Below are 144,179 nucleotides of genomic sequence, written 5' to 3' on the forward strand. Positions count from 1 at the left end.
TAGAGGTGGAGATTAGTGACCCCCATGCCCTCGTCATAGGGAGGAATATGACAATGTGCTAGGGACATTCGCGGCCTCCCTCCTCCCCATAGAAACCGAGTGTAGACGCCGTCTATTTCCCGGAGCCAACTACCTGGGAGATGGGTGGTGGTATTTTATAAGATGTACAGGAAATGGGGGAGGACCATCATTTTGAAGAGGGCACTCCGGCCTATGGGGTTGAGAGGGAGGGATTGCCATTTCCTAAGGTCCGCCTTGGCTCTGGCGACCAAGGGCATGATGTTCAGGGCCTACTCGAGCTCCGGGAGGAGGGCAACCCACACACCCAAGTACTTGTTACGATTTCCTGCGTTGAGGAATATTTGTTTGCCAGTCGAAGCTCGCCCGGGAAGGGTGCAGAGGAACCAGCGTGGACTTTTGCCGGGTTGAGCCTGAGACCGGAGACCCGTTCAAATGCTGAAAGGGCATTCAAGCATCGCGGGCTAGAGTCCTCTGGGTCTGCCAAGAACAGAAGAACGTCATCGGCGTACAGGGCTACTTGTCGGTGTGACTCGGATCCCAGGCCCAGCCCCAGATGAGGGAGTCCTGACGGATGAGGGAGGCCAGGGGCTCCATCGCCAAAGCGAATAGAAGCGGCGAGAGTGGGCAGCCCTGGCGAGTGCCCCTCTGGATGGGAACGTCTCGGACAACACACCATTAATGAGTACCCGTGCCCGGGGATTAGAGTAGAGGACCCGGATAAGGCGCCGGAACGAGGGACCAAAACCCATCCTCTCCAACACATCCTCGAGATAACGCCAGTCCACCATGTCAAATGCTTTTTCAAAGTCTAGAAAAAGCAATGCCAGGTACGGGGTAAGGTGATGGCGGTGTGCAAGGACGAGGTGGAGGCGGTGTATGCAATGCCGGGTACCCCAGGCAGGCATAAAACCGCACTGGTCCGGGTGAACCAGGTCGTGCAGGTGGGGGCGGAGCCGTTGGGCCACCACAGTGGCGAAGAGTTTGACTTCCGTATTGATGAGGGAAATAGGGCGGTAATCCGCACAATCAAGGGAGGGCGGCTGTGTCTTTGGGATGACTACAATAGTGACCACGTCCGTCTCTCGCGGGAAGGATCCCTTTTCCACTACGTGTTTAAACATGGCCGTTAAGTGGGGAACCAGTGTGTCGCGATAGGTCGTATAATATTCTTGGGGGTAGCCATCAGGCCTGGGCGTCTTGCCGGAGTGCAACAGCGAGATAGCCCCGTGTATCTCTTCCGGGGTGAAGGGGAGGTCAAGAGCATTTGAGGCCGTCTGGGAGAGGCATGGCAGGTGCATTCCGGTCTTAGCCAGCAAGTCCGCCAAGGAGGTCCGAGGAGGTTGGGCCGCGTACAGGTAGCGAAGGTTTGAGCAATGGCATGAGCTGTGACATGGTGAGCCCCGGTCTCGGCCCGGATCTCTGGAATTATACGGTTGGCTCTGGGATAGGACACTAAATTATGAAGCAGTTTGCCATTTTTATTGCCCCAGCCATACACGCATGCCACAGAGGAGCACCATAGCATTTTAGCAGAGTCCAGCGAGATCTGGCAAATCTCTTTGCGGAGTAGCGTGAGCTGCCGAGCGGAGTCATCACTGTCGTTGGTAGCTTGGGCTCCTTCCAGCTGCACTGCTTGGGCCTCCAGCTGCACGAGCCGGGCAGATTGCTCCACACGCTTCGCGTTGGTAGAGAAGTAGAGCTCCATTTCCTGCCCGAGGGATGCAAGCTTTCATCCGCCATGCCGTGCGGGTGCCGTGAGAGGAGGTCCCTAGGCAGAGGGAGACAGGGGAGTGATCGGAGATACCCCTGGGTAATACATTGACCCCGGACAATAGTTGACAATCCGTGGCAGGCAGTAGGGACAGGTCAATACGGTGGGTGTGGTGGGCTGCCGAAGTATGGGTGTATTGTTCCTTATGGGGGTTCCACACCCCCCAAGCATCGCAGAGACCCAGGGCAGAGGACCAATCAGATAGGCGTTTTGCAGAGGCTAGGCGGGATGCCGATGGAGTGCCTGTTGTGTTACGTGAAAGCTTCAGGACGGCGTTAAAGTCGCCCCCAACTACCGTCAGACCCGGTGGGAAGGAAGAGATTATCAGTGTGAGGTGGCGAAGGGCAGAGGCAATGGTGGCGGGGGGAATGTATGTACACGAGAGATTAAGGAGTTGCCCCTCAATTGTACCCGTCAGGGCCACATAACGGCCTTGTGTATCCGTCTCGGCGTGGGCCAGGGTAAAGGGAAGTCCTCCCCAAAGTAGTATGGCAACCCCCCGAGAACCCCTTGTGAAACCAGAGTGCCAGACACTGTCAAACCCGTATCGAGGGAGAAAGGTGCAGTGTGAGCCCAGGGGATGTGTTTCTTGCAGAAACAGGATGTCAGGTGCATGGCGGTGGGCGCTACGAAGGACAGCAGTACACTTTATACGGTCAAGTAGGCCGTTGACATTCCAGGAGAGGATGTGTACGGCCCTATTGAAGGTGGGCATCGTCGAGGTGAGCGGTGTGTGGATATGCAGATGCAAGCGCGGAGAGGCCCGGGTCCCATGGGAAACGACGTGACAGGGTCCGAGTCGTGCAGTAAGAAGTGTGCGATCCGGTGAGTCTCTTGTCAGCACCAAAGGCGAACAGGTGTGTGTAGCTACCGAATAAAACTGGGAACAGCGGCCCGTAGGTGGCTAAAAACGACAAACTGGTGGGAAACAGCGGTCTTCCCCCCGCTCCCCGACCCCCTAAATCCCCCCACCCTATACTTCTGAAGAGGAAGCATCTGTCGCCCTGAAAAGAGAAACAAATCAAACCAACAACCCCACTGTGAGGCTAAATGCTAAGCTAAAATGGTTAGCAAAACAGGAGCATGGCAGAGATGGACCCCCCTCCATGTAACCGGATAAAGATTTGTCAACAGCTGCCAATACAGTCAGGTCGACTATGCATTCAATACGGTAAGCAAGTCCTGAGTTGAGGTGGAACGTAAGGCACAAGGGTCAGGGCAACACTAAGGCGGAACCCCCCTGATGCGGATTCTTCGAGACCAGGATCCCTGTAGATGCTGCCGGGAGGCGAGAAACAAAGTTACCAGGGCGTGGCCCCGCTCAAGCATTTCCATCATCACCGGATCTATGAATCTTGGGGCCCTGGGACAGGCCAGAGTCCGACATGGCGTGTCGCAGGGTTTCGGAGGGCCCCGGAATATCACTCAGGTCGATCAATGAGGTAGTCGGGCTGGGAGAAGTGGACTTTAGAGTTGGAGTGTGGGTGGGAGGGTGCAGAGAGGACGCACCCGGTGATCGAATATTCTGCGCTCCGACGGTTGTTTTCCTTGCGGGACCTGGTCCGGTGTCGCTGGGGCTTAGGCAAGGCTGGGTGCGGCTGCGTGGGGCCCCGCCGGGCGGGAGAGGGAGCCAGCCCCGTCAGGAGGGGTCGCTCCTCTGTGAGCCAGGTCCAGGCCGCCTGGGGACTGTCGTAGAAAAATGTCTTGTCCTGGAAGATAACCTTGAGCCGGACCAGGAAGAGGAGTCCATAGCGGAGATCCATGGAGCGAAGCTTCTGTTTGATTTCATCATAGGAGCGGCGCTGGGTCTGCACCTCTTTGGAGTAATCTGGGAAGACCATGATTTTATTGTTTTGAAATTGCAGGGGGCCATGTGCCCTGGCCTCCCTAAGGATAGTGTTCCTGTCTTGGAAGTTAAAGACCCTCAGGATTACGGGACAGGCGGGAGCTCCAAGTGGTGGTTTGGGAGCCAAGGAGCGGTAGGCCCATTCAACTGCAAACCAGGGTGAAAGGCTCTCCTTAGGCATCCAGGAGCGCACCCAGGTTTCCACAAATGTGCTGGCGTGTCCTTGCTCCACTCCCTTGGGAAAGCCAAGAAGGTGCAGGTTGTTCCTCCCTGATCTTTTTTCGGCATCTTCTGCCCTTCAGTGGAGCTCCGAGGTCTGGGTCTGGAGGCGGGCCACCTGGATCTTAAGTTGGCCAATGTCATCTTCTGTGGTGGAAATACGGGATTCCGCCTCCGCGATGCGTGCCGTAGCGTTGCGCAGGTCTTGGCGGATGAGAGAAACATCTACCCTCACCTCGCCAATCTTGCCTTCCACAGAAGCCTTCGACGTGCTGATCGCCTGAAGGATGGTGGAGAGATCGTCCCCAGTGACCCCCGGCACGGCAGGCTCTCCCCCGCCTGGATCCCGATCCGCCGTGGTGAGCTGGTCCATTTTTGTTTGAGTGGGGGGAACTGGGGTCAACTGGGGTCTGAGGGGCACGGGTTCGGCCCATCGCCGCCAAGGGTAGGACAGACCTTGGTGTCATACTCGACAAAAAACTCAATCTACTCTCCCACATCAATTCCATTGCAAAGTCTGCTTGATACCAACTGCGCCTTCTTTGGGGGATTCGTCGCTTCTTCCCGGAGCAAGAACTTAAAACCCTGGTCCAATCGCTAGTTCTCTCCAGACTGGACTTCTGCAATTCTCTTCTTACTGGCCTCCCCAAATCCCACCTGTCCCCCCTTAAATCTGTCATTCAGCACCTCGTTTCATATATGGGGCCAAAAGAAGCAACCACATGACACCCATTTTATCCACCCTCCGTTGACTTCCCATCGAGGCAAGATCTATCTACAAGACTGCCTGTATCACCCACAAAGCCTTGCACTCTTCCTCTCCTCGCTACCTGGCGAATAAACTGAAAATCTCTGGAGGCTCTAGACCATCACGTAATGCGGAAAATGTATTGCTTGAACCTCCCACTTTCAAGAAGGAAAGATCGATGGCCCAATGCTTTTCAGGCAACGCGTTGAGACTCTGGAACTCACTTCCACCTCAGCTCCGGACCACCACCTCTTCCCAGGCCTTCAAAACTGACCTCAGAGTTCTCCTCCTTCAAAGACACTTCCAAATTTAATTCACGCCCTCTCTATTATCTGAAGGAAGTCCTTCCATTATAGGAAATTCTGTTCTCCATGACTATAGAAGTGCCTTCCCAGTGTGTTCTTATGGTTTGAGTGTCTGCCATTTATTGCAGTATTATACCTCTACTTGTATTTTGTACTCATTTGTAACATGCACACGTCACTTTTCCTCTTGTAACGTATCGTTTGTGTTGGACTTGGCCCTTCTGGCAGGTTCACCCCTGAAACGTTTTGCTTTTGCTGGTGACCGGGTGGTAGTGATTTTTGGTTTCTGCGCACTTTACCGCTGTGTCCCAGGGTAAAGTGCGTGGGGAGTGCAGGTACGAGTTTGGTATGTGCGGACTCGTGTGATGAAATGTTGCGCGATGATGTGTGCGGTGTCCAGGTAGCTAGTATGGAAGTGCCACTTCTAGACGCTGGCATAAATGTGAAGTGACTGCCTGTCTCGTGATTGGCTGGCTGAGGTCATGTGATGGGCTTGGGAATCCCCAGAGTCAGGATCAGTCACCCAGTGGTGAATGGGGAGATCAGCAGGAGTGGGTGGGAGGAGTATACCTAGAACCTGAATAGGGCTGGGCTTTCCCCACACAATGCTGGCTCCGCCCCCTGCGGTGCGACTGATGACCCTGGCCTGTTCTCTGAATAGGGAGAGGGGCTGAGCAAAACAAAGTGCTCAGGAACCAGTTGTAACTGGTTCGCCCCTCCCCTGCACCTTGAAACAAAGGTAAACCTGTGTATAAGAAGGGGCTGTGACCCCATGTAAAATGTTCTCTTCCAGGATCCTATCTGAGGGGGGCTGCTGCTGCTGCTGGAGGCCAGGAGGAACCGCCACTTGGGACTGCCTTCCTGCCTGGAGGGCCCAGTGAGCTGGCCCCTGGCCCAGCCTTGCCCCCCTGCCTACCTGCCTGAACTTGACCAGGACTTTGTTCCTGGACCTTGCCTGCCAGCGCCTGGGAAGCGCTGCACTTTTATTTGAGAAGCGCCTGCATCTGTGGCCAGCAGCGCAGCGCTACGATAATCTAGGAGGGAACCCCGACGTAGGGATTCCCCCGCTTTGCCCTGGATTGATAGCGGGTGCCCACCCCGCATTGTTGTGCTCGTTGGCGGGTGCCCCCCGCTTATTCGTTTGTATCTCACGGCGGAGCCCACCCCGCCGTATATTTCTTATAACGAGGGAGCCTACCCCTCTTATTGCCGTAATCTAGAATCACCGCCGCGGCCGGGCTCTCCGGAAGTCAGGCAGCTGTGGACGGGACGGAGGCGTGGCCCAAACAGGAAGCAGCCGGGAGCCCACCCTGCGCTCCTGTGCGGAAAGAGTAAGCCGCGCTGTGATTGAGGGAAGCGGATGGGAGCCTACCCCGCGCTTCCCCGAAGGGAGGAGATCGAGCGAGTCTGCGAGCAGCAGCATCGCTGCTGCCCCGCCGGAGGGCTACCGGCCACTGCAGAGAAGCGGAGACGACGCGGGAGTCCCCCGAGAACAGCCCGGTAAGTGAGACGGGCTGGGGGACTCCGTGCGTGTGCTGTGGGTGCCGGTCCCAGACCGGCCTACTTCTTGAGCGGCCCCCGCCTGATAGGCGGGGTCGCTCCAACGCGGACAGCATTGTTCAGAGCCCCGAGTTAGGCTCCCACGACGGGGGCATTTCTTTGGCGATTTCGAGCCCACGAGGCTCCACGACGGGTCAAATTATTTGTTTAGAGTCCCCCGAGCGGGACTCCAACGAGGCGGGCATTCTTTGTGTAGAGTCCAGTGAGACTCCAACGGGACCGCAATATTTGTCTGGAGCCCGAGCGAGGCTCCAGCACCTTGGGGACATAATTCCTTTAGAGCCCTGTGAGGCTCCAACGTTGGCCCCATCATTTGTATAGAGCCCACGAGGCTCCCCCATTGTCGTGGGGCATCCCAGAGCCCAGAGAGGGCTCAGGAGGCACGCTGGTGCCAGGTTCCTTTCCCCAGCTGCCCAGCACTTAGTGGGCAGCTGCGACGTTTAGGTTGTGCTCAGTTGCTCCTGGATTGCGCAGCCTGCGCAGTCTTGCCCTGACTCTGCTGGACGAAGGGCGTTTTAGCCCCTGAAAGGCCAGGTGTGCCTGGGGACAGTTTTGCTGTGTTGTGCCCTCACCTAGGGTACCTGGTGATTTTTACATATGTACTTTTGCGCCTGCGCAATGCCTTTATGCTCTGTTTCTTTCTAGCTGTGCCTATGCGTGGGAGAGGGTTTTTCATAGTATAGGTTAGGCTGATGTGTACATGATTCCCTGCGTAATATTTTCCTAAGGTGGTTAGGGTTGCATAGGTGGTACTTACCTGTTACCAGTGGTTACTGGTTGTGCGCTACATTTTCTAATTGGTGCTACAGTGATTGTATGTGCTATGTTCTAAAAGTGTTATTCCTACCAAGTGCTAGTTCTAAAATTGCTTATTTCTGACAGTGGTCCATGAGGCCCTGTCCCATGTAGATCATTCCCTTGTAAATTCTGCCTGTGCCAGTGGCACATTGTAAAGTGTGTGTTTTTATCTAATGTGTTTTGGTATAATACAAAGGCTATTTTTTATATAATACCTTGTGTGGAGTTTCCTTTGTGGTGGGCCTTGGGTTGTTGCTGGGTGCGCGCGCAAACGCTTTACACATTGCCTCCGGGATAAGCCTGACTGCTCGTGCCAAGCTACCAAAGGGCGTGAGCAGGGGTTATCTTTGGCGTGTAACTTCCTTGCCCTGACTAGAGTGGTGGTTTCTGCCTGGCTTTGGCGCAAGACTTAGCCAACCAGAAATCCCATTTCTAACATTGGTGATCAGCGGTGGGATTTGGACTTGCGTTTGCGCTGTACCGCAGCAGCAACTGGCTGCACTACAAAACTCTGCATTTAGATAATCACATTTAGGGGATTATTGTTTTTGAAGTCCATTATTTCTTCTCCTGAAGGTATCATTGTGTAATTGTGTCCAGTACATTTGTCCCCCGCCCTGCGCCCAGAGTTTGTTACCTGTGTCACGTGTGGTCAGGTTGAGGAATCAGGGGTGGTAGAAACTGCCTTACCAGTCCGAGGGGGGGGTTGTGTGTGGATGAATGGTGTGTGGCACTAGACGGTGACTGTGAGTTCTCTGGGATAGAGAGCTTGCTGAATCCTTTGTGAATTGTGTACTCCTGTGTTAAGCTCAGACCCCTATGTTCCCTGTGTAATCTTTTCTCAAGAACGTCCGCCAAAATGGAGCCAGCTTTTAATTTCTGTGGTCTGTTTAGATACAGTATGTTAGAGTTGGTCAGGTTCTGTGAAGAGAGAGACATAGAGGTGGGTGAGTCAGACACCCAGTCCAAACTGAGGGACAACCTGATCCTATGGCAAAAGGATGAATGGGAACGTGAGCGCAGTGAGGAAGGTAGGGCCCGGGCCACACGCCAAGAGGGTGGTGGGTCTGAGGGGAGCCCTGAGGAATCTGAAGGGGAGGAAGAAAGTGACCTGACAGGGACGCCAGTAGATAGTGAAGACCCCATAGATAGGGAGTCCCTTGCTGGGTCCAGTGTCAGGAGCGGAACCCCATCCCTTTCCCTGTCCCAGAGGAGTGGGTAGATAGGAGGGAAGAAAGGGAGCATCAGCTGGCCATGGAGAAGCTCAGGTTAGAGCATGCCCAGGCTATGGCGCAGCTGGAGGTCAAGAAGCAACAGCTAGAGACTGAGAGGGTCTTGGCGCAGGAGAGGATAGAGGAGGCTTAGAGGGCCTCCACCAGAGGCAAAGTAGCTCTGGAGGGTAGACTATCCCCTGCGTGCAGTTTTAATTTTCTGGGCTCCCCAGGGAGTCCAGTGGTGGAAACTATATAGATTTCAGTGTAGGAAATCACAGTCCCAGTTCCCCCAGTCTGGTACCTGTTTCCCAGGAGGAGGAGTTAAGGTTGAAATTCAGGGGCAGTAGGAAACTGTCTCACCAGTCTTGGGAGGAGTTTGTGGATGAATGTGATCATGCACTGTCCGATTGGGTGAATCAGAATACGGAATGTAGTTATTCCGGCATGTATAGGCTGGTTATCAGAGAGCAGATGCTCAGTCATTGTGGGCCGGAGTTGCGCCAACACCTGTTGGGGTTGGAGGACGGTGACCATTGGGACCTTGCAGAGGAAGCAGACCGTTGGGAAAGGGCCCAAGGTTCTGATGAGGAATGGGAGAGTACTTCTAACAGTAGTGGTTCAGGTATCTTCCAGCCCAGCGTGGTGGAAGAGGCTCAGTGTAGCCCAGCTAGGTCCCAGGATAGCGAGGAGGGTGTAGGGGCTCACTGCCTGGCTCAGTGGAGCAGGAGTGAGAGGGTGACCGAGGGTCCCCAGACGCACGAAGCCCTGCCTCAGGACTTGGATGGTTTCTTGAGGGAACACCAGGTTGGGGACCTAGGCTGTCCTGTTAGTCCATTTGAAGATCTCCTAGTGAGTAGAGGACCTGGAGCGCCTGTAAACAGAACTCCTGTGGTTCTAGAGTCTGGCAGTACAGCTCCGGTAGGGAGGGTACAGGAGTCCAGCGTGAGGAGTGATGGGGGGATGAGTTTCCCAGTGGATGCACCAGTGGACCAGGGACTAGCCAGTTGGGCTAGATCTTCTTGGGGGGACCCGGGTGGCGCCACTTCTGTTCTGGGGGATCTTCACGCACTGTCAGGTGGACAGGGGACGGGAGATCTGTGCCAGACAGACAGTCACACGACACATGGGTCATGTGTCAGCCTCAGGGGGATGGCGTGTGAATCCCCAGAAGGCCTGGAGTGCCAGGCAATTATTCCACCAAAGGTTCTAGACCAGAGGTTGGGAGGCCAGGTTCAGGATCAGCCTGACCTGAAGGGTCGGACAACTGTAACCAAGAAAACCTACAGTGTGGCTGACAGTGCTTAAAGAAAAGAAGACAGCGTTGTCAAGATTCAGGCTGCCACAAGATATTGCAGGCTCTAACTGGTATCAGGACACCACTTGAAAAGGTGCAGGGAAGGACAGCCTGAACTTAAACATTAGGCGAAAAACCTATTGGCACAGCTAAACAATTGAATACAGGCGGTGCATATCGAAAGACGTACCTGCTTTAAGACACCATTGAACATGTGTCAACGTGACTTTTTAAAAAATTCTATGACTCCACTGACTATGATGCAAGTGGTCTAAAATCACAAAAGTTGAGAGGTGATAAAGTCGTCCTGAACACCCACAGAAGGACTTCAACCCCTACACTTAAAAAAGAAGAACAAAACTTTGGTTTTAAATTCTCGTCCGTCCTGAGGAAGGTGCTACTATTGTAACCTATGCACCGAAACGCGTCGACAGTGGGACTTTTTAAAGCATATGAAATGTATTTGTGTAGTATTTGTTAGCATGGTAAGAGTGCTGTCCTGAGGCGGAAAGCCGGGACTGTTTTATGCCCACAAATTGCTGCTATCTTTTTAAAATTGCTGCTATTTGATTTTACACTGAGTGCTTGTTAAAACTGCTCCATTGTGTTTTTATACGGACTTGCAGAAGCAGGGCGCGAACCCCCGTTCCCTCCTCATCGCTCCCGCCATCTTGGGTGAGGGGGACGAGCTGGGCGAGCACTCTAGTGCTCAGACCCGCCCGCCCTTGACTCTACAAAAGCTCCTTGCACCCCTGCCCCCGCTGATTGTTAGCATGGTAAGAGTGCTGTCCTGAGGCGGAAAGCCGGGACTGTTTTATGCCCACAAATTGCTGCTATCTTTTTAAAATTGCTGCTATTTGATTTTACACTGAGTGCTTGTTAAAACTGCTCCATTGTGTTTTTATACGGACTTGCAGAAGCAGGGCGCGAACCCCCGTTCCCTCCTCATCGCTCCCGCCATCTTGGGTGAGGGGGACGAGCTGGGCGAGCACTCTAGTGCTCAGACCCGCCCGCCCTTGATTCTACAAAATGGTACCCTGGCCAAGGAAGCGCAGCGGACGAGCGCAGCGGGCACGCTGGGCGCGCGCCGAAGCCGCGCCAAAGCCAAGCCCGTCTGCGCCCGTCCGCGACCGGACACGGCCCAGGGCCATAGCCCCTGGTCCTGTTAACCGGACTCGGTGGAGTAGGGACGAGCTGTTGAATCTGTCCGCCGTCACATGTAGTGACGGGCTCCACAGCATGCACACAGGGGTGGACACAGGTTGCAGATCCTGCCAATTCCGATTCTGCACCGCAATGGTTGATACCCGGGACAGCCCCACCCTTTCGTGCGGCTTGCTTAATGTGAGGTCGCTGCGCTGCAATAAGTTTGACATCCACGACCTGCTCGTGGACAGACAATTGGACCTGTTATTTCTTACAGAAACTTGGCTGGATACACACTCCGACCCTGATATCATTCAGGCACTGCCGGATGACTATCTGATGGTAAGACTGGACAGACCTGAGGGCAGAGGAGGAGGTATTGCACTTGTATTTAAACACTACCTTGCCTGTCAAATTGAATCCGTCCACCTGGCGGCAAGTGAGGTGGGGATGTTCACAATAAAAATCAATGGGGGTACAACTGTTAAGGGCTATTTAGTCTACCGACCACCTGGCCCTTTGGCTAGGTTTAAGGGCACTCTCATAGAATGTGCCACAGAGATGGTGCTGCGGAGAGATAAGTTTCTTCTTCTCGGAGACTTTAACATGCACCTCGAAGATCCACTAGACAAGGGAGCGATGGAGTTCCGGCAGGATCTTCAAGCACTACAGTTAGAGCTAAAGGGCCACCTTCCTACTCACCTACATGGTCATCTGCTCGACCCAGTTTTTGCAAACTGGGAGGAAGTTAGGGTGGCCCCCCCAGTGCCTCTCCCGTGGACTGACCATTTTTTGGTGCCTTTTGAAATCTCTCTCCCTAAGAACAAGGACACTGCTCCCACTCCCTATAACCATCCCAGGCGCAAATGGGCGAAGTTTTCTCTGCCCAAATTCAATGAGGCTCTGATAGCCAATGGCCCCATTGGAGGCGATGATGCGGATTCGGTAAACAAACTACTTAACGACCGCATCACGGCTGCGCTGGACCAAACGGCCCCGTTAGACCATCCAAAGAAGGATGGTCGTAAACAGAGATCGGCACCATGGTTTAATGAGGAATTGCGGGGTGCCAAGAGGGAGTGTAAGCGTGCTGAAAGGCAGTGGAGGGAAGCATATGACAATCAGGAGAGAGAGAGATACCTCATCCACAGACGAGCATATCATAATCTTATCAGGATAACGAAAACTGCCCACTATGCCGAAAGAATTCTGGATGCAGAGAACTCAGCGAAAGAATTGTTCTGTGTATACAAATCTCTTGCTGTCCCTAAATCCTCAGCGGGATCAGAGGACTGCTCTGTGGCTGCCTGCAACCGCATTGCTGATTACTTCAGTGACAAAGTGTCCAAAATCTATACCACCTTCCCTGCCCAACCAGCGGCAGATGGAAAGTTCGAGGCGTCAGTTAGAGAGGAAGATGGTCACAAGTTGCTGCTCAATTTCTCTACCCCGCAAGCTGAAGACCTGATCAACATATGTAGATCAGTGAAATCAGGTTCCCCACGGGACCCAGCATCTCCTAAACGGCTGGCCGACAGCCTGACAACACTAGAGCCATACATTAGGCACCTGTTGGATATCTCCTTCAGGTCCAGCACTGTGCCTTGGGAATGGAAACAAGCAGTGGTGCTCCCCCTCCGCAAGAAGCCTAATATCAGCTTCGAAAAACTGGAGAATCTGCGTCCCATCTCCCTCCTTCCCTACTTCTCGAAAGTGGCGGAGAAGTTGGTGAACCAGCAGTTAATGCAGTTTGTGGAAGAGTCTAATCTCCTTCACGCCACCCAGTTTGGATTCAGACCTCGACACTCGACTGAGTCAGCACTCCTTATGGCTTCCGAATCCATCAGACAGGGGGCCGACGAGGGCCACACTATGGCCCTGATCCTGCTGGACCTCAGCGCTGCGTTCGACACTGTAGCACATTCCACCTTGCTACAGTGTCTGAACAAAGCAGGGATGGGTGACGCAGCGCTAAAATGGATTCAGTCGTTCCTCTCGGGCCGTGGTTTCCAAGTCAGGCAGGGTGACTGCTACTCCAGGCGAATGGCACTGGATCAGGGGGTTCCACAGGGCTCGTCCCTAAGCCCAACGCTTTTTAATCTATATGTGGCCCCGGTCGCCTCCATAGTGGAGAGCTACGGTCTGCGCATGGTGTCATACGCCGACGACACGCAGCTGGTCATCTCCCTATCGCGTACTCCCGGCCTTGCGGCGGACATCTTCAGAGCATGCATGCAAGATCTTGCTGCCTGGATGTCTGCCAACTGCCTTAAACTTAACGGCAACAAGACTGAGGTGCTGGTGGTAGGGGGAGACCGGGCGGCGTGGACGTCGGCGTGGTGGCCTCCTTGCTTGGGACCAACACCTACCCCCTGCCTGGAGGCGAGGAATTTAGGTGTCTGGTTCGACTCCGATCTTACCTTTGGCCCCCAGGTCAACCGGGTGGTCGGCACCTGTTTCGGGATCCTTAAGACTCTCAGGAAGGTTTTGGAGCTCCTTCCCGTTAGAGCCCGCCGAACATTAGTGCATGCTTTAGTCACGTCCAAGATGGACTATGGCAACCTTCTCTATCTAGGTATCCCCGAGAAGAATCTGAGCCGCTTACAGGTCCTGCAAAATGCCGCTGCTCGGCTAGTTCTCAAACTTCCTAGAAGATCAGCCTCCAAAGCCGCGCTCCAAGCCTTGCACTGGCTTCCGGTCAGGAGCAGGGTAGAATTCAAGGCCCTCTGCACCTGTCACCGGATCATTAATGGCAGGGCACCCCCTCCTCTTCAGGGTCTCCTGACACAATACGAGCCATCCCGCGCGCTGAGATCCTCTGGTTCAGGGCGCCTAACTATCCCAAAGGTGTCCAGAGCAAGGATGGGTGGCAGGTCCTTCAGGTACCTCGCCGCATCATGCTGGAATAAACTTCCAGTAGCACTGCGTCGGGAACCATCAGAGCTTATCTTCAGAGCCAAGCTGAAAACATATCTGTACACCAGATAGTGGCCCTCCCCGCAGGACTCCCTCTGAACACGCTCACACTCTCAGCGCGGGGACACGCCGTTGTGCGTCACCATTGCGCTCTACAAGACCCATTATTATTATTATTATTATTATTAACCAGTGTCCTGACCGGTTCTTCTTCCAGAGGTACCGCCCCAGTTGGTAGGGAGCAGGACTCGAAGGGGGTGCAGAGGGAGGGAGTCCTCGCCTCTGACCCCGGTGCAACCTGAGGGGTTAAACCCTAGGTTGGGAGACCAGTTCTCAGGGAGAGGTCCTGAGCTGGTGGGTGAATTGCGTTATGAGGTCGCCTCTCAGAGGAAGAGAGGGCAGAACCCCAGAAGAAGAGGTAGGGGAGGAGAGCCTCGCCCGTGACTTTTGGTCAGCTTGAGGGTACAGACCCTAGGCTGGAGGATCAGTGGCAATTTAGAACTGCCCTGATGAGGGGTAGAGTGGAGAATGGTTGCTATGTGCCAGGGGTTACTACCCCCCACTCTGTGGTTAGGCAAGGACCAGTGGCACCTGGATGGCCTAGGGCCTGGTCCTGGCCGCGGACAGCTGAGGAGTACCAGTGGGGTAGCCCAGTTAGTCCGCCGAGTTTTTTCAGAGGGAACCACGTGGGTTCAGAGTGGCGTAAAACCGGAGAGTGTCCCTGCTGTTGCGGGCCTGCGTCCGTGTTTTATCGCCCCAAGCAGAGAAGACCATCACGGTGGTGATTGGTCTACCCTGCGTTTTATGCTGGATGGGGGTTGTGTTGGACTTGGCCCTTCTGGCAGGTTCACCCCTGAAACTTTTTGCTTTTACTGGGGACCTGGTGGTAGTGATTTTTGGTTTCTGCACACTTTATCGCTGTGTCCCAGGGTAAAGTGCGTGCGTGTAGTGAGGTTGGCCTGCCCTCCCATAGGAATGCATGGGGGAATGTATGTGTCCCTGGTGGTTCCTGATGCGTGGGGGTGCAGGTACGAGTTTGGTATGTGCGGACTCGTGTGATGAAATGCTGCGCGATGATGTGTGCGGTGTCCATGTAGCTAGTATGGAAGTGTCACTTCTAGACGCTGGCATAAATGTGCAGTGACTGCCTGTCGCGTGATTGGCTGGCTGAGGTCATGTGATGGGCTAGGGAATCCCCAGAGTCAGGATGAGTCACCCAGTGGTGAATGGGGAGATCAGCAGCCAGATGGGTGGGAGGAGTATACCTAGTACCTGAATAGGGCTGGGCTTTCCCCACACAATGCTGGCTCCGCCCCCTGCGGTGCGACTGATGACCCTGGCCTGTTCTCTGAATAGGGAGAGGGGCTGAGCAAAACAAAGTGCTCATGAACCAGTTGTAACTGGTTCGCCCCTACCCTGCACCTTGAAACAAAGGTAAACCTGTGTATAAGAAGGGGCTGTGACCCCATGTAAAATGTTCTCTTCCAGGATCCTATCTGAGGGGGGCTGCTGCTGCTGCTGGAGGCCAGGAGGAACCGCCACTTGGGACTGCCTTCCTGCCTGGAGGGCCCAGTGAGCTGGCCCCTGGCCCAGCCTTGCCCCCCTGCCTACCTGCCTGAACTTGACCAGGACTTTGTTCCTGGACCTTGCCTGCCAGCGCCTGGGAAGCACTGCACTTTTATTTGAGAAGCGCCTGCATCTGTGGCCAGCAACGCGGCGCTACGATAATCTAGGAGGGAACCCCGACGTAGGGATTCCCCCGCTTTGCCCTGGATTGATAGCGGGTGCCCACCCCGCATTGTTGTGCTCATTGGCGGGTGCCCCCCCCCCCGCTTATTCGTTTGTATCTCACAGCGGGAGCCCACCCCGCCATATATTTCTTATAACGAGGGAGCCTACCCCTCTTATTGCCGTAATCTAGAATCACCGCCGCGGCCGGGCTCTCCGGAAGTCAGGTAGCTACGGACGGGACAGAGGCGTGGCCCAAACAGGAAGCAGCTGGGAGCCCACCCCGTGCTCCTGTGTGGAAAGAGGAAGCCGTGCTATGATTGAGGGAAGCGGATGGGAGCCTACCCCGCGCTTCCCCGAAGGGAGGAGATCGAGCGAGTCTGCGAGCAGCAGCGTCGCTGCTGCCCCGTCGGAGGGCTACCGGCCACTGCAGAGAAGCGGAGACGACGCGGGAGTCCCCCGAGAACAGCCCGGTAAGTGGGAAGGGCTGGGGGACTCCGTGCGTGTGCTGTGGGTGCCGGTCCCAGACCGGCCTACTCCTCGAGCGGCCCCCGCCTGATAGGCGGGGTCGCTCCAATGCGGACAGCATTGTTCAGAGCCCCGAGTTAGGCTCCCACGACGGGGGCATTTCTTTGGCGATTTCGAGCCCATGAGGCTCCCACGCGGGGCAAATTATTTGTTTAGAGTCCCCCGAGCGGGACTCCAACGAGGGGGGCATTCTTTGTGTAGAGTCCAGAGGGACTCCAACTGGACCGCAATATTTGTCTAGAGCCCGAGTGAGGCTCCAGCACCTTGGGGACATAATTCCTTTAGAGCCCTGTGAGGCTCCAACGTTGGCCCCATCATTTGTATAGAGCCCACGAGGCTCCCCCATTGTCGTGGGGCATCCCAGAGCCCAGAGAGGGCTCAGGAGGCACGCCGGTGCCAGGTTCCTTTCCCCAGCTGCCCAGCACTTAGTGGGCAGCTGCGACGTTTAGGTTGTGCTTAGTTGCTCCTGGCTTGCGCAGCCTGCGCAGTCTTGCCCTGACTCTGCTGGACAAAGGGTGTTTGAGCCCCTGAAAGGCCAGGTGGGCCTGGGGACAGTTTTGCTGTGTTGTTCCCTCACCTAGGGTACCTGGTGATTTTTACATATGTACTTTTGCGCCTGCACAATGCCTTTATTCTCTGTTTCTTTCTAGCTGTGCCTATGCGTGGGAGAGGGTTTTTCCTAGTATAGGTTAGGCTGATGTGTACATGATTCCCTGCGTAATATTTTCCTAAGGTGGTTAGGGTTGCATAGGTGGTACTTACCTGTTACCAGTGGTTACTGGTTGTGCGCTACATTTTCTAATTGGTGCTACAGTGATTGTATGTGCTATGTTCTAAAAGTGTTATTCCTTCCAAGTGCTAGTTCTTAAAGTGCTTATTCCTGACAGTGGTCCATGAGGCCCTGTCCCATGTAGATAATTCCCTTGTAAATTCTGCCTGTGCCAGTGGCACATTGTAAAGTGTGTGTTTTTATCTAATGTGTTTTGGTATAATACAAAGGCTATTTTTTATATAATACCTTGTGTGGAGTTTCCTTTGTGGTGGGCCTTGGGTGTTGTTGCTGGGTGCACGCGCAAACGCTTTACACAGTGCCTCCGGGATAAGCCTGACTGCTCGTGCCAAGCTACCAAAGGGGGTGACCAGGGGTTATCTTTGGCGTGTAACTTCCTTGCCCTGACTAGAGTGGTGGTTTCTGCCTGGCTTTGGCGCAAGCCTTAGCCAACCAGAAATCCCATTTCTAACAGTTTGCTACCTCTTGTATTTTGTTTGCTTTGGATAAATGCACAATTGTCACCATTGCCTCATGTAACGTAACGTTTGTTCTTGTGTTTTGGGTGTCTGCCATTTATTGCAGTATTATACCTCTACTTGTATTTTGTACTCATTTGTAACATGCACACGTCACTTTTCCTCTTGTAATGTATCGTTTGCTACCTCTTGTATTTTATTTGCCCTTGATACATGCACAATTGTCACTATTGCCTCATGTAACGTAACGTTTGCTTTTGTAACATGCTCACTTGTAATTTTCTCCTCATGTATCATTACTGTTCCTATTGTGAAGCGCTCTGACACCTTCGGGTAAAGTCTGCGCTATATAAAAACGCATCAAATAAATGAAATAAATAAACAAAAAGACCATTGTAGGCAGATATGAGCACATGGCCCGCTGGGGGAGGGGAAGAGGGGATCCTCCGACACCCAGGCCGTCGCTGCTCAGACCCGGGCGCCTACTGCAACAGAGAGGGCGATCAGGGTGGTCCGGCCGTCCGTTGCACTAGCCGTCTCCCAGCGCGGGCCCCAGCCAGGGATGAAGAGGAGGGGGGCGGGGGAGGCACAAACGTTTCACCACTGCACTGCCACCCGACGCGGTAGCCGAACCTCATCCCCAGGCCCACTCGCCGGAAGAAACACTGCTGAGGGGAGAAGGGATTCACGCGGGGCCCCAGGTCCAAGCGACACGGCGGAGGTAGGGCCGCAGCAACCCGCAGAAGTAGGCCCAGGAAAGTCCAGTCAACTGTGGCAGGAAGCCCAGGAAGCAGGCCCAGGCGCACAAGGGGAAGGTTAGGAGGTTGGTGGAGAGGGGGTGCCGGGGGCACCAGGTCACCTCCTCGCCCACCCACCCGATATGATGGCCGTACCCTCACCTCAACACCACCGCCAGGGGAATAAGGGCACCTCTACCAGTGTGACAACGACAGGAGGCCGGTCCCACCTTCACTTCAGGCCCTCCCGGCCGCGGGCATGGCGCAGGGTGCCGGCTGGAGCGAAGTCGGACAAGAGAGGGGTAGGCCACCCCAGAGCCTCAGCCCCAGCCGGATCGGAGGCCTCTCTCCGCTCGTGTGCCACAGGTAGGGGACCGGCCCACAGGGCAGTGGTAGTAGGCCCAAGCAGACCCGACACAGGAACAGAAGGCCGCACCCCCAGCAGGCCCGCACACCCGCAGGAAGGTCCCGGTTGCAGGCAGGTCCAGCGCCCAGCAGTAGCCCAAGGCCTCCGGGTTCTTTCACCTCAGCTCGCCGCTGCCCGGTCCCACCAGCCCGCCCCGCTGGGCAGGATCACCACGCCAGTGCCCAGGGCCCACAGGGCAGAGCAGGCCACAAGCGCAGAGGCAGGCTCGGTCACTGTCCACCACTCCCTGCTGCTGCCGACAGTGGCAGTCGGGCGCTCCGGGTGCCGTGACTCACCACGGGATGATGCGGATGAGCCGGTCCGTCTCCGGAAGCAGCGCCCTGAGCCAGCAGCCGATCAAGGACTCACCTCTCCGATGTGCACCGCAGACGGCTGGGCCCGCCCCACAGCCCGGATCCGCGGTCAGTGCTTTTTCGCCCCGTTCCGAACTTGGACGCACCACTGGGCCGTTCCCGGCGCCACAGAGGGGGTCTTGGGTGAAGGTTTCAGTGGCGCCCAGGGTCTCAGCTCCGGCTCAGTCCTTCGACGGGGCCGCCATTTTAGGCGCGCGGCCATGGAACCAGGTCGGCAGGAGCCCAAATCTGCGCAGAAACGGCCCAGGATGCAGCTAGGGAGGGCAGCGGATCTCCTGCAGCGGAAAGGTACGGTGGGTGACAGCTATCGGCGGCGGATGCAAGGCGGATGACGGAGGGGGCCGGAGCACTCTTAGAGTGTGACCGCCATCTTGACGTCTCAGGCCACTCCCCCAAGGTATTTTCTTTTACATGCTGTTTCTCCTCTTTAAACACATTTTCATAGAATCATAGTTGCAACTGGCATACATGACCATTGCTCAATGTGCTCTGCAGAAAGATTAAGAATTGGATGAAGATGTATTCTGTACACCATTTAGTGACATCCACTGTAAAAAACTATGCCTGTCTTCAGCCTCAACTCCAGAACTCTCAATCTTAGCCCATGCTATCGGTATTTTTATAGGGCGCTCATTGCCCGTGAGGATAGCCAGGTGCAATGTAGCAGGTGTGCGTGGCCAGCCCTGGGGCTTGTTCAAAAAGCCAGGTCTTCATCTTCTTGCAAAATTCAAGAAGAGAGGAAGGGGCTCTGATGTGGTGTTGAAGGTCATTCCAGAGTTTACAGGTCAGGTCCGGGAAGGCGCAGCCCCCTGCTCTGTTTTTGTGCATGCATGGTGTGTGTGTTTGTGAGAGACCGGCAGAGTGGAGGGGTCTGGAAGGTTCGTGGAAGTGAATGCGGTTGTTTAGGTAGGCAGGGTCAGTTTTGTGGACAGCTTTGTAGGTGTGGGTGAAGAGTTTAAAGTGTATGCACTTGTGTATTGGGAGCCAATGGAGTTCCCCAAGGTGTGGTTTGATGTGGGCTCAGTGTGGAAGGTTGAGGACTAGTCTGGCTGCTGTGTTTTAGGCAGTCTGGCGTCGTCTTGTGAGCTGGTTGGTAATCCCTGCGTACTGGGTGTTTCTATAGTTTAGTTGCTGCTTGGGTGATTGTTTTTCTGGTGTTGTCTGGTAGCCACTTGAAGCTTTTCTTCAGCATTCTTAGTGTTTTGTAGCAGGCCGACACCACAGCATTGAATTTGATAGTCATGTCCTGTTTGTTGTCTATGAACATTGCGAGGTTTCTTGCTTGCGAGAATGGTGTGGGATGATACCAAGGTCTGTGTGCCACTAGGTGGAATGCCATGGAGGGGCGTTTTTCCTGAAGACTACCACTTCAATCTTGTCTGAGTTGAATTTGAGGCAATTGGATTTCACCTAGATAGCTGCTTCTGTTGTGAATGTGGTGATCTTGTACTTGCTGTTAGGTGTGTTGTCCAAGCGGCACAGTATCAGTTGTGTGTCATCAGTGAAAAGGAGTAGGTTTATGTTGTGAGCTTGTATGACATCGACCAGCAGGGTCATGTTGAAGGGCGTTGGGCAAGCGAGAAGCCCTGCGGGACTCCACAGATAAGTTCTGCTGCTTCAGAGGCGTAGGGGGTGGCGTGTTGACGTTTTGGGTTCTTTTGGCGAGGACGGAGCAGATCCATTTGACGGCTAGGCCCTGGACGCTGCTTCATGCAGTCATTGGATTAAGATGGAGTGAGAGAAGGTGTGGAATGCTGCTGATAAATCAAGAAGGATTAGGACTGTGGCTCCCCATTGTCGAGGATCATCTGGATGTCAGCTGCTATAAAGCCTGTTTCTGTGTCTGAATCCTGATTGTGCATTGCCCATTATAAACCGATAGAGGCAACCTCAGTTCAAATTACGGACTATACAAGAGTAATATGCTTCACACAAAAAACACAACAAATCCAAACCAGATCGAAGAAAAAACAAACACTCTAGGTAATGGAAGATTAAGTAAATATGAAATATAAACAGGAACTGTTTTGCCGACTTGGATTACCTTAACATGTTACACATTCATTGTTAAGGAAATTGATCTGTGTTTTTGTCTGTAGTGTTAAAGCGCCAGCTAAGAATCCCTTTGAGTGTTCTCTTTAAATTAATTCCGGGTCTGAAATCCGGAGGAACCCAGCCCACTTAAACCCCTGGATGGACCTCAACCAATCCCGGTGATATTTACACATTTTTTTAGACTTTCATCGGGACATTTTGACTGCTTTCAGCAACCTAGATATCTGCGTGAAACAACCCGGTTCCGTGTGTTTTTCCGGCCAGTCTCCTACTCCCGGTGAGTCCGTTAACCACAGCTACCTGCGCATTCGAAATTAGTGCGCAACTCGTCATGAGGCCCGTTGATGATCGGTACCAGGTTCGTCTTCATAAATCTGTCTTCGCCTAGGTGCAGAGCGTTCTTATTTAAAGCATAATTGTATTTCATTACCTCACAGCTCGGCATCTTAGAAATGATAACGGGGTTTCGGGGGAGGGAAAGGATTAATTTTATATGCTATTTAGTTATAATAAACAATAAAATCAGTGTACCAGAAACCAAACTAAACTCAAAAAATTCCATTATAAAATAACAACTGAAAAGAGTTTATGAGCAGCGCAGCTAAAAAGCTGGGCTTCTTGATAGTTCTTTGCAATCCAAACAAAAGAGGGCCAAGATGTACTTTGAACATTCCACAGAGGAGGGGATGGCTTGCACCCAGGATGTCCAAAAAATGTGCTTTTACAGGCCTAAGTAAGATCCCACGATTGTCGCTGCAGAGACAGGGAACCTGGGCTATGCAAACCACTATTTGGGATAGGCATCCTGATCCAGGCTCTGCTAGGCTTGGCACACTTGCTGCAACATGTCACTACATTTTAATGCTTGAACGCTCACTGGATATGCAACTTTTTTTTTTTTCTCAAACGTCTTTTTATTGATTTTTAGTGTGGTTACCAGCAATATCAGTTACAAATACATACAATCTCTTCCCAGTAATTCCCACATTTTACATAGGGTACAGTTTCTTGGTTTGAACGAGAGATTATTGACTGTTTATCAGAGCGATTAGCGATTAGCTGGCATCCCCTTCATTTATGAACGTACAACTTTTCCCCGTCTCCCGTCCTCCACCCCCCGAACCATCGCTTAAACTTAATGGGGCAGATTTATGTTAACTGGCGCATCCCTGCAAATCAGCAGGGATGCGCCAATTATTATGCGCCACAGCTGCGCCACCATGGATGCGCCGCATTTATAATGCGGCGCACCATGGGGCAAAAACGGCACAGATGCGTGACGCATCTGTGCCGTAAAAGTGGCGCATTGCTGGAGTTCCGTCGCAAGCGCGACGCAGCTCCAGCAATGTTCTGGGGGGCCCTATCAGTACAATGCTGCGTCAATCCTTACGCCTGCTTCAAGCAGGCGCAGGGTTTTGACGCAGCATGGGCCTAAAAGTGACTGAGTGAAATCTTGTAGATTTCACTCAGCCACTTTTAGGAGGCGTTCCTGCGACGGAACGCCCCCACCTGCCCTGGAACGCCTACATGTGGCGCAGGGCTTTACAACGTGACGCATCTCCCAGATGCGTCACGTTGTAAATACCCCGCACCATGACGCAGGATTTGCGCCGCTGCTGCGTCACAAAAGTGACGCAACGGCGGCGCAAAAGTGGCGCAAGTGCAACATAAATCTGCCCCAATGTAACTATAGGATGGAGTAGGATTGGATGCTTCTTCAGTATGTTGTTTTACCGGCAATAGGAGGAGAGTATTCGATGTTCGGCACTTCTTGACTAGGCCCTCTTTGTTCATGTTATCACGTTCTTTTCTTAAATTGGAATAAGTGTAGTGATCTAATGGTTGGTGGACATGTTGTTGATAGAAGACCCGCGATAAATAATCTTCTAGAGGACCTTATAAGTATTCAAAGTTTTTAAAATTGTCCCTAAAGATGTCTGCCATTCTTTCCATTACAAGAGCCCTCCATAGGCGAACATGCCATTGTGTAATAGCGGGAGCTTCTTTTGTCTTCCATGCTGTTGTTATCGCACCTTTGGCTGCCCCCAAGCAAAGCCACATAATAGCTTTGACTACCTTCGTCTGATATTGCAGTGAATCTGATCTGAGCCCTAGGAGCGTAAATTCAGGCGTATCTGGAATTGGATGCCCCAAGATTCCTTTGATTTGAGCTAGGATTTCTGCCCAGAAGGGACGAATCGTTGGATAGTCCCACAAAAAGTTGAGAAAATTGCCCAGTAGCCCACAGCCCCTCCAGCACCTATCAGAGGACCCCGGGAATATTCCTTTCAGCTTTCTGGGGTAGAGATACCAGTCATAGAGTGTCTTATAATGGGCCTCTCTCATACCCATGGAATGATTATTTTTGGGAATGTCTTTCCAAACAGTTTTCCATTGTCTTTCATAAATCTGATGCCCCCAGACCCGCTCCCTAAACTCCATGAAGCAGGGTATAGGTGAGTGCAAAGTTGACAGCAATAATGCATATATTAATGAGATGCCTCCCCACCATGATCCCACCCTCCTCACAAACTTTTCTATGGGTGTCAAATCCCTGGTTGTTGCTTCTCTGATTTCTGGGCTCAATACCCACTGCTTACGTTGGAGATAATGATAATGTTCCGAAGGTTTTAGGTTTAAATTGTGATGGCAGTGTTCAAAGGTTAATATATAGTAATTATGAAAGAGGCTCGATACCATGAGGCATCCCCCACCTTCTAAGCATCAAAAGGACCTGTTTGCACTGCCGTCAGGAATGCAGGATTGTGATGAATCAGGGTGTGTGGTGAGTAGAGGTGGGCGTAGTGGGCGTAGTGGGGCTACGTGAAGCAGCACGTAGTGTGCCCAATTCTACGCACACTATGCGCTTCGCGTAGCCCCACTACGTGCCACCCACCTCCCGCCCGCCCTTCTTTTAAATAATATCAGCAATATAAAATAAATTAAAGTAAAGCGACTTACCGTAAGCGCGGCGTCTCCGGGGCTCCCTCTTCTTCGTTTCTAATTTCTTCTGACAAATGCGCATGCGCGGACGCCCGCGCATGCGCATTTCTCGCGAGAAATGCGCATGCGCGGGTGTCCGCGCATGCGCATTTGCCAGAAGAAATTAGAAACAGAAAGAGGGAGCCCCGGAGACGCCGCGCTTACGGTAAGTCGACTTACTTTAATTTATTTTTCATTGCTTATATTATTAAAAGGAGGGCAGGCGGGAGGTGGGTGGCGGGTGGCAAGCAGCTACGCTTCGCCCTCGGCGTGTGCGTAGCGCTGCCCTGCTTCGCCTACTTCGGAAAGTGCGAAGCAGGCAGCGCTACGTACACTACGTGGGCGAAGCGTAGTGCTACGCCCGGGGTTAGTGGTGAGGGGAAAGTTGTCCAGTCAGCTATCTTCCTGACCTCATCCCACACTTTAAGAGTGGTCTGGGTAGGCATACTTAGATATGCGTTCCTTGGTCGGTCCTGCTTTGGTTTCTAGAGCACATCCCAGATGGTTCTCCCCAATATCGCCCTATCCATGTGTGACCAGTGTTTATCTGATTCTCTCTGTGACCATTCCGTTACTACCCTGAGGTGCGCCGCTTTATAATAAAGGGTAAAGTCTGGAAGGGCCACTCCTCCCTCACCTGTGGACCTTCTAAGAAGTTTGCATGGAAGCCGCGCCCGTCCGTTTTGCCATACATAACGTGTAGTCATCGTACATAATGTCGGGAACAAATCGCTGTCTAGAGCGAATGGGAGGGCCTGGAATAGGTAAAGTAATTTAGGAAGAATTGGCATCTTAATGGCGTTTATACGGCCCAGCCAAGAAACATAAAGTGGTCCCCACCATTTCAGATCATTTTGTAATTGTTTCAGGAGAGGTGAGGGGATTTGCCCTATAAAGCCCCCATACTGTAGCAGTAATCCTCACCCCCAAGTATGTAAGGTTGTGTTTGGCCCATTGAAAAGGGAAATCACTGACCAGGGAGGTCATCTCTCCCTCGGAGGGTGTACATTTATTTAAAAAAAAAAAGGATTTAAATAGGTTAACTCGAAACCCCGCTATTTGTTCTATCATTTGAAGTTCGTCCTACAGTGCCGTTAACAGGGCTAGTGTATCTGTAGGAGGACATCGTCTGCGAATAGTGAGATTTTATGCTCATCTGTACCAAATTGTATACCCTTGATCCCCTGTTTTGCTCTTATCCTGGCTGCAAAGGGCCCTATACTCAGGACATACAGTAAGAGCGAGAGGGGACATCCTGTCTTGCCCCTCTACCTAAGCTAAAAGCATCCGAGCTGGCGCCATTAACTACTACCTTGGACCGTGGTTGCTTATAATTAGCTTTAATCATGTTAACAAACTTCTCGCAAAACCCAAAGTGCTTTAACATTTGGAAAAGAAAAGGCCTTGCCACTCTTTCAAATGCCTTTTCGGTGTCGAGCCCTTGCAAAATTGCCGGGATGCTACGCTTCGAGGCCTTTTCCACTAAGTGAAGAACTCATATAATATTGTCATGGGTTTGATGGCCTTTAATAAATCCCGATTGGTCGGGGTGTATCAGACCGGGCATCAAGTCCTCCAATCTAGTCACTAGTATTTTGGAGTATAATTTGGCATCTAGATTTAACAGTGTGATCGGCCTGTATGAGGAGCACTGCTGAGGGTCTTTCCCTGCTTTGGGGAGGACAGTTATTAGAGCCTCGTTCATTGAGTGTGTTACCACTGAATTTGCTGCTATATGATTAAATAACGCGGTCAGATGTGGCACCAGCTCCATTGGATATGTTTTAAAGAAGTGAGACGTTAGACCATCAGGTCCTAGGGACTCGTTTGAAACTTTATTTTTTAACTGCAACCTTAGTGAAATTCTTTGGAAATCTACACACTTTACCAAAGCATGCAGGACTTTTCACTTAGCCACTTCGGTGTGAAAATCGTGCATTTTGCAATATTTTATATCACAAGTATCATTATGTAATACCAACAAAATGATTCTGCATACTATATACTTGACAGAAAACTGCTATGGGCTCATTTCCCCAGTAATTCCCATTCAGACACAAATGTAAGTTTAGACCTGAATCGAAATTTGCCTAGCATAGTAACGGTACGTTTCAATTCTATTAAGGACATTGAGGCGAGCATTATGCTTTTCTTTCCACGCTTTATTTTATATAACCAAAACACAGCAGCCAGAAAAGCACTAAAACGTTTTTTGTCCCAACAGCATAGGAAAAACGTAAGAAGAAAACCAACAAAGTCCTTCAATAGACTACAAATCCCATCAGTCCATAGGGGGATGAGGTAACATAGTCCTTCCATAGTGTCAGTGCTCGATAGAAAGGTTGTCCATCTTGTGTAATCCCCCTCTTTCTTCGCGCGAGAACCCCATCCGATCACTTGTCCTGTTTTGAACCGTCATTCCCTAAAAGAGAGACACCACGTAAGAATCCACAAGACCAATGCTACTCTTACCACATTGTCTATAACAACCTTGAACCAAAACCAGTCCACAGTCAGCAGCAAAGGATTTTCAAAACTGATTACTTACTCAGATACGGGTGGGTTCACACCAGTCAAGTGCTCCGGTGGGATAATCCTCGCCTCCGTGTCCTTAATAGAATTGAAACTTACCGTTACTATGCTAGGCAAATTTTGATTCTATGTCAGGACCGGAGGCTCAGATTATGCTAGTTCAAAGCTTACTTACCACCAACTGAGCTACATCCACCACTGGCTTGAAGTGAAACCGTTTAAAGGTGGAATCAGAGGACCAGTCCGCTGCTTGCATAGGGTCCTTTAACCTGGCTCCTAGGGAAAAAGCCTTAGAGGCCATTGCGCCCATGGCCGAATGAGCTCCAAACAGCTTTGTGTCAATTCCTGCCTACTGCATGACCCATCGCACCCACCTGGCTATAGTGGGGGAGGAGACTGCTCTGTGCGGTTTCCTCAGTGCGATAAGAATTTGCTGTTCGCCCAGAGGGCGAAATTCAAGAGTCATATCCTCATATGTTTTAAGGCAATTCACCACACAAAGCTTGGGGACATCTGTAAAGGCTGGGTATGAAATCGTCCTGGACGCCGATTTGGTACGGCGGCCCAACGAACAAGTAACCCCGTCCGGGGAGAAGACTCGTGCTGTAATGTCCAAAGCCCTGACGTCAGAAACCCTGCGACAGGAAACCAGGTATAAAAGCATGGCCAATTTAGCTGAAAGCTCCTTCAAGGAAAGATACTTGTTGGGTTGTCAAGACAGAAATAAATTTAAAACCAAATTGACGTCCCACAGAGCAGAATATCATGGTTCTGGGGGAAAAGATAGGCGAATGCCCCGCAAAAGCAGACAGACGAACAGGTGCTCCCCCATAGGGGCCCTATCCACTGGACAATGAGCTGCTGAAATTGCAGAACGTACTGTATTAATAGACCGATACGCCAGACCATCCGTTGCCAATTCTGCAAGGAAATTTAAAATGGGAACGACGCCTGTGACCCCGGAATCCAAGTCCTGTCAAAGACACCAACGCACCCACTTAGTCCACGCTGACCGATAGTGATTTGAGGTACTGTCCGCCCAGGCCTTAGACAAGAGTGTCTGAGCCGGTCCCAAAAGACCTGGGAGCGGCCAACGTCTCCTGAAAGCCTCCATGCCATGAGGTGGAGAGAGCCTTGGAGGATGAGGTGATGCTGCTCCCCATCCGGATTGAGAAGAAGATGAGGGAGCTGGGGGAATAGGATTGGAGAATCCCAAGAAAGTTCCAGAAGAACTGGAAACCAAACTTGAGACCGCCAACACGGCATCACCATCACCAGCTCTGCCCCCAGATGCCGGACCCAGGCTGCCGTCCTCACCACCATCGAGAAAGGCTGTAAGGCATACCCCTGTTCCTGGCTCCAGTCCTGGAGGAATGCGTCCGTGGCCTCCGCTAGGGGATCTGGCCTCCAACTGAAGAAACGCGGAAGTTGGTGATCGAGGAGGGACGCAAAAAGATGTACCGAGAACGGTCCCCAGAGGTCGTTCAACCACCAGCTTCCACAGGCTGGACATCCAGCTTCCACAGGCTGGAATCCGTCAGATACCTGGAGTGCCAATCCGCCACCTGATTGGCTTGGCCTGGGAGATACTCCGCTGTCACGGAGACGTGCTGAGTCAGGCAATATTCTCAAAACTCCTTTGCCAAGTCCGCCAGGGCTCGGGAACGAGGACCCCCCAGGCGATTCACGTAACGGACTGCCGAGACATTGTCCATCTTTAGCAAGACACATGAGCTCGCCTGGTCCTTGGTCCAGCAACGAACTGCAAACGATCCCGCCAGGAGCTCTAAGCAGTTGATATGTAACTTCTGCTCCTCTGACGACCAAACGCCGCCAGTGGAGAATTCTCTGCAACGGGCACCCCAGCCTGACCTGCTGGCGTCCGACTCTATAACCAAATACGGCGTCGACCCGAAGATTGCTCAGTCATTCCAGGCCTGCATGTGGGTCAGCCACCATGACGTCTCCTCTTTTTCCTCTGCCGAAAGAAGAACCATTTGATTGTATGACAGAGCTCTCCTAAGATGATGCGCTTTCAGGCACTGCAAGGCACGATAGTGAAGCGGCCCCGGAGAGATTGCCTGAATTGACGAGGAAAGGAGACCTACCACTCGGTCAATCTGCCGGAGAGAAGTATGAGTCTTGGCGATGGTCTGCCTCAACACGTGCCGAATTTTGGCCATCTTTCGAGACGGCAAACTCAAGGAGGAGTGGAGAGAGTCCACGACGAAGCTGAGGATCACCAGACTCTGAGTCAGTGAAAGGACCAACTTTTCCCCATTGATGACAAACCCCAGACTCTCCAAGAGGGCAAACGTCTGTTGCAGCTGAGCTGTCAACTTCTGGGGACACTGAGCCATGAGCAGGACGCCATCTAAGTACACTATCAATCGCACACCCAAGCTCCTTAAAAACTCTACCACTGGGTGAAGCACCTTCGTGAAACACCATGGTGCTGAAGAAAGACCAAATGAAAGGGCGGTGAATTCGTAAATTTGACTCCTCCAGCGAAACTGGAGGAACCGTCGATGCGGAGGATGGATGGGAACCACTAGATAGGCGTCTTTTTAGATCCAACCTGACCATCCAATCGTTCGGAAGGAGAACTTCCCGGAGGAGATGAATTCCCTCCTTTTTGAAATGCCGGTAGATCAACCACCCATTGTACTCTTTGAGGTTGATTATAGGCCTGGGCAAAATTTCCGTTCCGTTCGCGGAATTTGCGATAATTTGGCATTTCCGCGTTCCGCGGAGAGCGTGGAAATGTCAAAATTTCCGCATTCCGCAGCTTTGCGATAATTTGGTTCTTGCTCGCGCTGTAAAATAATACATTCTTGCGCGCGCGCGATCGCCTTACCTGAATCCCCGCGTTCGCCGACAAGTTTTCCCGATCCGGTCGCGTTCTCCATGAGATGTTGTATTGTTTTAGCCATTTGCGCTGTCTCGCGACAGTTTGCGTCCGCAGTGACATCATGCGTCGCGCGATCACGTCTTTCTTCTCGCGATCATGCACCGCGAGACAACTGAAAACAAGATGGCCGTGCCCGCGAGCAACCGCAGGGGTAAGTTAGCGACCCGCAACCATGCAGAAAATATCGTGAACGGGCGGGAAAAAAACTTCCGCATCTTCGCGATATTTCCGCTTGTTTGCGGAGATTTTTTACATTTTCGCGATAATTTGCGAAAGTCGCTTTCGCAAATTCCGCCCACCCCTAGTTGATTACCAGGCATCTCCCCCCATCGGTTTTGTCCACTAGAAAACGTTGCTTAGGAAGCCGTTGGGGTGCAGAGCTGATCGACAAATGGCTCCTTTCCTGAACAGCGCGGATACCTCTTCGTCGATTAGCTGGGCATCGGCAACGGAGAAGGAAATGGGGTGCGGAAGCCCTTCCTGCCGCGGCAGATTGTAAAACTCTATGTGAAAACCTTTGATGGTCTGTAAGACCCAAGTATCTGGCGTGAGCTCCGCCCATGCATCCTGGAAGGCCACCAGGCGACCCCCAATGCGCACTTGCTCTGCAGGCATAACACTTACCATTTGTCTGGCCACCACCAGAGTTGTTTTTGAAGCCGCCCCGGCCGTGGAAGCGATGTCCCCTGGTGGGATAAAAGTTGGTGTAATTGGCTGAGGAGTTGTACTGCCCTCGCCTGGAGCCTTGTCCCTTGTTACCGTTCTGTTGTCCGCCACGGCCGGTCTCGCGGCCCCTACCGCGACCGGCCCCATGGGAGAACCGTGTCTGGAAGACCCTTTTTATGTTGGACTGGGCCTTGTCCAATGAAGTAAAAGTGGCTACAAATTTGTAGGCCTGGGATAAATTTCCGTTCCGCTCGCGGAAATTGCGATAATTTGACATTTTCGCGTTCCGCGGAGAGCACGAAAATGTCAAAATTTCCGCATTCCGCAGCTTAGCGATAATTTGTTTCTTGCTCGCGCTGTAAAATAATACATTCTCGCGCGCGCGTGATCGCCTTACCTGAATCCCCGCGTTCGCTGACAAGTTTTCCCGATCCGGTCGCGTTCTCCACGAGATGTTGGATTGTTGGTAGCCATTTGCACTGTCTCGCGACAGTTCGCGCCCGCAGTAATGTCATTGGTCGCGCGATCACGTCTTTCTTCTCGCGATCATGCACCGCGAGAAGAGTGAAAACAAGATGGCCGCGCCCGCGAGCAACCGCATGGGTAAGTTGGCGAGCCGCGACCACGCAGAAAATACCGCGAACGGGCGGGAAAAAAACTTCTGCATCTTCGCGATATTTCCGCGTGTTTGCTGAGATTTTTAACATTTTTGCGATAATTTGCGAAAGTCACTTTCGCAAATTCCGCCCACCCCTACAAATTTGCCCAACTCTTTCACGGAGGGGTCCCCGAACAGGCCCCCCTGAGCCACCGCGCCCACCTCCGAAGAGGCCAAGTCGGCCAGTTTCGGGTCCAGCTTTAATAGAAGGGAACGCCGGCATTCCGTCGATAGGGCGCAGTTGGCGTTACCCATAAAGACTATCGCCCTCTGCGCCCAGTTTGACAGGACGGCGGGAGATATGGTGGAGCCCGTCACTTTAGCTTCCTCCACCATATCTAGAATTTTTGTCATCGGATCTATGGCGTCCAGGAGTTTATCCTGACAGGAGTGCAGGAACGATCGATTCCCTTGCGGGGGTCCTTCATATATTTGGCCAGAAAGGTAGCCATCTTCAAATCTTGTTCCGGGGTAAGGGCTACCTTCCCCTCCAATGTGGGGCACGGGCACTCAGCCCTGAGGCACCCCTGTGCCTCCTTCTCGAGTGGCTTGCAGAGGCGGCCCGCCACAAACGTGGCCACCTTATCCCCAGGTGCCCAGGCTGTGGAACGCGGATGCATGATCTCATCCGGATCCAGCATACCTGTGGCATCCTGCGGCAACATGATCAACGAACTGGCCGGGCGCCAAGAACGAGAAGACCCCGCATCGTCCGAATCTGTCGGGGAACCTCCGTCGTTAGATGGGGAACCAGGTGCTGTAGAACCTTGCAGCTTTGGCGTCGGAAGCAGCGCAGGGGAAGGGGGGACAGTTTTAGCCCAGAAAGCGCTCCTGAGGCGCTCAAAGGCGTCTTTGTCCACCCCCTGTGCCACTTCTGAGACACCCTCGTCACATACCTTCTTAGGAGGTGGGGGACCTCCTACTGCCAGCGGGGTCAGCGCGGGGTTAGGTGCTCCTAGATGGGCCTGCGCCAACTTGGCGCACTCTGCCACAATGTGGTTGGAAAGGCGCTCCTCCATGGGGCCTACCACCTCATTGACACATCTATAGATGGAACTATCCACGGCCTCAAAGAAGTCATCATCCAAAGGGAGGTATTGGGCAGACTCCTCCTCTTCATAGTAAGTGCCCTGCTCCATCTTGCCACTGCTAAAGTGAACCTAATCTAAAAGAGGGAGGGGAATCCTGACAGGTACCTAGGCAGGCTGAGCCTGGACCGAATTTGGGCAGACCTGTGGACTGCAAAGCTCTTGAGCGCGGGGCAAAACCGCTAGGGACTGCACTTGTCCCAAGCACGCTGGCCTTCAGAGACTGACGAGGCCGATCAGCCACCCGGCACGCTCAAAAACGGAAGCTGAACGTGTGCAAGTCTGCCATCAGGCGATTCTGCGGTCGAACCGCCACTACTGACCCCAGCGGGCGTTCAAAAGTCTATCAGGGTGGAGATACAGACCCCAGAGGGCGTAAGTGGTGTGGCGGCAGGGGGACAGGCTCCGGCAATGCAGCTCACGCAGTGCGGCTCCTCATCTAAGGAACCGCGCTGCGGGGGCAGCAAGACGCGAGAGCTCTCCCTGGCGGGCATCAAGCACCGCCGCAAGCCGGCCGGCCGCGTAAGAAGCGAGGAACGCTCCCGCGGCCGTGAGGGGAATCTGCAAAAGAAAAAGCAGGTGAAACACTCTAAGATACAAGCGATCCCCTCAGTGCCGATTAACAAACATGGGCTACGCAGAACCATAAAAATACACGCTAAACCATTCAGATCAAGAGAAAGGAAACAAATTGACTTAACTGGCTGTGAAGCAGCGAAGAAAGAGGGGGATTACACAAAATGGACGACCTTTCTATCCAGCACTGACACTATGGAAGGACTATGTTACCTCATCCCCCTATGGACTGATGGGATTTGTAGTCTATTGATGGACTTTGTTGGTTTTCTTCTTACGTTTTTCTTATGCTGTTTGGACAAAAAACGTTTTAGTGCTTTTCTGGCTGCTGTGTTTTGGTTCTATAAAATAAAGCATAGAAAGAAAAGCATAATCTGAGCCTCCGGTCCTGACATAGAATTGGGATTACAAGTAGTGTGACAAGACTGCACTATTTCCCCATTCAATTTTCTGCAGGTAAAATTTGGAGAAACAAATTCAGGGAAACACTTCACCATTATAGTTTTGTTGCTCAGCACAATAATGAAGTACTGGTGCGTTTTCCCACTTTCTTAAAGTTTAGATCCTCGCTTTTTACATTTCCTCTCTTCCATTACCACAAAACCTCTCTGTTGGAGGAAGACTGCCTATTTATTTCGATGCTTTTGTGAAGACAGATAAAGACCCGCAAAGAGAGCGAGCGCTTGGAAAAAAGGTAAAAATATTTTTAATATATTTGCCAGCTCTGCTGCTGCAATTAGGAGATTCAGATATATGTTTAGAAACCGCTGCCTGTGTCCTAGCGGGCTAGAAACTTTAATAGCAATGCTCGATTTGCTCAAGTGGGGCAGTCACTTTGAATTTAAGTGGCTTCGCTCAAGCAGGTTGAGTGTGAATTAAGCAGCTCTCGCCTGGTCCTGTTTGATCACCGTAGTGTTGTGTGGAAATTTAGCTTGTAACTGAACATTATCTGCGCCATCTTGCCTCTCCCCAGCGCCACGCACAGCGAACACACGGCCGCCATTTTAGGCACCCCACTCTCTCTCCCCGCTCATTGCCGATCACCAGCGCGCCCCTCAGGCGCTGCGAACATCCCCCGCGCGCTGGCCACCCCCGCTCTCTCATACATGGGCCGTAAAACCTCTCCTTCTGCGCGACCCTGCCATGGAATCGCACCCCGTGCCTGACCAACACCTCCTTTCATCCCATACATGGTCATACATCCTTTCTGATAACCCCCTTCCTCCGCGCCCGATTGTCCGAACCGATCCCAGGCCATCACCTAGCCCTGCGGATGCAGTTTATTGCCCCTACTGTAAGGGAAACACCCCACATCAAAGGGATTACAGCAGATCAAGGCCCCCACCCCCTGAGACCCGACCGGTTGCACACACCCCCGGGAACTGGCGGAATATCCTGCTGTGTGATAGCCATCTCCTACTGCGGGTGGGGTGAGAACTTCTACTGTAGCTATGCGTGGGATCGGATCTGAGCCGGGGATTCTGAGGATGTTCTTTCATGCATCAAAGTGATCTCAAGAATGTGCCATGTATGATAACCCTGCAATAAAGTCATAAACGTGTGAATAAGAGGCCAGGTCTCAGAGATGCAGTTAGAGCACCTCGTGACGATACTTCGCTGTCTGATCTGATGTGTTCCACTCCGACGGAATAAAACTCTGTTTCCTGCCTTCCAGTCTCCGACGCCTGCCTCTTTATTGGTTTAGCATCGAATGGTATAAGAGGCGATTACCGCCGGGCAATACTTGAAAGGTTATCGACTACGACTGCCGCTACCATTTAACAATTGGCGTCCCAAGCGTGGGGCCCATCAGCGACACGTGGATCCAGTGGGAGAAGTCCCGACGACAGAGTGAACGACTGCAACGATCGGGAGAGCTCCTGCCCGATAGACCCTCGTCTGGCAGCCGATCATCCGAACTTCACTGGTTCCGAGCAGACCTCTCTCGAGTGATCTACGGTCCTGACTGGGAACCATCAGGAGTGCCGCGGCAATAACGGAGGGTAGAGGACGATCGGGTGCTGGAGGCGGAAGACGAGAAACTGTCCACGCGGTCCGGGTAAGGTCGTGAAACACGACAAATTGCGAAACGATTGATTGATTGATTGAAAAATACTAGTATTGCTTATTGATTGTTCTCTTTGAGATATTCGCTGTCTACAAACGGGGAGAAGTAGAAATACTCTCTCTCTCTCCCTTTGCAGATAGTGAAGGGTAGGTAACGCAGACTTTTGTCCCCGTTGTAACCCGTCGTGCCTATCTTTATCTCCCCACTGATTGATTGTCCGAACATTGATTGTTTTGAAGGATAGTGCTCTTTGAGATATTCTCTGTTTGCAAATAACGTAGAATAGAAATATTCTGTCTAGTCTTTGCAAATAGTGAAGGGTAGGTAACGCAGACTTTTGTCCCCATTGTAACCCGTCGTGCCTATCTTTATCTCCCCATTGATTGATTGATTGTCCGAACACTAGTTGTTCGATATTGGTTCTTTGGAGGTATTCTCTGCTTACAAATAACGAGGAATAGAGATATTCTGTCTAGTCTTTGCAAGCAGTGAAAAGATAGGTAGTGCTTGTGAGAAGTTGGCCTGATGTATGATGTCACTAGTTATAGTGTACACCTTATATCAGTCCAAATACCCTTATGGTGATTGGTTGTAAAGTCAACCTTATAGACCAGCTATCCTAGTGGTAGCATGGACAAGAGCAGTCTTAGGCTAAACTCTGAATGGCATGTGAAGCCAGCTGTGATACCATATATAATCCCTTGAATACCAAATGAAAGGACACCACAACAGATATATATAAAAAATAAAGTGTATTTATTCTAAGCAAACCCTCAGCACTCTTTATGAGTTTAGAGGTAAGTACAACACAGTCTTATTAATGCATACAGTAAGTCACACAGGTAAGTAATACAGTTAGGCCCTAGGGGCCACGCAAACCATATACTAAATAAGTGGTATAAGAACCACTGTCACGGAAATAGAATAGGCCTAGGCCTAGGGAATCGCTGGGGCTACACTACACTAGCGTTAGTTAGGAAGTGGGAGGCCCACGGGATTCGTGTGCAGAGTGGAAACACTCACGCGTAATGCGTAAAAGTCAATAGCAATGTTACAGTTTAGAAATAGATAGATTTAGGACACTTCCGGAGTAGCTAGGAAGTTGAGACTTGAAAACTAGACACTAGGATAGTCACTATCCTGATGAGCACCGGAGTACCCAAGTTACCTAGCCCACAGGCTGCGGGTGCATAGGGGTGAAGATGCGTCGTTTTCGTCGTCGACTCCTATGGATGCCTGAAGAAAGATGCTGACAGGCAGTCAGTGAAGAGTGTCCGGTGGATCCCAAGGCTGGGATCTAGAAGAGAAGAAACCTGCAAGCAGAAGGGACAGAGTCAAGGTCACTAGCCAGTGACCACGTGGAACCAGGAAGGAACCAGGCGATGTCGTGAAGAGTTGCAGGTGAAGGTGAAGCTTGTCGCTGCAGCCAGGAGGACCAGGAAGCGTCGAGGACGACCAGGGCCAGGAGGCGAGCTGTCCCACGAAGGCTCTTGCTGTCGGCGGCGTCGAAGTTGGACTAGGACTCACCAAGCCTTGGCAAGCGGAACCCACGAAGAACAAAGGACTTGCTTCTGGTGCAGACCAGGAAGGTCTGGGGTGCTTCTTCTTTGCAGAGAAGCGGGAGCCAGTCTGGAGGAGCCAAACCAGCGCAGAAGATTTCAGGGAGCGTCGTCACGAAGGCCACTAGCCAGCGGGCAAGCAACCGGACAGACGCGGCAAGCAGGAAAATGCTGAAGGGCCCCACGCAGGACTCGTGGAGTGTGGGGGGCTGGTCTTCGGTGCAGATGGTGCTTGGGGCTTCTCAATCCCCGGTGCACAACTTCGAGGGTACCTCAGAAGCTGCGCTGTAAGTTACTAGCCACTTTTCCCAGGTAGCCGGTCCCACGTCGCTCGTCGCCTCCACGGATCTCAGCTCTGCTGCAGATGTGGATGAGGGTCGGAGAAGTCTGGAAGTCAAGGCTCTGGTCGGGCTCTGCAGTCGGTTCCTCGTAGAACGGTCGCAAAGCAAAGGGTAGTCTCTTGATGGTGCCTGTTTGCACAGGGTAGCCACTCCTTGGCTACAAGGGAGATTCTTCAGTCTTCTTCTTTCGTCGAATGTCGAAGGTCCAGAGTTTCTGTTCAGTTTTGCAGGTTCAGGATAATCTAGAGTCTTGAGGCCCAACTCCCACTCTTATACTAATCTGGGGGGCTGGGATACCTGCTAGGTCACGCCTTATGGGTGGGACCTGGGAGGGGGTGGTTACACCCACTTCCCTTTGTCCAGTTTCGCGCCAGAGCTGGGGCTGGAGTGCCCCAGCGCCGGTTTGAACTGGACTATGCAAGGAACACCTTGTGTGCCCCAGGCATGTCTCATTCCTTTCAGCCCACCCTGCCCCAATACACTAAAGGCTGTCTGGGGAGGTGCTAGCACCTCCCCAAGCAGGAAACCTATTGTCCAGGCCTCCCTGGCTGGGATCACTCCCAGCAGCAGGAGGTCAGACTTGTGTCTGTGGCAGCAGCATCCATTTTGTGATGCTGAGGCTTTGGTTAGAGATAAACAGCAAAGTAGGATTTTAACATGTCTCTCCCTCTAGAAGGGAGGGATAATATCCTCATCACCAGAAATGGTATGGGGGTATTATTCCAAAGTGTTAGACACCTTACACGACATGTTTTGATAAAGCCAAACCATAGTTACCATAACCGTTTAAGATTATAAGGCACTTTAAGAGTATATGGTAGGCTATATCATAGAACAGCTATAAGGACATGGTTCCGAAACCTGCAGACAGGCTCAGCTCATGCTAGAGCACCATCTCACATGTTACCAAGCACTCTGCCTCCAGGATTGTTAAGGCCTGCCATAGGAGTGACTGATAGGTACACATGTGTCTATATATAAGGTAGGTATAGGAATACTACACCTAAGCAAGGGGTGATTACACGACCTTGCCCCAGCTGAGTGATCAGCCAGTTGTGTCTGATTGGAAGGCCAGACCAGGGGTGGCATAATACATGCTGCAGCCCCTGGGAGGCCTAGGGTACACCTATGCCCTGGGTACCTAGGGTACACTGTACAGGGTCCAATAAGGTGATCCTTACCAATTGGTTATGTACCTAGGGTACATGGAGTCCATTTTACAGAGAGAGCAGACAGCCTGAGACCCTGAATGGCAGGATCTCAGGCCAACTAAGTCGAAAAACCAGCTAGACACTAGGCAAAAAGTTGGGGGTAACCATAGTCAGATATCCACCTTCCTACAGTGCTGACTTTTGTCCCCGTTGAAACCCGTCATGCCTATCTTCTCCCCACTGATTGGTAGTTGGTTCTGCCCGGACCGCTTATTAGAGGTGAACCATCCGGCTCCACTGGAATGCACCCCTAATAAGGACATGTTCACTAAATATGGACTAGTCGCCGTAGCTTATAGCAAGCTATGGCATAAATATACAAAGAAGGACCCCGAGAGTCAGTGGCCACTGATGGGATCCTTCGACGACCATAAGATAGAAATGCTAGAAATAGCTCTGCGTAGCAATAAGACGACGCCTACTATGCTTGACAGTATCGGCATGTGGCGCAAAGAAGCAACACAACGGAAAAAGAGGGAAGAAGTAAAAGCAGAAAAGGAATTACGAAAGGCAGCTCACCTTGCCGCTAGAAAGTTAGAAGAAGAAATAAAGGAGAGAAGGGAAACTAAACTAAGACAGGAGCCCGAAACATCAGGCCAGTACCCTGTTAGGACCCCCTCTATGCTCTACCCTGAGTTGTCCTCTAAGCAACGAATGAATGACGAATTACTATTAGGTCCCCCGATTATTTACATGCCCCCTCCATACGCACCCTCCCAATCGGTAGTGCAACACCCACAACCCCCAAACACAAGCAAAAGCAGTACAGGGGCCTCGGTCCTCACGGCCTCTGCGCCGGCCGAGCCTCTTGTACTGAACACAACGTCGGCAATAATGTTGGATGACCCTGAGATGAGAAAGAAAGATTCCACCAGAATGAATCAACTAACAAAGGATGAACGAGCAGGAATCGACAAGATAGTAGGGACACTGTTGGAGCGAAAGGAAAGTGAGGAGTATATAACAGACGTGTATAACTCGTATGCCGACAACCGCAGACGACACTTTGTAGTACGACTTTGTTCTCACGCCCTGAATACATATGAGGATAGGTACCACGATAAAGGTCCCGAAGGCTTAGCGGCCCTATATAAGAAGGTAGACATTGGGGAAGAAGGAGAGGGCGATGTGACGAACCTCTTCACTCGTACACTCGAGGTCTATCGACACCTTAAAGAGCACAGACAGACAACCAAAGCAGAAACTCCCATAGCGACTAAGCCCCAGGCAGGAAGGACTGATACCATGATGCCCATCAAAGAGGCCGCCACCTACTGGGTCCCCCCACGAGGTCAGGGAGCACATGACGACATCAACCACCAAGATGCGAAGGGAAGGGTTGTATATAATTGGGTCTACCAGCCATGGGACCGACAAGACATTTTGACCTTCAGAAAAACTCTACCCGACTTAAGAAAGAACCCGACTGCCTTCTACACCGAACTAGGTACAGCCTTAGGTTCAACAATAATGACTTTAGCAGATATCGACTTGTTCTTCGGGTTATATCTGCCGGCTGATGTGTGGAAGCAAATCCGGAAAGTTGACCACGCTGAGCCGTTCGGATATACCTGGGTACAACTCGATACCATAGATAAACAGCGAGAACCGGGACAGAAACCCCCGAAAGCCATATTGGAGCTCCCAGACAAGATTGTACAGAAGTTGAAGACTCTAATCCCAGAAAGAAAGGTAGACTGGTCGATAGTGACGGCTTGTCGCCAAGAACCCCAGGAGGATGTGTCTGAATACTTCTCTCGATTCGAGACTGTGTTTTCCGATTATAGTGGCCAGGACATGACCACTGCAACCGGACATCACCTCTTTGTCCAGAATTATGTGAAGGGTCTGTCACAAGAAGTCTCCCAGAAGCTACAGACCAGCGAGAGTAGTTGGGCAGCCTCCAAACCCGCAGCAATCCTCCAGATGGCCCAATACTACGAAAACCAAAAGAATGAGAACGATAGGGCGTCAGAGAGGAAGAAAAAGGAACTGAAGGAGAGGGTAATGATAGCACAGTTGCAAGGGGTGACCATAGGAAGGGAACCCCCAAAAGGGAATTACCAACCAACCGCCCCTAGAAAGCTACCCCCTAGGGACCATACACCTGCACCCTACAACGGACGGAGAGACTTAGATGGGAACCAATGCGCGTTCTGTAGAGGGTTCGGACACTGGAAATCCCAGTGCCCGGTCCTTCTGGAATTGAACAAAAATAGGGACCCCAGGGACACAGCATATGACCCCAGAAATAGAGGACAGGGACGAGGGTACACGAACGACGCCATCAACGACAGGCCAGGCAGACCAAACACCTTTGATCGCCCCCGACAAAACCAGTGTCAGCAGTCCGACTATGAAAGCACCCATGACTTCGCATAGGACTGCCAGGGGCAAGGGAGGGATCCAGTCGAACTCCGTGTTGACCAGCAAGGTCCTTACGTCACTGCTAAGGTCTTGGGCACAAAGTCTCCATTCCTGGTAGATACTGGGGCGACACGTAGTGCGTTATCTAAACAACTGATTCCTAGGGCACCCTTGTCTGGCTCACACGTAACCTCAATAAGCTTCGATGGAACGCCCTCCACTAACTCCTTATCAGCACCAATCTCCTTTGACTTAGAAGATAACGCCACTGACACGACCTTTCTGCTCTCCTCCAACACCCCCGATGCTATTATGGGACTTGATTTGCTAAAACATTTCCGAGCTACCATCAGATGCTCCCCAGACGGAGTTCGAGTCATCCTGCACGATAACCCAGATCTGTTCAGACCTTGTCACACACAACGTATGCTCTCTATAACTGATGCTGACCTGTCCCTACTCGACACGTTACCCTCACATCTATGGGCTAAAACCGACTCAGATGTAGGGCGCATGGTGATCGACCCAGTACACATAACCGTCCGACCGGATGCAGTGCTACCAAAGCTTCCACAGTATTGAATATCGCCCGAAGGTGAGAAGGCATTGGTGGAAATCATCCAATCCCTAGTCAATGCAGGAGTAGTAGAAGAAGTAGTCAGTAATGTTTGCAACAGCCCTATCCTACCCATTGTAAAGAAGCAAGGCGAGGGAGATGAGAAAGCATACCGCTTCATTGTTGACTTACGAGAAGTCAACAAAGTAGTCATACCTCAGTACCCCGTGGTCTCAGACATCACCACCATCCTCACCCTAATTCCGTCCACTGCCACCACCTTTACTGTTATTGATCTCAAGAACGCATTCTTCTCCATCCCCATCCACCCAGACAGCCTCTACCTGTTCGGCTTCACTTTGAAAGCACGGTCGTACAGATTCTGTAGGGCACCCCAAGGCTACACTGAGAGTCCCAGCATTTATAGCCAAGCCCTCAAGAGACAACTAGATGCAGTCCAATTGCCCGATGGAGTGGTGTTAATACAGTACGTCGATGACATCCTTTTGGCGGCCGACACCACCCCACTTGCTGTCACGGCCACCCTTCACCTCCTCCACTTCCTCGTGGAGAACGGTCACAAGGTCTCCAGGAAGAAGTTGCAGTTCTGCCAACCCCAAGTGACATACCTAGGCCACCTCCTATCCAAGGATGGGAGGAAACTTACTCCTGACCGAATTCAGACCATCCTAGAAACCCCTGTTCCCAAAACTCAGAAGCAAGTGCGGTCTCTAGTAGGCCTCACCTCCTTTTGTCGACAATGGTTGCCAAACTTCAGTCTTATTGTAAAACCTCTGATTTCCCTGCTGGCTAAAGATGTCCCCTTCCCCCTCCCCTGGACACCCGAATGCCAATCCTCCTTCAAAGAATTACGAGACGCCCTCTGCTCGGCCCCAGTCCTAGGAACCCCAGACTACACTAAACCTTTCTCCCTCTACACCCACGAAAGGGAGGGATGTGCGTTGTCTGTCCTAACCCAGTCCATAGGTCCTAAACAACGCCCTTGTGCCTACTTCTCTGCCACTCTTGACCCTGTAGCCAGAGCTTTGCCCGCCTGCCTTCGAGCAGTAGCCGCCGCTGCTGTCTCTATCCGGCAAAGTGAGGGGATCGTGCTCTCGAACCCCCTCACTGTATTGGTACCCCATGCGGTTGACACCCTCCTGAACCAGACCAAGACTCAACACCTGACTAGATCACGACTGACTGGTTACGAACTGACTCTGCTTGCACCCCACATCACATTGAAACGATGCACCACTCTGAATCCAGCTACTCTACTACCTCTCCCTGACACTGACCCCAATGCGTCCCCTATACATGACTGCGTGACCCTCACCGACGAACAGACCAAGAGTAGGGTTGACCTCCGAGATACTGCCTTCCCGGACCCTGACGGAGAACTGTGGGTGGATGGCTCATGCATCAAGCTCCCCGATGGCACCACCTCAGCTGCCTATGCAGTCACCACAGCCCGAACAGTTGTTGAGACAGCCCGCATCACACAGCGATCCGCACAGGTGGCGGAACTAATTGCTCTCACACGAGCATGCATCCTGGCAGCAGGGACAACCGCAAACATTTACACAGACAGTCAGTACGCCTTCGGGGTAGTTCACCACTTTGGGCTCTTATGGAAAGAGAGGGGATTCTTGACTTCCCATGGCACACCCATCCTGCATGGAGATCTAGTCTCTGCCCTGACCGAAGCAGTCCTCCTCCCCACACGGCTGGCTGTGATGAAATGCCAGGCACACAAGAAGGTGACAGACATTATAGGACAGGGAAATGCACTAGCTGACATTACTGCCCGAACCACAGCCGAGAATAGGTCCACGACCCGTATGTACGTGACCAGGTCACAAACTGAGAAATGGAAGGATGCTAGGGAAACGATTAGGGACATCCAACTAGCCAGCACACCACACGAATTAACTGAATGGGCACGGGTGGGATTGAAGGACGATGACGGTTGCTGGCGAACTAAAGACTCGAACAGATGGTTGCTACCTGACTCATACTTGATCCCCATGCTGACCATGGCACACTCCCCCGCACACATAGGGTCTGCCCCCATGATCGAACTCATCTCCAAAGTCTGGCACAACGACAAAATCCCAGACTCAGCCAAACGTCTGGTCCAACAATGCCTGGTATGCCTCCAACACAACCCTGGGAAAGGAACTGCTGTACCCCGGGGAGGGTTTGGGGTTCCCAATCACCCCTTTGAAGTCCTACAAATGGACTACGTCCAGTTAGAAAGGTGCCAAGGTTTGAAGTACGTACTTGTCGTTGTGTGTGCCTTCAGCAAGTGGGTGGAAGCCTACCCAACCCACGACAACACCGCTATGACTACCGCAAAAGTACTACTGAAAGAATTCTTCCCCCGATACGGCCTTTGTCGAATTTTGTGGAGCGACAACGGCCCCCACTTTTTAGCCGAGGTTATCCAACTCATCTTAAAGGGGCTGGGTGTAAAACAGAAGTTCCATGCGGTCTTCCATCCCCAATCTGCAGGCTTGGTTGAGCGACATAATGCCACATTGAAGCTTAAGATAGCAAAAATAGTTGCCACCACAGGACTGAAATGGCCAGACGCTCTCCCGCTAGCATTGCTATCAATGCGTTCCACCCCCACCAAACACCACTTAACCCCCTACGAGGTCGTCTTCGGGCGGCCCATGAACCTTTGGACTGCACCGAAGCCAACATCCATCCACGACGTCCCGGACGTCCTCATGTCTGACTATTTGTATAACCTAACTAAAACGTTGTCTGTTATCCATCAGCAAGTGCTGCAAGCCATTCCCGATGTTTCCAGGGGCCCCGGACACGACATCCAACCCGGTGACTTTGTCTTAGTGCGTAACTTCCAGCGCACCAAGAGTCTGGAGCCCCGGTGGACGGGCCCCCTGCAAGTCCTGATCACCACCCGAACAGCTCTTCGAGTGGAGGGGAAGCGCAATTGGCTGCATGCACACCACTGCAAGAAGGTATCATCGACCCTGACGACCACGGACAACATCACCGCCCAAGAAGAACTTCTGGACAAAGACCGACCATCCCTGAGCCGCTGCCCGGATACAGAGACACTTGAATTAATGAAATATCCCGATCCCACTGTGCCATCCAAGGAAGGGTATAACCTACGACGAAAGGAGGGAACTTCGGCTAAGCAGACCACAAACTAAGTTGAAATCTCAGAGCGGTTGCCTAGTCACCTCAAAGGCCACCAGGAGAGAAACTAAACAAAGTCTGTGGTTCTGCCCGCTACCGAGTCCCTTGAAGGTGATGGAAGCATCCGACATGAAGATGATGGAAGCAACTGGACGTCCGAAGATCCACTACAAAAACCCAAAGACTGACAGAATGCACAGCTCAAAGACTATTGCACTTTTTATTACCCTTCTCTTTTGCCTTCTCCTCATGGTCACCTTCTGGATCATGGAGGAGAGCACACCCGCTCATAAGACATTGCTGACCACCGTTCAACCTATCACCATGAAAGAACACCATCTGATCTCACTTTCACCCCAACTCCGAGAAAGGCGTAAGGAGTTCTGGAATAACTCTTTTGTGCAGGTGCTCCACCAACACAATCTTGCCGCCAATGCCACTAATTGCTGGATCTGTGGATTGCTACCACATGCCACTGGACACTCTATCCCTTTCATCCCTTCACCTTTTTCTGTCCATGGTTCCTGCCTCGCCTGGCTAATCCTCCTGCAAGAAAGCTACAAGGACAATGCCACTTCCGGCAGAACTATGTCACACTTCTACCATGGGTTCTGGCTGAACAAAACTGGAAGAACTTCTGCCCCCTTCTGTCCTCTGAGATCAAACACTTCCTTTCACATGGACATCCCTGCCAAAGAACGAGTTGAAATGCAAGTGTTCAACAACCCAGCCAGACCCACCTTCTCTTACCTCCGGAAACGAACGGCCGCCACCCTAACAGTGGCCCTATCCGTCATCAACATCACTGGATTTGTGTGCCTCGAAGGCCTGGGGGCGCAGCTGGTGGGCCACAGCTCCTGCCTCATCACCCGAACATTGGACTCAGTTGATCCACCCTCCTTTGTTGCCTCCCCGAATATGTACTTCGTCTGTGGTACTAAGGCCTACACCTGGCTTCCGAAAGGTTGGGGAGGCACCTGCTACATCGCTTTTGTCCTTCCTCCGACATATGTGGCTCCAGCAAACCATCACCGACAGAAACGTGCCAAAGACCTTGTACAAGCCGACTCCACCGGAGCACAGTTCCTGGATGCAGTAAAGGGACTTGTTCCACTCTGGGGTCCAATGGCAAACAGCCGTGCCATCCGCCACTTAACTCAGGCAGTCGAGACGGCGATGAACATTACGGCTGGCATCCTCGCCAACAACACCGCCGAGCTTCAGGCCGTCCGCCTGGTGGCTCTTCAGAACCGCCTCGTTCTAGAAGTGGTTCTGGCTGATCGTGGAGGAGCATGCCGCATCATTGGGTCCAGCTGTTGTACCTACGTACCGGATAACTCACCCTCAGTCTACAAAGCAATTGAACACCTCCACAGACTTTCCGCAGAGGTTCATCAGGAGCAAGAAGGATGGTCACTTGGGAGTTGGTTTTGGGACACTATTAAAAGTTGGGGATGGAGGCTGTTTTCATTTATCCTAATACCGATTGTGATACTATGTGGATGTTGCTTGGGGATTCAGTGTCTGCCACCTTTATGTTCGCTTTTTATGAACTGCATCTGCCCTAAGACTTTGAACTTTGAAGGGAACGAATGAAAGCTCTGTATGAGGTGGAAGTTCGTAGTATTATGGGGATGGATCCAAACTAAACAAGCTGGCGAGATATGTTAAAAGGGAGGACTGTGGAAATTTAGCTTGTAACTGAACATTATCTGCGCCATCTTGCCTCTCCCCAGCGCCACGCACAGCGAACACACGGCCGCCATTTTAGGCACCCCACTCTCTCTCCCCGCTCATTGCCGATCACCAGCGTGCCCCTCAGGCGCTGCGAACATCCCCCGCGCGCTGGCCACCCCCGCTCTCTCATACATGGGCCGTAAAACCTCTCCTTCTGCGCGACCCTGCCATGGAATCGCACCCCGTGCCTGACCAACACCTCCTTTCATCCCATACATGGTCATACATCCTTTCTGATAACCCCCTTCCTCCGCGCCCGATTGTCCGAACCGATCCCAGGCCATCACCTAGCCCTGCGGATGCAGTTTATTGCCCCTACTGTAAGGGAAACACCCCACATCAAAGGGATTACAGCAGATCAAGGCCCCCACCCCCTGAGACCCGACCGGTTGCACACACCCCCGGGAACTGGCGGAATATCCTGCTGTGTGATAGCCATCTCCTACTGCGGGTGGGGTGAGAACTTCTACTGTAGCTATGCGTGGGATCGGATCTGAGCCGGGGATTCTGAGGATGTTCTTTCATGCATCAAAGTGATCTCAAGAATGTGCCATGTATGATAACCCTGCAATAAAGTCATAAACGTGTGTTTAAGAGGCCAGGTCTCAGAGATGCAGTTAGAGCACCTCGTGACGATACTTCGCTGTCTGATCTGATGTGTTCCACTCCGACGGAATAAAACTTTGTTTCCTGCCTTCCAGTCTCCGGCGCCTGCCTCTTTATTGGTTTAGCATCGAATGGTATAAGAGGCGATTACCGCCGGGCAATACTTGAAAGGTTATCGACTACGACTGCCGCTACCATTTAACAGTTGGCTGGGACAGGCACGAGTGGGAGTAAGCATTTACTCTACTCTACGCTGTAGTTAGCGGGCTCACTTTGGCCATCTCTTCAGGTGTAGCATATTTTTGTGCTTGCAATTACAGAGCTGCCAACCCAAACAGAGGGACCTTTATTAAGATCACTCACTTGAGTGGAGACCTTGTTGGGGCATAGAAAGCCTAGTTCACCTGGGACATTTTCTAGTTTATTGATTTGGACACAATGGACGGAAATAGATGCTCTTCTAAGCTGGACTATACCGATAAAGAACCAGGCCCATCAATCACTGCTCTATCCCCAGAAGCGCTTCAGTAGACTGTAGATAGGGGTGTAACTATACCCCTTCAAGCTCAGACTGAACATGCCCTTCTGGAAGGGGTTCAGGACCATACAAAGGGAAGAGATCCTGAACCTCACAGAGGCAAGTTTGTGCAGTGCTCTCATATTTCAGAGGCGTTGCAACACATTAGAGAGTGCCTAGAGTTCCAAGTACCTGAAATGGAGGCTAATCAATTGGACTTGGTGAGCTCCTATATCCTCTGGTGTCAGCCTGTCATTCCATATTTCAAAGAACAAGAGCGACCCATACGTCCTTGTGAACTGGGTAAGCACTAATGCTAAAGAAACAAATGTTCAGAAGGAACTCATTTAAACAGTTTTAAATATGCAAAATAAAATTATTTGCTCAGATTTAATCTTAATCACACTATTGATATCAAATACGACCTCTAGATTTGATCACGGTACACTTTACCTTAAATTATGTCTAAAGAAGCCCATCACAGCAGTTAGTCATCTTTTACTTACTTCAGCCGAAGTAAGTGACATTTATTTTACAATTTACAATTGGAGGGGTTTGAATCTGTATTCCTGTAGAATGTAAACATTTATACTTTGCTTGCCAGTATGTTATCTTCAATATGTAAGACTGTGTTTCAATTGAACCAATAGACAAGAAAGTGAAGAAGTCATAACAATTCTTATTTGTAATGTGCAAACATATCACCCCTTAACCCCTTCAGTGCCACGCCCTTTCCCCCTCCTGTGCCGGGCGTTGCATTAGTGGGTGGGGTTCATGACGAGATAGTCTCGTCATGGGCACAGCGCGACCGTGCTCCATGACGAGACTATCTCGTCATGGGCACAGAAGAGGTTAAGGTTTCAAGGTGCTGGGGGCCATCATTGAGATGCTGTATGCTGCATCCAGGTTAATTATAAGATCTTCAACTTACATATAACAGTTTTTTCTAAATCTAAAAGTACTTTGTCTAGCAAAGACTCTACATACACATTTGAGAGATAAGGTCTGTAATTATTGACCATCCCCATCTTCATATTCTGCAAGACCTGGCAAGTTTTCTGTCCTAAAATGTTTATAAAATGTCACTTGCAAAAGGACATTGTATAACAGGTGTCTTCCAGAGCCTTATTTTCCTGAAGAATATATATTACACACTTTAGATATGAGGAGAAAACTGGTAATTTATATAGAAAGAACAGCATTTTTAGGATGACCAATAGTGTGTTGGTTACTTTTTGTTCAAGCAAAAAGGGTGTTTAATTTCCTAAATAAACTGTCAGGAAATGGCTAAAGAATGTTATTTCCCAGCCTATTTTGTTTTAGGCCTGAATGTTTCCTCTGGAACTTAAGGTTGATTTAATGGGCGAGTAGCTTCATCTTGGGCTGAAAGCTGAGTAATCTGGATTATCCTCATCCCCGTACTGCAACCCTTCCTATTTCCAACCCCTCTCCTGCCAGCAGAAGCTTCGTACAAACAGGTGGTCCTTATACAACTAGGAGGTTTTTTTTGAATGGCAGAGGGGAGTCAAGACATGTAGGGCTTGTGCCCATTCATTCCGCAACTTTGGTAACTGACCAAGAGATAAGAATGTGCGGGAAATCCCAGACCCTCATAGCTGCTAAGGTTTCAGATTGCTATGTGTGACCTTTTCATAATTTCAGTGCAATTATGAGTGACATTTCAACAACTATTAGTGGCACTTTTTTGCAAGCAAAATCAAGCAATGAAAACGAGGGAAACATATAAATATCAGAAATTACACCCATTTGAGCAACAAGAAACTTCAAGAAGATCTTAAAACTGCTGCAAAGCACCAGATATGGGCTCTGTCCATGTGGGACTAAGCCCAACAGGAAGGATGTGTGAGGGCAAACATGAACAAGTTGCACAGTCTGTCGAGCACCAGTTTGCATTATCCTCACAGGCTGAGGCCGGTGCGGTAATCTTCAATACAACATAGCCAACAGTTTATGACTGTCAGAAACGTGTTTTAAATTACCCCCGGAAGTTTTGAGAAATAAACTGTAAACGTAAAGGAGGGCACAGAAACACACACTTGGTCACAGCCTGGGCTATGGCCGGCAGCTAGTCGCCTGTTAGCTATTCTCATTCATTTAGCACTAAAGTCACCAGGACAGTGACATTGCATACCATACTGGCCAGTTTTTAACATGCTGTAGATCACAAGATGTTCATTAAGACATTACATGCCATTCACTGCAGACTATGTATGTATACATTTGTAAAGGTGGAGGGATAGGGATTAGAAGGAGGAAGAGAAACAACAGGCGGAGGGAGAGGAGAGAGAGGGAAGAAGGGTGGCAATGGGAGTAGGGAGAGGGGTGAGAGGGAAGGAGGTAAACAAAAGGAGGAGAGAGGTGAGAGAGGGAAAGAGGGAAAGAGAAAGAAAAAAGAAGGGGCATAGGTAAGATTGAGGAGAGAGAGAGGGACAAAAGCAGAAGAGGAAAAGAGAGGGAGTAACAAAGGGAGGGTCTGACAGGTAAATAGGAATAGAGGCAAAAGCAGGATCTGTGATAGAGAGAAAGAAAAGGAGGAGGAAGAGGCATTGAGAAAGGCAAAAAGAAATGAGACAGAAAAGAGGTTAGAAAAGAGATTGACTAGTGTAGTAAGAGGAAGACAGAGACAATAGGAAGATAAGAAATATGGGAGAGGATGGAAGAAATGGGAGGTACTGAAGCAATGCGATCAAAATGGCTGTGAGGAAAGAAGAAAGGCAGTAAAAGACAAGAGGTAGAAGATCACAGGTAGGAAAGATCAAGAGAATGAGATAAAAGAAGAGGGAAAAGAGAGAAAGTGAGAGTGAAGGGAGAAGGATGGGGTGTATTATGGGAAGAGGAGGGTGGGCAGTGAAACTGCAGAAGAAGGAGACAACAACGGGAGAGAGGAAGAAAGTAATAGCAAGGAAAGGATAGAGAGAGAAAGTATCAAGAGTTAGTTACCTGGTCTGTAACTACAATAGAAGGATGGATGCAGTCTTAGTACACTTTTGGTCAGTAGCTTAGGGGCTTGGTTTAGTGGAAGGCGGCAATGAAGTAATCATGGGGGAAGTACTAATTCTAGGTTTTTCTCATGCTGCCCCTGTTGCTAGGTGTGAGGTCAAGCCCAGCTGCTCTCAGCTGCCCCTGTGTGTGACAACTCTTAGCAGAATGAGATGCAATCAGGAAGGTTCCAGTTTCATCCTGGGTATACACTGTATCTGGTTCACCGGACATAAGTTGTTTTACATGGGACCTCTGAAATGCCAGTGTTTTTTTCATTTTTGTCGTACAGTTTCAGGGTATCAGCCCTGCCAAGCATTAGAGTTTGCGGCGCAGATCGCCATAAATCTTTCCGGCTGACACCTTATGCAGCAAAGCCCTTCCTTGTGCAAACAAGCCTCTGAAATCATGCTGAGCCATGGCCAATGTGTGGAGTGGGTTGCTGACATGCCGCTCTCAACCCTCACACCTAAGCCATCAACCCTGGCCATTATCCTCCCACCCCCTGCTCTCCCTGTCATCACTCTATCTGTACCTGGTGAGCCCAGCTTTTCCAAGATGCTAATAGTCAGTCCCCTGATGTCTTGTTTCGGGGTGGGGCTCCCATGGCTGGTCGCAGGGTCAGTCCTGCCTGTAGTCACTGCAAATGCGTGGAAGAGCTGAGGCCAAGCATGGGGAAGTGAACTGGGCCAGTTGTAGGGGCCAACCGCTGGTGCACAAGCGGTAGCTACCGTCTATATAAATGCAATTACACCGGGGCGTAGCAAGGGGCCTTGGGATATGGTATTCTGACTGTTAGGCACAAGGTACAAAGCGTGAGGTAGGTGGACCGGGGGATCAACTGGGATGAAGGAGGAAGACAGGGATCGGTAAAACCAGACGGATTAAAGGAGGAAGACACGGTGCGGCAAGCGCTATTCAGTGAAAGCACATTTGTAGCTTAAGCAGAGTGAGAGAGAGGTCATACTCCAGGCTGCACTAACTTTGCTTTGAGGCGAACCGCAGTTCATACAGGCCGCCTCACCGAGAGTGGTGTGCACCAATCCTCTGTGCTGAACAACTCCAGTGCAGCGGCCGGCTGCGGGAGGTACACTCAACAGGCCGCCTCACCGTGGCTTCAACGAGAGTGGTGTGCACCGATCCTCTGTGCTGAACAACTCCAGATCAGCGTCCCGCTGCGGGAGGTTCACTCAACTGCTGGTGCCCCCGGTGGGGTGAGTCGGCTCCCTCCCATTCTGGTCGATCAACAATTTTATTAATGTAAATTACCGTGCCACAATGCGGTGCAAGCCTGCCAAAACTTTACATATTAACTCCAGCTGCTGGCGCCGCCGTGGACGGTAGCAGCATGGATATGCCACAAAACTCATCCTGACCTCCTGACTCAGAGTCACGAAAGGTATGAATGTAGCAAATATGCCACGTCGCAGCTTGGGGTGCATCCTAGTATACTTGATAGATTGTAGCAGTTGCAGATGTAGATACTGAGCCTGCCGCTGGGATCAGAGCGCAGGCCGATCTGCCACTCCTCCCTTCAGCTTTAGTTTCAGTACTGCTCAGTGGTGCAAGGTTACTAGCACTCCTGCTTGACAGCTCAGTAGGTGCTATTATGCATGACTATGCATTTCAGTGTGGTGATGCGGACTGTTGTAATATAAATGCAGCTACAAACACATTGATAGAAGTTATAAGCACTTTATTCTAAGCGCAGAGATATAGTTGGTAATCCCTCTGAGATCAGCTAACAACTGAACTCTTGAGTGCAACTATGTCATAGTACATAGCAACGATGGAACTACACTCAGAACCTTTGTAATTAAAGGAGCAGACACATGTGATCAAAATACAATTTACAAGTACAACACATCTTTCTCCCTTTAACTCTTTCACATAAGAAAAACAGAATTATTTATAATGTCAACTATAACACTACAAAATTAGTGAAAACACCATATGTCCTTGAAGAAAAAAAAACAAAATATATATTCCTAGGATAACTGACATTCTCTATATGAAACTAAAATCTCCACAAATATAATCCTGTAAATATCTGGGTGAGAACCTTGACCTTTGAGGCCTTACATTATTAGTGATGTTGTCCCCATGGTCGGTTGGTGATACTCCAGAATGTCCACCACTTGCTTCATCATCACTCATGAGGAGATGAGGATTAAGCCCACTTTCCACCTCAATCTTGTAACCATCATCATGTAATTTCCCTTTCTTATAGAGAGCCACCCTTCTCAAGTTCCAATTTTCACCATTAAATAGTGTCACATGTCTATTATGAACATTCCTCACTTTATACGGACCACGAAAATTGGTAAACCCAGCACAGGTGCGCCCAGGTTTAACTTTCACCCAATCATTTGGTTTTATGTTTATTTTATGAGTAGGAACCTTACCACCCCCTACTTTATCATCATTGATACTCGCTAAACCAAGGCAATCCTTCATCCATGCTGGTATTAGTTTGGTGCTAACAGAGCGCCCTCTCATAACCACAAAAGGGATCTTTCCTGAAACTGTATTCTCAGTTGTACGAGAAGCCCAAACTAAATCATCCACCATCCTTTTCTCATCGCCTTTACTCGCAACTGCCATTTGGATCACCCCTTTTATCATGCGATTTGCCCTCTCAACAACACCATTTCCTTGTGGGTTATATAAAGATGCTCTGCTATGTACAATCCCACAGGACTTTAAAAAAAAAATCATTTCATTGGATGTTAGTTGGGTGCCGTTGTCCGTGATTAATTTAATTGGGTAACCTTCTTCTTTAAAAATCTCAGACAAAATCTTAATAGTATTTTTCGTGCTAATTTCTCTCACAAACTTGACAATCAACCACTTTGACATAACATCTATCATGACTATACCAAACTTCATACTGTCACCGATACCAGCAAATGGACCAATAAAATCTAAACCCACAGTGTGTCATGGTAAACCAGGATCATTAATTTTGCCAAAATCTACTTGGTTGCCAACTTTCAACCTTTTTTCACCTTCTAGACACTCAGGACATCTCTCAATCCATTCAATAATTTGTTGGTCCATGGCAGGCCACTAAAAATGTTCTTTTAATCTTTTTTTAGTAAGGGACTGACCTAAATGGCCCTCATGTGCAAGTTTAAATAAGGCAGTCCTAAGATCTTGTGCTGGAATGATCTTCTTCTCTTTCATCACAATGTTTCCCTCACTATCAAAAATGGAAAGATCTTCAAGAACCTTTACAAACGGCCTTACCGCCATGGGAAGGTTACTCTCTCTCCTACCTCCTTTAACAATCAACTCTTTTACTATCTTTAAAGCTTCATCCTTGGCCATGCTTGCAGTCCACTGATTTTTGTTGATTGCCCCATTACACATCTCAACCAATTCATCAATAGTAGCAACCGCACCTTCACACTGGAAATATTCAACATTTGCCATATCGACTACATGCCATGGTAAGGGCAACCTGGACAACCCATCTGCTTGGCAATTCTTCCAACCTGCAATATATTCAACTTTATAAAAATATTCTTGTAAACGAGCTGCTAGTCTGGCTAATCTTGCTGAACCTTTATTTGCACCACCTGGTGATAAAATCTTGACAAGTGGTTTATGGTCTGTTTCTAGGGTGAAATGAAAACCCCACAAGTACATACGAAAATACTCAGCTCCCCAAGCTGCAGCTAACGCTTCTTTCTCTATTACTGAGTAATTCCTTTCCGAATTTGTAAGAGATCTTGATGCAAAGGCAACAGTTTTCACTCCTGAATTGTGTATCTGCGCCAAAACTGCTCCAATCCCCACCGCACTGGCATCTACCGTTAAAATTGACCTCAATTTAGTGTCAAAAGGAGTCAAAATATTAGCCTCACAAATATCTTTTTTAATCCTCTCAAAGGCATCTTGTTGATCATTGGACCACACAAATTTATAACCTTTTCTGAGCAGTACTTTTATGTTTTCCGTCTTCTCTGCAAAATTATGTACAAACTTCGCATAATATTCTATAAGACCTAAAAAAGATCTGAGCTGGTCTTTATCTGACGGAGCAGGAGCTTTCTTTATTTTTTCTAACAAATCTCTTTTGGGTTTAATCCCATTGGCTGATAGCGTATAACCTAAATATTCCACCTCTTCGACTGCAAATTTACATTTCTCTTTTTTTAGAGTCAATCCTGCATTTTCCATCTTAATCAAAACTTCTTTCAGTACTAAATTGTGCTGTTCTACCGTGTCCCCAAATACCAACACATCATCCTGAAAGTATACTAAATTATACGTACCTTTCAATACTGAACCCATCATTCTCTGGAATACGCCAGCCGCTGATGCCAAACCAAACGGCATCCTTGTAAACTGGAATATCCCTTCCGTGGTAATGAATGCCGTTAATGGTTTGGAATCATCATGTAATTTAATTTGATGGTAAGCGCTGCGTAAATCCAGTTTAGAAAAATATTTCCCTCCCTTTAAGGATAAAATCAACTCATTTATGTTGGGAAGTGGATAATTATCTACAACAATATTTTGGTTCAGGGTGCGTAAGTCCACACAGAATCTGTAACTACCATCAGGTTTGCTCATGATAACTACTGGAGAAATCCATGGAGAAGTTTCAATCTGCTCTATGATGCCTTGTTCAACCATTTCAACAAGCATGCGTTTGACCTCTTGTCTGGCAATGATGGGCACCTTTCTCACTTTATGTTGAAAGGAAATCGCATTTGGTTTGAGTAGTATTTTGTGAACATATACCTTGAGTTCACCAATTTCTTCCGAAAATAGATTACTCATACTTTCCACAATTGTTTCAGTAGTGATATCATCAACAACCATCACTTGCTGATTTGCCCTAGGATTTATTATTATGTGCAAATCATATTGATGTGCCCATCCTAAAATCGGTGGACCACTACGTGCTACATACACTTTCCCCTTCACACATCTTCCCTGGAATAATATGTCAGTTAACATGTATCCCATAATATCTATCTTTTCCCCTTGATATCCCCCAGGATTGATGTCTTTTGGAAGTAGTTTTACATTTGGCCAATTTCGTTCAAAGACATTTTTGGGAACAATTGTCCAAAAAGAACCAGAATCTACCATTAATTCTGTATCTTTTCCTTGTATCACAAACATCGCTTTGGGTCTCATTCTTCTACCAGGTGTCAGTGTTGATTCATCCTCCTCTACACATAAAATTTTGTTAACACTTTTTTTTTCCACACTAGTTGGTACTACATTGTCTGCAGTATTCTGTACTACCGCTACTTTAACTCTATTGCTAGACTTACACGTCTTATAAAAGTGTCCTTTGCGGCCACATTTTTTGCATTCTTTATCCAAAGCATAACATCTCTTGTATTCGGCAGTGTGATATGTGCTTCCACATCTAGTGCACATTTTTTCTTGTACCTTACTATATTCAGTATTCAATGCTAAATTATTTCCAGTTTTTTTAATAGGTACTCCCTTCTTTCCCCCTATTTCGTTATTTTTATTTGAATTAATCACGGCTACTTCATCCTGTACTACATTTGTTGTACCTGTACTGTTTTCTTTCTTTTCCATTTCCTTCATACAAGTTTCCGACTGTTCAACTACCTTGGCTATATCAATTGCGTTTCCCAACGTTGGGTTCTTTGCCGCCCATAACCTTTCCTGCATTTTTTTGTTGCGACACTGTACTATGAGTTGGTCTCTAATCATTTCTTCCCTCATCCCTCCAAATTGACATTTAAGAGATAACACCCGTAACCGCGTGACAAATTGATCTATGGTTTCATCACATCTTTGAGGTTGCGTATAAAATTTGTGTCTACACATTACAATATTTCTTTCTTTTGCATACTGTTTTCTTAACCTTTCCTTCGCTTCGTTATACAAATTGGCAATTACTCTTCCTTCACCATCAGTAACTACAGGTAAGAATCTAAAGGCATGTTGACCTTCCTTTCCTAAAGTACTTAATAACACAGGGCCATATGTAGATAATTTCTATTTACCGATTCATAAATACCTAATTTTACCGATTCGGTATTTATGAATCGGTAAATAGAATGTAGGTAAACATTCGGTAATTATTACCGAATCGGTAATATTCGGTATTACTGATTCGGTATTTACCGAATCGGTAATAATGCATCCCTTCCAATTCATTCCTATGGGCCTGGAGGCCCATAGGAATGAATGGGAAGCCATTCACTATTACCGATTCGGTAAATACCGAATCGGTAATAGGGGGAGCATATTCATGGGTGGCAGTGTGTCACATTGACACCCTGTTGCACCCCTGAATCGTGCATGTGTGCACATATGGCGCACATACATGCCCTAAGGGCATGTATGTCTGCCACATGGCACTTTTCAACAAGCATTTGCAATGCAATAGGTCTCGCAGTTACGAGAGTTTCAGCTATTGGCATTGTAAATAACAATGCCTGTTATTTATGTTTTTTTTTAAAAAACCAAAAATAAACGGCATTATTATTTGCAATGTCAATAGCTCAAATTCGCGTTAATGCGAGACTTTTTGCATTGCAAATGCTTGTTTATTTACGGTAGTTGCCACTGAATTTTATCTTGTGAATTTAGAGGTCAAATAATTCATGGTGTGCACATTGAAAGGAGCATGAGGAGTGCATGGGTGCAGGTATAACCAGCAGCAAGAAGGAACTCGTGGTCCAGCTGTATACAATGTTAGTGAGGCTTCACCTGGAGTACTCAATTACAGGACAGAGGTCTGTCTGATGCGAGGACCCGACATTCTATATCCTTGCTGGTACTGGTGAGGCTCATGAGACTGAACAGACACAGATATTTTAATTAAAAGCATACTGACCTAAAGAGGAACTGAAGCCAAGAATGAAAAACACGTGTGACAACAGGCGAAGTTCAGTGAGGAAAGGAGAAAGACGGCCGAAGCTGAAGCCCCTCTGCCAGCACAGTGTCCTCGAGGACACTACAGGATGGCGGCACAAGATATGGCCCGACCTACGGCAAGCCAGAGGTGGGTCAGCAGCCGAAGAAAGAAGCTCGACTCGGCCCGACCTATGGCAAGCCAGAGGTTGGTCAGCAGCAGCAGCAAGAAGCTTGACTCTGGGAAAATCGAGAACAGGTTGTGAGCAACAAAGAAGTTCGGTGGGATTATATTTACATAAGGCAGAGTGAAGTTCCCTCCTAATTCTGATTTATAAACATATATTCCCAGCATAGGTTTTATTTTAAATGCAGTGTTACGATGCATGAGCGCCAAACATTGGTTGATTGAGTCTTGGTGTCACGAACAACTGCGTAAGATCCTGATGGGTGCTGCACAGTTGATGAGGCGAGAAATACGCCTCTGCTAAGAATAAAGCTCTAGAAAGACCTTGAAAACAGAGGTGCCCGAGTCAGCACAGGTGACTTTCCCACACTGTTAGATCTCTGGACACCGTCGACTAAGGTGGACATTCAGGTGCTGCTGCAGGATTTATGAAAGACATCTCTGCTTGCTCCAAACAAGACAAGCCCGGCGGAGCGTGGCGCGCGCGCTTGGCGGGGGCGGGGGAGCGCATTCCAGGCGGGGGAACAGACCCTTTGAAGTAGGATGCCAAACGGATTGCATGGCAGCACGATGCACGTGATTGTGCGCGTGCTCGCCATGCAATCCGCTCTTAAGTTAGGAGAGTTCACAAACTCACAGGGCATTCTAGCCTTGAAAGTACCACTTCTGTCCACTTTTAGGCCCTGGGCGTATATTTGGTCATATGAAAATCTCTGTGAGAGTAAATCATTTTATGAAAGCCAAACCAAGATTTGCACATGTGAGCTAAACTTACACTTGTAAATGCTTTGCGAATAGCGCCTATACTAATTTGACTCTCAAAAGACTTTGCAGAGGTCATCTATTAGAAAAATACAAATGTCCAGACATTAATCTAGTGCTTTTTATATGCTCATCATTATGACAAACCTGAGTACTGGCAGGCAGTGAGAAGAAGTGATATGTCCAAGAATTAACAGCGTGATTATGTGAAAACAGTCAGTATTTAAAGGGTCATCAGTTGGCAACACAGGCACTATACCACAAGTGTAATCTGTGTTTATTTACAGTAACATTTTATGAAACCGAGTACATGCCTAAAAGAAGCAAAACTAGAAAAACAAATCATAAAATGCTTCCTCGGAAAGTGAGAAAGAGTGCAATGGTACAATTGTAAGACTTGTAGAGCCTTAACTCAGTTATAATTAGAACGCTTGTCGGATAAAAGTGCTGGCATATGCAGAGCTCTAGAGTGAATATTACGCTGGCATAACAGAGCATCTGCATATGCAGAGACTGAATATTCAGCGACCGGAAACAGAGTTCTGGTAAGTACAGTATAATCAGAAAGGTGGAAATATCAGAGCTTTGCTGGAACACAAACTACGATGCCGTGGTGTAAACTGAGAATCTAATATCAGAGGTTTAATGTAATGACAACTCTGCCAAAATGTGTCACCTCCGTGCATGGCAAGTGTTCAGTTGAAACCTAAAAATGATTATAGGTATAGCTTGGATATCTCCTCTCACTTAATGAGTACCCACACCATACTTCTCGCTTTATTTAAATAACCTCGCAGGCAACCTGGTAAAAATGAAGATAGAATCTAATCTTCCTTGGGCTCTTGCAGCGTGTTGACTGGATTGTATTAACAATAGCCATTTCAAAGAGTACTTCATAAAAAACTAGAACTTGTAAAGCAAATAGGTCTGGCATTCAAGTTCCACCCTTTGGGCTTAGATCGGGCTTGATTTGTTTTGCTGGACTTTTGTAAAAATGTATTCGAGGGGTATCTGCCAGGGCCTCTACAATATATAAAAATAAATAAACATCATCTAAACCCACAATTGTTCTTGGTCTCAAAAAGCACACATTGCCATGGAAGGCCTTGGCAATGGAGGGACCTACATGGTGTGTGGACGTGCTTATTGTGAAAGAGAGGAACGCCATCACTCACAGTGAAAATATCCAATGACTGAAGTGGGCTGACCAAGAGTTCCTTGCTGTATGCAGTAACAGGAGGAAGAAAATGTAAAGGACACACAACAGATCAACGGATGAAGAGGCTTGCTGAAATCCTCTGTAAGTACAATGTATAATTCTAGTAAAAACAAAAGGTCTTGGCGAAGGCTAAAAACATCTTTCAGGATACAAATAAAGTAAAACACACACAGAAATGTTACCACGATCTTGTTTGTCCTGGCAATAGCATGCATGTTTTTGCCAAACCCATAACCCGAAAACTAAATGTCTCAATAAAGACTTTTTTGAGCCCATTTCGAAATGAAGATTTATTATTTTTGTTTCAGTTTCTTTTACTAAAAGAGTCCATGACTTTTAAAAGTATATTTGGTTACGCAGCTTTGCTGTCATACCTCGAATGCTCAGACCAGTTTTCAATCTGGTTCTGCTAATTTCAGAGTTACATCCCAAACAGAACAGTTCGCAGCATTGTAGAAAAAAGCCCTTCAAGAAAAAAAGTCACAAAGCGAGTGCCGCGTCCCCGCAAAAATTCAAATTCAGGGGCAGGGGTGAGTGGGGAGAGAAGGGGCGGAGGGTGAGTTATGGTTCCATGCTCCGTCAGGTCCTGGCCTCTCTGCTGATCACGTCTACAAAGGAGCAATATATATTACCCGACGTGGTGATATTTCGGTGTTTGTATGTGGGAACTGGACGGAGGCAAGCACTCACTTAGCAGCCACCGTCTTCATGGTCACCGGAGCCTAGGTGAAATTTCATTAAGCATGTGTTGGTAGCAAAAGCCTTATTTATCCAATTTTTACCCTCTTCTGTGCTAGAATAAAAAGTTGCGTTAGAATTCTGAAAACCTCGTCTTTTAAGTCACTTTCACACTGGGTAAGTTTTATATCATAAATATCTGCAGAGTTTTCTGGCCGCATGAGAGGGAAGAATAAAAGTGTCGCACCTTTTATTCCACAGAACGCATTAGGTCATCAGGAAGGGGTCACGCATGGGTTAGCCAACAGAGAGGAGTTTGTCGCCCCCCACTCACCTCGGATGAGATGCAGCCTCCGCCGCAGGTAGCTCTCGAAGGAGGTGTAGTCGCTGTACACCGTGTTCATGCCCACGCTGAGGCTACGTAGTGTAATATCTAGTGAGAACGGCGTTAATGCTAGTTTGCAAAGCATACTACCAAGGGTTCTCTGAAGTTGTTGCAGCAGTTTCTTTAAAGCAGTCTTTCACATTTAACTGACTCATGTGGTCTATGGCTGCGCTGCTTCACCCGACTGCAATCTCTGGCGAGTTTTCTTGTTTAAATGCAAACATGTCTGTATGAACGCGCTATTTAGGAAGAGGTCGAAAAAAGAGTTGTGACTCAACACATTCCTTGGCAAGGCAAGTGCGAACGCTACATAATACCCATAGACAAAACTAATTTGTACTTTCGAAACGGAGAATGCTATGCAAAGAAAGGCATCTGAATGAACCAAAATGAAATTAAGAACAGCGAAACTCCATGCACGCATAGGCGAGAAAAAAAAACAAGCTTTGGCCGCGCGAAACGCGATGGGGGGCGGGGAAAATGAATAAGCATTGGACGCTCGAGACGCGATGGTGGGGGCGTGGGGGAGAGAAGCGGGAGTACTGATAAACTGGTGTGAAATAGCAGCAGGGAAGGGGGCGGAGAGGGGCTACGAGGGAGAACGACGTAAGGCCATATGGCTGCTTTGCGCGCGTGCACGCCTCGTGCACTGTAGCTCTATGCCAGGGGAAGCACTTTCAAAAACCTACTTACAAAATGTCTCAAAGAGACAGCTTTCGCTGTCTCAGCGAGACCTAAAAAGCACAAAATTGCTTTTTAAAAGGTATTCGTTATTTACCATCAACTTGTAGTTGGTGGTAAATAACGAATCCAGAAACCAAAAATGCACTCACTTGAGTGCCCCCTACATAGGATTTCAGGATTCGGTAACTTACCGAATCGGTTTTTTACCGATTTCTTAAAATTCCGAATCGGTAAATTACCGAATCCTGAAATCCAGCCACCTACATCTGAATTGCCTAAATATCGGTCGGTAACGGGATATTTACTGATTTTCGGCCGTTGCCGACCGGTATTTAGGTACCTACATGTGGCCCAATGCCTTTTTCCTTTCAGCATTGAAGTCCTTACCATCTAATGCCACAATGTAATTTTCGAAAATGTCTATCCATTCATCCCTTTCAATGGGTGGATCACCCGGTTGCTGCAAAAATAACGGTGGTGGTATTACTGTATTGGCTTCCATATTGTTATCGCTAACTATATTCTAGCACTGAGTGCTAAGATATTGTCTGATGCACGTTACTGTCTAGCTAGAATTATATGTATGCAAGGAATACTGCACTGAATACCAAGATATTACCAACTGCACGTTACTGTCCACCCAGAATTATATGTATGTAACCTCAATGTTTTCCTCTTTTTTTTTTAAAACACACAAAACAGAGAGGGGAAAGAATTAAGATTCACATGTAAGTCCTTGTATTTCCACTATCCGTGTTGCTAGATGTTGAGGATTAGGATCCTTGAAGATGTCACTTGAGGTCGACCCCCTTTACCAGTAATAGTGCACAGTTCATGCAGATTTTTCCGTATATCTGTTCCAGTATTTGTGTTAAAGTTAACAAGTGTTATCCAGTATATTCAGAAATGTCACCTTTACTTCCTTTATTTTCCACCCGGTAACTCGAATCGGCACGAAAAACGAAGTAAGCAGCTTCCGTCGCTCCGTTGCCTTGGTAACATGTGTAAACGAAACCAAGATGGCCGTCGAGAGCGTACACACGCTTTTAAGGGCATGCTGACGTTGCGTGCATCATCACGGTTCGCTCTCGTCAGAGCGTCATTACCTCACTAGGGGCCTCATGTAGGTAGCCAAATACCGGTCGGTAACGGCCGATTTTCGGTAAATATGCCGTTACCGACCGGTATTCAGACAAGTGAGATGTAGGAGTCCAAAAACCACTTTTCGGTAAATATGAGGCGGTAAATACCGAATCATATTTACCGAATTCTAAAATACCGAATCAGATTTACCGAATACATAATTAACGATTCGGTAAACATGAAGTGGTAAATATGAAGTGGTAAAATTGAAAATGACATGTAGGAGCACTCGGTAATTAAGAAATCCAGGAAAATCGGTAAATAAGAGTCGGTAATTAACACGGATTGAAAGCAGGTGGTAACCATCAACAATGCATATAGGCAAACCCAAAATGCAACAGCGTGGACAACATGGCCACCATGTACGTCATTGCAAGGCGCCTACGTCTACAGGCAGCAGGACTGAGGGTGTGGCGACGGGAGGAACAAATCTACAGACAGCGCATCACACTATTCCAGCTGACTGATGCAGAGATACATGAGAGGTACAGGCTACACCCCGAAACCATCATGGACTTAATCAGGGACCTTCACCCACTCCTGGACCAGCCAATAAGAAGGGCGCACGCCATACCCCCACATGTGCAGGTGCTTTGCAGCCTACATCTGTTGGCATCCGGCAGTTATCAGGTGGTGATAGCTGCGGTGGGTGGGGTATCCCAGAGTTGCCTGTCACGTTTCTTCAGGAAGTTCCTGGATGCCATGATGCAGAGAATGCACCACTACATAAGCTTCCCAAACACACAGGCTGCACTGCAGAAAACAAAAACAGACTTTTATCACATGGCACAGTTCCCCCATGTCATCGGCTGTATTGATGGTACACACATCCCAATCTGTCCACCAGCTGATACAGAGCACATCTACAGGAACAGGAAGTCCACCCACTCCATCAATGTGCAGGTGATCTGTGATGCAGGGAACATCATCACAGATATTGTTGCTAAGTTTCCTGGGAGCACCCACGACTCTTACATCTTCCAGAATAGTGGGATCTACACACGACTGAGTGCCGGAGAATTCGGAGAGGGATACCTGCTAGGTAAGTAACAGTGACGCCCCTTGAAACCTGCAAATCATAGTGTATAGAGGCATGTTACTGATGGTTCCCTTTTACTCATCCAGGCGACAGTGCATATGCATGCCGGTCATTCATCCTCACTCCCTACCTACACCCAGCAACCCAGAGTGAGAGACGATACAACGTGGCACATAAAACAACACGCAATGTGGTGGAGCGCACGTTTGGACTACTGAAGAGCAGGTTCCGCTGCCTGCACAAGAGCGGAGGCGCACGCCAGTACAAACCCATCACCTGCTGCAAGATCATTGCCACTTGTGCAATGCTGCACAACCTTGCCACGAAAAAAGGTACAGATGTGGAACTAACATATTTTGAGGACAACGAGGATGAGTCAGGCCAGCCAGAGGGCAACGCAGCTAGAGTGCCAACTGCAATCGATGGGAGAGAGAGACGGGCAGAGATCACATGCAACTATTTCTGAGTAAGTGAGGGGACACAGCGAGTTGTGAGAAGTCATGACGTAGTTTTAATGTGGCACCACGCCATGAACACATGAACAGGCCAATCAGGCAATATACCATCTATACAAGGAGTATGTCCAGGGTTACGTCACCCAATGGGAAGTGGCTTAGCAGGGCTACATCAATGTTTGCGCATACGCGCTGCAGTGGTGGATTGCACGGCCTGTGCATCCTCACTAGAGCCAACCCCAAGCCGCCTGCTGCTCCTGCGTGCTTCTGGGACGGGGGGTGTGATGCTGCTGCTGGTGTCGATGCTCTCCGCAGCATCCCCTGCAGCAGTTGTCGACGCCTGACTAGTCAATAGCACCCCTAGTGCACTTGTCACCTGCACCATCCCCCGAGACAGGTCGCTGCAGCACTGTGTTAGGCCCTCCTGCATCGTCACAGAGCGCCGGCACAGTAGAGAAGTCGCAGTTGCCAGACGGTTGAGTGCCCTGCTGGTAGTGTCCCTTCTCTGGCGTTCCCGGCGCCGTGCTTCGATGTCAGCATCTAATTTGCTGCACAACTGCTGGATTGACTGGGACATGTCCCGAATGCCCGCAGCCATGCCGCTAATGTTACTGTCCATGTTGACTAATGTTGTCCTCATCACCCGCATGTGCCTCTGGACTGACATGACTGCCTTTGATTGCAGGCGCTGTTGCTTCCACATTTGGCCCTCGAGACCCAAGAAGACACCATGGCCGTCAGTGGGTGCTGGTGGACTCTGGACACGCGACCTGCGGCGCCCTCTTGCTCCCGTCTGTGCTGCCTGTGAGATGTGGGGCACAGTGGCATGGCTCCCTTCCTGGGGCCCGGTGCGGTCTTCTGGGCCCATGCTGTCGTCTGACGAGGTGTCTAAGGCTCGTAGCCTGGCTGCTGGACGCCTCCTCATTCTCACACCTGCAAGCGGAGATGTGGCCGGTGATTCGAACATGAGTGGCGATGCTGGCTCTGGTTGTGGTGATGCTGGCTCTGGTTGTGGTGATGCTGGCTCTCGGTGAGGTGATGCTGGCTCTCGGTGCGGCGAGGCTGGCTGTGTTGGTGGTGCGGCTGCCAGTGGGCCTGCTCCCTGGTCTGTACTTGTGCTGGCTAGAGGTGATACTTGTGGCCGGTGTGCCGTCTCTCCTGCAGCATGCCCTGTCCTGCATGATGTCACATCTGTGGACAGAAATACAACATTGGCTCAGTGTCCCCGAAGGGCTGCATTGCAAGCGTCACAATAACACATTTCACATTCCAATATGTCCTCTGTCTCCTTGTGCCTCGAGTGCGTGACATGCCTTGTTGCCCTGTAACATTTACGGCATGGTTAGTGTTGCCCTGACTACATCTCCCGGAATGCATTGCCTGTCTGCACTGACACGTGTGGACTGCAGTGTGATTCTCGTTTCACAATGGGGGATGTGGGATTGGGGTGGGGGGGGCTACATTGCTGTGCTTTCGTCTTACCTTGGTGTGTTGCGGCTCTGGCAGAGCTGTCGGCGTCCCCAAGACCCACGACGCTCTCCTGCTGGATTGTGGCCGCCACCAGCTCCTCCAGTTCGGTGAGGGCAGGTGCCCTGTTGGTTCCACCTCCGGTCTGGCTGGCCTCCTTCTGGATGTCGCCCATCTTCCTCTTGGTTACAATCCTCAGGTCATACCAGCGTTTTTTGAGGACCTCAATGTCCCTGTGGGTCACTCCCACAGCATTGACCTGCGCCTGGATGGCCAGCCATATGTTGCGCTTTTCCGCCTCAGGCACTTGCAGGGATTGCCTTCCAAACAGCTTCTGGTGCTGCTTCACCACCTCCTCCACCAGCACCTGGAGTTCCTTGGGGCTAAATTTCAGCTTCCTCCTCCTTTCCCCTCCGTCTTTCTGTGTTCTCTGGCTGGACATGCTGTTCGTTTACCCGCCCGCACATGCAACGGCTCCCTGCCTCTCCTCTGCACTCCAAGCCTCTCCAGGGTCGGCTAATTATGTACACCTGCCTGGGTGTGGCCACTTCGGCTAATTATGTACACCTGCCTGGGTGTGGGCACTTCCTGGTTGGGTGGGCTGTCGTTGCACAGGATTAGCTGTTTCGTCAAGTCATGTGATTTTATTTACCGAATCCGTACATTCCGATTCGGTATTTTCCGATTCGGTATATTCCACCTCGGTATTTTCCGATTCGGTAAATACCACCTCGGTATTTTCCGATTCGGTAAATACCACCTCGGTATTTACCGATTCGGTGAATTCCGATTCGTGATTACCGAATGTTACCGAATCGGTAACAGTTACCGAATTTTTACCTACATATAACTTACCGATTCTAATTTACCGATTCGGTACGGCTCGGTATTTAAGAACCGGTAAAATTTATTTACCTACATGAGGCCCTAGGTCTTCCGAAGTCCCGAACGTTCAGCATGACATGGTGTTCGCGAGTCAAAGCAACAGTAAGTCACGCAGCGCCTTGTATTTCTTTACATTTTTTCAACTGAAATGTTGATTTTCCGTCACAACTCTCTCCCACACCAGTACCATGCGCACAAAGGCAGTGAAATACCTTATATTTTCTGTTCCGGACTCAACCTAATCGCGTCTGTTGTGTGCTCCACGTTGCGCCATGCACATATAAATCACACGATGATGTGACACCTCAGGTTTCCAGGAGTTTGCAGGCCAAACACTACCTGACATTAGTCCTTTCTCCGCTATTCCTTAAGCAGTAGTTCCAATTCCGCTTTATAGGTGAATACCTGCACGCATTCGTAGGTTCTTCTTTTACCAACAGAACAAACTGTTCACTCTGCGCTTCTCTTATTCTTCTACTTGCTATAAGATCGTCGCCATCTGTTGTAATATAAATGCAGCTACAAACACATTGATAGAAGATATAAGCACTTTATTGTAAGCGCAGAGATATAGATGGTAATCCCTCTGAGATCAGCTAACAACTGAACTCTTGAGTGCAACTATGTCATAGTGCATAGCAACGATGGAACTACACTCAGAACCTTTGTAATTAAAGGAGCAGACACATGTGATCAAGATACAATTTACAAGTACAACACGGACCATCACACTGAAATGCATTAGTCTAATGCCTGATGTGTGGTCTTGGCAGGATGGGTCCCCAGGAGGAAGTCCGTGGTGGTATTGTTGGCAACTAAGACTGAATTCTCGTCCTGTGTGAAGATGGATGTCACTGTTTTTCAGGAACCAGGAAGTGCAGTTTTTGTGAGGGAATTCGCTTATAATGAACACTACTTGACCCATATACGCGAGCCGAGCGTCTATTATTAAAGATCTCAGAAGTTTTGATCTGGTGGTGCCTCAAGGTTATGCATTCCTGCAGCGGGCAGAAGTCTCCAGCAGTGTTTGAAGATTGGACACACCATGCTCGGCTCCTTCTCAGCGCAGCTAAGTCTGGTGAAATGGGATTGGGTTTTGCGTGACTTAGGGCTAGTGTGTGGTTTTCTCCTGTGTTTTTCCACCTAAAGGCTTATTCACACCTTTGTTCGTTCAGAGGGTAGGCGGTGGGGTATTCGTTCTTCTCCTGCCTTGACAAGCACCTTTAGAAATTGGTTACCATATCAAAGGGTTTGCGTTCTCATCCCATTCAAAGCACTGTGCACTTGAACATTTCATGAACTCACTAACTTGATTATTCTGAGGATTGATATTCCAAGGCTTTTTTGAGAGGCTACACTAGTAATGCAATATTGCTTGTTGTAGGGACCAAAATTAAATTGTGTGATACTTCTGGGCTAATTGAGCTACGCAACCAAACATTGTTTTATAAATTCATATTTACCATGTATTAGGGTTAATTGCCATGATTATTAGTATTCAGTTATCAATTACATGTTTATATTATAATTTGGTAAATATGTACGTACATTACATACTTTTAATGTGCCATTCATATGGTGCTGACCTAAAAAAAGAAATAAGCATATGCCGTAATATGTTTATAGCACTAAGAGGTGGTGCTCATTGGCATTCCTATTTAGAAGATGATTATAGTGCTATTAGTATTAAGTTTGAGCCGTATTGATATCTGCCTGCTTGCTGTTTGCCATTTGTTTTGCAGATCTCAATCTTAGAAGAGCCTAACCTATATCCTCTCGATCCGTTTGGCCACTCTGTTACTTTGGTGTGTTATCTACAGAGCTGGAGCTGCCGGAAGGTGGGCCTCTGGGTGGAATTGTTCCTGAGGATCTTGGGCTCTGACAGAATAGTAAACCCATGTGAAACTGATCCTGCTGAGCAATACCGATCAGTATGGCTTTGATTGATGATTTGTTTGCCATGTTGGCAGAGATGAAAGGGAAGTGTCAGCATCTCTGGGCAGAGACAGCTGCACTAGCCTCTAGAACGAGCCAGTTGCAGGACAGAATAGAAGACAGTGCTAATATACAATCTACACAGGATAGAGTAGTAGGGGATTTTGGTTATCCAATGCCTCTAGTGGCAGTCACTGTTCTTTCTCCAATGCCGTTATCTGCGCCTGTGCGATTCTGTGGAGAGCCTGATAAGGTACGAGCCTTGTTAACTCCGGTGCAGCTGCATTTTATGGTGTTTCCTCTTTCATTCCCAGATGCCGAATCAAGAGTAGTATTTCTCATTTTCTATCTAGTAGGAGATGCAGCGGTTTGGGCCACTCCGCTGATAAATGACAAAAACACCTTACTGTATCATTGGGCACGATTTAAAGCAGAATTTGAAAAGGTGTTTGACTGGAGGACGATTATCTGGGCAGCTGATTGTGAGTTGTTTGAATTATGCCATGGGAATAGGAATTTAGTAACCTATTTAGTTCAGTTGAATCACTTAGGGGCCGATTCCGATCCAGGTCGGAAAGCACTCCGACCGAGTCAGATCCGGAGTGTTTTCCGACCGAGCCGGACCCCTACAGTCCAACCGAGCGAGTACGATGCGCACGTATGCTGTCGGACTCGGTTCGGTCGGACTCCCATAGAAGTCAATGGAAGCCGGTCGTACAACGCGTACATGGGCTCCCATTGACTGAATGGGTACGTCTCGAACAAGTGCGACCCCTACAATGGGCACCCATCGGTGCATTCTTACCGTACATACCCAAAGGTCTCCCCCTGTGTCCGACTCTGGGAGCTTTAACGAGCCGGACACTCCAGCTCGCACAGGCTGTCCGACGCATGCATCGTACTGGCTCGGTTGTAAATCGCATCCATTGCACGCCATGGGTAGCTTCCGACTCGGTCGGTGAATTTCATGTAGCTCGCATCGTACTTGCTCGCTCGTACAGCTGTATGAGTCGGCCGAAAAACACGTGTACGGCTCGTAGTTTTTCCGGCTGGATCGCGTGCGGTACCCTTCCGACCCGGATTGGAATCGGCCCCTTAGTGGCAGTAATGGGGTGGCCGGAAGAAAAGAGAGCTGCTCTATATTACCAAGGGCTAAATGATGAACTGAAGGACATGATAGCTCAGGTTAAACTTCAGCCAGCCACTTCTTCTGAGCTTATAAATTTTACTTTACGGTTGGATAGCCGAATATCTGAGAGAAAAGGAGAACGAAAACAGGTAGTAACTAAAACATTTTGCAGGACATATCCTAGTCCTCCCACTGATACCTCGGAGCCAATGGAAATTGGAGGGGTGCAAGGTCCGTTATCCAGGGAGAGAGAGACACCCATCGCAAGAAAGGGTTATGGCTTTACTGTGGGAAAAGAGGCCACTTCGTAACGGATTGCCCCACTTGTCCTAAATCCAGTAAACCATGTGGGGCGGAAAACCAGCTCTCCCATTACAGAGACTGGAGTATGTAGCGGGAGCCCATGGAGGATCTCCTGAACAAAGTGTGGCCAACACTTTACAATTAGGGGTGAGCAGTAAACTCCGTTCTGCTGGTGGAGATTCCAGAGTTTTGCCACTTCACGCTACTCTTGGAATGCGGAGTTCGGCAAAAACTCCACCAACCAGCGAACGAAACTGAGTTTACCAATGCGCTCACCCCTAGTCTCAGCAATCCCCCTGTGGGGAACCAATTTGTAGCAACAATAGGGGTTCTTCACCCCAATGACCCTCAGCAACCAAGGGGCCTTCATCCCCCAATCACTAGTACCCCAGTAGGCCTCTTTGCAGAGTGGTTGAGAAACGGGGTAGGCCTCAGACGATGTCTCAGCAATCCCGCTGTGGGTGACTTACTTGTGGCAACAATAGGGGTTCTTGCCCCTCAGCGACCCTCAGCAGCCAAGTAGACATCCTCTCCCAACCAGTAGTGCACCAGGAAGGCCCATTGCAGTGTGGTTGAAAAAGGGGGCGAGGCCTCCAACAAATCCTGATTGTGGGGGACTTACTTACTCCAACAATAGGAATTCTTGGCCCCTAATGACCCTCAGTAGGCAAGAACAGTTCATCCTGTTAGATTTTGGGGTCACTAGTTGTCAGAGGTTGGTACCTTTGGCCAAATAGGGACCCTTGCGTCTAGTCAGGGTAAGGGGGTACACTCCTAAAATAACCTGTGCTCACCCCCTTGGTAGCTCGGCACGAGCAGACAGGCTTATCTCAGAGGCAGTGTGTAAAGCATTTGTGAACACATACAGTAATCCAATGACAATACTACAGATGAACACCACACAGGTTTTATATAAAAAATAAGTATTCTTTATATAGACTTATCACAAGACCACAAACGACAAAAAATCCACAATACTGTACTTAAAAATGGTAGAAATAGCTTAGTTCTCTTTAGATGGTAAATGCGACACGTTAAGTTCAATGTACCTTTGGATGCATAACGCTATACAACGAAAGTGTTGCAGGGAAGGTGATGCGTCGGTTCCTTACACGCAAGAACGGTGATACGTCGGCTCCCTACTACTGCGTAGGGGACGATGATGCGTCGGTTCTTCTCTGCGTGGGGAGGTGATGCGTCGGTTTCTTACTGCGCTTCCGTGGCGGTGTGACCCGCAACACCGTAATGCGATGAAGATCCAGTGTGATGAAACAAAATGGTATCTTCTTCTTGATGCGACACGATGCATGCACACCCAATGGCCGTGTGGCGACTCAACGATTATTCTGAGCCGCGACAGACCCTGCGACACGCTTCTCCGGTGATGTGACGGCATCTGATGCGATGGCGACACTCTTCTCCGGTAATGCGAGGCGCTTCGGCGATGTGATGCGACAGCTGCAGCAGCGACATCCTTCCTTAGTGATGCGGCGGCTGCTGCGGCGACACGCTTCTCGGATGATGCGACGGCAACACTCTTCTCCAGCGATGCGAGGCGCTTCTGCAATGCGAAGCGACAGCTGCAGTGGCGACACCCTTCTCCAGTGATGTGACGACAGCGACTGCGGCGGAAACATGCTTCTTCTTTGTGAGTCACACTTCCAGCTCCTTGCGACACGCAGTCCCTCAGAAGGGCCCAGCACAACAGTAGGCACTTCAAAAGAAGTTGGTGAAGTCTGTTGTCCCTGAGACTTCAGCAGGAGGCAAGCTCTATCTCAAGCCCTTGGAGATTCTTCACAAGTTGACTTGAAAGTTGCACAAAGTCCTTTCTCCTTTCTTTGGCAGTCAGGCAACCACTGCAGACCAATCCCCCAAACAGCACTCAGCTAGGGATAGTCTCTTCCTCAGTTTCTCTGGTTACTCTCCTCAACAGAGGTTCTTCTTGTTGCCCAAAAGTGATCTAAAGTTCTGGGGTCTGGGTCCCCCCTTTTATACTCATTTTCTCTTTGTTCTCTGAAGGCAGAGAGGCCTCTGCCTCGTCCAAACCAGTTCTGGTGAGTCCTGGAGCACTTAGTGTACATGACTCCTTCTTTCCTCTGACAGTGAGGGCCAGGGACGTCAGACGCACCACAGGAGGTGGAGCCAGCATTGTGGAGGGAAGGTACAGCCCTATTCAGACCCAGGTGCAACTCCTCCAACCACTTTCCATGTAGATCTCTCTATCCAGCCTTGTGCTGACCAACCCTGTCTCCTGGAATCCTCCAGCCCCTGTCACTCAAACTCCAGACATGTAATACACAACCTAGCAGAGGCAGGCTTGGATAGTTAGGCAAGAAAATACCTACTTTCTAACAGTGGTATTTCCAAACACAGAGGGGCCGATTCAGATCCGGTTCAGAAAGGCACCGAACGCGATCCGGCTGGAAAAATACGAGCCGTACACGTGTTTTCCGGCCGACTCGTACAGCTGTATGAGCGAGCAAGTACGATGCGAGCTACGTGAGATTCACCGACCGAGTGTCTCCGGGTCCGAACCGCTCCGTACGTCTCGGTCGGAAGCTAACCGTGGTGTGCAATGGATGCGATTTACAACCGAGCCAGTACGATGCACACGTCGGACAGCCTGTGCGAGCCAGAGTTTCCGGTTCGCAAAAGCTCCAGGAGTCAGACTTTGGGGGTCCGCGTCGGATCCCCTAACACCCGCAGCCCTACGACTCGGACACAGGGGAAGACCTATGGGTCTCCCCAACACAGGCATGTACGGTGCGGATGGCACTGACGTGCACCCACTGTAGGGGGCGCACTTGTTCGAGGCGTACCTATTCAGTCAATGGGAGCGCATGTACGCGTCGTACAACTGGCTCCCATTGACATCTATGGGAGTCCAACCGAACCGAGTCAGACAGCATACATGCGCATCGTACTCGCTCGGTCGGACTGTAGGGGTCCGGCTCGGTCGGAATACACTCCGGATCCGACTTGGTCTTTCCGACCCGGATCGGAATCGGCCCCAGAATGTTAAAACCAACTTCACTAAAAGATGTATTTTATCATTCTGAGTTCAGGCACACTAAACCCCAATTTCTACCATGTTCCCTGGGTCAGTTAGGATTATAAGATGTTATAATCAAACTGCCCATTCTGGCCGATGGGGAACAGGTAGCTTTGCAATAATGAAAAACGAAAATGGCTGTAATTCACTATCAGAACATGCCACACACACCAGGGCATGACCTACCTTATACTTACAATGCACTTACAATGCACTCTGCCCTTGGGCCTACCATAGGGGTGTCTGATCTGAAGAAGAGGTAAGGGTTTAGGGACTGGCAAGTGGGTGCACTTGGCCAGTCAACATGGCAGTACCAGACGGCACACAGGCTCTGCAATGGCAGGCCTTAGACACATTTTACAGGCTGCTTCTGTGGGTGGCACAACCAGTGCTGCAAGCCCACCAGCAGCATTTGACTTACAAGCTCTAGGCACACGCAATGCACTGTACTAGGGTCTGATAAGTAAACCACATAAGACAATCATGGAGTCACTAATCCATACATCAATTTATAATAGGGAGAGCATATGCACTTTAGCACTGTTCAGCAGTGGTAAAGTGCCCAGAGTCATAAATCCAACAAAATCATGTCAGACAAAATACAGGAGGAAGGCAAAAAGTTCAGGGATAACCCTGCAAAAAAAAGGGCCAAGTCCAACAACCCCCCAACCAGTAGTTGCACCAGGAGGCCTCTTTGCAGAGTGGTTGAGAAAGGGGGCCGGCCCCGACGACGTCCAAGCAGTCCTGCTGTGAGGCACTTACTTGTGGTGACAATAGAGGTTCTTGACCCCCAACGACCTTCAGTAGCCAAGGGAACATCCTCTCCAATCAGTATTGCGCCAGAAGTCCCCTTTGCAGAGTGGTTGAGAAAGGGGGTGGAGCCCCTGAGGACATCTCAGCAATCCAACTGTGGGGGACATACTTGTGGCAACAATAGGGTTTCTTGGCCCCCAACAACCATCAGTAACCAAGTTGACTTCATCCTCCAACCAGTAGTGCACTAGGATGCCTCTTTGCAGAGTGGCTGAGAAAGGGAATGGGGCCTCCAACGACGTCTCAGCAATCCTGCTGTGAGAGACTTGTGGCAACAGTAGGGGTTCTTGGTCCCCAACGACCCTCAGCAGCCAAGGGGACTTCATACCCCAACCAGTAGTGCACAAGAAGGCCCCTTTGCAGAGTGGTTGAGAAAGGGCGCGTGGCCTCCGACGTCGTCTCAGCAATCCCGCTGTGAGAGACTTACTTGTGGCAACAGTAGGGGTCCTTGGCCCCCAACGACCCTCAGCAGCCAAGGGGATTTCATCCCCCAACCAGTAGTGCACAAGGAGGCCCTATTGGAGAGTGGCTGAGAAAGGGGTCTGGGTCTACGACTATTTCTCAGCAATACTCCTGTGGAGCACTTGCTTGTGGTAACAGTAGGGGTTCTTGGCCCACACCGACCCTCAGCAGCCAAGGAGACTTCATCCCTCAACCAGTAGTGCGCTAGGATGCCTCTATGCAGAGTGGCTGAGAAAGGGGATGGGGCCTCCAACGACGTCTCAGCAATCCCGCTGTGGGAAACTTACTTGTAGCAACAGTAAGGTTTCTTGGACCCCAATGACCCTCAGCAGCCAAGGAGACTTGGAGACTTCATCCCCCAACCAGTAGTGCACAAGGAGGCCCCTTTGCAGAGTGGTTGAGAAAGGGCACGGGGCATCCGATGTTGTCTCACCAGTCCCGCTGTGGGGGACTTACCTGTGGTAACAATAGGGATTCTTGGCCCCCAACAACCCTCAGCAGTCATAGGGGCTTCATTATGGGTGGCTGAGCAATACTCCACCTGCTCACGGAACTCAGTTGAATATGGTGGAGTTTTTTGGCAACTCCCACTGCGGAATTCCATGGAGTGAAACTACGTGAGCTCCACCCAGAGTTATTTGCAATGTGCAGCCCCTCATCTCATAGTCAAGACACAGATCAAAACACATGATCACAGGAAATAAGCAGATGACGCTATGGCGAATTCTGGGGCCTCAGGTAATTTCATTGATGCCAAGTTTTTCATGAAGTTCCAAATAGAAACATGGCAAAACAGAACCAGAAATGGTAAGAACTGTGGATGGCACTATGTTATCATCGGGCCCATCACAAAACATACAGTTATAGTGACCTTCCATTGTTGGGGTATTCAAAAGCATCATCAGAAAAAGATCCAGTTCGATGAAATAGATGTGCCACAATTCAAGCTTATCCTAGGTATGCCATGGCTCACCTTGTATAATCCATTCATGGATTGGAATCATAGAATTTACGTAAACTTTTTGCATTGAAATGTGTACTAACTCGTGCAAGATGGAATTGATTCAAACGCATCTGCATCATACCATTGCCACAACAGCAGAGAAGGAAATCGTTCTATATGCACAGTACATAGAGTTTTATGATGAGTTTTGTCAAAAGAGCGCAGAAACATTGCCTCTGCATCAGATTTACGACAGTTCGATAGATCTCGTTCCGGGGGCCAAGATTCCATGCAGTCCTATTTATGCCCTCACCGAAAAGGAAAACCAACACCTAAAAGCATATCTTGATCAATACTTAGAGAACGGTTTCATCCACCCACCAAAGTCCGCTGCAGCTTCGCCATTCTTTTTTTATACCAAAAGTGAATGGTGACCTGCGCTCTTGTATCGATTATAGAGCTCTAAATGACATTACCATTGAGAATTGATATCCGCTTCCACTCATTTCGGTTCTCTTGGATAAGCTACGGTTATCCAAAATCTATACCAATCTTGATCTAAGAGGACCTATCATTTGGCATGCATCCGTGAAGGGGTTAAGTAGAAGGGGGCATTTTGCTCAAGATTTGTTCTTTACAAATACTGTGTAATACCATTCAGGCTTTGTAACGCCCCCGCGGCATTCCAATTCTTTTTTAATAAATTGCTACAGTCCTACCTAGACTATTTTGTCTATCATCTACATAGATAATATTTTGATTTATTTACAAACATGTACAGCATGTACAAACGATTTTGGGACCACTGAGGCAATTTGGTCTTTTTTGTAAACTGCCCAAATATGAATTTCATGTCACAGAGGTGGGGTTTTTTAGATCTTCCTCCCAGGCATACCTACCCCATATCCCTTCCCCCTGTCTGGCCACTCTGTCACTCTGGTGTTTTATCTACACAGCTAGAACTGCCGGAAGGTGGGCCACTGGAAAGAATTGTTCCTGAGGATCTTAGGCTCAGACAAGGGGAAATGTTAAAACACTAAAATGTTAACTTACAGGAAGTGGGTATGTCAAAGGACCTGTCTCTTGTGTGAGAAACACTCTCAAACATTCAGGACTAGGATAAGGAATATGCATTCTAGGAGCGATGAAGTTTACTGGTAATTAATCAGGACATTATATCCCCATTCTGAGATTCAAAACTCAGAATGCGAAGGGAATATTACCCACTTTAAATACTGCACTATCACAAGTGTATTAGCTCCCTAATTACTTGGGTACTCTTAACCTGGGCCAAAGAGTTCTTTCCGGTGCAGTGTCATTGTTCCCAAAGAAACAGTTGACAAACACTTGAAACTATAAAGAAAAAACGAAATGATTTCCAAAGAGTGAATTTACAGAGAAATAGTCTGCTAAATTCTCCATTTAGCCTGGGTTTGATTATAGTAAATTTTAACATAAAAAGATAATGTCTGAGCGAAGGCAGAGACAGCAACGCTATTTACCACTCAGGAACTAAGCAAAGCTTTGCATGCAATAAGTAAACTTCCCACAACCCTAGACTCGATGCAACATTCTGCATTCATTTAATCAGTTATTGAATCAATGCTCAGCGCTGCCACTGCTATCTAGAAAGGGGTTAATGTCGCATACCTTGCAATATAGGTGCCAATTCATCAAAATGCCAAGGGTATCGGAAGTGACATCACATGCCCTTTGACCTTTATGATGTCACAGGAAGTGATGTCACATGACCCTTGACCCTGATTTTTTTTCAAGAAAGTCATGTCACATGACCTAAACCATTATGACATCACAATAATTATATTGTTGAAGTTCCATAGGTACTCAATGATTATTATAATAACATAACACAGACAAACATCTATTTTAGATTCCACCAATGCTGATTTGATTTATAAAATTTCTGTGAAGTGATACTTGCCCTGTATTGTACAGAGCAACTGAAGCAAAAAAGCCAGACATTTGCTAAGGGGTTCCAGTACCATAAGAACATTTTGAAAAGAATGTGGTCGTATAGTGCATTTTAACACATAGGGGACCGATTCCGATAGCCGGTCGGACAGCTGTCCGTAGCCTTACGGTGCGACCGACACGTACCCCGAGCCATTCCGTCCTGTAGAGTAAGTACGATGCCCATAACTGCCAAAAACACGACCGACACGTAGGCTGTGAATCAAGCCCCATTCTCCGTCCGAGCCGTAACTACTAAAGATGAACCGAGTCGCCCAGAAACAGTATCTATAGCAGTTTCCGGCATGACAAGTACGATGCGTACTTCCTATGTGCCGAACGGATCATCACGTACGGCACGTCACAGCATCCGGAAAATAAGCATATCAGCTACGATTCGCGCCACAACTCAATCCACGGCTACGAGACGGAGCAACAAGCAGCGTGTACGACACAAACACATCATGAAACCGATGCCGACGGCTTAGGCGGTAAGTCAGACACCTACAACACAAACAAACAACACGTACCCGCAAAATGGCGCACACACACAGGGAATCCACATCCTGGCCACTAACAACAGCCCACCATAGGGGTTGCATGGCCAGCACCACTAACACCCCCACCCATAGTGGACCTGTTGCCCATCACTACTGCCACCCACACCCAATGGAGTATGTTGCCCATCACCCCTGACACCCCCAGCCATAGGGCTTATGTTGCCCATCACTACAGCCACCCCCACCCATAGTGGACCTGTTGCCCATCACTACTGCCACCCACACCCAATGGAGTATGTTGCCCATCACCCCTGCCACCCCCAGCCATAGGGCTTATGTTGCCCATCACTACAGCCACCCGCACCCATAGTGGACCTGTTGCCCATCACTACTGCCACCCCCACTCACAGGGGACCTGTTGCCCATCACTACTTCCACCCACACCCATATGGCTGATGTTGCCCATCACCCCTGCCACACCCAGCCATAGGGCTCATGTTGCCCATCACTACAGCCACCCCCACCCATAGTGGACCTGTTGCCCATCACTACTGCCACCCACACCCATAGGGGACCTGTTGCCCATCACTACTGCCACCTCCACTCACAGGGGACCTGTTGCCCATCACTACTGCCACCCACATCCATATGGCTGATGTTGCCCATCATCCCTGCCACCCCCAGCCATAGGGCTCATGTTGCCCATCACTACAGCCACCCCCACCCATAGTGGACCTGTTGCCCATCACTACTGACTGCCACCCACACCCATAGGGGACCTGTTGCCTATCACTATTGCCACCCCCACTCACAGGGGACCTGTTGCCCATCACTACTGCCACCCCCAGCCAAAGGGCTTATGTTGCCCATCACTACTGCCAACCCCACTCACAGCGGACCTGTTGCCCATCACTACTGCCACCCACACCCATATGGCTGATGTTGCCCATCGTCCCTGCCACCCCCAGCCAAAGGGCTCATGTTGCCCATCACTACAGCCTCCCCCACCCATAGTGGACCTGTTGCCCATCACTACTGCCACCTACACCCATAGGGGACCTGTTGTCCATCACTACTGCCACCCCCAGCCATAGGGCTTATGTTGCCCATCACTACTGTCACCCCCACTCACAGGGGACCTGTTGCCCATCACTACTGCCACCCACACCCATACGGCTGATGTTGCCCATCACCCCTGCCACCCCCAGCCATAGGGCTCATGTTGCCCATCCCTGCAGCCACCCCCACCAATAGTGGACCTGTTGCTCATCACTACTGCCGCCCACACCCATAGGGGACCTGTTGCCCATCACTACTGCCACCCCCACTCACAGGGGACCTGCTGCCCATCACTACTGCCACCCCCAGCCATAGGGCTTATGTTGCCCATCACTACTGCCACCCCCACTCACAGGGGACCTGTTGCCCATCACTACTGCCACCCACACCCATATGGCTGATGTTGCCCATCACCCCTGCCACCCCTAGCCATAGGGCTCATGTTGCCCATCCCTACAGCCACCCCCACCAATAGTGGACCTGTTGCTCATCACTACTGCCGCCCACACCCATAGGGGACCTGTTGCCCATCACTACTGCCACCCCCACTCACAGGGGACCTGTTGCCCATCACTACTGCCACCCTCAGCCATAGGGCTTATGTTGCCCATCACTACTGCCACCCCCACTCACAGGGGACCTGTTGCCCATCACTACTGCCACCCACACCCACATGGCTGATGTTGCCCATCACCCCTGCCACCCCCAGCCATAGGGCTCATGTTGTCCATCACTACAGCCACCCCCACCCATAGTGGACCTGTTGCCCATCACTACTGCCACCCACACCCATAGGGGACCTGTTGCCCATCGCTACTGCCACCCCCACTCACAGGCGACCTGTTGCCCATCACTACTGCCACCCCCAACCAAAGGGCTTATGTTGCCCATCACTACTGCTACCCCCACTCACAGGGGACCTATTGCCCATCACTACTGCCACCCACACCCATATGGCTGATGTTGCCCATCACCCCTGCCACCCCCAGCCATAGGGCTCATGTTGCCCATCACTACAGCCACCCCCAGCCATAGGATGGGTGATGCGCAACACATCCAGCATACCCCAACATCAGGTATGTCCGCAAAATACATCCCCCCCTAACATCATGACAACAGTGTGTAGTCTGTGACAAATGCCCACAACAGTGATTATGGCTACGAGCATATAATGTAAGTAACAGCACATGTGTGACCAACACATGAGTGTGACATACACAAGGCAAGCATCACCATAGCACTGTGGTAATGTAAAAAGAACACCCCCTCACTGTGTAGAACAGAAGTTAAGTGGGGGCTCCCAAAATGCAGTAGATGTCAAGCATTGTGGTGATGGGGACTAAACCCCCCTCATCACAGTGACCAAAAGGTAAGTGTCATCATGGTCAAAGCTGCAAATAACAAACAGCATGTATGATCCCTGCTCCCAACAAATCAAACACTTCTGGGGCAAACTAGTGGTTGTGTCCCATACACACAGAGATGTGGTGAGGCTAACAGTGCTGTGAAAACATAACACACTCTCGGCCATGTGCAGACAAGCACCACCCATGGGGGCTGACAATGCATACAGCGTACAATGACACAACAGCAAAAGTGACCATCACCAAGCATGCACACACCTCGAAAATAGACACACCAATCAAAACAACATGTATAGACTGTAGGTGTCAGATCCCAAACTCATATTCCATGCCAGCAATGGGACCCAACAACCAGGATGAATGTGCACAATGATGTGAAATGACTCACAGGGACAGCTTGCAAAATCACAGCACCAGCATCCAGACAAATGCCCACAACAGCAATACCAATGCACTGGTGCAGATGCACAAACACAAACAGGCAAACTCACACTGCACATCGGACACAACATGTGTGTGCGTGTGTCACAGTATCCACAGGCAACTACACAACACATGAGGGGGGCTGAACCACAGTGACACAGATGTGGACACAGTGCCATACAAAAGTAAACCATCATTGGGACACCCTCAGTGGGCAATCAGGCATTGGGAGATGAGAGGGAGCGCAACAGACACATGTGACGCAACCTGGAATGAATACCAACTAACACAGCAAGAGACTGACAAACAACACCACTACCCCCAGGGAACAGACATTGGGGTGACACAAGCATGCATGACACCTCCACTGTGATGACAAAGGCAGATGTTGTACAAACTGGGAAACCCAGACATGTGTCCTGTGCCACAAACGTACATCACACATACACAAACACAAATCACTCAGCATGGCCCCTCATCCATGGACAAACGGGAGCTAGGGGACCACCTATGCAAACATTCACATCAGTCCACCCTCAACACCACACACCCTGAACTGCAACAATGTGTATCTGTGAAGCCCACATGGACAGGTGACATTGCACATGCACCCATTACAAACACAGGAATTTTGGGAGGAACTAAGGTGCACACACACATCACACAAGGACAGTTCACAACCCTGGAGAATGACAGACATACTGCACAGTATGCGGTACATGGCCATGACCTCAAAGCTCATGTAACCTTCAGAATCCCTGCCACAGTCCCAGGACAATGCAGATGCCAAGGAGAAACACAAGGCACACATGCTGACACCTGCCAGCATCGCAGCCATGAACCCGTCAAGTGGGAGCAGTCACACACACATACAAATGTCTCAATCACTGAAAACTACCACCTAGGGACAACTACATGATTTAGCAAATAAACAAGTGCCTTGAGGAACCCTGACTGTGTCCCATCTGTGTCTGACAACATCATCACCACTCAGAACTGACAAATCCCAATGATGATACACCAATTAACAGTAGTGTGTCGTGCACCCACACATCTGGTAGCGCATTGGAAAATTAGTGGGATGAACCCAGTACCACTCAGCAAGCATCAACAACAGGAAAATATCAAGGGAACACTGTCTGTGTATGAACAGGGATGTGGACACACACACATGCTCATACAACACACACCATGTGCCCAGGCCATGTCACTGGACAACACACTTACTTGAGGGGACCCAACTCCTGTGGAAGCCCAGCTGTGCCAAACATATTCACCGCAAGTCCCACTCATGTCTGCAGAACACTTGGTCAGTCAGCTAACAGTTACCACACAATGAAGGCTCTGGTCACAACAGCCTTGGTACGTGAGTCTCCCCTAAGTCATCTGCACATAACCAAAACATATGTCTAGCAAGTTGTACAGAGGCCACAGTTGCTCCTATTACAATGATGCCCACACCTGTAGGTCCAGTGTTGATGAGCACAAAGTATGTGGAAGTGACAAATTGGACAATGGGAAGCACATCATATGTGCAGGGGTGCAAGCCAAAGATGTGACCATGCAAATGAAAGGCTCACAGAGAGATGTACACAAATAGTAGATCCTGACACACCCAGGTAGCTGCAAAGGATGACATGGATACCCACCAGAATAGGATACGGATACATATCTCATGGACCACAGGGAGTACCTCACATCAACACATCAGTATTCAACATTGTAAACCAAGCATTACAGGTGCAAGGGCATGTAAAACAACATCAACATAATGTACAGCTAAATCATGTTCACAAGGATAAAGAAAAAAGCTTTATTCAGCATATTAAAAGTGAAACGTCTGTGCTAACAAAAGGCCAATGGCCAGTCCATGTCCAAATGCCAAGGAGTGAACTAGAGTGACAAATTCAGTATATGAAAATCTAAACGTCTGTGCAAACAAAAGGCCAATGGCCAGTCCATGTCCAAATGCCAAGGAGTGAAGTAGAGTGACAACTGTCACACCTTGCTTGCTTGCACTGCTAAGAACCGGGGTCATCCCCTCGGAGGGGCATACATGGGGGCAGGCCAGGCACTGCAGGGACAGGATCAGGGCGCAGTAGAAGGAGGCAGTGGAGAGGTGGTGGATGCAGGCGAGACACTTGCAACTGCAGTGGAGCTGACTGAAGTGGTGGGTGCTGTCACCACTGTGGGGCACAAGTCAGATGGGGTGGGTGCCGGCACAACTCCAGTGGGCAGGTCAGATGGAGTGAATTGGCTCACCACTGCAGTGCCCAAGTCAGACGGGGTGGTCGTGGACTCCAAAGCAGTGCCTACATCCATGGGAGCGGAATGGGGGACAGGTGAGGTCGGCAGGGCAGGTGGGGGACACGGTCCCCACATCAGTGGCACCAACTGTCTGACCAGGTGTGGAGGAGCAAGTGCTAGGGGGGGATGGCCTTAGCATTTTGGGGATGGTGTATCTGTGTGTGGGGGAACCCGGGGCAGGGAGTGGCAGGGTAACCTCTGGAGTGGTGTCCTGGGGGATGGAGGACAGAGACTTTGCCTTGGACCTGCTTGGTGGCGGGGGGGGGCAGGCGCGTAGCTAGGGGGGGGCGGTGGGGGCGGACCGCCCCAGGCGGCACTATATTTAGGGCGGCCGCTCGGCACTGGTGGCCCGTTGCGGCTGCGGCGGCCTTTATAATTTATTTAGGGACACAGTGTGTCACTAAATAAATTATAAAGTCCGCCGCGGCCGCAACGGCGCACGCGGCCCAGTTTTAAAGAGTGAACTGTGCAAGCAGCGAGCTGCGCACTGCGCACCTCACCTACCTGGTTGTAGTGCTAAGTGCGTCAGTGCGTCAGCGCCTGCTACTGCATTGCAATCATTGCCACCGCACCATGACGTTGATCATCCCAGCCTGCTCCAGTCCAGGGCCGTCAATCTTGGAGAGCGCGCGCCAGCGCTACCAATGACGGCCCTGGGTTACATTTTTGCCCGGCCCTCGCGATGAAAGCGTGGCGGTGATGCGTCACGCGCTTCACCACTACGCACACTCTCGTGAGGACCAAATTGTGGCCTGGGGCAGTCTGCTGCGGCAGCGTGGATAATTCGTATTATATGCAGCCAGGAGAAAAGAAGTGTGTTTATTTCTATTCACCTTTCCATCCTGACCCCCGCCGCTGCTTATCACATCAGGCTGTGACACAAAGTTTGACTAATGGAGTAGAAGGTAAGAGAATGTGTGAGACTCTATTTATTTTTGTTTTAAAAATATGCGCAGGCCCAGCAGGACACGTACGTCGTGTGCGCTTCATTTAAACAGTTGTTATCATTATCATGGCACGGAACTGAAACTGGCAAATAATGGCATATGTTCTGGCAGAAACAATAAAAGAACGATGATGGTGAAAAATACTGGGTCACCTCGATATTTACATCATATAGAAACTCAAGAAAATGCATCTTCGCTGCACCTACTAATGTAAATGTTGTTAATATATTGGCAACTTAGATACAAATAGTGCTTCGAAACCAAGCCACCATGGGGGCATGGGAATTACACAGTTAAGTGCACCTTTCTGCAATATGAAGCACAAATGGAAGGTGGCCTTGGCATGCATAGCACCGAGATCATACAAAGAGAAAAACAATCTAGTACTAACGACGACCAGGGGAGTAAATAGAGACCACCCAGCGCCTACTGCACTAGGACACTAAAAAAAAACAAGGTAGAAAATAAACATCTTAGACGCAGCACAGAAGTGTGGCGGGCCTGGAAACCCAGAGGCCTACAAGACAAACCCATCCCTCAAAATGTAGGCCACAGTGAAGGAATAAACAATGTATAGTGTCTAAATAATAATAAACAGTTCAGTTCACACACGTCGATGACAACCAGACAGGGGCAGAGAAACTTGAGGCGTTTCTAAAGCCTAGAAAAGTAGGTAGACTACGCGCTTTGTATCAGTGCAGACTGTGGCAGCTACACATAGTGCCTAGAAACCAAAAGTGGAAATGGCTACATGGCTCCAATACAGATTATGGGAAAGAACGAAAAGAAATGCGTGAGTTTGACATTTGATGCAGTTTCCCCCTCTCGTGCATTGCAGGCGACAGATACCCTCGAGTTTGCCCTGTGAAAAGGAAGGACAAGACAGCAGCGCTGAACTGCAATAAAAGAAATGGGCGGATCAGCTTCACCGGAACCCTAGACAGTATCGATATCAGTGGTTACTGGATCAATAAGGACAGAAACCTAAAACTTGAAGCCATGTTCGTGGAGTACTGACGTCATTCCGGTCAGCCTCTGCGTCAAAGCAGGTCACTCGCATTCTGCACCTACCTCTCTATAGGGGAGTGTATGCTTACCAATATCAGGTACCACGCACGCCTTAAAGCATGCAATGCAACGTGTTGACCTTTACTACCCACCTAATTTGAACGACTAGATATTTTCTAATTAAGTTAAACCCCTCGGCCAATCCCACTATCCTTAAAAACCCCTTCCTACATCGTACCCCTACCCTTCTCTGTACCCTAAAAATATTTTACAACTCCATGCCCTCACTTATCACTGTATCTTTAAAAAAAAACTTACTTCCCAGTACCCTTACCGATCCCTGAACGCTAAAAAACCTTATAACCTCACCTACCCTCACCCATTCCTGGATCCTAAAACACGACGACCTTGTTCCCTTACCTGAACCCGAAAAACCCTACCATCCCATACCTTTACCCTTCCTTAAAACCTTGCACCCATTAATTCCCTTATTTAATAGAATATAAAAACGCTTACTTGCGTGGCAAAGTCCAGCGTTGTTAAGTGCAAGAAAATGGCATGTGTTACACATCGTATGCTTAAAGCACGCAATGCAATGTATGTGTTCAATCATTGGTAAGCGGCATGGCGCAGCGCTCCAACCCACAGGGCTAAATGATCGAACACTCGCTATAAACCTCTACCAACCTGCCCCGGTGAGAGTGCAACTGATGTCATATGCGCCTGGGAAACGCTGAGCCCTGGGATACTGGACAATAGCAAGCACTGATATTATTTTTAAAAAGTTTAAATAAGTAATCAGAGGTTAGGATAGTGTCTTTGGTACATTATGAGAATCATACACTGGCACTTTATATGAACTGAAGCAAGAATTAGTAAAGTGAGTGGAGAGTGAAAACACAGATCTCCATAGAGAGCTTAAGAGGGGCTTCAGGAAACCTGAAATGCCGGAGGCATGGGCTAATATTGTGGAGGCTGTCGCTGTGAGTGAGAATCCTGAATCGGAGGGCAGAGGGATACCACGATGATGCCTCTCCTGGATGGAGAAAGGTGGCATGTGACTGGTGCAGTCTGCAGCGGCAGCGTGGATAATTCGTTTTATATGCAGCCAGGAGAAAAGAAGTTTGTTTATTCCTAATCACCTTTCCTGACCCCCGCCGCTGCTTATCACATCAGGCTGTGACACAAAGTTTGACTAATGGAGTAGTAGGTAAGAGAATGTGTGAGACTCTATTTATTTTTGTTTTAAAAATATGCGCAGGCCCAGCAGGACACGTACTTCGTGTGCGCTTCATTTAAACAGTTTTTATCATTATCATGGCTGATGCAGAACAACAATAAGACAATAACAAATGTCCCAATAACGCTGGTGATTAATGATCCGCTGGAGAGCAATAATTTGTCTGTTAGTAGTTTTTAAATGCAGATGAACTGTATTTTGTGTGGATAGCTCAGTGGGTTGCTGCCTTTGTCACAGAGATCCCCCTGTTACTTGCAGTTCAGAAGTTACAATCCTAACATAGGAAAGTGACCAATGAACTGTCACCAAAGAGCTGCAGACAAACATGAATAGTTTTTTTGTTTTGTGATATAGTTAGAACTTCCTCAGTCTTTCATCATTCTAATGTTGCTAAAATGAGTATGTTTGTTTGGGCAGAGATACGTTTTTATCACTAAAGCTGACCCCCATGGAATACTCTTTTAAATCCTAAGGTTTTGTTTCCCCAGACCAAACCCTCTGAAAATATACTGCCCACCAGTATGGATGACATGTGATTCCTACACCTTGTAATCCTCATTGGCTTATGTGACATTCCCTGTAGACTGATTTACATACTTGTATGATTCATTGTCTCTGTATAATGTGTTCGTGGTGTAAAGTGCTGACACACTACACTGATATGAGTAGCGCTAAACAACAAATGCATATGAGAGAGGGGCTACGGAGCGATGAGGGGCACTCGTGGAGGGTGACTGCAGGGCTCGAGTCGGGGTACCAGGCGGGTGGACAGCGTCCCCTCACTTATTTTAACGGGAGCTCGATTACTGGAGCAAATGGAGCCACACATTTACTCTTTGGCCTCTCTGGGGCGAGATCGGAGCTCATTCAGAACGCTGCTCGCGCTGGCTTCTCTGATGCAATGGCATCTAAGGGGTGTGCGAGGGGAGGCAATGAGTCTGATGGTGCAAGCCACCTTTCGTGACATCACTTGCTGTTGTGAAGTCAGCGTCCCCCCACTTCTTTTTTTAGGACTTGTGCCCTGGGTGACAGTGAGGGAATCCGAGGAAGAGGTCATGGTGTGGAGGGGGAGCTAGGGTGAGATGAGGAGCACTGGTGGAGGGTGGTAGTGAGGGAGTCTGAGGAGGAGGTCATGAGGGGGAGAGGCTACAGAGAGATAAGGGGCACTGGTGGATGGTGGCAGTGAGGGAGTCCAAGGAGGAGGTCATGAGGGGGAGGGGCTATGGGGAGATGAGGGTCACTTGTGGCGTGAGGCAGTGAGGGAATCTGAGGAGGAGGAGGTCACTAGGGGGGCCATGGAGGGATGAGGGGCACTGTTGGAAGGTGGTAGTAAAGGTATTTACGGAGAAAGAGGTTATTAGATTAGCGCCAAAAAAGACTTCGCATCAGCGCCAAAGCCGGCCCTGTCATGGCCTTTCTGTTTTTGTTCATTTAATTAGCAGTCGGGTCATAAGGGCTACTGTGGAACATACTTTAAAGTGCATGCTAATTATATTTACTGCTATATTTAATGTTTTAAGTTTGAAGGTGATTTTACTAATGTTTTTACCGGGAAAAAGCAAAGTGGAGCCCGATGGTGCCTGATATGTGGCTGGGGCCCAAGGTCAGCTGTGAGATAAGGTGCACTGGAGAGAGGAGTAGTGGATAATCAAGCCTGTAAGGGAGAGCGTTGCCGAGTCCGGGGTCAGGTGGAGGTAGTAATGAAGAGGGATTCTCCCTGAAGGCTCGCACAGAGGGAGCCTGTAAGGGAGTGCGTTGCAGAGTCTGGGGTCAGGTGGAGGTAGTAATGAAGAGGGATCCGCCATGAAGGCTCGAACAGATGGAGCCTGAGTAGTATCACTTGCCTGATACTCCCACCTCAGAAACCTCCTCTTCCCATTAAAGGAACATTACATGGAAAGTGATAATATTTAGAAAGAGATTTGGAAAAGAGTGAGTTTTACTGGTCCTATTTTTCTTGTTTCTTCTGAATATTCAAGGAGTGCCGCAGCGCAGGAACAGTTTGTCCCGGGTCTTGGATAGAGTTGAACAAGTTTCCATGGCCCCCACAACTGTGTTTAAGGATTGTGATCATAATGTGTCGCCCCTCCCTGTATTTTAGCTTTGGGCCCCCAGGCAGGCTCTGCACCATGTGTGTGCTGAGGCTGCTGTGAAGGAGAGATGCACTATTACAAGCTGGTTTTGGGTACCAAGAGCACATGTCTTTTCATTCCCAGGGAGTTGGTTGCTGCTGCTTGGAATTAATGACAGGGAGCGACCCCTGGTTGATGCCTTTGGGCCACCAGAGTGGGCTTTGTATCCGGTCTGTGTTGGCAAGGTGGAGCTGACTGACCCCTTTGTGCTGCGTTTAGTTTTAAGGGCACACAGTGAGTCACTCCCTGTGAATAATTAATTTTCTGTTTTTGAAAGATAAAGAATCACAGGCTTCGACACTGTTAAGTTGGTTTTGGTTCCCCACTGCTTTAATGGGGGGGGGGGGGGCCCTGATGTATGGTCATTTAATGTCAGCTGTAGATGAAGGTTACATGAACAGTGTCATGTATGTGCATGTTTGCATTGTGTTGAGGGGATTACCAGGTAATTGTTCACGCAGCTCTCTGATGGATGTCACATGCGGTTTTTCTGAGTCCCCAGATAGATCATGCAGTCTGTGTGTTCTCTTTTGTACTGCCAGTCACCGGTGTATTCAACTGTGTAGCCTTGGACCGTGTCATGTATGTGCATGTAACTTGCATGATCAAGGTAACTATTAGCGGCGATACTACGTGTCTCTTGGACCTCTTTGAAGTGCATGCCCTGCCCCCCCCCCCCCGGGGGGGGGGGGGGGGGCGGCAATCTGAGGGATAGCCCCGGGCGCCACAAGCTCTAGCTACGCCACTGGGGGGGGGTCTTGCTCTTCTGGCGCCGGGGGGACTTGCGGGTGGGCGTCTCTGTCTGAATGCGCTTGGGGGAGGGTGTCCGGGTATGAGGGGCACTCTCTTCTGTGTGTGGGGACTTCCTCTTCCCCATGTAATCAGGATCTGCAGGGTCGGTGGGGAATAGGCCAAGGTTACAGAGAAAGAGCTTCTGGGGTGATGGGGTTGCAGGTGATGCAAGGGAAGAGGGCTGGGAGGGAGAGGGAGTGGTTGTGGATGACTGTGTGTGTGTCAGCAAACCAGCCCCTATGAGTGTGGAATCAGTCCCCTGTGCTTGCTTGTGTGCACGTCTAGACCTTGGTTTGGGGGTTTCTGTGCTTGGGACAGGTAGGGTGCTAGGAATCGTGGGTGGTGCAGGGGTAGGAGGGGTGCGGGACTGTTGGAGGAGGGACACTGCTGCCATCTGGGAGGAGGCCACGGACTGATTGGTCATCTGTAGGGCAGACATGCCCGAAGAAATGCCCTCCATGAATGACACCAGTTGTGTCAACAGACCTGTGTGTGCATGGAGGACCTTCAGCATTGACGTCTGCCCTACATGGATCTGTTGAAGTAAGTCCACAGACTCCTCACTCAGGGCAGCAGGGGATACAGGGGCAGGGGGTGCAGTGCCTGGCACAAAGGGACATGCTCACGAACACAGAAGCCCACAGGGACCTCTGGGATGGGAGCCGATGGGAGGGGGGTGGTGGTGGTGGCGGGGGCAGGGACAGCCTCACTAGCTGGGGTTTGGTGGCTGCTGACACCCGCCTCCACAAGGAAGTCATCCTCAGAGCTGCTGTGGCCCTCAGCTGGGGGGGATGGTGCTGATGACTCCTCTGTGTGGCTACACTCGCCCTCCATGCCACTGGGTCCACCGGACTCCTCTCCTTCTGTCCCTTTAAGGCTCTGTGGCTCCTCCTGGTCTGTGGAGCTGTCCCCTCCTGTGGCCGTGTATTTATCTGGATAGGAATAGGAAGTAAGAGAAAAACATCAGTCACCTGCACCGACTGCACACACCACAGTGAGTACATCACATCACAGGGCAAGCCCTGGCATCATCAGCTGAACACAGCTCAAAGTGCCAACAATGTTTAGGATAAGACAATTGTCATGCTCAACATCAACCATGGCACACATATCCCTCCTTGACTTTCACACATATGTCCGTTGCATGTTGGATGCTAACACCCCAATGTGCCAACATGCACCACCCACACATTAGTTGTACATGCAAGTAAACATGTAGGAGTATGTCACTATACACACATCACATCTCTTGCTACTGACTCAGTACAGGTGGCCGGATGAAGGGATGGGCAGAGACTCATTCCACAAGCTTGTGATGCATGCCAGCAACACACACTATGATGTACTCCTGTCCTGATGGTCAATGCCCCAATGTGGTGCATGGTGCACACTTGAACACAATGCAGACTCACTCATAGCAAGTTAAATGCCATGGCACTGGGATGCCCTGAAAGTCAGTCAACACTGTCTCCTGTGACAGGGGCAGGGCATACAGACAACAACAATATGCACTGACTCACAATCCTAGCTCTGGGGTAAAGCAAACTCAGCAGATGACCGGCGCACTTGCCCATCCCATTCAAACAACATATCCAGGACCCAGAAGACCCCACATCATGCAAATCAGACAAATGAGTTGCAGCAAACACTAATCCCTGTACATTAACACATCACAGTCTGCCATGCATGTAACCCAGCTGCATGAAGGACACAGTTGCATACACCATTGTGCGCTGTCAGATGATCACACACCTATATGTCACACAGGTTTTGTCTCTCACAGTCACATTGCAGATGTCATGCTGACCCTCTGAATCATGGACACCCCAGTTGTACGTAGCAACAAGCCACACCCTAATGACACAGAGGCAGACACCTGAGGGCACATGTCACTGAGCACAACCTGCAATTTCATATACAGGAGTGGGATTACATAGTGTTTCTAAATGCCCTTGAGGGAGCATGACTAGCCAGGACTAAGTGAAACAGTGTTTGACCCTAGAAAGTAGTCAGATGGCTAAGCAAGTGTGACATACTTGCTATACATACTCCTGAGGCCCAGAAATTGGAGTCCCCTGCTGCACAGGTTTGTTTGGAATACCCCAGCTACATGTTGCGAGTCAGACCAGCAATTGGTACACATCTCAAGGGCACACACAGATCAAATGTCAGATCTCAGGCATTGTGTAAACAATTGACCCATCCATGAAACACACAACAGATTCACGGGAACTGATGCTGACCGGTACCTGAAGCATAGCTCACTGCAGGGACACAGTCCCTAGTGACACTAGCAACAAATTGTAGGGGCCACACCTGTGGAACAGATGAGGAGGGTACATCACACAAATGAGGGACCTGAGTTTGGGACTACAAGAGCTACGTAATGTGGAAGTGTGACCATAGTACACAGATCAGACATGGACTCACCTCCTTCCTGCTGCTGTCTGGCCTTCAGCTGCCTATCCAGGTCCGGGAAGACCACCGCCAGGATACGGAGCATGTGGGGAGTCAGGGAGTCAGGGTCCTGTGCCCACCCCTCCTGCGTGGAGGTGACAGCTTCAGCTGGACTCTAGCTATCCTCCGGGTCCAGCCCCGAAGGTCCTGCCACCTCTTCTGGCAGTTGCGGATCTGGTGCTTGTAGACCCCCACAGAACTACCAGCCCGGGCGATGGTCAGCCAGATCTTCTGCTTCCGGTGGGCATCAACCTGTGAGGAGGACAAAGTGAAAAGTACATTAACACACATGCCCCAGATTTGTGCAGCACACATTTGGATAGACATGTCATCATCACAAAGGGAAATAAATTACACAGGTAGTGCAACCATGGGGAATGGAAAATCACATGCATGTCTGACATGTTAACAATGCCTGGATAGTTTAAGCTTGCAAAAATGCTCTTTAACAGCAGGAAAACTATTCCTTACATGTACATACACACTTTGGGGGATGAAAGTAGTCAGTGAGAATGCTTGCCACTGGTGTACACACTGCTAGTACTGCTAGTTAGACAACATGCATAATTAGGAGGCAGTGGACTGCACACTCACCTGCTCCGCTGGTTTCCCATAGAGCTTTCTGTACTCTGGAAGGAGCCCGTCCAGCAGGGCCTGGTTCTCCTCGTCAGTGAAGGCTGGGACCCTCTCCAGAGTACGTGCCATAGCAGGAGCCAGAGGATGCATAGACAGCAGCAGTGGTAGCAGGGATGTGGTCCAGTAGCATGTAGTGCAGGCAAGTGAGCTCCCTGGGGGCCAGCAAGCCTTATATCTGTGCTGCAGAGGCAGAATCTGTGCCATATGTCCCAAGTGATAGGTCCAACACGTTTGCATTCTATGAATCTGGCCAATCCATTTAAAAGTACGACTTGTACACGCCTTCCGCATCGCTCAAATCTTCACCTTCATAGAACACTTGAAATTGCAACATTGTTGTAGGCATCCAACTGAATTTCCAGTGCACAACTCGTACAAGTTTTGAATCTGCATCCGTCTCCATGACAGTCCAGAGCCAATGGGTGCGCCCGGCTCGTTCAACTGACTGTCCAACGCTTAGTTTGAATATACACATGCACCCGTCTCCATTCGGTTCAATGGCCAAGGTGTACGCCTGTCTCGGACCATGCCTGTCCGACGCGTATGCATGATAGTCACCTGCGTCAGACCTCATTGCATTTAGTGACAAAGCGTACGCACGGCTCGGACATGACCCGTGCAATGCGTACGCATTGTCACCCGTGTCGGACCTCATTGCATTCAATGAAAAAGCATACGCACGGCTCGGACATGACCCGTGCAATGCGTACGCATTGTCACCCGCATCGGACCTCATTGCATTTAGTGACAAAGCGTACGCACAGCTCGGACATGACCCGTGCAATGCATACGCATTGTCACCCGCGTCGGACCTCTTTGCATTCAATGACAAAGCGTACGCACGACTCGGACATGACCCGTGCAATGCGTACGCATTGTCACCCGCGTCGGACCTCATTGCATTTAGTAACAAAGCGTACGCACGGCTCGGACATGACCCGTGCAATGCGTACGCATTGTCACCCGCGTTGGACCTCATTGCATTCAATAACAAAGCGTATGCACGGCTCGGACATGACCCGTTCAATGTGTACGCATTGTCACACGCGTCGAACCTCATTAGTGTGACTATTATACGGATGCAACACACATATACTGGCCATGGACACCTGTGCACACCTGCCACACTACAACATTGGCCACACAGTGGTCCATGGAATGTAAGGCTGCATTCCCTGGGTCTTTGGGGGGGCCACAGCTGTTTTTTTGGCTGGCACTTTGTGCAGCCAATCCCAGGCTGCGCACGTGTACATGGGGGCCGAATAGTTTGTGTGTTGTGCACATTGCCACTGTGATGTGCAATTGTACAGTAATGGGCATGAGTCAAGGCCACAGTGTAAGGTTGGATATGTTTAAGACATGTCACATACATCCTGAGTCCTGGGGGTGATGGCATGTATGTCACAGTGAGACCTGTAGCCACAATACTGATGTGCACCCACAGTCTGTGTGCATGTTGTGTCTCTGATGTGTCTGATCAAATGTTACCAATGGGTGACAGTCTCCACATCCATGTGGTATATGCATCAACCTTGATGGGGTGTGTGTCTAAGAGACGTACATGTAGTGCCGGCAGGAACAACAGTGGCCACTACCTGTGGGATTTACGCTTGCCTTGTGGTGTGTACGTGCTACGCCATGTCCATTGCTGTTGTTGATGTGGCAATACAGTGAGCCTGGGTTTCGGCATGGCAAAGATCTGTGATGCCTGGGAGACATGAGGCCTCAATTGTCACTGTGGTGTGTTTTTTGAACATTGCAGCAGCACATAGGTTGGGTGACACAGCCAGATGATTGGCTATTGCACTACATGGGACTCATGTGGGCATGTGGAATAGAGATGTGAGGTGGTGGTCCATATGTGTCCATGCCCAACAGCACACACCTCAGTACATTGTGTAAGGTAATGAACTAGCATGTGATAGTGATCGTGGTCATGGCCACATGGGTGGATGAACTGACAATCTTCCTTTGTGCATCTCTGTACTGCAGGGCACCAGCTGTCCATCGTCCTTTCCCAGACCTTGCAACCATGCAGGAACGCAACTGCATCAGACTGTACCGCTTCACCAGGCCACTGATTGCGGAGTTGGCAGAGCAGTTGGCGCCACATCTGCTACCTGGCCGGACATACCCCACAGCACTGACCCAGAGGTGAAGGTGATGGCAGCCCTGCACTTCTTTGCCACCGGTACCTTCCAGTACACTGTGGCTACTACTGGTGGTATGTCGCAAACAATGTTTAGTCGGCTGCTGGCTTGTCGGTGTGTACTGACTGTTTCTCATTGTGTGTGTTTGTCACTGTTGTATTCCGCACTCCTACAAAACTCAGCTACTTGTTCATTTTTGTGTGTGTAGGTGACTCCGGATACCCCAACATGCCGTGGTTGCTGACACCCCTCATGAACCCTGTGACACCAGCCAAGCTGTGCTACGATGAGGCACATGGTCGGAGCAGGAGGGTGATTGAGCAGACATTCGGCCTCCTGAAAAGCCGCTTTCGCTGCCTGGACAAGACCGGAGGGGCCCTCCCATATGAGCCTGCAAAGGTGTGCAAAATAATCCTTGTCTGCTGCATGCTACATAACATGGCGGTGCAGAAGGAGGTGCCTCTCATCCAGGATGACGATGACGACGACCAACCTCTGGCACCTGTGGAGGATCCCGGCCTGGGCCAAGATGCCAGTGATGATGAAGATGATGGTGACGTCCGCTCCCAGCTCATCAACAACTTCTTCACCTGAATGTGAGTTTACAGGGTTGTTATGTGAATGTATGGAGGTAGCCTGGAATGTGTTGAGCCAGCTCTGTTGCTGTCTGAGTGTGTCTGTGTGCCACTTGACTGGATGCGTGCTGTGATGTGTCCATTCAGGTGGTGTGTACTCCACAATAGGGTAGTACTGCTAACTAGTGTTTGTGTAGGTGTTTTGCAATATGTTTTGTGCATGTGTATTGCATTTCTCTCCTGTTCATCTGTGCTTGTGACTGTATCTTGTATGTCCTTCCCAGGGTACTTTGCCTGTTGTGTGATCAACACTGACCCCCAACACCCAGAAGCCAACACCAGTGCGGAAGTTGACAATTCCCATCAACTGATGTACCACACATCCCTGGACTTCCATTCTCCAACACATTGAGATCGTGTGTCTACTGTTACGTAGAATTACCATGCAACTAGTGTGGAATAAACGTGTTGCTGATGTGTAATGAACCTGTGCTACGCTTTGTTATGTGCATTGTCTGTCTTCCCACATCTGAGTGACATCTGCTTACCTCACCTGTGGACTTGTTACCACTGACTTGGCTTGGTGTTGTGTCTGTGCATGCCAATGTGTTTCAGGTCAACGTCATTGTGTGTGATGAGTGACATGGCCATGGTGAGTATGTTTTGTGTTGCCATAGTGGTGTGTCTCCCTTACATGTGTCACATCCCCATGACTCACCTTACGTTGGTCACATTGTTGCAGTATTTAGCATGCACTGTGTTGTGTGGCAGATCGACATCTCCCTGAACATGACAAGTTGGATTCACAACAGAGGCAAGTATGGTGTACTGGTGAGTTTAATTACAAACGTGTGGGGGATGTGCACAGGATGGTGAGTGCTGTACAGTTGTTTGGGAATCCAAAGTTCACATTGGAGTTGGAAGTTCTGGTAGATGAAATGTCCAGAGTAAAGTCCACAGTCATCTGATACATTGGCCCAACATGAACCCTCCGTGTCATGTGGGCGAGTTGTGTGCGATTGGACAAGGTGAACGGGTTGCGCACAAAGAACATTGTCCAGAACAGGTTTGGAGGCCCTGGGGGATGTGCTGGGACATCTGCCTCTCACATGTACTTCTTCGGACGACCCCTCTTCTTCCGGGGGGGGGGTCCTCATGTGCAGGCCTCTACGGTGCAGGGGACTCTCCGCCAGAGTCCTCCTCCCTCCCTGTGGCGCTGGCAGATGGTGTTGCGACAGATGTTGTGGGCACACAGGGGGGTTTGGACAGGTTGGTGTTGATCTGCGAGGCGTTGTAGTATGTCCCGATGCACCGCAGTGATGTCATCCCACTTGGCCTCTATGCGGGCATGGTGGGTGACCTGCTTGTGTTGCATGTCCTTGAGGATCCCCACTACCTGGCCAAATCCTCCGGTGCTATCCTGGTACGCATCTAAGATGCGTGCCAGTTGGGGGTCATCATGCAGTCCAGACCCCTCTGCAAGGTGCGCCCTGTGCCTCCCACCCCTCCCAGCACCCCTCTCCACACAGGCAGGACCAGCGGCGGTACGCACAGGTGACACTGGGACCCCTTGGGTGGTGTTTCTGGTGGTGTTGGCTGTAGCTTCCGGGGGGGGTCCTGTGTCCCTGTGCTGTGGGTGTTGATTGTCCTTGGTCTGTCCGTGTTGACATCTTGTCAGTCCCTTCCCACTCCCTGTGAGGCGAGTATGGTTCAGTTTGATCTTGCTGGGCCATGTGGGTGGGTGTAGGTTGTCTTTGACTGCGACTCCCATCATACTCTTGGCTACACCACCCTTCCCAGCATGCCCATACTTCCTCCCTTTTGACTCTGCTTCCCTGTGAGGGGGTGTGACAGCAATGGCAAGATGGCTGACTGTGAAATCCTGGTGTTTGTTTGGCTACAAGTCCCAAGTGAGCCCCTGTGCTTCATACAACAGCACCCAGTACGGGGTATCTTTTGCAGGTGTGTGTCAATGCATTGTACCCGGTGAGTTGTGTGGAGTTTGTGTTGAGTGGGTGGTGTCTCCCCATGCTGATTAGTATGGTCAGGGCTGTCAGTCCTCCTTCCCATCATGAAACGTGCTTCCATTGTAGGGCGTGCAAGTTGTCTTTCAGGATGTCAGACAGGGGTGTCCTGCTTCTGATTTGCACACAACCCCGAGCAGGGCCTTGTGCTCCCCACAGCAGGACCCAGTGTCAGCCATCTTGTCAGTCATTCTCAACTCCCTGTGATGTGGGCAGGTTTCTGAGAGGTCTTGATGGGCCAATCAGGAGGGTGTGCATTATCTGTGACTACAGGCACCATCATGCTTTTGGCTACACTCACTTCACCTGCATCCCCACTATTCCTTCATGACAGTCAGCTGCACTGTGAGGTGGTATGTTTGTGGTGGCAAACTGTCTGGCAGGGTGTATTTGGCTTAGGGCCACTGGCTTGCTCTATTTGTTTGTAGGTTGGTGCATGTCATAACACAGTTCCCAGTCACTCTGAGGTGGCAGGTATTGTGTTTGTGTGACTGGCAAACACATCTTGGGCTGATTATCTATTGGTTAGTGTAGCTTTGCTTGTGATGCATGGTTGCACTGTCCCCATGCCTACACAATCTTGGGTATGTTGTTTGTGTACTCACCAGGCTCTGGGATGTCTGTTATGCCATGGACGCTCTCTGGTGGTAGGATGTCCCACACCTTCTCCTCCCAGGTCCTGAAGTAGACTGGTTTGGCAGGAGGGCCACCGCCGGTGCACTGACTCAGGGCGTGATCTTTTTCGATGAGTTTCTTGACCCTCCTGCGCACGTCATACCACCTGTTCTGGATGTTGTCCTTTGTGCTCCTTGCTTGTGCTTGTGCGTTCACCTTGTCCACAATCCTTGCCCACATCTTGGTTTTCTGTGAGATGAGGATCTCATCTACCAGCACTTCTAACTCACTATCTATGAACTTTGGATTCTTCTTTGGAGGCATGGTGATGGGTGGTGGTGTTGAGTGATGTGTGTGTGAGGGTGCAAGTGATGGTGGGTTGGTGTTTTGCTGTGTCTATGTGTGTGTGCTTTTGCATGAGGTGCTGATGGTGTGTTAGTTGTGTGATGGGTGAGTTGTGAGTGTGTCTGTGGTTGCTGTGTACTGGTGTTTGCTGCTGGCTGTGTCTCCTGTTTGCAAGGGATGATGGTAGTGATTGTAGTCCTTTATATAGTTGGAGTGGTGGGCGTGTCTTTGTCCCATGTTTTTTTCTTTGGTATTTATTGGCTTTGTCATTGCTTGTTTAGTCCCTTTTTTTCCTTTTTTCCTTTGTGTTTTGTAGGCATGGAGGAGACGTTCATGTGACGGAAACGGACGCTCCTGTTGTCTCGTGTGGGCTTCTCCGCCTCGTTCACGCTGCCTGTCTTCTGTGTTTGGTATGTGGCGGTCGCGGCGGTCTCTATTGCTTGTGTGCCCGGTTGTCTGTCCGTGTCGGTCGTGCGGCTTGGTCTCCGTGCGAGTCGGTCTGGTTTTACACACATTGCATCGTACTGCGCTAATCGTACATCGCGGGTACGGGTCGGTCGGGTTCATTCCGGGTTCGTGTCGGTCGGTGAAAATCGCGTCGGTTTTCCGTCCGGATCACTATTTTCCCTACGGCTCGGTCGTACGTCTTGTATTCCGTACGTGTCGGTTGTAATTCACACGCGTTGCATCGTACTGCACGGGTCGTACGGCGCTGGTCCGTGTCGGTCGGTATTCGGTCTGGGACCATGTCGGTGGGTTTGTTTTGCGGCCGGAATCGGAATCGGACCCATAATTGTCACATACATTTGCTAAATGGTCATAGACTCTGAAATGGCACTCACTAAATTTTCAAATCCTTTCATGGTGTGCCAAGCCAATGAAACCTGATGCTCCCTAGGAATTTACCCTGTTTTTCAATAAGTGCTATTGGTACCACCATATGTCAAAATTTTGCTCCATTGTGCCAGGGCTACCATTTTGTCATTGATGCACCATTTGCCACAAGTGACCCCAAAATTCCATTGCCAGAATTTTTTTTATTTATACCATCCATAAATCAAAGGGGACCCTTATTGTGAAAAATTACCTTAGTAAGTCGGGCTCAGCATTTTGTCATGGTTGTTTTCCCTCTCATATGTCAGGTTGTCCTCGTTTGTACCAGGAAATAACTCCAGTGTGCTAGTACAGGCATTTTTTCACAGGTGCCTCATATGTCAAAAATTACCTCTTACATTCTATTACCGGTATTTTACCATGGGTGCCCATTATGCTAAGAATTGCCTCCAGTGTGCTGCCCGTATTTTATCGCAGGTGTCTGGGCTAAGAATTGCCCTCAAATACGCCAGCACCAATATTTTACCATACATTTAAATGAATTTTTTACGCAACTTAGCTGCCATCAAAAAAGCTCCTTTCCAGGTAACTGAACTCCATTTTTTATTACACCAATAGTTAATAATAAAATATTATTCACTATTAGTATAGCGTGAAGGGGAAGGAAATAAGGAGTCCAGAGTCACCCCTGTGATCTTGACACCTCTGAGGCCACAGGTCGTAGAGGCAGTGCAAAGAATCAGAAAGCACGAGCTAGGGGTCGCAGCTGAAAACCCTGGCAACTCCTAAATGACGTCCATGATTCCCAAATTAGCATTTGTCAATAGCATATGAATTATGTGATCATACATTCCGCTTAGATGCTAATGAGTACAATTTCATGCATAAAACAAGCCTCTGGCGTGGTTCACTGAAAAAATATTGATGTTAAAAATATAGAAGTAAAAAATATCAAAGCAAAAATATAGAATGCAAAAATATCAACACCCTATACTTAAACAAGTAAGTACAAAAATATCGAAAAAAATATTTATGTAAAAAATATTGTTGTACAAATATCCGATTTATATATATGTATATATATGTGTATATATATATATATATATATATATATATATAAATATATATGATTCAAAGATGTCCTGCAGCTTTAAGGACGCCACTCCACAAAGTTTTGTTCAGCATGAACTTTTATTTTCCAGGACCAGCTTGTTTCATAAGGAGTTCAATTGCATCCCTAACGCGTTTCGAGGCAGCATGCCTCTTAATCATAGGAAAAAGCTGTCAGTTCTCCGAATAAAAACCTGGTCCTGTAATTTGCCTCTTTTATCCCGTTTAGCTGGAATCTTTCCCAGCGAATGTGCGGCACGAGGTTTTCTCAAATTACAGGACCAGGTTTTTATTCGGAGGCCCACTGGAGGGTTAACAATCAAACTAAAGCGAACTAATGTGCCAGAACTCGGCCCCCACTGGAGGGGATGAATTGAGGCACCACAACTCCCAGCATACATCAAGGATTACTCACCTGCGAGCAGTATGCTAAACGGGATAAAAGAGGCGTGGTGTCTTTGCACGAGAACTGACAGCTTTTCCCTATGATTAAGAGGCATGCTGCCTCGAAACGCGTTAGGGATGCAATTGAACTCCTTATGAAACAAGCTGGTCCTGGAAAATAAAAGTTCATGCTGAACAAAACTTCGTGGAGTGGCGTCCCTAAAGCTGCAGGACATCTTAGAATCATAAAAAAATATATATATATATATATATTAGAATGATAAATATTAAATGTGTTAAATAAGAAAATTAATATAAAAAATAACATAGATTTAATACACATTTGTAACATATAATAAATAAACTTAATTTTAAAAAACACACATACATAATAATTCAGATATATTTACTTTAAAACAATTATAAAACTATTAATTTTAATTTATTTTATAATTTCCAAATTATAGAATAATGTACATATATATACATATATATATGTGTGTGTGTATACCAATAACATAAAATCGAATTAAAAAAAATCTACTATGAATCAGAACATGAAACTTTTTCAAAATCTTCAAACTTAAATTTTCCACTCCAGTGAGGGCAAAAGTAGGGAAAGTGTTGGATAGTGGATCAGTAAAAATTACTATTCCCACTCTAGTGAGTGCAACAGTAAAGGAAGTGTTGGATAGCGGAGGGGTAAAAATTACTTTTCCAGCTCCTGTGAGTGCAACAGTTGGGAAAGTGTTAGAAAGTGGAGAGGTAAAAATTACTATTTCCACTCCAGTGAGTGTAACAGTAGGGAAAGTGTTGGATAGCGGAGGGGTAAAAATTACTATTCCCACTCCAGTGAATGCAACAGTAGGTAAAGTGTTGGATAGCGGAGGGGGTAAAAATGACTATTCCAACTCCAGTGACTGCAACAGTAGGGAAAGTGTTGGATTAGTGGAGAGGTAAAAATTACTATTCCCACTCCAGTGAGTGTAACAGTAGAGAAAGTGTTGGACAGCGGAGGGGTAAAAATTACTATTCCCACTCCAGTGAGTGCAACAGTAGGGAAAGTGTTGGATTGCAGAGGAGTAACAATTAATATTCTCACTCCACTCAGTTCAAAATTTAAAAAAAAATTTTTTTTAACAACAATAAATATATTTAAAAAAATAAAATAAATAAAAAAATATACATATATTAAAAATTCAAATACAAATATATTTAATATGAAACTTTTTTTAAAACACATTATAATGTTAAATGCATATAACAAATACCTACAAATATATTAAATAAAATAAAAAATAATTTCCAAATAAATATTTTTTATTAAACATTATTTAGAAACAAAAACATTAATTATTACTTAAATTAACTTTTTTTATTTCCTACCCTATAACACCACACAATTTACAACACACATCTACATTTAAAAAAAATGTACTTCCTCAGCTAACATAATTAATTAACAATTAAAGAAATATTAATTAAAAAACAAATTACAACTTATCAAAATTATTTCACTTCCCACAATTTATCCCTATAATCCGCACAACTCACAGCTAAACTTAAACTGTAAAAAACGTAATTACACAATTAAAACTTATTTTCAATTAAAAAACTAATAGTATTTAACAACTAATTATAAAGTAAGATGTATTTACTCCCCACACTGTACCCCTACAACAAAAAAACCCACACACTAATTAAATATAAATTAATTAACTAATATTAATGATCAACTCATTTTTAAATAATTAAATAAATATTAATTCCCACGCCTTACCCCTATAAACCCCACAATGCGCACCTAAAATTAATTACACAAATTCCATATTCAATGTTCAATTAAATAATTAATATTAATTAACAACTAATTATTAATTAATTAAACATAAATTACTTCCCACCCTTTACCCCATGAACCCCACAATCCACACCTAAAAAAAATCACACGATTACCATAATTAATTATCAATTAATTAGTTAATATAAGTTAACAACTAATTATTAATTAAGTCAACATAAATTACTTCCCACCCTTTACCCCTATAAACCCCACAACCCGCACCTAAAATTAATAACACAATTTCCATTATTAATTATCAATAAAATAATTGATATAAATTAACAACTAATTAAAAATTAATTACAAATAAAATACTTCTCACAGTTAACGCTAAAAAATCTAAATTAAATAAATACAAAATTAATCATCAATTGATTATATTTCAATTACTTCCAACCATATTCCGCTATAAACCCACAACCCGCTACGGAACTCAAAAATTAAAATTTTTAAATAAAATAAAATTTACAACTACTAAAAATGTAACACATATATTAAAAATCATAAACAATGCTTATACAAAAAAATACATAACACTAATAAAAAATCGATATTTTAAACATATATAGTTTTGCAAACGATATTAATAACTTCTATATTTGTAAAAACAGTATTTCTTTTACTTTAAATTCGATATTCTTGACCACATTATTCTTGCTGTCGGTATTTCTGAATCGCAATATTTCCAACTCCATCAACACCCTCTGGCGTAATTCCAACTCTGTGACATTGAAGTTTATCATGGACGTGAAGTTAAAGTCACATTCCTATGTCTATGATGCCCTGAACATCAGAGCTCCACAGTGGTTAGACTGCCGAGATAAAAGCTTAGAAACCTCCAGTGCAGCTGACAGATTGACAAACAGCAAGGGCATAATGCCGTATGTACACATGCACTCTGGGAGCATTGGCACGTCTTAATTAACAACCCTGTTCTTAATTCTGCCAGCAACTCTTACCAGGAAGGAAATCAGGGGCAAATGGTATGTGTCGCCGATCTGCTGCTTGGGCCTGTAAACGAGTTACTTAAAGTAGCAATGCAATGTTGCAGGCTTCTCCAGCTGTGCCGACTGAGTGCCCTTGTTCTACTTTAAGTTTCTGTCTGAAGCCCTTATTGCTATACAAAGACCCTGGCACTGAAATGAACTACTTTGGGGCCAATTCCGATTCCGGTCGGAAGGGCTCCTTCCGACCGATTCGGATTATGTCGGACAGATTCCTTTCCGACCGAGCCATTCTGATGGGCTCAGTCGGAAAGGAATCCGACACGGATTTCTAGATTGCGGACGACAGGCTCGGAGAGCCTGTCCGCCGTCCGGAAATCTCCCAGTACTCCCCCGGCCGCCTCTTTGAGACCGAGGGAGTACGATGGCAGCTTTTCACTGCCTTTTCGTGCCAGTTTTTCTGGCACAAAAAGGCAGTCGGAAACTGTCTTTGGGGGCCCCCAGTAGGACCCCATGGGTGCGAGGCTGCCGAATGGCAGCCTGGGGGCACCTATGGTGCCCCTCTGTGGATCCCTGCACCCGGTGGCAGGCACCTTGGGGTGCCGCCCACAGGGTACAAGGATGAACTGCACCCCTGCGTCAAGGATGCAGAAATGCATTCCGCTCGGAATGCATGCCTGCATTGTCTTGTATACGAGTGCGACCGAACCCTGTTCGATTGCATTGTACTAGCATGGCCGTAACCGACGACAGCAGGTCGGCCGGTTACGGCTACTGACCGATGTCGGACGGACCTGAGTCCGTTCGACATCGGAATCGGCCCCTTTGTGTTCCTTGTGAAATGACAGAATCTCGTCACTCACAGTGAAGTCAGTCAATGGCTGAAGTGGGCCGACCCACTGGTCAATGCTCTATGCTGTATGGGATGTAAGAAAAATGTGAATGACACAAAAACAGACTAAAGGATTAAGAGGGTTGACTGAAATCCCTTAGGAGCATATCATTCATATAATTTTAGTAAAACTAAAAGGTCTTGGCCAATGCCAGACATATAAATTGATATGCCCCCTCAGATGTGACAATGACATCAAGGGACCTATTAGGCTGGTAGTGGCACGCCGCATGTCTGACATTGTGGCGGGTGCTGCTTACAGAAGCACCCGCCGCAATACCAAATAAACATGTTGTGCTTTCCCATGCAAAACGTGGCAGGCACTGCACGGTGCCTGCCACCTTGTGCATGGAACTGCAGGGGGGTACTATGGGTACCCCCCAAGTGCATCCCCCACTCTCCTGGGGCCCACAAGAGGCCCCCAAAGCACATCCCCGCCTGCCTTTCCATCACCGCCATGGAAAGGCCTCTAAAACGATGCATCATAATCTGGATGCCGGTGCCTTCTAGGCACTGCCATCATATTGTGCCCCAGCTCCGCCCGACCGGCAATCAGAACGATTGCCGGCCAGTAGAAAAGTGGCATACGCACTTTGCGTCTGTCGCGATACACCCGCCATTATAATATGACGGGGGTAATTCGGGTTGGGATGGCGGGCGGATCGCCACCGCCGGGCCAGCAGTGGTGATCCGCCCGCCATCCTAATCACCCCCCAAATGTCTTGACCTGGGATGTGACATAATCAGATTTTTTTCTTTTTTAAACCTTTTTATGGGATTTTTTTGTATTCAAACATGGTATACATCTTACAGCAACAATAACAGTTGCTTAGCTTTTAGTGTGTTGCACTACCATTTCAAAATATTGACAACAAGATGATTGATTATGTACGTAAAATGTATTCTTAGCGAAAGTGGGTCTCGTAATGGACTGCTTGATTCTTGAGTCTGATTGGTGCGCCCTTGCTGCTCTTATGTTAGGCCAGAATAAATCAATTTTATTCAAACTAACTGGGGAGAATAACTAGGGGAGATGGGGCTAGGAGTGAGGGCATTGTCTTTTCTAGTCTAGTGACACTAGGGGGTCTATTAGGATGGTGGTCGGATGGCTGCCACCAGGTCGGCGGCAGTCATCCGCCCGCGATCGCAACCCAGAAAACCACCAGTCCCATTAGCATCGCGATGACGACCGTGGCAGTGAGATTTTCCGGCCGTCACTTTTCTGCCGGTAGCTGTCTGCATACTTGCCTGGCGGACGGAGCTGGACTGCTAAAATGGGGACGGTGCAGGGCCAGGCTCCGCCGGCATGATTATGATGCCGGTGGTAGCCAGCCTTTCCGCGGCAGTGGAACTGCCATGGAAAGACATGCAGAGAATGTCTCCGGGGGCCCGTTGCGGGCCCCCAGAGACATTGCGGGCCCGTTGCGGGCCCCCGGGACGGGACTTGTACGAATCGTACAAGTCCCGTCCCACCCGTGAAGTACGATTCGTACGGGAAAAATACATACAGATCGGCCCGATTCGTACGAATTAGATCGGGAAAAGTTGTACGAGACGGACCCGGACACTTTTCCGTACAAAGCCTAAAAATACAGTCCGACCGTACAAGTGCGATCCGGACTGGCTTTCCGATTTAGGATTCGTACGGAAAACGTTCCGTACACGGGGAATGACTTTACCCGCTACAAAGCAAACTTTGTACGACTCGTATCCCGGGAAAAGTAGTTCCCGGGGTGCGATTCGTACAGGGGTACGAGTCGTACAGGCCCCCCCATGCATATGTACGCACCTTAAAACAACATCATCGCGTATGTGCGGTGCGTACCCCAACATCACAACATCATCGCGTATGTACGGTGCGTACCCCAACATCGCATATGTACGCACGCCAAAACAACAACATCATCACGTATGTATGGTGCGTACACCAACATTGCGTATGTACGCACCTCACAACAACATCATCGCATATGTACGGTGCATACCCCAACATTGAGTATGTACGCACCTTACAACAACATCATCGCGTATGTACGGTGCGTACCCCAACATCACAACATCATCGCGTATGTACGGTGCGTACCCCAACATCGCGTATGTACGCACCTCACAAAAACATCATCGCGTATTTACGGTGCGTACGCCAACATCGCGTATGTACGCACCCCACAACAACATCCTCACGTATGTACGCATCTCACAACAACATCATCGTGTATGTACGGTGCGTACCCCAACATCGCGCATGTACGCACCCCACAACAACATCCTCACGTATGTACGCACCTCACAACAACATGATCGCGTATGTACGCACTGTACATAGGCAATGTAAAACAGCACAAGGAGGGTCTATTCGACTCGCACAACACCACAACACACTTCTACAATGCACAAAACATGGAAATGACTGACCTGGCCACATCCAAACAGGCAAACAGAGGGGCAAACTCACAACCACCCCTTATAACACACCCACCAAAAATTCAAACTGAGGCCCACCCACAAATGGACCAATAAAAAGGGCCCACACACACAAACCATGAGCCTTTGCAACAGACTCACTACAGCTAGAGAGCACACACCAACAGCTGCTCCCATCCACCTTACCATATACACCTTCACACAACCTCCTTCACACATACCCCCTCTTCACATTCAGACCCACAACTTCACATTCACACCCACACACCCACAACCATCCACACCCTCACCCCACACCATGCCCACAGACAAGAATCCAAAGTTCACAAGGGAGGAGCTGGAGATCCTTGTCAATGAAGTCATCAGAGTCGAGCCACAGCTGTTTGGAACATTGGTCAGACAGACCAGCATAGCCGAAAAATCATGCCTGTGGCAGAGGATCGTCGATAGGGTGTATGCTGTTGCACCCATCAGAAGGACCAGGACTGAATGCCAAGCCAGGTGGTACGATCTGCGGAGGGCAGTCAAGCGAAAAAGGAATGACGACTACGCCCAGAGCAACATCACTGGAGGGGGTGGGCCCCGCAGACCAGTACATTTCCATCCCTGGGAGGATAAGGTGATGGCCCTGCTTCTGCCGGTGGGAGTACATGGACTTCAAGGACTTCCAGAGCTTGGTGAGTACACAAACAACTTATGTAACATGGGGGTAATGGCATCCACACCCCAACTACACAAAATGCACGCAACTACCCCCAAGCCCTCACCGGCCACAACCACAGTCAAAAACAACTCTAATGCCAATAACATGTGTATGCCCCATTGAGAAAGCAAGGCCATGCTATATCCCATGCTACACGAAGCACCAACCCAAGAATGGATGTCCCGTATGCTGTGAGGGTGGGTGTCACTAAACGCATTGTTGAACTCCAAATCAGACACAATTGCCCTCATCCCATATGGCCCAGGTACATACCCATACACCATGTGCAATGCACAGGGATTGGGAAAGTACTGACAAGATAGCTGACACTTGGCCCGGGTGTAGGCCCTCCTGTGACCAGTGCAAACACAAACACAAAGACAACAAGGTCAGATATCTAGGACAGGAACTCACACTCACTGTCATGGCAGCATGCTCCATGGGGGGACAGCTACATCACCTAGGAGCCCCACTGTTAAATCACACTACACCCACCAGCAGGCCCTGTCACACACACCCCTTACACAAGCAGACACCCCCGGGACACGCAATGGATTTACCCACTGTCACAATGGACATGTAACACAGCAACACCAATACATAGCCGAAGAAGCATTCAAGCCAAAAATCTATATGTCAAAGACTCAGGAGAACATATCAATCTGTCACCCGCAACATACCCATCCACAAATGAACATTGAGGAGAATGCTAGGCACATACAACTACCTGGATGAACAGTGCCAACTTGAATGTGTATGAAACAGGGATGTTGCATGAAACAGCATTAACATTGTCTGTCTCTCACACACAGGGCAATGTGATGATTCTCCCCCCAACAATGGGGGTGAACAATCACAGTCCCAGGCTCGGGAGGAACCTGATCCCACCGGCAGCGATGACTCTCAACACTCCGCGGATGACCCCGACCGACCTGGACCCTCTGGTGTCCAAGCCCCTGCAGCACCTGGTTCAGTAACATCTGTGCCAATCACCACCCCCATTCCTGCCACATCCCAGGAGACACCGAGGAGCCCTGCCCGCAGTGAACACTTGAGCCAGTCTGACCAGGAGGGACAAGGTGCGCCGGGCACCCAGGAGGAGGCAGACAACACTGCCACTGCCATCCCTCAGGGGTCCCGTAGACCCGATGTGCCCACAACGGCAGCCCAGGCTCATGTGAGCAGGGGTGGTGGGAGTGGAGGCAGGCGGAGGCGAGAACCTGACCAGCCAGCTGAAGGGACCGGTATGTCACACATAGCCAACATCATGGACGCATACCAGCGTGACACCAGGGAGTTCAGCTAGGTAGTGGTGACCCTCACAGAGATTAAGAACCAGCAGGCCGAGCAACACGCCAGTCAACAAGAACACCAAGGACGGATGGAGGCAAGACTGGCTGAGCTCCTGGCGGTGCAAAGGGACTTAAGCCATTCACTCTGTCGGATCGCCGACAACATGGGCAACCCTCCCTGTGCCACCAGGCGAAGACCACCACCAGCCACAGGGAGGGAGGAGGAGGAGGATTCGTCCGACGGAGCGTCCCAAGCATCGTCAAGGCCTGCATCTGAGGGTCCCCGGAGGAAGGTGGGTCGTCCACAGAAAAGACCGTGAGAGGCAGTGGACCATCCACATCTCCCAGGTCACCTGGCGTGGCACATGGCCTCCATGTGCGACAGCATCACCTCATTGACTGACATCATCTGCCACATGGACTTGCTGGTCACAGTCTGACCAATTATGCCAAACACTGTGGCCTGGACTCTGATGACTTCAAATGCCAAGGATCCCATCTCCCCCTGTTAACTTTGGATTCTATGGTCCCTGTATTGCACCTTTTTCTGTGAACAAATCACGCCCCAGACCTATAATAAATACATTTATAATTGTAATTTTATGTTGCAGTCATTTAGCATGAGTCCACAACATACGTGTGGGGATATGTCAAAGTATGCCTGAGTGTGGAACTAACTCCAGCCATCCATACACTTGGATCTGAGTCCAGTCGAGGACACACATGGGTCACAATGTATCACCAAATACAGACATGGAGCCCAATACTCACCCGTGATGGCCTCAAGCTGCTGAGGGGGGGGCTTGCAATACTGCTCAGACAGACCAATTTGCCAGAGTATCATGAAGGTGTAGAGGTCATGGGTCATGTTGAGGTGCCCGGGGAGGGAGTCCCAGGTCTGTTTTGCGAGGTGGGAGAACTATCTCCTGCATGCAGTTGTTCTGTGGATGTGATGAATGGTGGCCAGGGCAAGGTGGGCTGCACGAAGTTGGGCCAACGGGGTGTTAGAAGACAGACGTCCAAGGTCGGTTTTAGGTCTGGGGTTGTGGACTGCCTCCTGAGTGTGGTTCAGGATTCTGAAGGTGATCCTGCAGCAGACAGTGAGCCATTCTATCTATCTCAGGTGGACGGTGATGTGGCTGGGGCGGGGGATGTTGAAGATGAGGTGTGCGGATGCACCCTGGATGTGGACAACTTCTCCTGCAGTTTTGCTGTTGTTCCTCCGTAGAGGGCGTTGCTGTAGTTGACCCGGCTGGTGTCGTGGACCTGGGGGACGGTCTGTCTTGCCTTGGAGTGGATCTATCTGTGGTTCATTTGCAGCATGCGGAGGGTGTTGCAGCATGAGGTACAGATGGTGTTGAGTTGCATGGTAAGTGTGAGCGATGAGTCCATGATGAACACCAGCTTGCGTGCGTGGCGACTGGGTGCTGGTGCGGTGCCCAGGCCGGTGGGACACAAGGAGTTGACCCAGCCGTAAGGGGACAATCCTCAGATGATGACCTCAGTCCTGTCCAAGTCCAGCCTCAGGTGGCTGATGGTCAGCCATTCGTCAACGGATCTCATGTCTTCTTGAAGGTTGGATCTGGCAATGGCTGGGTCTTTGGATGAGGTTGAGGAGCAGCTGGGTGTCAATGGCATACGAGATGATGATGAGGTTGTGTGCCCATGTGATGGTGGAGAGGGGGGTCATGGAGACATTGAAGATCGTCACGCTGAGAGATTAGCCCTGGGGCATGGGCCACAGGACCCCAGTGTACTACATGCTGCAGGGTGGAGGCCGACTCCCTGGGCCTTGTTGGTGAGCTACTTGGTGATTTAATCCTGGGCCCTCCTCTGGATACCAGTGTTGGAGATGTGTAAGCTGACAGTGTAGTAGCACATGGTGTACAATGCCGTTGAGAGGTCAGGGGGGGTGGTCTCACCATTGTTGAGTAGGGCTAAGTTGTCGTTGGTGGTGGCAATGATGACGGTTGCAGTGGTGTGATTACTGTGGAAGATGTTCTGTTGCCGGTTGCCTGGAGCTGTTTGCACGGAGGAAGTTTGTCAGTCGCTCGTTGAGTGTCTTCTTGATGACATTTGCTGGGTAGGGAAGCAGGGTGATGTTCCAGGAGATCCTGCGGTACTGCCATCCGTTGTTGAAGAAGGGCCTGGGTCTCGGAATGCCTCCAGCTCCCATGGAATGTGGCAAACTCAAATGAGACATTCAGGACGCCCTGGACGTGGGCTTCAAGGATGGGGAATGATGTGGTTGAGATGTTGTGTGGGAAAGGGCCTGATGGAGAGCCAGAGTGGATGGTGCACATGAGCCAGGTGGTGTATTTGTTGCTGACGGGAGTCCAGAACCTGAGGGGGGTTTGTCACGCGGATAATAGTGCTGTCTGCCTCTGTGTGCCAAGGCTGTCGTGTATGGCCGTGAGCTTGCAGTGGTAGAAAGTTGCAAGGGATGTGATCTGCCTTGCAAGGGTGGGGTGTCTTTTGGATGGAGATCTGCTGTCAGTTCACTCACAATGCTGATGAGCTCCTTGATGTTGTGTGTTTTGGTGCCTCGGCCCTATCTGAAGGATCTCCACTTGTCCTTGCTGATGGTACGGTGACGGCTGTGTGTGGCGTTTTCCAGGGCTGTAAGGTAAATGAAGGTACTTTGTGTTGCAAGGTTTGCACAAGAGTCCGGCTCGGTCTGTATGAGTCCAGTATGTCTGCCTTGTCCCAGGTGGCTTAACTGTTGTTGTGCTTCACAGGAAAGTCCGTCAATGTGGCAAGATTGTTGGATCAGTAGCTGATCCAGTGTGTCAGGTTGCAGGGTGTGGCGGTGGTGTTGGTTCGAGTGTCCCACACAGCTTGTCTGTAGTGACTTACATCAAGCATCTTTGGGGGATCGGTAGGGGGGTGTGGGCCAGTGTGTTACTTGTCGGAGACGTGGATGCAAATGTTGATGGACCAATGTTGGATGGTGGTGTGGTTCTCCTCCAGCAAGAAGTTACTGGCCCCCAGCCACATGTAGCCTGTGGAGGTGAGGGCGTGCGTGCAGATGTACGTGTTGATGGCTTTGCGGAATTGTGGATGTAGGCCTGGAGATCTGTAGAATAGTGTTACTCTGAGGGTTGCCAGGTGTTTGGAGCAAAACCTGATTTGTGACTCAGAGGGTGTACTTGGGAATAAGTTGCAATTCATCCTCCGGGATTGTTGTTGCCGTCCCTGCGGGTGATCTTGTATCCGTCTGAGATGGCAATGAAGAAGTTGTGTGCTGAGGATGCTTTTTTGACCAGGTTACTGTCATGAAGGGGATGTGTGGGGCCGTTGTGTTGAGGAGGTCCAATAGCGTGCTTGTGGACGCAGCGGGTGTGGAGTAGGAGGCACATGACCTGGTTGTTCTGACAGGGTCTGGTAGGCGGGGCAGCGCTGTGTAGGCAGTTGGAATTGCACACTCAGCATGCAAAGGTGTCGTGTGTGCGCTTAGGGGTTGCCTGATAGCAGGCGGTTGATTGTCTGGAGGACATTGCTTGGAGGATGGCTGCAGCATGAGCCTGTTGTGTGACGTGGGTCATGCAAGGACCAGAGGGTCGTGCACTGTGCACGTTGCAGGCGCAGACGGTCCTGCCTTTGGCACGGCGTTGGTGCAACAGTGGCACAGACAAGCTGCTGGCTGTATTTAGAATGGGTGGAGGGGGAGGGGAAGAGCATTTTGGAGGCGTGTGGGTTGCCGAATCAGGGCACTCGGTAGGGCGGTGCCACAGGTGAGGCAGCAGCAGGCGGAAGGGGTGAGAAACTAGGCTAAAAGTAGCACACAAAGACAAGGAGGTCAGAAATGCACAGTGCAACAGGTGTATGTAAAGGAAGGAGTGTCAGGTTACTCATGGGTCACTCCGAGAAAATTTATGAAGAATCAACAAAAATGACGGCCACAGGATCAGGCAACAAAATGCAGAGCTGCGCACAGGAGACACACCGTCAGCAGGCGTTAACGTCCCGTCGTGGGGAGCAACCTGCACAAATACATACACAACCAGGTACTTCATGCACAATAGAGATTATTAGCCATGAAGAAATGCATGCATGTTGCCGAAGTACACATACACTCATATGCTCAATGTTTGACAATTATTCCATAGATGACGCATGCAAACTGGCAAGAGATATGCAGTGACAGAGATGAGGCACTTTGGATTGTGCAGAACACCTTTATTGCACAAACTCACACAAAGGGAAATGCATCCATCTGAACAGACTCACAGGTCAGTTGAAAGAACATGTGGGACATACGCTGAACCCCCCTTCACAACACGGATGTTGGAAATCCCAGTGAACTGGCACACAAGTCAAGGGTTGAGCCAAACACATCCTGCTGCACACGGAGATGCTGCAAATCACCATAGAGCCAGTTGTTGTGATGTCCCACACTATGTCCACCCGTAGCATCAGCAATGTTTCAGAGGCAAGGTTTACGCACATTGATGCCTTCATCAGACTCCACACTCCACTACAGATGACTGTCAAGAAGGGTGACTATCATGTCATGGGAGTGACGCTACATGTTATATGCTCCATGGTGAGATGACATGTATGCATGGCGGTACCACAACATGCACAGAAGCAGTCCCCACACATTCCCAACCCGTACCACCACCAAAAAGCCTTGCTGCAATCCTTATCCAAACTGACATTTCCACATGTCCGTGCATGGAACGCTGATTCAGCACACGTTGCAATCCTCATGAGGAATAGCAGGAGGACAAAGATGACACGAGCAGACAACAGGCGCAAAAACCTGGGAATGACAGACACACAAGAAGTCACCTAAAACAAATCTCGCCGCACACATGGTCAGTTACGAAACATGAACAATGTTTGACACAAGCAAATTTCAAAGAAAGTCTCTCCGCAAAACTGTGTGGCACTCGCTCGAGTGACAAATCAGTACACACATCAAAGTCACTTTGCATTCAGTCAGCTGGACACACACATTGCAACACATGCCACTCAATGCTACAAGCTTGCACACTCATACCCAGTGACTCACCATTCTGAGAAGAAGTTGCGTATGAGCTGACTCCGGATATCATCCTGCTCCTCCTCATCACTTGCCTCGTGACCAAGCCCTGGATCCTCCAAGGGTGGGTGTTGCTCCTCATCAGGATCAAGGATGATTGGCACTGCCTTCTCAACGGCCATGTTGTGCAGCATGCAGCACACACTGAAGATTTTGCACACCTTCTCCGGTGCATTTGGGAGGGACCCGCCTGTCTTGTCAAGGCACCGGAATCGGCTCTTCAGGAGGCCAAACGTCCTCTCAATCACTCGCCTGGTCTGCCCGTGTGCATTGTTGTACCTGTGATCTGCAGCTGTTCTTGGGTTGCGGAGAGGTGTCATTAGCCATGGCATGTTGGGATATCCAGAGTCCCCTACATGGAAACATCATGTAAATAAGTGGGTCAGGAGATGCCGTAAGAGCCAAAGATACCGCAACACACAGGACCAACAGAGTATACCCATCAACAAGACATGCTTGTTCGTTGTGCAGCCGCAGCATCATTTGTGGCACCCTGCTATGCCTCATGATGTAGGCATCGTGTGCTGATCCTGGAAAATGTGCACAGACATGGGAAATCAGCATGTTAGCAAGACACACCACAAGGGCATTTATTGAGTGGTAATGTTTACGGTTGCGATAGGCTTGCTCCTGTGCCTGTGGTGGTACCAAAGCCACATGTGTCCCATCAATGGACCCAATGACATGGGGCATCCCTCTCAGGGCATAGAAATCACCCTTGACATCTGTCAACTCCCCAGGAGTAGGAAATTTGATGAATTCATCAAGGTGCTCCAACATGGCTGCCAAAACATCACGCAGGACACGGCTGAACATTGTCTGTGACATCCCACCAACATCAGGTATGGTCAATTGAAACGTACCTGTGGCAAACAAATGTAGGGCTGCCATCACCTTCATCTTTGGGGTCAGCGCAGTAGGATATCTGTGTTGCGGTTGGAGGTGTGGTACCAGCCTGTCGGTCAAGTCCTCAATCAACTGTTGAGTGAATCTGTAACGTCGGATGCAGGCACGTTCCCTCTTGGCAGCCAAGTCTGGCATTGGTTTTGGGACAGGCGGTGCCCTGCAAGACATTGTTAGGAATCATGAAGATGGAGAGTCTGCCAACATCAATGTCAATGAACATAGCACATTCTAAACTGCTACTACACATCAGGTAACTATGGAGTCTGGTGTGTGCAATATATCCAGGACACATATGCCACCTTGCTGGCACTCCTACGAAAAGCCAGATACACTTGTTGATTGTCAAGTCTACATGACAGGCCCTGAAATGAGCTAGGGGCAAGTCTGAGTGAACAGCCAGAGATATCACCGGAGTGACACACATCCACATAGCTGCATTGGAAGGATGTCATCTCATCCAGACAGTTGACTGCAAGGCATACGCACAGGTCACATGGAATGTCAAATGTACATATGACACACATTGCGATGAAGGGGTACACGTGACAACAATTAAACCCAGCCATTGAGACGACGCACACATGTATGCCTGGGAAAATATGATGTCCGATGCACACAGACCCTACAGACGTGGGAATCCACATGTGGCATGGTGTGCGTAGATGTGTGCCATGCCCATCTCCACACAGACCCATGTTGGATGCACCAACAGCAGATGCAGTTGACGGAACACTAACAGCAAGCTCATGGGAATACATGGCACACACCTGACATAGTCACATAGGGGCACGCTGATCGTGACATGTCAGTTGAGAGAGTGTCCCTGTCCCTGGCATCAGGAGACAGGTGCGGGTGGTGATGACTGTGCCATCCCACTGCTGCTGTGCATGACACAGTTGGACTACAGACACACATGTGGCAAGTGTCAAGGTGATGTGTGCCACATAGTGCCCCATCACACATGACATGTGTACACAGGTCATCACACATCAATTGTGCAACTAGATGAGATGACATGTGCAATATCACTGGCTGACACACCTAGGGTCTGCACATGAAAGTATGCAATGACAAGTACTTGATGGACATCATTGTGCATCTCGTAGCCCTCCATTCCTGGCATGTGTATGCCTGTATTACCATTGTAAGCGTGTGAAATGCACCGTACACCTGCAATCATCGCGTGTGTACGCTTCGTTTCACTATTGTACTTGTGCCGTAGGGGTACGTGTGAAACGCACCCTACACCCGCAATCATCGCGTGTGTACGCTTCGTTTCACCATTGTACTTGTGCCGTAGGGGTACATGTGAAACGCACCGTACACCCGCAATCATCACGTGTGTACGCTTCATTTCACCATTGTACTTGTGCCGTAGGGGTACGTGTGAAACGCACCCTACACCCGCAATCATTGCATGTGTACGCTTCGTTTCACCATTGTACTTGTGCCGTAGGGGTACATGTTAAACGCACCGTACCTGTGTGTGGATTTCAAAATTACATAGGGGACACATAAGGGACAAGTATTAGGCCATAAATGCATGCTGGTTGTCATGGATACTGAGTTTTTCAGTTGAAATGTGTCCATCAGGTGTCCTGGAACAGTCAGTTGGCCAAAAAATACAATGTTGCAAAGTGGTTGTTGACTTGACATGATGCTCAAAATTTGAACGATGCAAATGCGTGTCATAGGTGTATGTTTAAAGGGATTGGAGTAAATGTACAATGCAAATGTGTTTGACCAATCACTATGTACTCCTCACAATGAATGCCCATCAGCAAGACAGATATAAGGCAGCCAGAACCCATGAGAGGGCACTTGCCTGCACAACTTTCCAGTCGACCACATTTTCCAGGATCAGCACACGATCAGCTGTCTCTGCTTCCTCTAGACCATGTCACGTACTGTGGAGAGGGCAAAGCCATTCACCCTGGAGGAGAATGGGGCCTTGCTAGACGTCCTCCTCCCACAGTACCCCAAGCTGTATGGGAGACCAGGGGAGCAGTTGAGTAATGACTCCACTACCTTTCCCTATGCACCTGTTGTGTGACTGTCACTTCTGGCATTGTGTCCAGGTGTGACAGACATGCAATGTTGTTTAGAGTGGGTCCCGGGGGGGACATGCGTATGTCTCTCACGCAGGGCATGAGGTAGTTCCTGTGTGCACTCCTCACTTGCATTGTGCTTACTGTGACATTCACTGCATAGTGCATGACACATTCAGCCTGGCAAATCCTTGGTGGCTTTTTTTCCTATTGTCCTGAGGTGATTCAGTGGTCCCCCCGGTGTGACAGGTGACAGTACCCACAGATGTGTATGAGTTGAGTGGACCTGTGGTGAGAGTGTCCAAATAATGTGTATGACCTCATGGACATTGATGTGTGTGAATGTTCCTTGTCATGTGGGTGAGTGTCCATGTGAAGTGTTGAACCACAGCTGCATGGAGGAGGCAACAGATCTACCCATCTGATGTGACAAGTAAGCTGTGGTGTGTTTGACTTGCAGAGCTGACACAACGCCTGTGACACCCCACTGGCAAGTGGCACATGTGCAGTGAGGGTTGTATCCGCTGTTGTGACTGACAGGCGAGTGATCTGTGCCTGGGTGTGTCTAGTCTGCTGAGGGTGCGTCAGTGGAGTGGGACATGTGACTGCTTGACACGTGCTGGCCATCAGCCTGCTGTTGCATGTGCTACACAGTGTGTGCCATGATCAGGGAGTGGGTTGCACCCCTCATGCCACCTGTTGACTTTCAATGCCATGTAGTGCATTGGGGCTTGCACACAGGCCAATTTCTTATTGTGAATGATGCAATTCCTGTCAGCATCCTATGCCCAGTTCAACATTTTAAAGATGTTCAAATGTGTGTCCCTGGGACATGGAGCAGGTGTATTGATGTTGTGTCACTTTGTCATCCTGACAGGTAACTGCCTACGAGAAGGGGGTGATCTGGAGGGACATAGTCAGGGCCGTGAGATCTGCGGGGGAGCGTAGTCGGAGCCTGCCCCTGGTCTGCAAAAGGTGGCAGGACATCCGGTGCTGGACCCGGCGGATCGCCCGGGTCCAGCTGGGGATTGACTCTCCTCGCCCCCATGGCGGGTGCTGACACCTGACCCCCTACAGGAGCCGTGCCCTGGCGGTGGTATTCCCTGACCTCGATAGGCAGTTACAGGAGAGACTGCAGCAACGAGGGGGTAGGTACATGGCTGTTTGTAGTGTTATGTGTCACCCGCTTTTGGAAGTGCTCTGTAGCCTGGATACACTCCCAGAGTTTATATGTGCAGTGCATTTTCTGTTCCCCAATGTCACCTGGTGCTCTTTTTCATCCCTTCCCCTCCTTGACATGTGTCCCCTGGTCTGTGTGTAAACACATTTGCACATGGTCATCTAAAGTTCCAGTAAATCTAAGTGCACATTGCTTTCTGCATCATGTGGGAGGGTGGTCTGTGACTTGTGTTGGTAACTTGCCTGTCCTCAAGGAGGTTAACCGATTAGTACCTCCTAACGCCTACAACAACTTTCCCCAAAAACTACGGAGGGCGGTTACCACCCTTCAGAATGATGACTCCATCGTAATAAAACCGGCGGACAAAGGGGGTGCCACTGTGATCCTCGACATACAGGATTATGAGAAGGAGTGCCTGCGCCAACTAAACAACACTGAGTACTATGAGATTCTAGAGACCGATCCAACTTCAAGGCTACTGAACCAGATCAGAACCTTGGTCAACGAAGCAGCAACAGAGGGATGGATTACATCTAAAGAAGCAGCCTTTCTGGTGAATCCATCTCCTAGGATGCCCTACTTCTATCTTTTACCTAAGATCCACAAGGGGGTTACCCCGTGCCCTGGCCGTCCGATCGTCTCTGGGATAGGCTCCCTTCTGGAACCTTTGAGCCAGTTCAGTGATTTCTTTTTGCGCCCTCTGGTCCAGGCTACTCCAGCCTACCTCAAAGACACCAGAGATGTGCTCAACCTCATCCGTACCATCAATGATGAAAACACCGAGGAAATCAACTTACTGCTCACACTGGACGTGGAAGCACTCTACACGAATATCCCGCAGGAGGCAACCATTGAAGTGGTAAGCAACTTGTTACAAAACTCGGAACTTCCAACGTCTACACCGGCAAGCTTCATCTCGGCCCTCATTGCCCTTGCTCTCACCAACAACTATTTTATGTACAAAACCACCATCTATCACCAGGTACAAGGCACCAGCATGGGGAGCACCTTTGCGCCGAGCTTGGCTGGACTGTACATGTCACATTTTGAGGCCAACCACATCTTCACAGACGCCAACCCATTTCATCAACATCTGGTCACCTGGAAACGGTACATAGACGATGTGCTGATCCTATGGAGAGGACAGGCATCTAAGACACTGGAATTCTTCGAGTGGATCAACAATCAGGACCCCCACTTACGCTTTACCATGACCTCCAGTGACGAGAAAATCCCTTTCCTGGATTTATTAATCCAACTAGAAAATGGGATACTTCACACCAGCACGTACAAAAAAGAGACTGACTGCAACAGCCTCCTGAGTTTTAAGAGCCATCACCCAAAAGCTCTACGGGAAAACTTACCCTACGGCCAATTTCTCAGGATCAGACGCAATTGCAGCAAACTACAGGATTTTGACAGACAAGCCAACACCCTATCTGAGAACCTGGCGAAGAGGCACTATCCAGTGAAAGTGATTAACCAAGCTAAAAAACGGGCTAGGAACAACACTCGTGAAGGCCTCCTGGAAACGAGAGAGCCCGAGACCAATAACGTGATCACCTGCGTCACAACCTTTACCCCCCTCTCTAACAAAATCAAAAGAATTATTAACCGTAACTGGAAGATCATCAACAGTGATGCACTAAACATCCCAGCACCTCGCTTTGCCTTTAAAAGAACCAGTAACCTAAGAGACCAACTGATCAATACACGGCCACGCCAGAAACAAGCGAGAAGAGAGAACACTCTCTGGGATCTGCCAGCAGTGAAGGGGCATTACCCGTGTGGCTCATGTAGTGCTTGCACCACGACTCGACACACGAAAATCTTGGAAATTGGTGAACTGAAATGGGAACAAAGGAAGCACACGAACTGCAACACCACAAATTGTGTATACTTGATCTCGTGCCCATGCGATCTCTACTACGTAGGCATGACCACCAGACCCATCAAAACTAGGATCAGCGAACACAAAAGCACCATCAGGCGAGCCCGCGCAGCCACTAAATTGACGAACCATTTTCTGGAAAAAGGGCACGCCTGTGAAGCGATCCAATGGACCACCCTGGAATCCAATACTAACTGGACTAGCGAGTCGCTCTTTAGGCGTGAACAACGCTGGGTGCACCGCCTGCACACAGACACCCAGGGGCTCAACGATGATATCCCATGGACCGAGCTCTAATACTGACACCTTTGGGTGCGTGTATAATGTGTAATCCTTCGGACATCGTCCCTCCGGCTAGGAGCAAAACAACTGAATAAATTAGACCAGCGCTCGTCTCGACAGCTCCTTAGTGTACCTCCCGGGCCCCCCTTTTTGGGCCACTCCAACTATACGGAGATACTGCTATATCGAAAACATGATCCAGCAATAGTTGGTGCTTTCTACATCTCCAGCATACATTAGCAAGTTCCCACATGGCCCCGCCCTTACACCGCCATACCATCAAACTTGTCAAACATGCGGGATAAACAGGCCATTGGCTGACAATGACACACCCACTTATGTGGTCTAGTTTATTATTCCTATAGTAACATATCGCAAGCACTCCTCGCACGCGCGTAGGAACACACCGCACAGACACCACGCATGCGCCATAAACACCTTGTCACGCATGCACTAGAGAACACTGAAACATTCTGTTTCACCGCGCATGCGCAGCTCCGGTCTCCCACGACCGATTTTGCCGCAAAACCGGAAACAGGTACCTCCTTCAATCACGGGGCTCGGTCTTTAAATACCATGGGCGAGGCAAAGTCAATTACCTTCGAGCAGGCGTCTGGACAGGGCAGGTTTCCAGTGCCGTCACCTGAGCAACCCGTGAGTATGATTTGAGGCGATCCAGCTACCCAGATCACTACGTAAGCATTCTCCTGCTGTACATCTGGCAATGATGTAAGTAAATCTAACGCTCCACTTTTGTTTTGTTTTGTTTTGCTCTCTTTACCCTGTGGGTATTCCCTGCTGTCACGCACTATTTCCGATTTACAGCCCTAGATGGTGTGGGCCTCCTACGCCGCTTTTTAACTCAAGGAGCAATTCCAGCTCTGATCTTAGGTAAGACGACTAAGTGCACTTCATGCGTGTTGAACCTACGAATCGAGTTAGATACACAATACACGTGTCTATTTGACTGTCCCAGTAGACGACACGCCTGGTGAGCCCGCTGCACAGCCTAGTGGAGTTGTCCGGGCCCCGCGGGGTACAGCAGTTTACCTAGCGAGTCTCTAGCTGGGTTCTGTGACCGCCACCGGGACCCGGGACCTACCACTTTTTGACTGGCACGGGACCACACCCACGCCTGCCCGCTCTTTCGGAACTTTGAGAGTGACCTGCACCCCCGGGTGCATTACATTATGACTGTCTCATTGTATTAATGTGATTTCTCGGATCACTGTGTACGTGTGCGGATCGACAAGGCATGTCCGCATATGTATTTTAACGTCTGTATTTTCTTTGTTTTATCTTTCTTTTGGTCTAGGTCTAACATAAAGGGGGCACAACAGACTCCTCTCTGCACACACTACCTATTTAGGAGACACCTTACTCTCCCCCCCCCCCCCTTTTAATTGCCGAGTGAGAGGGTGATATTTTACCCCTCCCACTACACATAGTCTGGGCATCTTTCCCCACACTCTTCACCTCTGCTGGTCCTGATGAAGCGCCATGGATCATTTTGACCACTAATAGGCGCGAAACATGTCGACCATTTGACCTGTACTTTCAGTTACTACTAAACACATCACGTTTTGATTAGTAACATTTTTTCCACGTATTTTAGTGTACCAAGGGTGCCTTCTTATTAAATTTGTTTCCCAGGTAACCCTTAGGTATTTTTATTCCTGCACACACTACAGCCACCACCGATCCTGGTACTCCCCCTCCACATACCCGCATGCACCAATCGGCAGCTCTCTTAAAAGATCTCCGCTAAAGAGACCCTTCGGGGGACCCGTAGGGCATTGCACCGCCGGCCCGACGAGGAGCACCGCCCGATGATGAAGCATGACATCCCTCGGGGTGTGTGAGGGCAACAAGAGACACTTATGCTGTCTCCCCCCTATCCTGAGTACCCCATCCTAGACCTCTAACACATAGACCCTTCTCTTTACTTTCCCTTTGTTGAGGTACGGTTTTGGTTGACTTTCAACCAGACCGACCCTGGAACAGTGCCTTCTAGTAATTACCCGGTAACTTGCCTGTGCCATGACCTGTTCACTATGTTGGGGGTCCATATTTGTTGGCACTGATGATGATTCTCAACATAGGAGTGTGAGGTTTCAAATGAACACCCTTGCAGTATGCAGGACCAATGTTGTGGCCTCAGACATGATGTGCATGAGTGTGAGATATGCATAGTGCCATGACGGTTGCTCATGGTACAGTGAGCTCATTCCAGGAACACGGAGCAGTGTGCCCACTACAGTCCCCAGAGACACCCTGACCTCCTAATCATGTGTGTCATCCAACACTGTGCACATTCTCTGTGGGTTCAGCATAGGTCTGCCTCTGTTGCATTGGTCCCTGGCCTAGTTTGTATTTCTCTAATGTGTGCTACATGTGTCCACTGGACAGGGATACACCATTTTGCTTGTGCATACTTACACTGGGCAGTGCCTGTGTGGCTATTCACAAAAATCTGTTGCTGGTTATTTGTCAACATATGTGTTGCCAGCCCCAGGAGGTGATGTTGTGTAAATCTAGCAATTTTTGCTGCACAGTTTTTGTTACCCTGAATAAGAGGTGTCAGTTCTTGATCTGTATCAATCACATTGACTCAGGTATGGGTGGTTGTGCGGGAGAGACCTACATGGGCACCCCTGATTTTTCCTTGCCAGGTGTGACCTGTGTGTGAGAATTGGCTGTACACAGGATCACCGTGCAGTGCCCCTGTGATGCAGGCCAGTGCTTAATGTTCGTGCTTTGCAGCCTGTGTCATTTGTTCTAAAACATGATTCCTGCTCATACACTTTTGGCACCTGTGTGTGGTTCAGATGCAACGCAGTTTGGACTTTGTGTGTTGACATCTGTGTGGACATTCTGGCTTGCCATGAGGGTGTCTCCACAGTACAGCTATGCTTTTTAACAACCCAATTGCAGGCCCAGTAGCTTATGCATTGTCCTTGGTGTGGACATTGGAGCCAACTGTGTAATCAGGTGACAGATGGCCATGTGACAACTGACATAATTCAAGTTGTAACTCTAAAAAAATTGTACCTTGGCACTCACAGCACTTGTCAACAGTTCTTCATGTTTTAAATGAGGTAATTTCATGATTTGTGTTGAGAACACTGATGTGCCTGCATGAAAGATGTCTCCCAAGGTAGTGCCCACCAAACGACATTTCCACTTTCATGGAACACGCTGGCACCTTTGCAAAGAAGCCACTGTTAGAATTAAATGGTGTTGCAGATACTCCATATCCATGTTCCCACAGTGGTCTGGATTTTGTGAGACTCCTTTGTTGTAGGTGATACAAACTAACAAGTCTCAAGACATCCAGACCTCCGTGGGCCCATGTATATGTACTTTCTGCAACACCATTCATTTCTAACAGTGGCTTCTTAGAAAAGGTGCCAGCTTCTTCAATGACAGTGTAAATGTAGTTTTGTGTGCACTGCCTTGTGAGACATATTTCATGCAGGCACATGAGTGTTCTTTTAGCGAAATGGCGAATTGGCACATTCAAAACATGTCGATTGTGTAAAGTATTGTGAGTCCCAAGGTACCAACATTTTTTCGTTTTGTGTTCCAAAGTACTTACAGGTCTCTGAGTGTGGTGACACTTAGAGTATTGAGGTGTGTCAGTTTACGTTGGGTGCACCACTACTGTTTCTTTCAGGGTAAACAAGAGGTGGCATGACTTCATTGTATTGCTGTGCTCACCGGTTCACAGACACTAGCTTCTCAGTGTATTTCTCATTCAAGTAGTGGCCTGGTGTGTTCTTTTTTTCCTTGTGTCCAAGTGGCATAGTGGGTCTACCAACTGGGCAGTACCGGGCTTACATATGTGCGGAGTAATCTAGCTGTTACTCATGATGCATTGCCTGATATGCACTGTGACCAATTGCTTTTTGTGCTCATGTGTCAGATGTATACAGGTGACTGATGCATTTCGATTTCTTCTCCTTGCCCACAGCATCATCATCCGCAATGGAGGGAGACACCTGCACAGACCTGGAGGAGGGACCAAGCGACAGTGCCACCAGTGCTGTCGAGTCAGGAGGAGCCAGTGGCACGGAGGGCGAGGGGAGTCAGTCAGAGGACCTGTCTGGACACGATACCAGCTACGATGTCGACGGGTCCGGCGCTGACCTCCTGGGGGATGCGGAGGCTGCAACACCACCTAGCAGCATCCTCACATCTGTCCCCGCCTCCTCCGTTACCATCTCCGCCCTCCCAGTTGCTCCCGTCCCTTCTGTCCGTGCAGAGGCCCACCATGTCTCCTTTGGCCCAGGCACCGCACCCCCTACCCTTGTCACCCCTGCTGCCCTCAGTGAAGAATCTGTGGACATACTGCGGCAGTTGCAGGTCGGGCAGGCTTCCCTGACGGCAGCAGTTAGTCTCCTGCAGCGCTCCATCCCCCCCCTACCTCAGACCCATCCACACTTCCCTCTCCCATGCCTGTCCAATGAACACCCAGACAGTCACGGGCACGCACCCCACCAGACACAGCCAGCACACCCCCAAGTAAGGCAAAGCGCACACCTCCTGGCATGCACACTCAGGGGGATGTAGGCACACCCACAGGGTCTGGGGACAGATGACATACACACAGCCACAGTCGCAGTCCGCAGTCCTCACAACCCTGTTCCTCCAAAACCACTCCCCTTGGCTCCCCTGCCAAACTCTCACCCAAGGAGATCTTTATGGGTGAGCTGGACCTTGCCCCCACTGAGCGACCACCCCACAAGCGGGTGAGGAAGTCCCAGGGGCACGGGAGTTGAGTCCCCCACCAGTTCGACCCCCTCCCCCAAGAGCGCTGCACCCCATCCCTCACCCACCACACCCTCTGTTGAACCTGGGGAATCCTCAGGTGCAGGGGTTCGGATGGAGGCACTGGCAGCGGTGTGCAGCGCCGAGCTCGCCTCCACCTTCGGAGCTGCCCGACCCCCTGTGGTGTAGACATCCCCCCTGCCCCGCAACACCTTCCCTTCCCCCTCCTGTCCCTGCGGTGCCTGGTACTGCCACAGATGATGCCCCCCCTGGTTGACAAACCTTGAGGTTCCTTTGTGCAGGCAAGCTAGGGGTAGACGCGGTCCCCTACGTCCCCCCTTGGACTTGAAATATGGACTGGCCATTGGCCTCTGTAAATAGTCTATTTTTGCTAATCTTTTTTTGTGCTGAATAAAGCCTTTATTTTTACTTTCAACACTATTGCATTTCAGGTACTTGATGTTGGTGCTGAGGCTCCTGGAGTTGGTGTTCTGGTAATGTGTTAGGGTTCTGAGAAATGTTTTTATATGATGGTCATGAGGTGGACCATGGTATCTGTGTGCCATCACAATGTCTCTGCAAAGAATCATTGGTAGTGTGTGTTAATTTTGTTTAGAGACATTGTCCCAAGGAGTGTTCCTTCCTCTGTGGCACCTGACATCTTCCCTGCAAACAGTTGCACAATTGTTGTGATCACCTGTGTCAACATTTCCTTTGTTGGTGACACATCCATTCAACAATGGCCATGCCTGCTCACCGATGTCTCCTGCTGAATTGTCTGTGCCATCCTTGCTAGTCACTGTACTTGTGTTTTGAGTATGTCGAAATGCCTTCATGGACAAATTCCCCCTTTTCAGCACTATGCATGTGTGTAATCACGGCCTACCGCATTGTATCTAGGGGAATTCCACCCTATTCCTTCCATGAGAGACAACATCTTGGTGGCTGGACCAGCACCTGGACATTCCTATCAGTCCTGGGATGTGCGTGACAGTGTGTGTTCCCTTTGTCTATCTTAGTTTTGTAGGCAGTTACATGACTATACAGTCTTGTGGCATGATATCAGGGTGTGTATTGTGCTGCATCAGCCATGGGTGGGTATGCATGTGTTATATGTCCTCACACCCAGATGTGGTGTGTCATGCAGTGTGTGAAAGACATCCATCCTCCTGGGAGTGGGACACTGCTGTCAGGGATGTGTTGTCATTGCACTATCATCATAGTCCAAAGTTAGGGATGCGTCCATACCACCATGTAGGTGTGGTCATCTGATAATGATGTACACCCCCCCATATCTCTGTCCACTGCTGGGAGTCCTGTGCACCCACCCCCATATGTCTGGACACTGCTGGTATTCATCTGCACCCACCCCCATGTCTCTGTCCGCTGCTGGGAGTCCTCTGCACCCACCCCCATGTCTCTGTCCACTGCTGGGAGTCCTCTGCACCCACCCCCATTCTCTGTCCACTGCTGGGAGTCATCTGCACCCACCCCCATGTCTCTGTCCACTGCTGGGAGTCCTCTGCACCCACCCCCATGTCTCTGTCCACTGATGGGAGTCCTGTGCACCCACCCCCATATGTCTGGACACTGCTGGTATTCATCTGCACACACCCCTCATATTGCATGCCACTGCTGGGAGTCCTGTGCACCCACCCCCATATGTCTGGACACTGCTGGTATTCATCTGCACCCACCCCCATGTCTCTGTCCACTGCTGGGAGTCCTCTGCACCCACCCCCATGTCTCTGTCCACTGCTGGGAGTCCTCTGCACCCACCCCCATGTCTCTGTCCACTGCTGGGAGTCCTGTGCACCCACCCCCATATGTCTGGACACTGCTGGTATTCATCTGCACACACCCCTCATATTGCAGACCACTGCTGGGAGTCCTGTGCACCCACCCCCATGTCTCTGTCCACTGCTGGGAGTCCTGTGCACTCATCCCCATATGACTGGACACTGCTGGTATTCATCTGCACCCACCCCCATGTCTCTGTCCACTGCTGGGAGTCCTCTGCACCCACCCCATGTCTCTATCCACTGCTGGGAGTCGTCTGCACCCACCCCCATGTCTCTGTCCACTGCTGGGAGTCCTGTGCACCCACCCCCATATGTCTAGACACTGCTGGTATTTATCTGCACCCACCCCTATATGTGTGGCCACTGCTGGGAATCCTCTGCACCCACCCACCCACCCACCCACCCCCTTGGATTAGTACACTGCTGGCCTGGACCTACTCACACACCAATATGAAGGTAACATGCAGGGCCAGTCCGTAAGCCCACATTCCTGGCGTGTGTACGCCTCGTATCCCAAATGTACTGGTGCCGTAGTGGTACGTGTGAAATGCACCATACCCACGCATTCATTGCGTGTGTACGGTCCATATCACTGTTCTACTGGTGCCGTAGGGGTACGTGTGGAACGCACCGTACCCATGCATTCATTGCGTGTGTACAGTCCGTATCACTGTTCTACTGGTGCAGTAGGGGTATGTGTGAAACGCACCATACCCACGCTTTCATTGCATGTGTACGGTCCGTATCACTGTTCTACTGGTGTCGTAGGGGTACGTGTGGAACGCACCGTACCCACGCATTCATTGCGTGTGTACGGTCCGTATCACTGTTCTACTGGTGCCGTAGGGGTACGTGTAAAACGCACCGTACCCACGCATTCATTGCGTGTGTACAGTCCGTATGACTGTTCTACTGGTGCCGTAGGGGTACGTGTGGAACGCACCGTACCCACACATTCATTGCATGTGTACGGTCCGTATGACTGTTCTACTGGTGCCATATGGGTACGTGTGGAACGCACCGTAACCACTCATTCGTTGCGTGTGTACGGTCTGTATGACTGTTCTACTTGAAGAATTTAGGCCACTTATGAGCCTGGCGGCGCAGGGTACGCCTTAATCTTCTGAGTTCACCTGCTTTGTTTAACAGAGACACAGGACACTCTGTTGGGCGTAGAAGATCAGATTTATTAGCTGCAGCTAAGTACAGTTGTCCCAGAAGTACACTCGGTATGTTCTTAGGAGACTGCCACTTCACTCCGTAGCGCACAATCTTTTATAGTACATGGATGACATACAGATTAACCAAGAACACTCCCAATACATACATAAAGAGCCAATTAGAAAAGTTAGAAAACAAGACATTGCCAATAGAAAGGGTTTGAAAATAAGATATCGAGTAACCTGAAGAAGCCTCTCCTCCAACTGTGTTTGTCACCCCTCCCCACATGTTAATTCATTAACGTGTCTGCAACTGACTTGCAGGTGGCAAGATACATTTGTGTGCCTTGGAGGACAGTTGTGAAATGAGAGAATACAAGTAGAGAATAGCGAAGGCCAGAAGGTAAGATAAAGTCAGGAAAGAATGGTGCGAACCAACAGATAGTTGAGACAGGGATTAGTCAAACCAGACAGGGATTAGTGGACTCGGCCAGTCCCTGACACCAGTTCGTAAACAGAGGCAGAAGGCTATTTTGACACGATGCCGCAGGAAAAGCAGAAAAGACCTCATTCGCCGTGCAGTCTGAGTGAGGGCAATACAAAATGGCGGCGGAACACAAAATGGCGGCTCAATACGATCGAGATCAAAAATCGAATTTCCTCAGACCCTCCTTTTGCCAGAACTCAGGCAAAATACACAGACTCACGTTTATCTGAGTCGATGTCGATGGCCATGAGGTCATCAAGCTGTTGCTGTAACATCATTTTAATGTTCTCTGTTCTCTGTGACTTAGGTCTTGAGATGCACACAGTAGCACAAAGTCCGCAGATGGCGGGGCCACAGTGCATACAGAGACAACAGGAGAAAATGATGGCCAAAACCATTCCAAGAAATGTTAATACCTTCCATCTCCATTTTGACAGTAATCCCCAAAACCATCCCAATAACGACCAATCTCTTTCATCCTGATGAATCGACTCAGAGATTACATGTAATTTAGAGATGGCTTGGTATACCGTCGGAGCATCGTCAGGTATATAAATACAGCAACTAGATCCGATCAATTTACAGACTCCACCACGGTCCGCAAGAACAACATCAAAGGCAACTCGGTTCTGTAATGTCATAAGACGATCCGCCTGTAGTTCTGCTGTGATATTACTTAAGGCTCCTACAGTGATGTCTATAGTAGTCTCTACAACACGAACCAGTTGTCTCATATTTCTGCTGTTGGCTATTGGACCCCAAAAAGGAAGAAATCCTTTGAGGAAATCACTTCCCTCTTGTCCTGCCGTGTCTTTGGAATCAATAATTCCTCTGCCATATCTGTTTCTATGATGATTTGAAGAGGCAGTGTATGTAGGGGGAAGAAGGAAAGCTATATAGCATGTTCCAGAGAAACCAGTCGGCAACCACGTATAGGCTCTATCGTGGCAGATAAAATACGTGCCCTGAGATGGTACTAGCGGCTGCGAATTCTGAGATGAGTGGATGTATGTGTGGGAACAAAAGCTTTTTCTTTGTTCGGTGTCAGCAGTCTGGCCAGTTATTTGCAAACAGAAATTGCCTTGATGAGGAACAGTCCATATTGGCGGAGATTTTCCCTGTTTAACCTTATCACTAAGGCTAGTGATGTAATGAGTGACGTTCCAATCAGTATATGCTTTTCTCTCATCAACAGAAATTTTACTATTCTCCATGATTTTAGCCATAGCTACCATTCCCTTTATCAACGAACTATGACTAAAATCTGGTCCACCAATATATGAACTGACAGGTCGTTTAAATCGGCTCTGATATGCGTTAGAGAATATTACAAAATAAGCCCAAGCGGAACCTTCATAAGAGAACGGAAGGACCAAATATGGCATCCCTTTATCTGTGGTATGAGGCATAAGTCCACACACCCAACAGTTGGTTGTATTGATTACTAATTGGTGCTGGTGCAATAACTGGACAAATGAATTATTGTAGTATTCGGTTCTTCTCATGAGTTCATGCTGAGGAAGTGTATGAAATAGATGTGGAGAGACAGTAGAATAAGAAGGCAAAGAGATAGAAGTAGGGACAACTTTTTGCTGCATAGCGTGAACAATCCAACCTATACACGCCAATAAAATACACAATAATATAAAAACACATAACGTTACACCACAACGACTGTACATTAGTTTACAATACTTTTCTCTCATCTCTTTCTTTTTATCTTTCTTTTCTAATTTAACATCCATCCTCTAAAGGGGTTGCTCACGGCAATCTTCCTCCCTCACTTGGCTGTGATTATTAGCCGTCCTATGACACTGCAAGTCCTGTGGGCCTAGCCACTATACAGGTTACAAACCAAGACTCCTACCGTGACCCTGCAACCTGGACAGATGATAAATGTAACAGAAGAGATGGGAATCTTAGGTGTCTTTAATCAGTCTAGGTCTTAAATTGTACCTAGTTTTATTTGGTATAATTTGATCTTGAAACAGTGTCCGTGGCTCTGTAGTGTTCAAGCGGAGATGAGACGGTACAGCTTCTTGTAGAATGTCGTCATCTTCTTTCTCCGACCGAGTTCCATTCAGGCGTGCATCACTAAAAGGTATGAATCGGGGGACCTTTTCGCCTTCAGAATCATCTATTCCCTTACGGGCCCACTGATCAAAAGGCAAGGGCAAAGGCACTTTCTTGCAGTGCACGCCGTGAATCCAGTTCTTTTTCCCTTCAACTTTCACTGCTGTACGTGTAGTTAGGACCACCTGTCGAGGCGCCCTCCAACGAGGTTCCAATTTCTTTGTCCTCTGAAAATTCTTCACACAGACCCAGTCCCCGGGTTGGATAGAATGACCTGGGTCTGTGGAGGCCTCTGGCAAAGTGTTTTGAACCTGTTGGTGAAGAACACGCAATTTAGTGGTGAGGTCATGTAAATAGTCAATCAACATTGGATACTGTATGTCAGAGTACTTTCTAGGGCGAGGGACTCCCCATACATTAGCTGGGCGCCCGAAAACGACCTTGCATGGGCTGAGTCCCAAACGAGAATGCACAGCTGCTCTAGTGGACAGAAGAGCCAAAGGTAAAGCATCGGGCCAGGCAAGACCTGTGCTGGCTTGTATCTTTGCAAGTTTAAGTTTGAGAGTGCCATTATAACATTCTACCAAACCCGCTGACTGTGGATGGTTTGCCGCATGGAACTTCTGCTTTATACCAAGACCTGCACAACTTTTTGCATGACTTGGCCCACAAATTCACTCCCATTGTCACTCCAGACAATGCGCGGCAAACCAAACCTAGGAGAGAACTCTTTCAGAAGAACCTTGGCAGTGGACAAAGCAGTGTTGTCTTTCAGAGGGTAAGCCTCTATCCATCTGGAAAAGGCACATACCACCACTAGAACATATTTGAGATTGTTGCATCGCTCCATGTAAATATAGTCAATTTGCAACACCTCAAAAGGATATGTCGGGGGAGCAAAATGACCTGCCGGAGTTGGGGTTCCTTTTCCCGGATTGTACATCGAGCAAATGATACAATGCTTCACCACATTATCTGCACATTTTGGAATTCCTTCATTCAGCCACACTGGAGCCAGAAGTTTACATATTCCTTTCGCACTGATGTGGGCTGGACCATGCGCCATAGTAACTACAGGCAGTATATAGGCGTCTGGTAACAGCCAACGCTGGTGTTCTGACAATTCTATCCAACATCCTGTTCCGTCTAACATTTCTGTACTCTCTTTCCACTTTCGCAACTCTTTCTCTGTAGCATCGCCCTGAATCGATTTCACACTTTCTATTGTGTCCTCACACATCCCTCTTTCCCTGACCCAATTCGCAGGGCCCGCCACATACATGCGACTTGTAGCATCTCTGGCTGTCCTTTTTGCTACCTCGTCCGCAAAAGCATTTCCGCGACCAACATCATCAGTAATTTTCTTATGCGCATTACATTTCACAATTGCTATCTGGGTAGGCAGGGCAAGTGACTCAAGAAGATCAGTTACCAATTAACCATGCTGTATTTTAGTACCGTGGGAGGTAAGGAATCCTCTTTCCTTCCACAAACGTCCGAAGCTATGCGCCACACCGAACGCATACTGGCTGTCGGCATACACATTCACTCTCTTTCTTTTAGATAACACACACGCTCTGGTCAAAGCTATCAGTTCGGCCGCCTGAGCTGAATTATGTCTGATGCGTGCTGTCTCCACAATTGTATGCAAGGTAGTAACAGCATAAGCTGAAGTTGTCTCACCATTCGGGAGTTTGAAACAAGACCCATCCACCCATAGGGTCCCATCTGGATCCACTAGCTGCGTATCTTTCAAATCAATTCTACCTTTTGTCTCCTCCTCAGTACGGAGAAAACAATGATGTTGTTCTTAAATACCTTTCCCTTCCGGAAGAGGTAATAAAGTGGCTGGATTTAAAGTGTTACATCGTTTGATGTGCACATGACTAGCCAAGAGCGTCAGCTCATATCCAGACAAGCGAGCACTTGTAAGATGCTGCGTTTTCGTCCTATTTAGCAAGGCATCCACTGCATGTGGTACCATAACAATGAGGGTATTATCTAGCACCACTCCAGCAGACTGATGAATAGAAATGGCTGCTGCTGCTGTAGCTTTAAGACAACTAGGCAATGCCTTGGCTACTGGGTCTAATGTAGCTGAAAAATAGGCACATGGCCGCTGTTTATCTCCAAATCGTTGTGTTAAGACTACCAACGCACAACCCTCTCTTTCATGGACATAAAGCGTGAAGGGCTTACTGTAATCTGGAGTACCCAACACAGGAGCAGAACACAGAGCAGCACGTAAATCAGTAAAACTCTTCTGACATTCGTCAGTCCAAGGAAGGGGTTGGGGTGTGTCTTTCAAAGTGAGTGCTAACAAAGGTTTAGCCAACAAAGAAAAATTTGGGATCCATTGCCTACAATAAGAGGTAATGCCCAGAAAGGCACGCACCTCTCTTTGTGTGGATGGCACAGACATTTGCGCAATTGCTTGAATTCGTTCTGGGGTTAATCGCCTTCCCTCCTTTGATAAGAGATGACCCAAATAGGTAACCTCTCGACGGACATATTGTAGTTTAGAAGGCGAAACCTTATGATTAAGTGACAAGTGACGTAACAATGCAACAGTCACATTCCTGCAGACACCCTCTGAATCAGCAGCAATTAACAAATCATCCATATATTGAATAAGAGTAGCACCTGGGGGCAAAGGGAAAGCATTAAGCTGACATTTCAGAGCTTGACTATAAATGGAGGGGCTTTCACAATAGCCTTGGGGTGAGCGCTTGAACCGGAAACTTCGGCCTCCTAGAGAGAAACCAAAAATATCCCTACTCTCTTCGGCAATGGGAATGCTGAAGAAAGTATTTTTCAAATCAATAACAGAAAACCAAGCCGCTGAGGCAGGTATCATAGTTAACAGGGCAGTAATATTTGGAACAACAGGAAACTGTGGTACAACAATTTTATTAACCTCCCGAAGATCAATCACAAAACGATAAACAGGAGGCTTAGAAGGATCAGTGCGTTTAAGAACAGGAAGAATAGGACTATTACATACATTTCCTCTCGTTTCCTCAATCACACCCTTCTGAACCAAATCATAAATGATATCCAAAAGCGCTCTTTCACCTTCATTGGAAATTCTGTATTGAGGAATGCGTGGCAATTTAACATTGGGCTTGAGAGTAACAACATAAGGCGGAATCTCAAGACAACCAACATCATTTGGACCCGTAGCCCAAAGTGTTGCAGGAAGAGAGAGCAATTCAGGTGGGAATTGATCTTTAGACAAATACATTGGAGAAGTCAATTTCTGCCCCAAAGTAAGATGTACACCAGAAGGAGAACAATATATTGTTGCATACAATCTTTACAATAGACCCAAACCCAACAGATTCTCGCCGCAACCAGTTGTTAAAAGAAGAGGAGCTTCCAAATCATAAGGGCCAATTGAAATAGGCAGAGGGCTAGAGACCGGATTACGAACTGGGGCACCAGAAAATCCTACTGATACATTCGTTGAGCCAGACAGAGGTGCCCCAGGGAGTTTAGAGTGAATGATAGAACTTCTCATCGCACCAGTATCTAAAAGAAATGGCTCTGAAACACCCATTGTAGTGACATTAACATAAGGTCCACTCTGATCTACTGGAATCGATACAACTCCCTCACTTTGTCTATGGCTGTCCTAGTTAGCGTAAAGGCTTTCATTTTCACCTTCAACATGATAATCATCATTGTAATACTGTGTAGACTGAGTATTTTGTTGATCAAAGTAGTTCATAGAATTTGGAGGGGGAAGGGAACGCTGTTCTTGGGTCAACACACCTCGACCTCTACCACTGGGTGCTAACTGTTAAATACCTTGACCTCGTGGAGCAGATAGTCCTTCACTACGCTGTAATAAAACCGGGCAACTATTCTTAAAATGACCCTCCTCTCTACAATAGGCACATTGGTTAGGACCTAATAAAGGTCGCGGAATAAAAGGCTCAGGCTTTTGATACACCCTCTGAAGCTGTAGAGGCTGTTGAAACTGGCGCTGAGCAAGACGAGGAGGGTAAGCCTGTTGCAGAAGAACCTTCGTTTTTAATTCCTTAGTCTTTTTCTCTTGCTTATCTTTCTCCTCTTTATCCCTGTTCTCATAATATTGAGCAGTAGCCAATATCTGAGCAGAGGAAGAAACAGCCCATGAACTTTCAGAGTCTTTCAACTTATGTGACAGCTCGAGAAGCAAATTAAATACGAATTTATCTACAAATAATCGCTGTCCACCCTCTGTAGTCATATCCTGACCACTGTGATCAATAAACGTCTCCTCAAAACGAGTGAAGAAATCAGAGACACTCTCATCTTTCTTCTGTTTACACGCAGTTAGTTTATCCCAATTAACTCGCAAGGCGGGCATCATCGTTTTCATTAAAGTAATAATCCTACCAGGTAGTTCTGAAATAAAAGCATCAGGCTTAGCACCACCCACTTGGGCTCTATCTGCGGCAATTATAGCATTCCAATCACCACCTAATGCTTGGCCGTGATTCTCTCTCCGAATTCGAGCCCATAATGCTTGTGAGACTACATTCCCCATCAACATATCAATATCGGCTAAATTCATAATGCAGGCATCAACAGTCTGGGACAACTCTTTATAATAACCAGCAGGGTTTTTACGGGGATCCGGTAGAGACTGTTTAAGAGCCAAAACTTCAGATCTTTTCCAGGGGACATGTACCCATATACGCTGGAAATGCGCGGGAACGGCTAGATTAGCACCTGCTGCTGCAACCGCTTCTCTCCATACTGGAGGAACCTCTCTCATTGGATAATGTTTCAATGTCAGCCTAACAGCAGGATCGGAGTCAAGGAAAGTCTGCGAGGAAAATTGGGATCTAAAAGTGACAAGTGTCTTTACGGCGTCCTCCACCTTAGGACCCACAATGAGTCCCTTATCGAAATTAGCCTGAACATCCAACAGACCCTGAGGAACTGAACCCAAATCCATATCCTCCCATCCTTTAACAAGCGTGTCACACATAACATTAAAAACATGTCTCTGCGTGGGCGCTTCCCACTGATGAAAGGTGGCCATGATATCATTCACACTATACTGGGGACCCTTCTCGATCCATTTGCGAGCGAGAGAGTCCAATACCACCCGTTCATCGAAGGCTGGAAGCTGACTACGAGACTGTCTTCGAGAAAAAGCCGGAGACATATTAAGAGTCTCAAAGAAAGGAGACAGAAACCTAGAGACAGTATCTGTAATCCGTTTACGGACAGTAGGAGAATTGGACATAAGGACAGGGGACAAGGTATTGGGCGAACTAATAGGAGAAGAACTGGCAGTTATAAGAGGAGCCGAAGGCAAAGGAGATTGTGGTTCAAGAGAGGGAGGTAAAGCAACCGTTGGCAAAGGAAGTGGGGATGGGAATGCTTGAAGGGGCAAATGCGGAAGAACCGGAGCAGGCGGAGGCGCAACTAATGGCTGAACTGGTTGTAATAATGGGGGTGCATTAGCACCTTGTGCATAGGGAGGAGGCAATCTCAATAAGTGAGACATCAAAGGGTCTTCCTCCAGTTCCGTACTTTTATCAGAAGGGGAAATAGGCAACACCGGATAGCATTTATCTATCGCCATACGATGCTGTCTCTCTGAAATTTCCATTTCACGATCAATCTCATTATCTTTAAACTGCTGGGCAGCCTGTATAATCGTTATACCTTGTGCTTTCTTGTCTTGTTTTGCCTGCTTAATTTCTCTCTGTTTGGCTTCCTTACGCCAGAGGCGGAAAGAGTCAAACATTGCCGGCCGGGCTTTTCTTTTAAACAAAATTGCTTCCAAATTATCTAATATGTCAGGCTCAAAGCTACCATTCTGTGGCCACTGCAAAACACCATCGTTCTTTGTGTATCGGATCCATGCCTCATTAAAGGCAATGGGGCCAACACCATGTTTAGAATAAAGCTCATAAGTGGGAGTTCCAACCGAAGGAATTGGACAACAGTCCTCCAGCCGGGAGTCCCTATCACAATCAAAACAACAAAACTTCCTAAACTTACTCAGACCAGGCATCGTTATTTCACAGGACTGTTCACAAACATCAAGGGGTTGAATCAATTATCATAGCACAAATGTACTCACCCCTCGGCTTCGGCTTTTGCAATAGCCGAATCAAAGACCCAAAGACCAAACAAAATAGTGGGAGCTACCCACCACCAATACTTAACTAAGTGTCTTTTTACGCCAACAGAGGCCCGTCTAACGTCTCGCATTACCATACATCACCAAAAAAGGGCCAAAGCAAGGCGGCAGTCAGGGCAGCATTCGTCAGCAGCCGTCAGGAAGGAGAAACCGCGCTGAAAAAGACCTTCGGACCACTTCGACATACAGGGGTCGCTTGACGTGGTTCGCTATTCCTCCAGAATTTTGTTGTGGGGCTCCTCACGACCTTCAGGCAAAACCGCTACCTCTGAAGCCGCCTCACAGAGGGCACCAATTGAAGAACCTAGGCCACTTATGAGCCTGGCGGCGCGGGGTACGCCTTAATCTTCTGAGTTCACCTGCTTTGTTTAACAGAGACATGGGCACTCTGTTGGGCGTAGAAGATCAGATTTATTAGCTGCAGCTAAGTACAGTTGTCCCAGAAGTACACTCGGTATGTTCTTAGGAGACTGCCACTTCACTCCGTAGCGCACAATCTTTTATAGTACATGGATGACATACAGATTAACCAAGAACACTCCCAATACATACATAAAGAGCCAATTAGAAAAGTTAGAAAACAAGACATTGCCAATAGAAAGGGTTTGAAAATAAGATATCGAGTAACCCAAAGAAGCCTCTCCTCCAACTGTGTTTGTCACCCCTCCCCACAGGTTAATTCATTAACGTGTCTGCAACTGACTAGCAGGTGGCAAGATACATTTGTGTGCCTTGGAGGACAGTTGTGAAATGAGAGAATACAAGTAGAGAATAGCAAAGGCCAGAAGATAAGATAAAGTCAGGAAAGAATGGTGCGCACCAACAGATAGTTGAGACAGGGATTAGTCAAAGTAGACAGGGATTAGTAGGCAGAAGGCTATTTTGACACGATACCGCAGGAAAAGCAGAAAAGACCTCGTTCGCCGTGCTGCCTGAGTGAGGGCAATACAAAATGGCGGCGGAACACAAAATGGCGGCTCAATACGATCGAGATCGAAAATCGAATTTCCTCATACTGGTGCCGTAGGGGTACGTGTGGAACGCACCGTACCCACGCATTCATTGCATGTGTACGGTCCATATCACTGTTCTACTGGTGCTAGGGATACGTGTGCAACACACCGTACACGTCCACTTCCGTTGTTGCGGTACGCAGGGGTTGCTGGCCACACCCCCCCAAGTGACCAGACCCTGGTGGTAATGTATGGACTCCATATTATAGGTTTTGCTTTGGGTATGAGGTATATTTCCTGCCCCACACCCCCCCCCCCCCCGGCCCCTGGGTGTTGTTCTCACCTTCTGTGGCGTGTGCATTGGGACCGGTGCACCAGGTCGTAGGCTAGGAGGACCGGGATGACACGTACGATGGGGTTCATGGCATGTACGTCGCGTACCGGGTCTCCATTGCGTAGCGGTTCGTGTCGGACTCTACTTTTTAGGCTGTGTTTGGCTCCCGTAAAAAAAGAGACGTACGGCGTGACGTAGGGACGATTCGTACTTGCTGGGCCGGAAACCGCTGCTTGAATGCATCCGGACGTCGCATACAAGCTGTTCCGGATCAGAATCGTTGTTTTTTTTTACCCGTACGGTGTTTTGTACGAAAAGTACGGAAATAGGCTTTCTGTACGAATCGTACTTCCTAGGTTGTACGGACAGTTTACCGGGTACGAGTCATACGGAGAAAACGCTCCGTACAACGATTCGTACAGCCTTTTCCCAGGATTGGAATCGGCCCCATAGTGATTGGTGATATTGACAGTACACTATATACAGGACAATTAGACATGTGACACTGAGCTTGGGAAAGAGGGGAATTTTTGTTATGTCCATATTATTTTTTCACATATGCTGTAGGATCCATTGATAAATATAAACTGTGATCATGAGCAGTGTGCGGACATATGCAGCAAGTCGACATTTTGACCCTGTAAGTCGCGCAAATGTAAGGCGCATCAGGGCGGGTCTTCCTCAGGACTGGAAAGGAGGGGGGTTTTGACAGCCACTCAGCAGATACTTCAGTAGATGAAATCTGCAGGTTTGTGTAATTCCTCTTATTTAGTATAGAGTCAGGTCTCCACCAGCCGGTTGGGGCCTCAATTGATTCTTCACTTAACTTCCACCATTCGGTTGTAGTCTAGCCATTCAAGTGATTTACGCGATAGGGCAAAGGCGCGTCCATCCGGAAGCTGCTTCATGTGTTATGAATAAGGCTTTACTTTTTGAATATCCTAAGCAATGAGATTGCCCGACAGAACCAATTGTTAGACTTTATACTTACAGCCAGGTTCTGAGGGACACCTGGTCACCTCGTTATCTTTACTACTGAAGCTGTGAAGGAGCATTAACCACTCCATGGATATGGGGCAGCGCCGTGTTCCGCGAGCCTCCTCCAGTCTGATTGCATCTTCTTCTGCGGCACCCCATTTTATGACGTACCCCCTCCATGTCGCTATCGGGGGACCCTCCGAAGAGCACCAATGCAGTGTGATGCTTCGCTTTGCTAGGATAAGTAGTAGGGTCAGTATCGCGAAGCGGGTTTCTACCTTTTTCTGCATGTGTCGCTTAAATATCCCCAGGGCACTGACCTTCCGTGTTGCAAGGCCTCTCAGGCATGTGACTGTCTGTATCGTGGTGTGCACTCCTTCCCAGTAGGACTGCAGTGTGGGGCATGTCCATAACATATGGACAAATGTGGCGTCGAGCATATGGCAGCGTGGGCATTCAAACTGTGCTGCAGGGAAGAAGCGCTTGAGCAGCTCAGGTGTAAGATACGTACGGTGCAGAATATTGAACTGGATATTTTTTAATCGCTGTTTACGCGATACTTTTTTGGGTGCTCTAGTGCGGTGAGCCATTCATTATCGTGCAGCACCCCACTGAATTCCTCCTCCTACTTTCGTCGGAACCGCATTAGCCGCACACATGTGAGATCTATGATTAATCTGTATATCCAAGTGATGGGGTGTCACCTTGCTCCCATATTTAATATCGCGTGTAGTGTGGGGTGTGTTTTGGGCTCCCCTTTCCTCAAATGCCATGTCTTCCTACAGTCTGATATGAGCTGTGTGTGAAAGAGTAACTGTCCAGCGGGTAGCCCATGCTCCTCTGACAGGCCTTCAAAAGAGGACAATTGGCCTTCTGTGAATAGGGCCTCCACCCCAGTGAGTGCGTATTCTGTCGAGGTTAGTAGGTCTCTAGATGTGTAGTGTCTGCGTCCCTTGGCGAGACCCGCCAGTGGTAACAATGGGGAATATATTGGGACTGCCCGAGAAAGGCGATGAATTCTTAGAATGCAGGATCTGGCCACATTCACCAAAATGGGATGGGTTGGATTATGTTTGGTCCCCGGGAGAAGCATTTGAGTTATTGCTGGAGCTGACAGAGTCCCTGCTTGTGTTTCTGTTTCCTCCAGGTGATGCCCAGCGGTCCGTTGCGAGAGCCACTGCTGCTGTGCTGTGAGGAAATAGGCCTTGAAGGAAGGGGTGTCCAGCTCGCCTTGGTCTCGCGGAAGCTGCAGTGTCATCAAAGTCACTCTGCGGAAGCCCTTTCCCTAAATCAACGATATCAGTAAGGAGTTTAGCTCTCGGAAGTAGACTTACGGGAGATCACCGGGACATTTGCGAAATAGTATAGAAGACAGGGTACCATTACCATCTTTGATAAAGCTACCATCCCTATGGGGGCCAGGGGTAACGTTCGCGAGAAGATTACCTATGTTTTAATCCCTTGTAAGGCCCTATAGTGGTTGCCCTCAAGGAGATCTCTCGGAGTGGGATATAGCCTAATTCCCAAATATCTTGGGGCGTCCCCATACCACGCCAACTTGGCCCCTCCCGCACTTACGCACTTATCCTCCAATGGGGTGCATCTGCGTGAAGGAAAGGCCTTCTCCACCAGGCATCCTGATATGGATGGTGGTGTCTTCCAGACACCGCCACCATATAAGGCCGGAGTTCTGCCTGCGGAAATGCGGCGGACGGTCTTTCCGTCCGCTGCTGTAACCCCCGCCATTGTAATATGGTGGGGGGTAAATGGAGGGCGGGCGAGGAAGGATGTCTGGCGGATCGCCACCGCCTGTCGGGCGGTGGCGATCCGCCCAACATCATAATGGACCCTTAAGTCTTATCGCCAACGGTTCCATTGCGAAGGCGAACAGCAGAGGGGATAGAGGACACCCCTGATGCGTTCCACGGGTCACCTGGATAGGAGATGAGATGTGTTGGCCTATTCGGACCCGGGTTGTGAGGTCAGTGTATAACAATTTGATGTACGCCATTAGTTGATGTCCCATCCCCACCCGCCGCAGAACCGCGAATAAATACTGCCACGCTAAGGTGTCAAAAGCCTTTTCTAGGTCTAGTACAAGGCATGCGGCGTGCGGGAACCGGCCCGCACACCATCCTGGACATGAAATAGCCGGTGTATATTCTGGGAGGTGTTCCTCCCAGGCACAACTCCAGACTGGTCGGGTGTACCAGGTGGGGAAGCACCCCCGAGAGTCTATCTGCTATGATCCTCCCTAATATTTTGCAATCTGCTGTTAGCAGAGTGATTGGCCGATACAATGACCTAAGCAAGGGATCCCGATCCGGTTTAGGGAAAGTCACTAGAATTGATTCCTGCATGGTCTAAGGGAGTGTTCTTGCCTCTAATGCTGCCTTGTAGACTATTTCTAACTGTGGAGCTAGTTGCTGGGAGAATCGATTGTAAAATTCTATGGGGAAGCTGTCGTGGCTGGGGGCTTTGTTTTTGGCTAGATGATGGATCGTGTGTTTGATCTCTGCTGTTGTGAGTTGTTCGTCAAGGGAGGACTGGTCCTCTTCCGTCATCTGCATTATAGTGATGGATTGTAAAACTTTATGGATGTGTTCCTCTCTGTCCGGAATCGGCTCCCTGTACAAATCCGTATAGTACTCATGGAAGGCAAGCATAGTGTCCGCTTGCGTGTAAGTGACCTCACCTGTCGCATTTGTTATGCTGGTGATGGGTTGTGTACCTAGGTCCTGTTGGATAAGCCAGCCAAGCAGGATTCCAGCACGGTTCCCCTCTCTGTGGGTTCTGGTGGCATAGGCCCGGAAATTGTATCTGCGCAGATCTACGCAGGTGTCTGCGTACTTAGGGGTCTATTAGGATGGCGGTCGGAAAATAACTGCGACCGCCATGGTAGCAGGAAAACACCGCCCGCTAGGACCGAGGCATTACTGCCGGTCCAATTAGAATGCTCCGCAGTCGAAATCCGACCGCGGCGGCAGGATCGCGGCATTTAACATTGCGACAGTTGCTGCTGCCAGCAGCACCACAACGATGTCCAAAAAAGCATTTCCTGTATATCCCTGCACTGCATAGCAGTCACTGCACAGTGCCTGCCACCTGGTACAGGGACATGTACGGGGTACCCCCCAGTGTACCCACACACCCTCAAACACATTGGGGCCCCGCAATGGGCCCCCGGAGACATTCTCCGCATGCCTTTCAATGGCGGTTCCACCGCCGCGGAGAGGCTGGCTACCGCAGGCATCATAATCTTGCCGGCGGAGCCTGGGCCTGCACCGGCCCCATTTTAGCGATCCGGCTCCGCCAGGCAAGCGTGCGGAGTGCTACCGGCGGAAAAATGGCGGGCGGAAAATCTCACCACCACGGTCTTCACCGCCATGCTAATGGGACCAGCGTTTTTCTGGGTTGCGATCATGGGCGGATGACTGCCGCTGTCCCGGCAGTTGCCACCACCGACCGCCATCCTAATAGACACCTTAGTCTTAGCTTCCGCCACTTGTGTAGGGAGGACCGCCTGTTCGTCTTCCTCTTTGGATAGTTGCGCTAAACGCTGCTCCGTTGTTTGTACCATCTACTCCAGTGTTTTCCGTACCCCCGTGATTTGTCTGATGCATGCTCCCCTTATGATCACCTTAAAGGCGTTCCATTCAAGTGCCCTAGAACCTGTGGTGCGTGCGTTTTCGGAGAAGTAGTTCTCAATGTTTTCCCTCTGTTCATGTTGGAACAACGGGTCCGGACGATTGCATGAACCAGAGGAGTTACGTGACGCCATTGCACGCTGACGAACCCTATCTGTGAAGGGTTGTCGATATTTAAGCAGTCGGACATTAAGCATTTAGTGAGTGGAGGCGGGAGATTCCAGTTACAGAAGTATACAAGATCTTTTATATAAAACAAACACCATCGCCCTACACTACATATATAAAAAGAAACACCCTAAAACTCGAGTTAGAATACACTTGAAGAAGACGGAGGCTTTAACCCCGTACTTGAATTTTAAGATACTGAATTAGGACGCTGTTTTTCATCATCCTCCCACAACCACCATAAGGTTTGTTTTTAAATGTTCCCGTCAAAACCAGTCTGCTTGATAGTCATATATACAATCTTGAAAAAGATGGTATTATAAGCTAGTCCATCGAAACGCGTTGATGCGTCCTCTTTTAACATAATCCATGAAGCATCTGAAACCATAGATTACGTATCAACGCAGCAGTATCAGGTTCCAGCTCTGATTATTGTGATATTACTGATGTGTATAGTTCTGATTACATATTATGCTGTCTTTTTTACATGTACTCTCTGTTGTATAGTATCATGTGTACAATTTTTTAAATGATTTTTAACCAATGAAGGGCCCTATGTAGGTAAAACCGAAATACCGAGTCCTCAATAGCGATTTTTACCGAATCGCTATTAATAACTCGCTATTTCCGAAGTATTGTGTCCCTGAAATGCAGCAGCTTTACTAGCATGGGACATGGAAGCGAGTCCAGGGGCGGACGCCACGCTGGCACTCTATGCGCCCTCTCTATCGAGAAATAAGGGGTAAGTTCCTCTCATGGTGTAAAGGACCAGAGCCGGATGTAACGTAATCTGATAGTACGCGTTAGAAAAATCAAAGGATTGAAACTGGGTAGGCTTATCCAACTTTTCAAGCATTTCATTAATAATTGGAACAGGATGTCAGTCTACCCAAATGCATCCGTTCAATACATATTCTTACCTTCCTGGTAAATACCGGACTCAGCTACTCCAACATCTTCATAGGCTCAATTATCCCATTGTCTTACAATCTTTTTAACTCTTCCAGAAGTAAATCCATCAGTGCTAGGGGCAAATTCCTGATCCTATGAACTTTTGTAATTAGTCCTTCACATTCTAATTGTTTGTGGAGTACGTCTGGACCCTTCTGTTTGAATTAATCTTCAGCCTCTCCTTTATGCCCAACACTAGCTTCAGATGGCTCCAGAAGCTACCTGGTTTCCTTGGTTCTTTCCAACCTAACAAAGTGTTCCCTTTCTTCATTATGTACACTTTACCAGATGTCCTATGTCATTTGAAGTTTAATCCTGTCGCAAAATATCCAAACTTTTCTAAAACTACTCCCTTTGGGTTTTTCTAAAGTGCTCTCATCAGTGCGGGGCTTATTCACAACGATAAACTTACATGTTTGTGTAATACCTTTACGACTACGGTAACTCCGCAGTCGAGGCGGAGAACTCCACACATAAAGAGATAGTCCTGTAGTGCCTGGTGGTGTCAGTTAAAGTGAGAACATGAGGGGATGCCTGTAAAACACTGGATGTGTACAGTCCTCCATTGTATGTGGTTTAGATTGCAGGAATGGATTGATTGATTATGTGGGCTGACTCATGGTTTCCCTAATCACTCAGCGCCTGACTCCCAAAGGTAAACTTACACTTGTGAGTGAGTTTACTCTTTTTCAGTATTCATGAACCTGTGACTTAGAACTAACTTTACGATTGTGGAGACTCTGCAGTCGGGCTGGGAACTTTGAACATAAAAAAGAAAAGTCTGTCCTATCTTTTTATGTATGGAGTTCTCCTCCCCAAAAGAGGATTCTCCGCAGGTGGGCAGTGGCGTCTGGCACGGATTGCGGGTGGGGGAGAGGGTGGTGGTCAAGGGAGATGGGCACTTCGGTGAAGCGGGTGTTAAAAAAAACGTACCTTCTTGCCGCTCCATCCCACGTTTCTCCTCCCTAGTCCCTCGCTCTGGCCAGAACAGGAAGCACACCCAGGCTCCCCATAGCCAATTACAACACCGCAAAGCAGCGTTGTGATTGGTCTGAGTGCTGGATTTCGATTCTAAGATGCTGACTGGGAGCCTTGGCATGTTCTCCACACATGCTGTAATTCAGCCTGTGTGGATAAGAATGAAAATGCGCATGAATGTTTAGGCGGCCAGAGATGGCCGGCCAAACATTCATAAGCACTTACACAGTGTGCGCACCACTCCCCCTGCTCCTGTAATCAGAGCAGCCCCACCCTTCAAAGTTGCCGCAGCAGGCAGGACAAAATAAAATGTTAATAACTCGTTATTATAATTTTATTTTTCCTTTATTTCTCTGCTAAAAAGCAGTGGGTCGAAACTCCTCCGCCTTAGCCGGTGAGGCGCAACTGCGCACATAAAAAGAGAGGCTTTCCCTATCTTTTTATGTGTGGGGATGTCCGCCCCCAACTGTGGACACTCCACAGCCGGTGTGGAAACCCCTGACATAAAGAGATAGTTCAGGCCAGTGGTTTAATATCCTCTTTCCTCCAACTCTCAATCTATCTTTCAACATTGCCAATTACTTTTTTTGCTACAAAAGCCTACCCTCCTACTGCCTCTAAATACACTTGAAAGGTTCTTTTACCAGTTTTCCCAATTAATTATGGGTCTACTAGGGCTTTTCAAAAATATTGGAGTAGGTAGCACCAACTTCATTATACTGCTAGAATATACTGTATACACTTAACCTTTCCCTGTTTGATACTTCTTCAATCATTTTTCTTTTCTTTTTTGTTAAATAACATGTATTAAAATATTGAAATGTTGAGAGCTAGATTGAAGACAACGGAGTAGCTGCGGGCTTATAATGGCTGCTATTAGCCCGGAGCTCCAACATTCCAATGTTTGTCTTCATCTATCTCCCTTTTTAATTTAGAACATTCCTCCATTAGTAGGCAGAATTTTCTAATAGCCTTATAGCCCTTCTGCCTCTGGCTATACTGGTTGTTAAATGCCCTCTCCCTCATTACAGGCCCTTCGCCTGCGACCCAGGCTGCTAACTCGGGTTCAGGGCCTTTAATAACCAGTATAGCCCTCAGCAGCGGGCTATCAGGCTATAAAAATTATAAAGGTAGTTACCGTTTTCCTGGGGTGAAAACTTGGATTGTCTGTATACACTACAGACACAGAGCTGTCCACAGCTCACATTTCCTGTACAATGCCCTAACAGAATCTCTTCCTCGTTCGTCAGTGCCCCAGTCCTTGAGAGCTACTCAGTATTAGGTATTGTAAGAAGCGCAACACATTCTTGAATCCAGACATCACTAAGTGTGTTTTCTATAAGGAGGCATGGACCGGCCACTGCTGGTACACAGTGTTGCTACATATATGTGTTGGGGCACACAGTCGCTCGCTTAGACAGATAGTTGGTATAACAGATATTTCGGAGGCGTTCACATTAACAGATGCCTGATCACTCTTAATATAATGCAGACTAGGTCAGCACGCGACCACTTGAGGGATACCGTTGCACTGGAGCCCTGT

The sequence above is a fragment of the Triturus cristatus genome, chromosome 3_2, assembly GCF_964204655.1.
Source record: "Triturus cristatus chromosome 3_2, aTriCri1.1, whole genome shotgun sequence".
NCBI lineage: Eukaryota > Metazoa > Chordata > Amphibia > Caudata > Salamandridae > Triturus > Triturus cristatus.